Source organism: Melopsittacus undulatus, chromosome Z (genome assembly GCF_012275295.1).
Source record: "Melopsittacus undulatus isolate bMelUnd1 chromosome Z, bMelUnd1.mat.Z, whole genome shotgun sequence".
NCBI lineage: Eukaryota > Metazoa > Chordata > Aves > Psittaciformes > Psittaculidae > Melopsittacus > Melopsittacus undulatus.
In genome coordinates this window covers 55270940-55376821 of record NC_047557.1, presented here as the reverse complement: position 1 = coordinate 55376821, position 105882 = coordinate 55270940, and the positions used below count along the sequence as shown (strand labels likewise).

The following is a 105882-nucleotide window of genomic DNA, read 5'->3' as shown; positions in this document are numbered from 1 at the left end:
TGTCTTCTTAGGAGAGGTGCTCCAGCCCCCTGATCATCTTCATGGCCTCCTCTGGACTTGTTCCAACAGGTCCATGTTCTTCTTGTGTTTGGGACCCCAGATGTGCCATGACTCTTTTCCAAATGTGTTGTTAATCCCAAGAGGGCTTGCTGTAAGTACTGTCGTAGTGGGCATGGCACTGGTAGGGCCTGGAGACTGATCAGTCAGCACATCTGTCTTGGGTGTTAGCTGCTCCAGAATTTGGCTTCTAGGGGACATCCTTGGAAATGAGGGTCTTCCCCTGCTCAGTGCAATCTGCCCTCCAGGTGTCACTGTTGCCATACAATTGGCTGCCGTACGATCCTCCCCTGTCGGTGCGCAGTAACACGAGGACGTGACAGAGTAGCTTGGCACACGTTTCTTCTTCCTTCATCGATCTTGCCTCTACTGTCACACTTTAGATTGGAACAAGGCCCTGAACATTTCCAGCTCCGGATGGCGCACCGTCCTGAATTCACTGCAGAGATGACACATGCCTGGGACTGAGGAGGAGCTCTCACACTAGTGCCACTAATTTAGCCCTGTAAAAGCGTTCCTCCTGGATACTCTGGGATCAGGATGGCATTTTGGGTTTTTCTGTTGCTGCTTGGGTTGTTTGTGTGTTTTGTTTGATTAGTTTTGTTGTGGTTCCCTTCCCTTTCCCCTCCGTGCTATTGCTGGTGTGCAGAAACACTCCAGAGCTTGGTGCATGGCATTTTGGCTAAACAATGGGGTAACTGGGATTTTAGATGTCTAAAAAGACATCTTTTTTAGATGTCTACCAGTAGGAACACAGTATAGGAATATGCTATCCCTCTTAGCAAAGGGCAAGGAAAAACAAAGCAGCCTATTCTGCCTTGAAAAGACAATAACCTCTTTTCCTTCATACAGACCATAACTGGTGGATAAATTTTCCAGCTTGCTGATTTCCTGACTTTGAGCTATCTTTGCTAACAGGAAAGGAAATCAATACCTGCCTTTTCTCCTTAGCCATTTCTGATGTGTGCACAAGGGCGGGCAGGGTCCATGTTAGAGTTAGCCAACTCCCATTGAAATCATCATCTCCCGCCTTCTCCTGTGGGCCCTGGAGCAGGGTTATAATTTAAGCCTGGCTATTCCTGGCACAAGGAGGGGCAGAGGCTGACATGAGCCTGCTCAGTTTCCAACAGCTCTTTGCAGCCAGTGCACAGCCGCCATGTACCCCTGGCACTGCCATCTTCCAGCTCTTGCAGGCAAATGTGACGGCCCCTTCCTAATAGAGGTGAGGGATGGGGTCTCTCCTGGTCTAGCTGACCATCAAAGGGGGGTGAAAGGCTGTGGCAATGGGCAAGCAGCTGGTTGCTGCAGGTGAGAAGAAAGCACTATAAGAAAGCTCATGCAATCCATCACAAAGCAGAACTACCTTCTGCAGCCCTCCGTAAGCATGTCAATGGGAAGGAAATACTCAGGGATGCTCTTTTATCTGCAGCTGATACTAACTGAGTGAAATAAAAGAGATCTCTCCTGCCTCTAGGCAAAAAGAAAGAAGAGTCAAGAACTGGGTGAGAGACCAAGGACTGCCTTGGGAAGTGGGACATGAGCCACTCTTCCAGCCCGTGTGCTGCTTGTGGGAGTACACGTGAATAAACAGGCACCTTTATAGAAACACAACACAGGTTTCTGTTTTAATGAGAAAATAATTATATACTTGCATTGTATGCCTCACAGTCACTATAAAACAGAAGCAGGATAACATTTAAGTGGTTAACATACAGAAAGCCAGGTACTGTTGAAACTGGTTGATAAGTCATGAAAAGGAAGCTGCCTTTTGGTTGCCAAACATATCAATGCTACTGTATTTTCCTTCAGATAATGTCAGTACAGAGCAAGATGAAGCTCAAACTGGCAGCTTTTAAAAAAAATTGTTCAGAAAACCTGTACTGTAACTCCAAACTGATTATAATCACAAATGCTAATGCTTAACTATTTCTCAATACACAGTTTAATTAAAACCAGTCTTTGCCACGGGAAAGGATCTGGCCGCTTTTGTGGAGACAAAGTAAACTCTGTAATAGTGCTCTTGTTGCATTTGATAGTTATATAGATATGCATTACTGCCGTATACTTATAAACACCTAAGCTTGGTAGCATGCAAATGAAATAACAGAGGCAAGTAAACTGCATCGCACTCGTGTTACCACAGCGCTGAATGTGTGCTGCTGACTATGCATGTCCATAATTTCTGGAAGAGAACAAAACTCTGCTGGGTGAAAGTTTGGCCTTCCTGGACCGATATATGCAAATACTTTTGTCACAGGGGCCAAAAGTAGATGTTTCTGGTGCAGAGGACTCCTGCCTGGTCTCTCCCCATCACCACATCCCCTTTCTAGGGGAACCATTTAATTTTCACTTCAAAGACTCACGGCTGATTGTGGTGGGAGGGGAGGATGTGGCAAAGTTTGAAGGGATGTCTTGTGATGGGTGATCAATGCCACTGGCTTCCAGTGAGAGAGCAGGAGGGGAAACAGGCCTCCAGGTTAAACAAAATAAAGATGCAGGTTCTAGGGAAGGCAGCGCAGGGCTGCCCTGGTTTCAAGGCAATACTGGGGGAACTCTGAACACCATTGTTTGGTGCAAGACCACCTCACTGCAAGTGCAGGGGTCACCTCTTCTACTCAGGAAACACCCTTTTTCCCAGTCTCACTTAAACTCTCTCCAAGGGTGGAGGGAGCCAGGACTCCTCTTGGTAATCTTGGTACAGATGCACAGAGCTCATGAAGGCTCCACGACGTACAGTCTCACTACAGTGCTGCACTGGTGGTGGTGCTTTTCGTATAGTCAGGCATGAATCACATCTGTCGGTTACCATGTCTGAACAAAGGGTCCACTTCATTAGGAATATAATTCCTTCATAGGGTGCTTTGCCATGCACCTGGGTTTAGAGAGCATCCTTGAGATAAGCTTGCTGCCCTTATCACAGTGAACACTCTTCTGTATTGTATTCAATAGCACTTAGGGAGACAACTGACAGAACTGAGTTAACAGGTATATGTAATTGTACTTGCTACAATTCCCTGAAAATGAGCCTCAAAATGTTAAGTGTCCATGGACAGAAATCACATGCTGGAGGAATTGAAGTGGGGAGGTGGTGGTGTGGGGAATAATTTGGTTGCAAGCTCTGTGTTTGTTTAAGAAAAGCACCAGAAATATGTTCACAGTATCAGTACTTATTTTAAATGAGCTCAGTGTTTCAGGATAAAACAGCACAGCAGGTCATGAAAACAAGGAAAGGCTTAAGGGAGGATCTGGCTAATGGTTTCTTAAAAACATGTCAAAATAATACTTGTTTATAAAAAAGACTGAATATTTTATATAGAAAAAACACTCAGTGTCTTTTTTCTGTCACGCCCAAAACTTGTTGGTTTCTAGTCCAGAAATTATGGTTCCCAGTTGTAAAATATGCCTATAATATTAATTGGTGAAAAGAAAAAGTAAACCCGCAGCCTCTACACTACATACAAATACAAAGCACAAGAATAAATACCACATTTCTTTTCCTAATTGTCAGCTTACAAAACTGGTCAATACTTTGCAATCGTGACTCATGCAAATATGATGTTGGGTCAAATTTTAATATCACAAATACTGCATTAACTCAGTGCCTTGTTTTTATATCCCCGTTCAGGAAAAAAAAAAAAAAGAAGAAGAAAGAAATTAGCACTCACGCCTACAGCTGGTAAACAGCCTTGGAGAAAATAATGACTACACGCACTACCATATGGGTCCCAGTATGCCAACCTCATGCACGCACCTGCACACACACACACACACACACACACACACACACACACCTGCACGCACACACACAGATCCACACTAATCCTTCACTGATGATCCCAAGTCTAAGCAGTAACTAAAGGCTCTATGGTTTGTAGCACTGAAAACACTGGCTGAACGGCAAAACTAATGTTTTCTTCCCATGCCTGCTCTTCCTTGCACACTCCTTCCAACCCATTATGCCCTTTAGCTTTTTTTTTTTTTGTTGCCTGGAAACGTGAAGATTTCCACAAAGCATTGTACTTCAAAGGCTTCTTATGTTGTATAAATATAGTTGAAGATCTAACTATCTTTCTTCTTTATTTCATACCTCTTTCTAGGCCAGAGACTGGCTTACTTCGGTTATTGCCTCATTTAAAAATTAAATGTCCTTTATCAGTATCCCTTTCCCACTACCTTTCGAATTCAAATTACCCATCTTCATAGATTTTACACATATGCCACTTTTCCCTCCCCACCATCAAAAAATAGTTGTTATCCGATAAATACAGATTTTCTATTTAGAAACTTTGTTGCGTAAATATGCTCTGAGAACCTGTAGCTCAGGTGATATTGCAAGCATATAGGATCCTAAAGTTAAGGTAATCCATTTGGCTTAGCTCTCATCCCCATCTATTCCACTCCTGAATTATGATGGCTTGTGTTTGCAACACAAGGACTGTTTTACTGTGTCTACTGGATTGTACATTTGCAATAACTACCTCCCTGTTGGTTTGTTTTTTCCTTTCAAACAGATTAATTACTAGAAGGGGGAGCAGAACCCACCCACCTCCAAAACCACCCTAATCCCAAAACCAATCCTTCTGTCTCCTCAAAGGAATAGCAACACAGGGCAACATTGTTACGTTTTGTGGCTGGATAAGAGTACGCCGAAGTAACGCCGACAGTCTGGGTGCCGCGCTGTGGATGGCGAAGGAACTGCAGAAGTGTCTGACGAGCTGCTCTGGGGGTGGTGATCCCAGGGGCAAGGCAGGGCTGTCAACTGAGCCAGCGGGAAGAAGGGCATGAACCCTGGCCGCAGGCTCCTCCACACCGACCTCCAGCCATACATTCCCATCCCGTGCACCCTCCCCACTGAATTATTTCAGAGGGGGGATGGAGGGAAGGAAGAGGGCATATTTTCTAGGTGGGTGTTTTCCTGTTATTAAACGATTGCCAGGAGTTTGATCATTTCTGTGTCTATGTGCATCAAGTTTGTTGTGTATTTAATTAATAAATATTGGACTAAAATGATGCTGCTTTCATGGTGCTTTTTTGTGTTTGGGTTTTGTTGGGTTTTTTTTTTCTTCCTTTCTCATTTTTTCTTTTTTTTTTTTTTGGTTTTGGTGTGCCTGGTCACTGTCTTCACACTGCAGTGTGGTCATTCATCTTCCTCCCGGTTGGCATAAATGCCAGCTTCCCAACGCAGTGCCAGAGCGCTCTTTCTGCGGTTCACCCTGGTTGCTTCAAGGACCTGGTCAGGAGATAAAGGGAAAACACAGCACATCACTCAGCTGCCTATGGCCCCTGTGCCAGGGTGCCCTGCACTCTGCACCCAGGGAGAGAGGGGCCAGCTGGGCCAGCCCTTCCTGCAGGGCTCCCAGTGCCACACCTTGTGTAAACTGGGAGGGCTCATGCGATGAAGCACTTGCTGTTGTGAAGGTGGGGATGGCACACAAGAGCAAAGCCACACCATGAGAGGACAAAAGTGGTAGAAGTTGTCTGGCAGCATCAAGCTCACTTCAGGTGAGCCCCAGCTGCCCCTTTCCAGTCCAGATATGCATCGCCCCAGCCCTGCCTGGGGAAGGCAGAGGATGGGGTCTTGGTCCTCTCTACAGAAGCAGCTGTACACCTTTGGTACCAGCAGCTAGGTAGCACCCAGCAGCTTTGCCCAGAGGCTGCTTTGGAGCTGCATATACAGCCTGGAAAGCAATCTTGCTGCTTATTTGAGCATGTTACCCCTGCAGGCACAACTAGGCAGCCTCCTGCCATCTTCTTGTGGTCTTTGGCTTGCAGCTACATCAAGAGCGAAGTCTATGCACTGTGATCAAGTAGTCTTGGAATGAAAAATCAGTCTATGCATATGGGAATGGAGATTTACACAAGGAGGACTCCCATGGCCTGCAGAGTGTGGAATAAGATGGGCCCTGATGCATTCATGTATTTTTCATACACACATACAGAGCCATACAGACACACACATATGTGCAAACATGTAAAAACATACACATTGTGTATGTATTATACATATGCATACACATGCACACACAGAAGCAATTAACTAAAAAAGCAAGAAACAGCTTTCATATGTATTTTAACAAGGTTAAAAATAATCAGATGAAACCAAACAGTGTTAATTGTGACATGCATCTCATGTACTCCTTGGCAAATAAAGCATGGCAATGGGTGTTCTTCTCCCATCAGAGTGAGACATAAATAGGTTTGAAACCTCCTTACAGAAGCATGCGACAATGATAGTTTATGACCAAGTAACAGCTCCATGATCAAACTACAAAGCTGTCAACATCAATGCCTTCAGTGTGTTCTAAACCACAGAAGTTAGATTTTGAAATGTTTAAACAGTCAGTTAAAAAAGTAATTGTAAAAAAACCCAACCCAACAAATATGTGAATGTTCACTGAAACTATGTGTGCCATCCCCAGTCCCTAACGCTTCCTGCAAGCTGCTCCACATGCTCCTTGACTGCAGAAGAGTAGCTGGCCATCTGAAGGGATGATGTTATTTTATTCTTCTGTGTAGAAAGTCAGAGGCAGTGAGGACTTAAGTCTTGTCTGGAATAAAAATAAATAATTTAAGACTAAAGAAACTCTGATTTCACCCTGGGACAAGCTGTGGTTCAAAAAGCATAAAGGTAGTATAGGCTCCTGTACAGGCAATACTGGGGAATCAGCTCTGGACTGTCAGCTGAAATGACAGGCTATAACTTTGCTTACGGGAATGAGAACACACTTCTGCATCCAGACCTCCATTCAGGAGCTGCAGGTAGGGTGGAGTTTTGCAAGCCTTATTATTTCCTTGCCTGCTAGTTTGTTTTGACTGTGACTATGAACAAGCCAAACAACTGAAGGCAAAATCCAGCCAAGAGAGACAATGTTGAGCTGAAGCTGCGCCTGCCTCCTGGCACTGACCAGGGCTACAAAAGCTGGTCCAGGTCCACTAGAGGGATTTTTTTTTTTTTCCTGAAATTTTTCCCCAAATCATGCCTCCTGTTTTTGCAGAGCAATCTCTGGGAAAGGGGGGCATGGCTGAGCAGTTTCTAATTTACCCAGTAGAGGGCAGATCTGCTCACAAACGTAATAATACATTAAACTAAGTACTAGAATCAGTAAAACAGCTCCTTCTGAGACACCACCCTATAAGCAGTGTATTGGAGCTGCCTCCGCTGCAGGGTTGTGGACCAGTGGTTGAAACTATTGGCATTCTGAGTGTCTGAACCAGGGAAAGACAACCCAAACTGAACACTGAGGAACCAAAACCAGAACCAGCTGTCAGCACATCATCGTATCTTCTCAGAATAAGAAAAGTTCTACTCCAGGGTTAGAAATGAAAGTGGAGGTGGGGTAAACCAGTAACTTCTTTTTTTGGATGGCAACAGACAAATACTGATACAGCATCTAGCAGTCAGGAGACTATCAAGACCAGTATGGGATAATGATTAAATAAACCACAGAAAATTACTGTTCTCTCCACTAGATTGAACTCCACATGAAAAAACCAGCAAATTCAGCATAAATTTCAAACCAAAACTGCCACTGTCAGAGTGGTGGTATATTTAAATGAGATCTGCTGAATTTGGCCTGCAGATTTATGCCAGCTGAAAATAAAATGGATTTTACATAATTTACAACAGTTTCCAGTCAGTGTCTTCCTTGCTGAAAATCACAATGTTGTGATGGTCTCTGGTGATGGCTCGCAACAGTCAGGATCCATAAATACTGAAGATCTCTGCTTTGGATCAATCATTGTCTCTTTGCTTTACAAGATGGCAACAGTTTATTTCATTTATCCCTTGTCTGCAAACATGCCCAGAAGCTTCTGCAAATATAGCTGGTCGCTCCAAGGAAGACTGTTTCCAGAATTACAGCAGAGATACTATGAGGGCATTGAATGTGGACTTAGCCTTTGAACAAAAACAAATACTGATGTCTGGCTTAGTATTGGTAAACAAGCCCCTTAAATAAGAGAACAGATACTAATAAACTAAAGTTCCATTTGAATAGCTACTCCAGAACTATTTTTCTAATTGACTGAAAAGAGTGTTTAACCTAAAATAATCCTGATTTTTACTAGGCTCTGTCAGTTTAACATCCACTAGAAGAAACAATGGGGTAATTATACTATGGAACTGAAATGACTGCGTGAAGAACTGGGACTTCTCAATGGAACATTGAATTCGCAACCCAGGAAGCTGCTTGCCTAAAATAGCAAATGATCTCCATTTTTAGAATATTTTTGGCAAATATCAGGGCTGTCCATAGACCCATTATGACTCCAGCACCAAGAAGCCCTCCACAGCAGGTCATAGAAAGTCTTTTGCTTTAGTTGTCTGGTTTTGGGGATCTGCAGCTTACCGCATTTTGGCCATGTTTCAAAATGCTACCTCAGTAGTATCTCACAGAGTGGTGTGGGTTGGAAGGGACATTAAGATCCTTTAGTTCCAATTCCCCTTGCCATGGTCAGGGACACCTCCCACTAGACCAGGTTGTTCAAAGCCCTGTCCAACCTGGCCTTGAAGACTGCCAGGGATGGCGGAGCCACAGCTTCTCTGAGCAACCTCTGCCAATTCCTCACCACTCCCATAGTGAAGAATTTCTTCCTAATATCTAATTCTAAATCTCTCCTCTGTCAGCTTAAAGCCATTCCCCCTTGTCCTGTCACTACAACCCCTTGTAGGTAGTCCTGCTCCAGATTTCTTACAGGCCCCCTTTAGGTACTGGGAGGCTGCTGTAAGGTCTCCCTTGAGCTTTCTCTCCTCCAGGCTGAATAAGCCCAACTATCTCACCCTGTCTTCCTAGGAGAGGTGCTTTGGCATTCTGATCATCTTCATGGTCCTCTCTGGACTCACTCCATCAGGTCTATGCCTTTCTTATGTTGGGGGACCTATAGCTGGACACAGTACTCCAGGCATGAAGCTCATACAGCATGACTGATATTTAGCAAACTCAGGATAATCTGCCCTAATTTCAAAGATATAGATAGTCATAAGGCCAAAAGCAGATTTCAAGGATAAAACCAAAGTATGTAAGTGCAGGCACTCACATACTTGGTATCTGTGGTCTCTTTAAAAGGATATCCTTGTAACACAGGCTGCAACAATTTGGAGCTGATAAAACCACATCAACCTAATGGAGCAGGATGTGGTCTGTTGCATGTAGGTTAACTTCAGCAGTTACTATAACTTGCTGGGGGTTTGTTGCTTACTGTAGTGGAGCTGCCAGGATGATTGTATGGAAGCCCCTGCTCCCAGATGACACAAGCACAGCTGGGTCAGATCCAGTCTTGCCAACAGCCATTAAAATTAAGCCACCTGTCTGCACCAGAGAAGGTTAAGGAGGGCTTTGGTCAATAAAAGACACAAATTAGCTGTCGGGTCAGTAGAGAGCAGAGGGGTATCATGCCTTGAGACTTGCTGTTCCTCGGAAACAACTGCCCAGCTTCAGCTAAAATTTCTGGTGAAAATCAAGTGGTTTCTTCAGCCTGAGCCTTAACACTTGGGATTAGCTAGATGGCATATTTCCACCTGCATACAGAACTTCTGTGTCCTACAGTCTTTTTCATCTCTATGCCCTTTCCCATCCATACACATTCATTTCCAGCTCATTACTTGTGGTGTCATTATCATTTTACAAAGTAGACACGCAACTGTTCCCAACAGAAGGCCAAAGGCTGGGCATGTAAAATCTACACCTGAGCTTCTGTCTCTCACACAGTACCAAATGCTCTGATCACTACTTACCATTCATAATTGTAACTCAGAATATTGTGCAGATATTATGGGGGAGAAGAGGCCAAACCTCTGCTTAAAACCAGGTCTCTGAAAGCACTGATTATTATACTCATTATACTAATTATTTCTCTATAAATATTCTACATAAAGATCAGTCACTCGCTGGTATCATCGAGATAAAATCCATACTGAATTATTTAATAAACAATTTAATATAAAAAATAAAATAAATTTAATAAATAAAAATATTTAATAATTTATTGAATTATTTAATATTTAATAAAATAATCCATACTGAATTATTTAATTAAAAATAAAAAATAATTATTTAATAAACAGGAAATGGCATAGTGTCTTTGCTTTACTCCCCAGGATAGAAAATGTTCATATACTTGTCTTGAGGTAGCTATGTTGTCAAATATATTATGGAATAGGGTAGTAGTGGAAGGGTTGATACTGGACAAATACATGTCAATCACTACCACAATCTGCTTGTGTCTCTTACAGAAGTCCAGATTTGCACATATATCTACACACGATTGTTGTGTCTGGCAGAGTACCACTTTGTAGGGATACGGACAGACTGTGCAAGTTATTGCCTTACCAAAATATCAAATGTCACTGCAATACCCTTTATTTAGGAAGTTTGAGTTTCTTCTACTCTGAGACCAATTCTGATGTTAAGTTGTGGGACTGTGATCAGTCATCACATTATAACAGACAGGGATATGGACAGGTTCACAAAATTCACCAGACAGGCTGTGTGATTTCATCTGACTCTCTTCTTCCACAGATGAAAGGCTGGTGTGCAGACTCTCTACAAAATAGTAAAGATTTTGGTAGTGCTAAATACATTGTAATCAGAGCAAAGGAAAGCCACAGCACTCAGTATATCTGAGGATGCTTGGACCCCAGTTTAGCTTTGCCAGCAAAACAGTAAGAGGGATTAAGGAGAAGTTCTCATTTCATGCCTCAGGAATGCTCCAGTCCTGGGCACAGCTTCCATCCCTTTAATGACAACTCTTCCCATGCCAGAAATTGCAACTAGAATCTAAGGGTTAGAAAACCAGCCACAGAAATACTTGTTGAGAGAGACATGGGGGAATATCCCTCCCCCCTATTTGCATCCTGATTTTGGTATAAAACAGCACTGGCACACAGTATGAAAATGCAAGCTGCAGTGACATGCACTTGGAATCACCATGCAAGAGAAAGCAAAAAAAAATACGCAATTGAAAAGTACCTCAGAAGTAACCTTGCTAGACAGTAATTTACAGGCGTACTGGTGGAAAGGGAAAAGACCAGCATTAGTACATCGAACAAGCGTATTATAACTAGGAAACAAGAACAAAACAAAGAAATTGCAGGAACTGGCACATCCCAGAGTGTAAGATTTCAAGCAACTTGGTGTCATAAAAAAATAAGTATTGGTCAGTTTGGAGTTTTTTTAATGACGTTGCTTGGCCAGTCTTGGTCTTGTTTACCATCAGTGCTTGACCTGCTATCTTGCTGCTGTTTTTTCTCTTTTTCTCACCTGTTGAAACCTCTACTGTAACACATCCTCTTTGGAAGAAACTGCCTGCTTTGCCTGAAGTTCTTCCAAGAGAAGATGCACTTGACTTGCCCTCTGTTTCTGAAAGGCAAAACCTGCAAGCCCCAGCCAGAGCGGCTGTGTTTTAAGCCACTGAAGCCAGACATAAAACAAGGTGGTGATGTTTAAAGGAGAGAGAGGGTAGATGCCCTACAGAAACCACTGTCTAGGCTTCTGGTGTGTCTTACACAGAAAGAAAATGAAGCTCTATACGTCAGAACTGCTGGTGTACGCAGCAAATGAGGGGGTGTTTCCATGGCCATCAAACCTCTTCACAATCCCATTTAGGAGACTGTGGCCTTCTGCCCCTTCTGCCACAGCACCCTGACTGCTCCCCATACTCAAGGAAGTCTCTGGTTTCCCTTACTCACAAAGAGCTATGCTGAGCCACATTTAGCTAACAGGACCTAATGCTCCAAGTGGCAGCTTCCTGTCTGGTTGTCAGTTAGGCTTCTTCTATATTTTGTATGCTTTTAAAAGCAGGCCAGTGATGAGCTCTTTTGCTTCATTAATTACAGAAATCTTTTTCCTGAGCACATGGTTAAACGTCCTCTGCTAATAAATCAAAACTATTTGTTGTATAAATAACCACTGCTTAGCCTGGCATGTAAAATCCTAGCTCGAACTAACACTGATACAAGTGCAGCACTTCTTATTTGAATTATCTTTCCCCTCTCAATAGCAGGAATGGTTTACAAAAGGAGAGAGGAAAAAGGCAGGGAAGAGAAAATGCTCCTGCTGGTCCTAGGAAGCTCTCCCTGGGCTCTCAGAACACTGTCCTCTAACAGGATTTTGGGTAGGCAGCAGCAAGAATGCGAATCTTGTTTGGCTGTATGCAGTGGGCTTGCAGAAGGAGAGAACGACAACAAGCCACAATACTGCGGGACTTCTTTGTGCACTAGGGCTCTGTAAATTCACTGCAGCTTTGACAGTTATCCTAGAAAAGGATCCATCCCGCAGGTTGTCTGACCAGCACTAGTGTGCTGGCAAGTGCATCTTTGGGCACTGAGCAGCTTCAGTGCCTAGGCAGCTTCAGCAGCAGTGGACAGCTGAGCTGGCACCCAGAGCATAACTCCTCAGTCCGACGCTGCTCAGACCAGTGTTCTGGTCAGGACATCAGGGCTCAGTTCAAACTGCAGAAGAGACAATGCAACTGTGGCCTGCTTTCTAGGGGACACATGTGCAGCTCCACAAATAGCTGAGGAGTTGCAGTCAGGTAACTGAACAGAAGGAGTTAGGTCTAATGACATCTCCCATGTCTTTTGTGTGCTACAACATGCACAACGGAGAGCATGTAAACATCACAGCTGTGAGAGAAGATTTCAGCCACATGCCACTGCTTCACAGCTGGGCAAGTCATTTCTGCTCTTCATGGGGGTGGAAGAAAAGTGCAGGGTTGAGTACCACCTGAGTGCTGCCTCTTAGCAGAGCATCTTCTCTGCTTTTCAAGCCAGCAGATTAACAGATGCTCACTGCAGGGCTCCTGAGGACCAGCTCTGGTTTGCATGGCAGGAGTTTTACATCCCTCACTTTTTAAAGTTCCTCCTGGCTTCCACAAAGGGTGTGACAGTCTGACATGTCTCCTGCAAGCCTCTGAATGACATTCAGGGAAAGAGATTGTGTGGGGTGATGCCAGAAAACAGCATCCACCAGAGCAGATGAAGCCACCCCATTTCATAGGGTCTCTGGGGAAAACAGGGAAACCACCCCCTTCCCAAGATGTGGCCCCAAGATGCCACTGACAGAACAAGGCACACTTCTGTGCACAAGGCTTCCTATGTGGTAGCAGGATAGACGATGAGATCTTGTTTTTCAGTCTTGCCAATAGGAGAAGGGACCAGAAAGCTTCTGGTGTGCAGTGGAAATGAATCTGTTTACATTTTGAGTCAGGCCTTCTACTACACTTTCATTAACCAGCAGAAATACAACAGGACTGCTTCACACTGTGTTTCTTCTGATTTTAATATTCATATAGAATAGCTGCCAGATTAGAGCATCATTTATGTTACAAACCTTCACTTACTTCCACATGCCCAATGAGGCTCTGCTTTTAATGAACACTACTAGAAAGCAGTTTCTCTGGAGAATGAGCTCCTTGGCACTAGAGTCATTGCTCTGATGTCTCTGGGAAATGCTCAAGGACTGTGGCTGCTTCAGCAAAGAGCAAAAAGTTTTATGTTGCTCTTGTATCTCACTACCTTCTGCACTCACTAACCACAGTAATGATGAGTCTGAATAAAAAACCACTTCATGCTCTGTTGAGAAACAAGTTGTATAATGGTTAAACCTGTATTTTGATAGTTCCAGCTATGGAATTCATAGCTCTTCTTACTGGTGCCTTTAAAAAAGAACACCTTAATTGGGGTAAACTGTACTACAGTAATGACTGAAATTCAGGCACCCATTTCACAAAATGAAATTCTGGTTCATCTTCTGTGTGTGTACGAAAGACAACAAACTCAGAGGGAAACAGCATGAAGACCCTAAGACATTTGCAATCCTGTTCTGCAAGACATGGTTTCTGGGGAAGTTACCCACTTACTCAGACATTAGGATGGGACTTTGGAGGTTCTGTGAACCCAGGTGTGAATACACACTTGATCCACACAGGTAAAATAACCCATCTAAGGGTCTTGGTCATGTGTGAATTAACAGAGTCCACCAATGAAGGGCAGTTACCCACTGCCCTTATCAATAATTAATTAATTAAAATGAAGTTTAATATGAGTTGCTTTTGATAACTGCAGTTACATTCTCTCTTCCTCTCCATAGGCCCACATCCTTTCATCTCAGAAACGTTGGCCCTTATGATGTGTTAAAATCCTTGCACACTTGCAAGATAATTTGAGCAGATTCTTGGGAAAGAAACAGTTTTGTTGTCTGAATGTTGGCTCTCATGAGTCTTTACTGCAAAGCAAAAATTGCAAATGAAAAGTGCACTTACACTGCTGTCATCCATCCTTTCCCGTCTCTTGGTTTTATGTGTTTCGTAATCCTCCATGAGGGTTTGCATTAAGTTCTTGGGTCGCTGGGCTCCTGCAGGCTCCTCAGGTGGTGGGTCAGATTGTGAGACAGGGCCTTCTGTGGTGGGAGATGGAGGAAGCTTGATCTTCTCTATCTTTCCTGCAATAGCATGAAAAAGAGTGACCCTTTCTAATCTGAAGGATTCACATTTTTTTTCCAAAAGATGACAGCCGGATAAAACATTTTCAGTGAGCTTGAATAAAGAAACAGTTTGGAATGAAGTCTATGAAACAATCTCATGTATCAGAATGGTCACAGGATTTTAAAACACTCTCCCTCTTTCTGAAATACACTACACAAACACACTGCAAAACCTTTTTTGCAAAACCTTTTTTACAAAACCTAGAAGGGTTACCAGATGATACAATGCAAATTTAACCCACCACTGTGGTTTACAGTAGTATCTGTCCTGTTCCCTCCTACAGGACACATTTCAGTGACCTGGAAATGTCTGTAAGATTTTGAAAAATGGCAAGATGTTTTATCTGTCTCAGACAACACAACACACAGGATGCCACCACTGCACGCCAAGGAACACGCGTGAGAAGTGTAAAGAAGGCATGTTTTTAAGTGTTGCTGACTTTTTCTCGCCTTCCAGTGTTTTTTATCTGCTTTGTAGTGTGAAAGGCTTTGGGTCAGTCCCTGGTGTTACTCTTCCCTGCACTTTTTTCCTGCAAGTCACAGTCCTGGAGGGAGAACTGCAGCAGAGCAGGATGGAGTCTCCCTTCAACACACCCCTCCTTCAGACATTACCCTTCAGTCTCCTGCTGGGATGAAAGTCAGAGAGAAGTCAGGTTTGTCTCTGACTGAGCCTATTTCACACAGAGAAACCTGTGTCAGGCAGAGTGATCCCAGCTGAAGAGGTGGGTGAAAAGCAGGCCAGAGCAGTGAGCAGTGGGAGAGCTCAGGATGCAGACAACCCATGCTTCTGTAAGAATTGCAGCTTCCATTTCTCATCATCAGGCAGTGAGCCACCAAGTCACCAAGCTTGTCCCAGTGGGAAGAATGAGGATGACAATGGAGGTCATGGGTGTGGGAGTAAGGTGTGGAGGTCCTCAGCCAGAGAAAGCAATGCTGTACCAAAACACCTTTTCCATGGCATGTCAGCTTTTTGAAATAAGAGAGTTCAAAGAAAAAAAACAAACCACCCCAAAACCCTTACAAACAAGTGAAGTAACCAGGACTGTGCAGATTGTCATGGAACTTCCTGTTGCTGAGACCAATGAAAACCCTCGCCGCTCCTCCAGAAAGCATTATGACAGTGGTAGCCACTAGAGAGCAGCCTTGAAATGTCCTGTAAGAATCAGCAAGATTTATTTTCGAAGGAAGAAGTGAAACCTGGGTTGACACTGGAGAGGAAATCCCCTCACTTGGTTTGTTTCATTTCTGACCAGTATGGAAAACCCCAGCATCACCAGTTTCTTGTTACAGGCTTAGCTTAAACTGGCCAGCAGGGTTGAGGCTGGGAATCTGTCCCCTTTAATTCGTACCATCAGAGACTAGAGGGGACTTTCTCTGGGCCGAGGCTTTTCTCTGGGTTACACCATCAGCAGCACCACAGCCAGCCAGGAGATACAATGCCAAAGCGGAGGCCAGCAGTAGGTCCAGAGCTGCCTATCTGCACCCATTAAGTGACAGCTTAGACTACTCAGCAGGAAAGAGTAAGAACAACTGTCACTTTACCCATTAAGTTCAGTGGGTAAAAAATTCTGCTGAAAATAAAATGCCTGACTAAGGGTCAGAAATCTTGCTGTTATTACTTCATCCTTACACTAAGTAACCGTCTTGGACATACGCAACTAATACAGGAAGAATGAGGCTTCTCAGATGTCTGCCCAGTTTTTGCTTTCCCCCAGGGATGCAGATACATCACAGGATGCTCAGACCTATAGCTATAGACAAGTCTCATACCTGAAAAGAGCTCCTTCCACACCACTTCCCCTGGAAAACAATACAAATCATAGGCTTTGTGGGTATCTCCAAGCAGATCCATCTTCCCTGGATGGAAGGCACATCAATTTCTGTACTGTGGCAGCAACTACTCTGCAGCAACACACAAATATTCTGTGTATGCTGGGCAGGCTTACCATGAACAATGTCACAGCTCCTTTTCACAAACAGAGAAGCCAGGGTATTAAGGAGATTTGCCCACAGCAAAACAGTTGTTTGCTGGTTTGTGTATCCACAAGAAATTATGGCTATCCAGCCACTTTAGCTGTGTGTCTCAATTCCTCTAAAACCTCAGGAATTTACAGCATCACTTCAGGTCCTTATCACAGATGAGTGTCTCTTTCAAGTTTCCAAAATTTTTTTTAAGAACAGGTAGAAGAGAGAGATCCTACCTGCGCCAACAGTGCCAGAAAGGCAAGCACAGCCATCACTGAGGTTGTGGTTAGATGACAGTGTGTCTGAAGCTTCAGGTCTTTTACAAGAACCACAGGTAAACCCTGTGAACCCGATGCAGAATTCCACTCCAGCGCAGACCTACTCTGCTAGTTTGGACTTTGTTAGAAATGTTGCTCTGTTAATTTCCTTCTGGCAGATTTTCATCCAGAAAAGGTACTGTTCTCAGGCAGAAAAGTCATTCAGCGTAACAGCATAATGAGATAGGATGATCACAGGCACTCTGTACTAACCACAGTCTCATGCCCACACCTGATGCACATAGACATTGCTAGTGGTCCTTGCCCAAATCCAAGCTGAGTAATAAAGACATGGGCTCTGATTCGAATGGAATCAGCAGTGTCTTCCCCTCCAGGGGAAGGTCATCCCGTAAGATTGCCTTTAGAGCTGTTGCAAGATACCAAATATAGGTGATAGCATCCCAAACCTTTACCTACATATTCTATGTTTTCATCCTCTCTTAAAGAGACTCCAAAATACATTCTTTGTCTTCAGTTCTGGTGATGGCTCCCTCCACTCTCTGGCTTCAGAGATCTAGTATCAAGCTCCTGGAACTTGGCATCTCTTAATTTCTTGCCTCTTGTTCTACTTGGGGCAAGGAGGAGCTGCTCCTACAGAAAATACTTTTTCTCAGCCCTGGGAAGGGAAAGCTCAGGGAAGAGGCAGCTCCTGCTGTGTCCCATTCTGGTAGCTTCAAGACATTGCCTGAAACCTCTCTGAAAAAATCAAAGACATGTAAGAGCCAGGGACAAATTTCTCCTTACCAAAACCTCTGCACAAAGCTGGGGAGCAAAATATGATCGTAACTTTATCCAAGCTGTGGAGCCTACTGGGTGTCCAAATTGAAGAAAGATGCTCAGCTGATCTGCTGCAGTAGCGAGAGTGACTGAGGGGAGGCTCTGGGATAAGGGCCTGAGCCACCACTGAGTAAAGGGCAGGTACCAAGGGCTGATGGCCTTGGTTGTGTTAATGAAGGTGCAAAGAAGATGAGGAGAATGGGGCATCACAATAAATAAGAGCAAATATTTTACAGATGCTGTTGGCATTTTTTAAGACATCTGCACTGCAGAGAAACGTTTTAAAAATAAGGTATTTCAGCACAGATTGTTTTAGGACACTAAACAAGAGTCAGGGGATAGTTGAAGTATGTAACAAAAAAGTTCCTTTGGTAATACAGAGCCTTATTACCACCCCAGGTGAAAGGTGGATTTCTTGTGTCTTCCTGAACATCATGTGAGCAACACAAATATACAAACACACAAAGAAGCAAACAGTAAAGAAAGAACCTCTTGAACATTATCTCACTTTATCCATATTCTCGACGATGGAGGGAATAAAAGAGCAAATGACAAATGAGCTGGGTTAGTACTCTGATAAGGCACTCCTGGAGGTGTTTGGGGAATGAGTGATGAGCAGTCCAGAGGAATCCCTGAAGAGAATTATGAACTTGGCTTCCCTTATACCAGTGCTTGTGAATGGGTAAGGAAACTGTCTTCATCAACTCAAAGGCTTCATTTCCGCTCTAGCTTTTCTCAAAATTCTCATTTTAAAAAGGGGTTCATGCATATGTATTATACCTGATCCCTGTACAGGTATACAGGGCACTGCAAATTTTCCCATGGCCACAAATATTAAAAATATCTTTCCCCAAAGTTTCTGCTTCTCCTCACACTGTGCAATAAGTATCTTCAGGCTGTGGCTGAACCTGAGAAGTTTCCTTAGTGTAGGGATTTACTAGTGAGAATGGTTTTCAGTGTGAAGTGGCTCCTCTGAAAGAGGATTATGCTCCACAGTTATCACTCAGAAAAAAGCAAGAACAAAGAAGACAGCACAGACACATCCCTCACTGTTTGGAGGTACCTGAACACTCACATCTCTAAGCTGCATTCTGCTCCTGGGCTTTTGCCACTCACTGAAATTCTCTCATCTACTTCATCAGCTGAGGATAACAGAAGACGATTGCTTGGTGGGCAGCCTCCTAGATATATGTGCAGATGGGTCTGAGTGCCTGTGGATGAGTGAAGAGAATGCAACATGCCTTCTGCCTCACCTGGCAATGCTTTGGTGACAAACACCAGTAAGTCAGACGCAGCAGCTTCAGAAAAGCTTCTCCCAGGCATAGATTCTTGTGTTAGAGATTTCCCCATGCCTCATCATGAGACAGCAAATATTCACACAGGGCTTCTCTCCAACAGAAAAGCCTTCACAGAACCAAGACCTCTCATGTAGTAATTTTCACACCTCCTCTGATAAACAGGATTACTTGAGCCAGGCACCACAGGAAGTCAGACAAAAGTTCTTCATGGTCGAAATGCTCCTAATAAAAGGAACGCGGGAATTACACTCTCAAATGTATTCTTGATCCCCTTGTGTCACACACAGATCATGCTGTTCAAATCAACTATCAAACAGCCTCAGCTGCTCTGTCCAAGAGGGATGGTGCACTGCCCAAACATTGTAGGAGAAAACCACTGGCTTGCTGTGCAGCTGCTCAACACCTCGCCAAGGGCGGCAGCTGCTACAGCAAAACAGCACAGGAAATGTTCACATTTAAATCCACAGATATTTCAGGATCTACAGTGACTCTAATTTGCCAAGCTCAAGCGCTTGTTTGGGTTTTCTCATGCAGGAAACCCAACTTTTTGTGAAAGGAGTTTGTGTAAGGCCTTCTATTCACCTTTCCAGAAGCACCTTGGAGAAGGTCTTATCCTGTGTTGCACACAACACATCGTTGATCTACTGCAGTTACTCTGTGTCTTGCTCCAATGATTTGAGGCTGCTTTGAAGCATCCCAGGCAGCTTTAAAGGATACTTATTAGGAGTACAGAAGTTTATTACTAGGAACCATGCTGGCTTGTATTGGAGGGTTTGCAGACACCAACTTCAGTGTTACTATCAGCTGTAGGAAAGTTGTATGTCAGGGTGGTAAAAACAGCCTGTTTGCTATCTGAAGTACTTAGCAGTTACTTCACACATACACCCACATGAATTGTGTTAATCTTCCACACTTCAGTCAAATTAGCAGTTTATTTCCCTGCAGTCCTTTTTGTGGTTTGTGTTTCTGTTATCCATGTACCACTGGTTCAAAGCGGTGAAGTGGGGCAGGAGTAGTAAATAACCAGGGAGCATTGGGAGTCCTGGTAAAGCTACTCTGCCCAGTCCACTTCTGAAAAAGAACCTGCTAAGTAGGCCATTGCTAATTAAGTTAATTACTGCACCTCCTCGAATTGGTGAGTTAAAATTCTCCACTTAAAGACTAACAACAGATTTTCAAATTTAGACTGGACCCCTTAATACCTTTCTGCTGAGGTGTCCTGATATTAAGAGCACAAATTCTTTCTTTGGGTAAGCCAATTTGATGACAGAAGTACCTCTGTTCATTCTTATTCTTACTCGTATGCTTATCCTTTTTGAAAAAATATTCAGATGACAATATTACACATGTTCTACAGAATATTCCTTCCTGGGCCTACCACAAGTAGGTTTTCTTCTCTGCTCTGTAAATCACCTCTGTAGCTGGCCACAGTGAAGCTGTACAGGCAGATTTTGTAGTCTCTGCTGAATCACCTTTTGCTTCTGGCTTTTTAAATATTGAAAAGATGCTGTAAATACTAAAACAAAAGCAAATTTCCTTCAATCTTCCAAGGGTTGCATGGCATCCCTTCTCCCTATTTCTGCCTGCAGTCTTTAACTGCAACACAGCTGGCGAAAGATACAGCAAGGATGAGATGAGATGAGTGTATGTGCCCTGCAATGCTAAAGGTGCCAAGCTACCTTCTGCCAGCTGAGAGCTCTGCTGAGCACATCTGCTGTTTAGAAATCACCAAAAGCAGATCATGTAAGAATGACTTTGGTATTTTTTTAATCAATGACGTCCTTACACATTGCCACATATTCATCTTTTCCTAGAAATTCGTTCTTTGTCTCTTCACCAGCTGCAAACTGCTGTAGCTTGAGTCATCAGCTAATAGGTCCATTTTTCTTGTCTTGAACATATGGAAGTTGCACATTTAAAGGATACTGTCTGGAATGATTCATTACAAATATAAGTTTATCAATCTCATTAGAATGTACTTTCCAATGAATATTTTAACATCAGACACAAAGTAAATGCCTTGTATAGAGAAACAAGAATGAGCAGAAATACAGTTTTCCCAGAGGCTCCATTAAAACAAGCATTAGTGTCAGCATCACTTGGAGGTAAGAAGTAACCATTATCAGCCTTATTTTGAGCACTTGCAGCTACAAACAATGCTGATTTTGAACGTGGTCATGAGAGTACCTTTACACAAGAAGTCTAGCTGATATCTACAGTGCCCTGTCTCACACCTTGTTAGACATTGCTCAAAACACTGCAACTTATGGAGGTTCCCTATCAAAAATCCCATTCTATAGGAGTAATAGCAATAGCACTTCAAAGAAATTATTGACATCTGCTACATTTTTTTTTGGCAAGAAACACAGTTAAAATCATTCTCTTTGCAGAAGAAACAAAGCCATGTATTAGCTATTTATGTTCTGTGTAACACTCCAAGTTCACAATTGGATTGGGTAATGGACTAAATCCAGACCTTATTCAAGTTTGCCATGACTTTCAAAATAAAACAATCACCCTGCACAATTTTTGGAAGCATCACTGGCTCAGATTTACACCAGTGGAAATAAGGATGGAACTTAAGCACTCTAGGTAAAACTACTTCTTTGCAATGGTCACTGTTAATAAAAACTTCTAAGTACTTGCAAAGCATATGTAGATCTACACTTATAAAAGTTAGTAAAAAGAAGTAAGCTTGGCTTGTGTTTCTATTTTTTTTTTAGATCTCTTATTTTATCTGAAGAGCTCATAAGTGCTTGATTTTCTGTTTCAAAAAGGGAAGGAGGAGAAGGATATGCTGTAACTGCTGTGAATGTAACCACAGGGACCCAAAAGCTGGTCAATCAGAGGAGGACTTCTACTGAATTTATTAAACAGTTTGTTTGTGACACCTGCTTAATTCAGTAGTAAATGACACCAGCTGAAATACATGGCTGCTCACAGCTCTGGAGAACTTTTTACCAAAGATCATTAATAACATCAAGAAACACCTGAAACAGAAAGCAAAACACACACAAAAAGAAATCTGAGGCAAAACATTAAGATCACTAAATTTCCACTACCTTTGCACTTCTTTAATGATGTGAAAGAGAACAGAAAGCCTGTTAAAGAAGGCTGTGTATGTCTGCCTTTTAAATATCCACACAGCTGCCAAAACTGCTGCTGTCCTTTCTTGTGATTATGGTAAATTTCAGTGGGTGGTCTGAGCAGTGATAAACATGTCATGAGAACAAATAGAGTGCAAGGTTTCTTAATGACAGCAGGTTACATAAATTACTTTTGTGTTGCACTTGGGAAAAAAAAACACCAGAGATTTCCAAAGGAGTGCTGACAGACAAAGTTGGGTATTCCCATGCTCTCCTCCTGCTTGCAGTTTCAGGGCAGATGAAGTCATGACAACCCTTCACTCTCTGCAAAACGATGTATTCATTCAAAAATGACATAAACCCAAATCTGACCTGACCCTTCAATCTCATTTTGCTTCCCCTCTGACGCTTTGAGCTCTTACCTGGTGCAGTTTTGTAGGACACGGTTCTGGTGGTGGGCATGGGTGGTGCGCTCTTTACAACAGGGCTTGGTGCCATCTGCAGACCTTGACGCTGCCTCTTCAGCTCCTCTTCTCGTTGTTGGGCAGCTCTAATCTCTTCTTCTATCATTGATAAAGTCCGCTGCTTCCTTGACCGTAACTTGAAAGGGCCCACGGTCACTTCAGATTCCTGCATGGCCAGGATGGAGGCTGTGCTCCTCAGCTCAGCTGCCTCTGAATACTTGCTGAAATAGCTGACTTCGTGCCTGTTCTCCTCCACAAGGAATGGCTGGCTGGCTGAGTACACAGGAGACTGCTGCAAACTCTTCCCTTCCCTGAGTCCTGAGTCTTCCTCTTTTGAAATCTTTGGTATGGTGTCCCTTTTTTCCTGGACAGGTGAGGAGACCTGGGGTGGCTCAAACATTGGGTTCTGCTGCCCCTTGGAGGCTGGAGCTGGCCCAGTGGTGGACAGCTGCTCTTTGACCAAGACCTCCTTCTCCACTGGGGTTTCTTCTTTCCTGCAGCTTGCTTTATCTGCCTGCTCAGCTATGGCTTGTTGGATGGCGTTGTGAACCAGCAGGCCAGCATGGTATTCCAGCTGGTCATCAATCAGCATGGAGTCCGCCAAGGCAGAGGAGGGCGAGTCACACCCTGGGTCGCCGAATGACTTAGAGATGCCTTCACCCCTGCACTCTGCTGGAGTGTCAGCCTGTGGGGTCTGTGGCAGGGAGAAATCAGCCAGCGAGCTTTCCTGCAGGGCGCTCATGGTCTCGTTGGAAGCACCACTGTCACTGATGTTATCCATGCTGAAGTCATTGGAAAGGGTTTCCAAGACAGTAGTATCCTGAGACCTGACAGACAAGTCATCCAAGCCAGAGTCAAGCTCCTCTGGAGGAGAAGAGGCGCTGCCTGACTTTGGGAACTGGTCTAGCATGCCCTGTCCATCATCCTTCACCACTGTGAAGACTGCTCTTGCACTCATGAATTCTCCATCCTCTGCCCACAGCTTCGAGGCCTGTCCAGCTCTGGAGCTATCACTGCATGGCAACTCTCTTACTGGGTCAGCAGTTGTAGTTTGAGTACTTGTATCATCTTCTGAGGTACAGGAGTCCTTCTGTGCTTTGAGAACAGTGGCACCGTTCCCCTCCAGCTGTCCTGCTGGTCCACACACTGAAACAGGTCTTGTCACAGAGGACAGCGGCCTATCAACATGAGGAGAATTGAGGCTTTTGTAGAAGGGTTTGATAGAGAACATTTTGGGTGTTCCTGACCGCCTCGGTGGGGCCTGACCCTGAGACAGCCCTGAATGCTCCATCTGCTGGAACTGCTTTCTGGCGGCTGAGAAGTCAATCTGCTCTGTGACAATATCCTCTTTCTTGATAGTGACTGGCTCTGGTGGTACAAAGGATGTTGCACCTTGCTGCTGCTGTCTCTCCTTGCGCTCCTTGTACTTCTTGTGGGACTCCAGATGCTCTTCATCCAATTGATCCTCCAGGGTCTTCTCTTGGGGAGGGTTCCACCACTTGGCAGCAATGTTGGGGTTTTTCTTGACAGCCTGGCTTTTAATAAGTTCCCTTCTTTCCTTTTCAAGTTCCATCATTTCCTCTGACGGTCTCACTTTGCGGACCCTGTATTTTTCCTGCTCTTCTTCATCTTCAAAGAGCTTTGAGGGTTTTTTGTCTTCATGGAAGGCTCGTAGTTCAAACTTTGCCTCTTTCTTAAGGGTTGTAAGAGTTGTTTCTCCATCCTTAGAGGATCTTCTAGAACTGTTTGAAGAAGTAGGACTTCCTGGCACCTTCAGACTCTCCCTAGTGTCATCTTTCAGTCCACTGAAGGAATGGCCATTAGATTTCAGGTTCTCATGTGTTATGCTAGCTTCACTTGGTTCAACTACCAAAGGTGTCTGCTTGTCAGCTATATTTTCTTCCCTTTCACTGGGAACTGAACTATTATTGACGTTAACAGATGCTCCTGAGCCATCCATAATGGAGACTGCACTTGGTTCAGGGGAGGATGTCCCATTAAAGGGATTATCTGCACTAGAATCGCAGCCATTTGCCTCCAACACTTCATCTAGGTATCTGATCTCTTTAGCAACTTCACTGTCCAGAGATTCATGCCTTTCCTTAAGACCATTGTGGCTGGCAGCAGAGGAAAAGAAATGTGTTGGACTGTCTATGGGATGTGGTGAAGCCACTGTGGTGATGTTTTTATGTTCAGAAACTGGAACTTCAATTTCCATTTTCTCTTCTTTTGTAGTAAGCACAGTAGCAGGCTCCAAAAAATTGGCACAGTTTTGGTCTCTGTTTTTTCTCAACCTGATGTCATCCTCAGGGATTCTGGAAGATTTCTAAAATAAAAAAGAACAAAACTTTGATGAAGTCCTAAAAAGCAACATTTCAATTTCTGCAGAGTAAACACCATCTGGAAAGCGAATCCTAGCACTTTTCAAACTTGAGATTAAAGCAGGCCCTCAGAGTGTGGGAAAGCAAGGCAAATCATTAACATAAAAACAAGAAAGTTACCTTACAACAAGCTGGACAAGGCACTAAACCAACAGACATTCATATAAGTATCTCCCATGGGCTTACCATACTCACTTTGTCATTATTTCATGCCTGTGTCCTGGTTTGCTACAAAAAATGAGCTTTGGATTTACAAGTTATTAATGACTTGGTAGTTTAGGTTCTTCAAGGGTTTGCATAAACAGCACAAAATACCTGTCATCTCGGTAATTTAAGAATGCTTTCTGCACCTGAAGGAAAGCTATCAGGAGAACTGGCTACCCTGGATTTGGAGAAGACTGAGGTTCTGAATGACTTCTTTGTCTCAGTCTTCACTGGCAAATGATCTGACCACACCACCCAAGTCTTGTAAGGCAGATGCAGGGACTGTGAGAATGAAGACCTTGGGCCCACTGTAGGAGAGGATCTGGTTCGAGACCATCTTAAGAACCTGAATGTGCACAAGTAGATGGGACATGATGAAATCCATCCGCGAGTCCTTAAGGATCTGGCAAATGAAGTTGCAAAGCCACTGGCCATCACATTTGAAAAATCATGGCAGTCAGGTGAAGTTCCTGATGACTGCAAAAAGGGAAATATAACCCCCATTTTCAAGAAGGGGAAAATGGATGATCCAGAGAATTACAGACCAGTCAGTCTCACCTCTGTGCCTGGCAAAATCTGGGAGCAGATTCTCCTGGAAGGCATGCTAGGGCACATGAAAAGCAACAGGGTACTTGGTGACAGCCAGCATGGCTTTACTAGGGGAAAATCCTGCCTGACAAATTTGGTGGCCTTCTATGATGGGGCCGCCTGGACAAGTTCCTGTGTGATGTACTCTAGGTTACTCTGCTCTTGCAGGCAGGTTGGACTAGATGATCTTTTGAGGTCCCTTCCAACCCTTGGGATTCTGTGATTCTGTGACAGGGGTAGAGAAGTTGACGTCATCTACCTGGACTTGTGAAAAGCGTTCGACACTGTCCCACACAACATCCTTGTCTCTAAATTGGAGAGACATCAACTTGATAGGTGGACCACTTGGTGGATAAAGAACTGGCTGGATGGCTGCATGCAAAGAGTTGTGGTCAACAGTTCAATGTCTGGCTGGAGATCAGTAACGAGTGGTGTCCCTCAAGGATCGGTGTTGGGACCAATCTTGTTCAATATCTTTGTCGCTGACATGGACAGTGGGATTGAGTGTGCCCTCAGCAAGTTTGCCCATGACACCAAGCTGTGTGGTTTGGTTGATACGCTGGAGGGAAGGAATGCCATCCAGAGGGACCTTGACATGCTTGTGAGGTGGGCTGGTGCCAACCTCATGAAGTTTAACCATGACAAGTGCAAGGTCCCACACCTGGGTTGGAGCAATCCCAGGCACAGCTACAGGTTGGGCAAAAAGGAAATTCATGGTAGTCCTGCGAAGGACTTGGGGGTGTTGGCCAATGAGAAAATGAACATGAGCCAGATGCAGTGTGCACTCACAGCCCAGAAAGCCAACCGTATCCTGGGCTGCATCAAAAGGAGCGTAACCAGCAGGTCAAAGGAGGTGATCCTGCCCCTCTACTCTGCTCTCGTGAGACCTCACTTGGAGCACTGTGTGCAGTTCTGGTGTCCTCAACATAAAAAGGACATGGAACTGTTGGAACAAGTCCAGAGGAGGGCCACGAGGATGATCAGGGGACCAGAGCATCTCCCATAGGAAGACAGGCTGAGAAAGTTGGGTCTGTTCAGCCTGGAGAAGAGAAGGCTGTGTGGAGACCTCATAGCAGCCTTCCAGTATCTGAAGGGGGCCTACAGGGATGCTGGGGAGGGACTCTTCATTAGGGACTGTAGTGACAGGACAAGGGGTAACGGGCTCAAACTTAAACAGGGGAGGTTTAGATTGAGTATAAGGAAGAAATTCTTTACTGTAAGGGTGGTGAGGTACTGGAATGGGTTGTGCAGGGAGGTTGTGAATGCTCCATCCCTGGTGGTGCTCAAGGCCAGGTTGGACAGAGCCTTAGGTGACATGGTTTAGTGTGAGGTGTCCCTGCCCATGGCAGGCGGGTTGGAACTAGATGATCTTAAGGTCCTTTCCAACCCTAACTATTCTATGATTCTATCATTCTGAATCTCATAATGCTTCTACAGATGAAAAGTATTACTGGCCGTGCTGTACAGACACAGATGCTAACATGCAGGAAGAGTAGCTGAGTCATCCCAAGTTAGGAAAAAAGGACACGACAACAGCAGCCAATGTTCATTTCTCAGTGGGTCACTCCTGGTCATCAAAGACAGGGTAGAATTACATCATTCTGGGAAGACTCAAGGTCTTTCTCCATCCCACATGAAAACCCACACACACCTGCACCTGGAAGACAGGAAGTGTTTGCAACTCCTGTGGCATGAAGACCACCACAAGCACCATGACAGAGATTGGAGTCATGATCTGTCTCCCACTGCTTTGATCAGTAGTGCAGATGCACTGGATTCATATTTCTCCCTGATGTGTTGCCTCTGCTCTCAAGGAGGGTATTGAAAGAAACCCTACTTATATTCAGGTATGGACAGATTTTACCGGTCACTGAAGTTCCTGTGACTAAGTATGAAGGAACCTCTGATTTGGCTAGGAATATGAATTTCTCAATAATTATTTCCTGCTGAAAGGCAAAACCCCGACCAAACAAACAAACAAAAAAAACACCGAAAGAAGAGGGTGTTTTCAACATCATTTTTCAAAAAGTACTTAATAGCTCTTGCTAACTCCCCCTAACACCTGAAAACCTTTTGTGACACAGCTCTTCACTTTGACTAACATTTAAAAACAGAAACATAGTATCTGAAGTCTCTGGTTCCCTTTCCACATGTGTTTCTGTGTCTGAGGCACCGGCTTCTGAAGCAAATGGCACTTACCAAGCCCTGTGAAATCAGTAGCCAACAACAAGGGCATTGTTGTCTGGTAGTCATCCCCACCCTTGTAGTCCTTTACCCTTTGTGCTATTAATACACACTGTAGCAGAAGATGATCAGCAAGGAGCACAATAACACCTACCAGTGACCTGAATGATCACACTGCCTCTGGGTTTATACAGGCAGTAAAATGCATTTAATGCACCTTAAGGAATTACAGCCAGCCAGCCAGAAAAGCTCTCTGAAAGCACTTGGAAAGTTTTCTGTCTATGTAGTTGTACACAGCCAAAGACATGCTGGCTCCAGCCATTAGGTATTTTCTTCTTAACTGTGCTTAAATATTGGGGAAAACCTTTAAAAGCAAACAAAGAACAAACCTGCTTTTGTCTGTGTGTTTTACTTGATATACCTCACTGGTTCTACTTTCATTTTACTTTCTGTTGAACCTAAAAATCTTCCAGCTGAAGTTTCCAGCACTGCATATTACATTTTTCACCATTTAAACATCTAAGCGTGGCCAGTTTCTTCAGTCCTATTAAGGATATATTCAAGAAAGCAGATGTTCTGCTAAAAAGCACAGAACAGCCAGTATAAGAAGTCCTTGCTTTTTTGAGTGGGTACAGCAGGAATGAAAGAATAAAGTTTCTTTCAACCTAAAAGGGCAAGAATTGCTCTTAATTTTCCTGCAGAGCTCCAGGTATCGTGATACAATGGGTACTCAGGTGACAGGATTAAGACTGCAATACATTTCTTATAGTTGTGTTTCAATCTCCCTGCCTGACTTGCAGGTGCAAAATGGGGGACGTTACTTCCTGGAGCAACCTGTGCAAAGGGACATAAGCACCAGTGCAGGACTGCTGGCTGTCCGCTTTCACACAAATCTTGAGAAGATCATCATGCTCCGGCTAACATTTGCTTCTAATCTGTCAGATCAAAGCCACTAGGTGACATTGGTGGCTAACCCAATGCTGTCAGAACACACCTTTGGATGCAGAAAATCAGGTAATGAAGCTATCTATGCACCACAGCCACTGAAACACTTCTCCCTGCTGAACCAACCCAGAGCTGAAGGGCCCCCTGGTCCTGTGCTTCTAGTATCTCCATTCCATGGAACTGGGAATATGCCCTTGATTGTCCCAGAGACCCTATTTACTACAGCATGTCTACTTCCATCACTGCTTTAATGTATCAACTGTTTCAGATCATACCACATTTGGGCATTCAAGTTAGGGAACAGAACCACAGATGCAGTACTGTACCACTTCCTTATGATTGCCAGCCCATCCTCTCATAGGTGCAATCCTTAGCACACAATTAAGGCACATATAATAACTATCTAATCAGGGCACACATTTATGACATTATGTAATTCAGAAAGTGCATGTGTTTATGAAATTAGTGTGACACATGTAACTGTGTACTAAGCCAGACAATTTTGCTATAAAATCTACAAGGAAACATTGCTACCTATGGGAGGGAGCCTTTTTATGCGGGGGATTAGTAACTGAGCAAGGAGAAGGGTTCCCAGCATGGCAGAGAAGCCAGGGAGAAATACCAGAGGAAGGAAAAAAAATAGTATTGAAAAAACACCGTTTTTCCCTCAATACGTTCTGGCAGAGTCTGGGGACAGTTTCATGAGATCATGGCAATAAGAGTATGCTCCAGACACTCCAATGAGGAGCAGAAGTCAACCTACTAATGAGTTACCTGAAGATAACTGAGATCATAAGGATGGAAACAGCTGATAAAACTAAGCTTTTCTTAACAAGGCTGGTTCAGGTTAACTGACACAAGGGGTGGGTGGAGGCTTGGAGTAGGAGGGCAGTGGAACACATACAGACCCCCTGCCTCAGCTGTCTGTCAGAAGGAGGCAAGCTTGCCAGGGAGCTACTTTTGCTCCTCAGTGATAAGTATGTACCAGCAGCTTTGTATTTGTTGCCTACGGGGAGGTGGCTTTTCAAAGCCTGCACCATTACAAAAGCCTGTAAATGGGGAAAGGATTACATTCAACACCAATTGTAGACAGCAATACAGCGTTCAGCGATTCCCATATACTGCTCATCTAGACCCACATTTTCCAGAAGTTACTGCTACATTTATACAGTCTCTGACTGTGCATTCATTTCTGTTTAAGTCAAGATGCAATTGGGTAATTAGTGTCACTTGTACAATGCTGCTGCACTTTAGTAAACTGCAGTTATTAGCAGCTTAGAGAATTATTAGCATATTTCCTCCTTGGCTGAATTCTTCATCTACAAAAGTGTAAGTGTTTGGGCAATCAACTGTTTTAGGAGGATAAAAATGTGGGTGTGCTACTAGCAAGACCCAGCAAATGTACTGCCAGTGCCCTTCTTTGTTTGATGCAACTCAAAATGCAAAATGACAAGTGGGAGGCGATCCTTCTGAGCCACACTGACATTCTTCTGAAGCAACAGTGGTCAGGGGGCAGAGGAAAAGATTAGACAACTAAAACATTTAACAGCTTAAAAAACCTGTAACAATTTCCATTTCCTCAGGCTTCCATCTTCCTTTGAAGATGTCCCATACTGCACCTGCTTCTCCTCCCACTGCTCATCCCTGGGGCACTGGTTTGCTCAACTCTTCCCTCTCCCTCTGGATCCCTCTCCCTCTTGGATCTAACTCTTGGACCTGCTATTTCTCTAGCAGGTTTAGTACAATAACATAGCTAAAATCATGTTTGCATATGGTTGACTGGCTAATCCATACCTCTCTGCTCATGTCAATCATCTTCTCCCTTTTCACTTACTGTCTTGGCCTGCCTCTTCAACATCTCTTTGCAATGGAGGAGGAACCAAATGATGGATTTACTAGGGGGCTGAGTCTAGCAAACCTTCAAGAGAGCATCTGCTTTCATTCAGCTCACCCTTCTGAAGAACGCAGTTGCCATCTGTGTCACAGATGGAGCCACAACAAGCACTGCAAAGATACAGAAGTTATCTGCATCTCTGCACTTCCAGATGGCCACCCTGTACAGCAACAAATCCCCTACCCAACACAGGTACAGCTTCACTCTTGCTAGCAACATCAAATATTTCTTTAACTAAGTTGTTTTCTGTAGAAGAATGGTATGAGATGGAAATATTGTAGTTCTTAATGAGCAAGAAATGCAAAAGCAGAATTGTACGAGGTGCTAGGGTGCATCCCTCGCAGTTCATGCTCGCTGCCACTCAACCGGTGCTCAGAAAGGTGCCACCATCCCACCTCATCCCAGATGGGAATAACAGCCCAAACCACTGTGATGGCTCCTGTTTCGTGCTGGCTGGTGTACTCACTTGCTCTCTATCACAGCAGACTCTCCAGGGGCAGCTGCCAACTTATACACCTCCAAAAATGAGGTGATATCCCCTGTTTCTGGAGGGACAAGAATGCTCCATGTGGGAACCTCTGCAGAAAGCAACTTGAAGAAACGGGCCCAACACTCTGTGTTTGGAAATTTCCTGTTCAGGTGAGCTGAGAGAAAGCAGAAGCAGAGGAAAACTCTTTAAAAAGATTCTGGAACTGGGAAAGGATGCAGCTGCTGATGTGTGCCTCAAGGAAAGGAAGGGGATTTCTACTAGCATTACCTACTGGAACCATGCTTTTTCTTTAAAATATAGAGAAAACCCACCGAAAAACTCAAATCCAAAGTGTTGTCTTCTTGCTCCTGTGTGAAAAGGCCCCGTTTTTCCTGATAGTATTTTTATCCTGACTGTGAAGGTTTTAAAAAGTTTATTTAAATTTAATAATTTTCACTTAATAAACTGGATAAAGTTCAAGTTTCAGAAAAAAAAGAAAAAGATCTCCAAATCCTGTTGCCAAATTTCACTGAATTTAAGCCATGTCAGGCACATGATGGCTCTACCTTGAATAGTTCCATTCGTAATTGTACTTGCACACAAAAAGCAAAACCTGTCCTGCTCTTCTCACAGTGCAATACATGGTGTCTTCAAAACACAGATGGAAACTATTTCCAAAGACTAAAATCCATTAGCATTGAGTGTCACAGTGACATTCTCTGTAAGTAGCTCTCTATGCTCCTAGTGACTTGTCTGAGATAGCCAGATAGTATAATAAGCAAATTTTCTTGAATAAAACCTGGTTTATCTCCTTTTAATCACTTCAGAAATCACAAGAGTGCAGTCTAAAAATCAATGCAACTTCATAACACCTCTCCCTAAGAAGCAGTGGGGGGCTCTTTTGGAATACAATAATAAGGGATGTGGGGACAGAGTGCCCTAACAAATGGCTACTTGGAGAGCTTGCTGTGTGGCATTTTCTGAGTGGTTTTCTGTATGTCCCTTTTTGTCTGTTTTAGAGAGGGAGCTGTGATTGAATTTGCTCAGAAAGCATGAGAAATGCTTTGCAATATTATTTGTCATTCCAGCTGAGCCACAGGCTTCAGCTTCCCCATGTGATACACTATAAAACTTTATCAAATCAAAGTCCAATCTTCTTTTGCTGCTGCAATACGTTAAGGATGGAGAAGAATCACCCCAAAATCGTGAATACTTTAATGATAAACATATTCTGCATGGTAGGATATTTTAATGACTAGCACTTAATGAACAATACAGAATTTTTTCAAACATCTGTCTGGTATTTTCTGTGCCATCAGTAACAAACAGCTAAAGTTTTTCCTGGGTAAGACAGGATCCAACTTTGGAATAACCCTTACCACTTCCCATTAACTTCAAGATGTATAACTTGGAAGCAGTTTTTATAAGCTAGGAAGCCAACTTAAGAGTTATTTTCTCTTAACTCCTTAAGGAAACAGATCTAGTCTCTCTGTGAAGAATCTGCAAACCCAATAACTGGATTTCAAATACTGCTAACAGAAGAAAAGAAAAGAAAACAAAACAACTGCCCCACCAAAAAAAGAACACCAAACCAAACCCAAAAAAAACCAGCAATCAAGAAGGCTGGCTACTTTCTATGAAATCTTTTCATTCCTGCAAAAACCTGTATAATTGCATGAAGCACTTGTATGGACAAAGAGATTTATATGGAAATGTGTATCTAGGGACAAAAGGCTGCTAACTTCTGAATGAAAAGAAATATAACTTCTGATGAAGAAAATAAATTACAGAGGTTGATATTATAGTGCATTATGACGGTTACAGAGCTGGCAATAGGGAAAGCAGTATATATTTGAATGGGGTAGACTCAGCTACTAGTGTGTGGGGCTGGTTAGCTTTGCTGTGAAAGCTCCATTTAGCTCTATAGTAATCAAGATCCTAACATTCTGAAATTACAGGAAGCTCTGATTAAACTTTCATTCAAAAGCTGCAGTACAGTTTGGTACTGTCACACCCTAACCCCCCCTCCCCAGTTTTCTATCAGCACCCACATAGGCAGATGCCCTGAGGAGTTCCAGTATGCTCTTTGTACCCAAGAGATAAGTAAATTGGTGCTAATATGATTTCAGGTACAAGAACCTCCATTCAAAAGATGATTCTCTTGTGCTCTGCACTGTTTGTAATGTAGGGCAGCCTGAAAGTGCAACTGAATTAGAGCAGTAAATGCATGCATAAGAAAGCATTTCATCCAGCAAAATGTGTTTCTCTCATCATTCTTATCAGCTGAAATCCCACTCCTGATGTTCTTACAAATTGGTCACTTACAAACTGATTTCTACCTCAAAAGAAAAACTTGTAGTTAAGTATTATTTCTTCTATCACTTCACTCAGTTCCCTAGGACAGAATGACCATGATAATAGGCCCTGTGTGAGAGCACGGGAGATGAACCAGTGCTGCAGAGACACAGCGCTAGATTCCAGGTCAATACAAATGTGTTAGAATATTAATCAACTGTGACACCACAGATGGCTAGTACTTTTTACCTTTGTTATGTGTTTTCCCTAAGGCTTATATTCCTATGGCTTGTCTCTAAAATCTGTCTTTGCTGAAACAAGACTGAATGCTTCCAAGAGCTGGAATATTTGATTTACAGAGAGTGTGGTGCTAAGTCACTTAAAATGGTAAATACAATCTCTTGAAGCAGTTGCCAATGCTACCTAAAAAAGTGCAACAGTTTGCTGGAGGAGATGAAGAACACCACATTGCACTAACACATAAGGAGCATTATACAATGAATATTGTATATATTCAATGCCCTATACCATGAACCCCTGCATTTGCAGAATCCACTTGGACAGGTTTTCCTCAGTCACTGCTGGTGGGTTGAAGCTTAGATCTCACAGCTCTAATGCTAGTAGCACTCTCTCATGTTCAGCCTCTGGTCTGATGTTAAGTAAAGCTGAGAAATCTCAAGTCTAGTCTCTCTGTCTGAATAAGTTCAGCTTAACAGAGTGCCCTATACAGATACTGAGCTGAGCAGAACTTGGCTTCTGCATGTATCCACAAAAAAAAGAAAGTAAAAAAATCACAGTTCCACAAAACACTGCATTGAAATCTGCGTATCACAGGTTGAGGATGGAACAATTGCTCTGATAAAGCATGATCTAATCCCAGTGGGGAGGGGAAAGGACGCTAAACTAAGCCTTGCTTTTAATACTTTCTAACCCACCCAGATAATGTCAGCACAAGGAAAGGGTGACCTTTACAGTCACTTGCATGGAAAAAACAAAGAGAAAAGGAGATTTCCAAAATTCCTTATTTTTTTCACGGGGGACAGGGGCTTCCTGTTCCATCTAAAGAATGAAGGAGCCACAATCCTCTTCTTTAAATGTGAGACACAGAGAAAAATACTGGCGTATTAATCATCTTGAGAAAGAGACCTTCTGAGGAAAGAATCTGGGTTAGGCAGGGGCAGGAGTAAAGCAGTAAATGGAGACAAAAGGCCACACAGTTCACTCCTTCACCAAGCAGATCTTATGGCTGCTAGAATAACTATTCTAATACATTGGAGGAATGGAGATAAATCTGTTCTAAGTGCACAAGTAGGCTTTCTGAAATGTATTAGTATTGAAGCCTTCTGAGAATATAGATTCTGTCACTGGCAGATACAGTTCTGTAAATCTTTCATAAATACATTTTCTGAACAAAGATACATTATTTCTATGCTGGAGCTTTCTCACATTTACTTTCAAGGGCAATACAGTAAGAACCAAACACTTTAACTGAAAGAAACACCTACAAACCTTTGCAAAGAATACCTAAGACAATTTTTCACTTTCTTTCACATATCTGCTTCACAAACGCCAACTGCTGCAGATCCTACCACTCTCAAATATTTCCTAAAGCCTAATTAATACTTGCTGCACTTCTAAAGGGCACTGTGTTCAAGATCTACTGGAGTTTCACAGTTAGGAGTAATGCTGCAGAGAGGGCTAAAGGAAGAAATTATGCTCAGAAATATGAAAGTCTAAACATTCATCTCTGAGAGCTGAAGAAGGTTAAGAATTATTATTGATGCTTTGCTTCTATCAGTAGGACTTGCTATAGCTGCTCTAACCCATTAGGTTAAGACCTGCCACAGCAAAATCTTTAACAAAGGTATGCCTAGGTAACTGCATGTTTCACCTGAGAGCAGCCTGCTCCTCCTGGAGAAAACAGAGCAGGACAATGTTTAGTTACATAGAATACAAGAGTTAGGGTTGGAAAGGACCTCAAGATCATCTAGTTCCAACCCCCCTGCCATGGGCTGGGACACCTCACACTAAACCATATCACCCAAGGCTTCATCCAACCTGGTCTTGAGCACTGCCAGGGATGGAGCATTCACAACCTCCCTGCACAACCCATTCCAGTACCTCACCACCCTTACAGTAAAGAATTTCTTCCTTATACTCAATCTAAACCTCTGCTGTTTAAGTTTCAACCCGTTACCCCTTGTCCTGTCACTACAGTCCCTAATGAATAGTCCCTCACCAGCATCCCTATAGGCCCCCTTCAGATACTGGAAGGCTGCTATGAGGTCTCCACACAGCCTTCTCTTCTCCAGGCTGAACAGACCCAACTTTCTCAGCCTGTCTTCCTATGGGAGATGCTCTGGTCCCCTGATCATCCTCGTGGCCCTCCTCTGGACTTGTTCCAACAGTTCCATGTCCTTTTTATGTTGAGGACATCAGAACTGCACACAATACTCCAGGTGAGGTCTCACGAGAGCAGGGTAGAGGGGCTGGGTCGTCTAATTCAACCTGCATTTCACCGCAGACAGTAAGGCTTGGGAGGGTTAGAGCTCCAGAGCTGAAACAACCACCTGGCTAAGCACTCTGTGGATTGCCTTCTTTCTAGTTCTTCAAGGAAATGGGGTTATTTTAAAGCTAGAGATCCGTAGAACTTCCTACAAAAAGAGTCTACACAGTGGCTTAAAAGGGCCCAATTTATATTTAGCTTTAGCGAAAATATATTTTAGGCTGTTACCTCCAAACTCGGGCAAAACCAGACCACTGGAACCTTGACAAAGGAAAACTGAGAGGACGTTAAGAAAGGAAATCCACCCTAGTCCTACCTCAAAAATCACTTGAATTACGTAAGTAGCAGGGGGAAAATATGACGGTGATCAAAGGATGTAACTGAAAGCTCTGTCAATAGCTGTGTTATATGCACACATGGGGAGAGAAACCACTTCCAACAAGAGCTTGGCACACCACCTACCCTGAATCACACTCCAGTGTGTCACCATGCTCAGAGCCCATCAGGAAACCACCACACAAAAATGCTTTCACTCCAGTCCCCTTTCCCAGAAACACACAACGGTAAAAACAGCATTTGGTCTACAAGATATAGATTTTACACAAGAACCAAAACCTTGTAACTGTATTGGACAGCAATTCACAGGGCTTTTCCTCTAAGGGCATGCATGGATTTTAACTTTCTGGACGGTGTATGTAGAAAACTACCCATTGAAAGACACATACCCACAAAATGAAAACCACTATTATTAAGCTTTCCCATACTTCTTCAACAAATGGGCAGCAAATAAGTAATATTTAACAGAAAAAGAAGTCAATACTACAGGGTCTACAGAACAGTTTTGCTAGTAAGAGGCTAAATGTGTACAGCCTCTAAAAAGGAGGATGTTGCTAAATTCTCCACATGTCAATGCTATCCCCAGGCTATAAATATGACCTACCATGTGACTTAGGCATTGTGAGCAATTAGCAACTTCATCTAAGGTTTGCCTGTAACACAAACTAAGCACTACAGTCATTTCATTATCTCCTGCAAGAGAATATTTCATTGAAAGTGAGACATGGATAGGATTTTTTCCTAATTCCTTATTTGGGAAAAAGGCACCTGAGAAATCTTGGGGAATAAGAAATTTCCTTTCAGCACCTACTACTTTCCATCCTTCTGCTCCTGTTCCCCCCCCCCCCCCCCCCCCCTTCCAACCAAAGACTCATTATTCCTTCTTTTCCTGCTGAAAAGCCACTGGTTAAATGACCTACAGCACATCTGGACTACATTAGGATATTATTTGATTAAGGCATTCATCACTTGCTCTTTCAGCAAGTGGAGAATTAAGATAATGGTGAGGGGAAATGGTGCTAACTGGCTATTCCAGCTCAAGCATCTGTGCTTGAAAAGTCTGACTGCTCCAGTCCCTCAGTCGTGGGTTTGTTGTTTTGGTTTTTTTTTTGTGGGGTTTCTTTTTTTCCTGTTTACAGAAACTGAAATAAATATTGCTTAATTCATTTAATGTTGGTGAGATCATTAACACCAAGTAAGCTGTTACATTAAGGGATACAGTCTTCTGTATTTCTCAGACAATTTGTTATCTGGTATGAAATGACCACTTGGAGGTATTTTAAACAGCTGCAAAAAGGCTCCCCACTAAACTGGAGACAGCACCTCACATTTCTGTACAAACAGAAGTATGACACATTCCAGTGGAGTCACTTTAGGGGAGAGGGAGAGCAGACAGAAATGGTTTAACCAAATCTGCTCAGAAGGGTCCTGTTTACTAGCCCATCACACAAGCACTAACTCATTTTTCAGTATTCAAAATGCCTGCATGAGACTTCAGCTGTGGAGTCTACGTACATAAAAACCAAAGCACAGGCTAGAATGAAAGATCATGTTGTCATGGCTTTCAGATACTTTACCCTAAAATATCCTTCCTCACTTCTTGGGAGCTCAAGAATGTGCTATCCTGGTGTATGCACAGAGGCTATAGACTAATTATCACAACAGCGTGCATCAAATGCTACAGAAACCAGGAATGCTGTTGCTGTTAAATCTGGCTGTTCTCAGTATCATCCTTAATTTCCTTCAGTGCTAAACAACTAAGAGATGAGCAGACACACTTAAAGCCCCTTTATCAACTGAGATTTGCTTTACAGTGTCAAGAAGGATAACATGCTCAACTAGTGGGAAGCATAAGCCTCTAGAACAAGCAAAGAATTCAGCCAAAACACTTTGCAAGTGCTGCCTACAGAATATAGCAAATGAACATGTGAGTGGTTTTCCTACTTATCACATGCACAGGATATATAAAACAACCTTTTCTTCCTAGAACCAGTATTCTCCTGTATTACATCTAAGTAGAAAGTTGTGAATTTCAGAAAGCTCTGACGACTGTTTACAATGAACAGATCAGCCACAGAGCCTTGAATTCCACAGCCATGACAGGGAAAAACGGTATTGCAAGTACTATTCCCGCTATTGAATGATATAGGCTCAATGAAGATACAAGTCACAGGTCAGAAATCATAGCTTACCCATTGTCTCTCTCTGTTCCTGTAAACTCTGAAGCAAAGCCAAAAACTGTCGTTTTCCAGAAGAGCCTTCACTTTTTTGGCTCCTTAAGTCAAATTCCTTCCCCAGCGCGTTACAAGACTATGATGTCACAGGCTGAGGGAGGGCTGGTTTAAAAAAGAGGCAGCCTACAGGCTCAGCCCATTCACACAAAGAGGCTGTTTTAAAAGCAAAATGCCAGTGCACACTACTCAAAAAGCGCATGACATCACTTAACCTGTAACCAAGCCACTTCTTTAGAGATTGCTTCAAAATCATCATGTTGGAAACAGCCCCAAAGACCTGTTTTCAGATAGCATAAGCAGGGTTTGCAGTTATAGGTTTGGGTTTTTTTTTGGGGGGGGGGAGGTTAGCGTGGGGGACAATGAGGAGGCAAAACTCAACACCACAGCAGATGGCTGTGAAAGACCCAAGCTCCAAGCAGTAATTAGCAGTAATTTTTACCTATTCAGAAACATGCAGAGGATTGACTATATTCTTTCCACAGGAGAGGCTTACAAGTTAACTGATGTGCTTAGGGCACCTTTGGCTTCACAACACTCAGCGCAGGGCAGTGATGTCCAGCCTGTAGGAAATGAGTCAGCCACATGGAAAAGAACTGAAGACAGGGAATGTATAAAAATGTAAAATAAAATTAGAAGTGAGGGTGACTGGGAAAAAAGCCCAATGTTTTCTACAACACAGTCCTTGTTCATTACTGCTGCCTGTGGGCTACTGACATTTGAGTACCCCTGGATTAGGTTTCCCGGTGACTCAATAGTTAAAGCTAAAAACATGAGCTATGATGAACAGGCATCCCAGGCAAAGGCAGTCTGGACTTTGGGTTAAAATTGCTTGAATTCACCTTACACATGTTGCTATGGATGACATAGCTTAAGACTTGGAATAGCGTATTTTACTTCCCTGAAGAACTACATAAAATATTCATTTGCCTTCTCACTACTTCTGTAGCACAGCAAAGGGAAGGCACAGCCATCCTTCTACTAGCAATGATGACAGGAACAGCAATGATGAAAAAGAACATGCATTTTTGACATGGTAGCCCTTGAAGGCACTGGTGCTTGACCACCTGTCTGAGCCATGTTAAATAAGGCTAGTCAAGCCTCTTCAGTCTTAAAATGAGTAGGTAAGAATCTCCTTGTCACCTGTAGAATGATTCTACGAAAACACAGAATGGAAATAAGGTTCTCACAGGAAAAAAAGAAAAGACACTTAACATCTTTGTCCTAAAATAAAACTAAGACTGGCTTTGGTGAGCCTGAAGTGACGGAAAATACTGTGTGTTTTCATATACCACCTCTCATACTGCCCGGATACTATAATACACAGTAATACTTTACCCATATTAGCCTTTTTTTTTTTTACTTGCATCATCCAAGAATTCTACAGTATGATGAGGGATAAATACTTCATATATAAATAAAATTCCGTATTTAAGTGCATGGATTTAAAACGCAATTTCTACAGCTCCTTATTGACTAAATATGAAATTCAAGTAACTGCTTCACCTGTGGTCTCTGAAGGAGCAGAAAGTCACAAGTTATTTACCTTACATATTCTCCCTGCCACCTTCTAAAGACCCACATGCCCTGGAGGTCACTGGGTTTTGAACACTTCCACAGTGTGATTATGAAAGCCAGAGTGATGCTGATCTACAGTCCCAGAAAAAAAAGGACCATTTCAAAGTGATTTACAGGTTTCAGGCCCCTAATCTTCCCAATATGCAATGCAAATGCACATTAAGCCAAGGATTCTGGATTTTTCTGCTAGATCTTTGTATGTGAAAAGCTGGTGTGAGAACAGCAATCTGATCCTCAGGTCTGCAGCCAATTTTGTCTCTCAAAATAGCAGGTCATATGCAGTTTTTTATGCTGAATGGACACAAGACTGCTCTGTCCCTGCCAGGAGGCCACCTGTAGAGGCAGATGAGATGTGCAAGCAAGAGCTCAAGCATTCAAAGAAAAAGATGTAGGTGACAACATGCTCTCTGTAAGAGCCTCATGACTTTGGGAGGCTACTTTAACTCAAAACAGCCCTCCTGTGAACCTTCGAGATACATGATGAGGCACTGGATGTGGGGCACAGTCTATGATATGAGCATTTCTGGGAGAAGCCATCTCAGATTTTAGCTGCTGGTTTTGACTTGCAGTTATGGTTAAACAAAGCAGGGGCCACAAATTCTTTAAAAATGTGGCAGAAACAGAGATTTGCAGTATTATGCCTCCTGATTAAGCAGACAATACTATAGCAGTCTTGTAAACTCAAGCCCTTTCAGCTACTGCAGAACATAGATGCTTCCCCATCAGCCCAAAGATATTCCCATGCTGGAGATAACTGCACCACTTGAGCTACAGCGTTATTGTTACAGCCTGCTGCAAAAAGCTAATTCTATTTTTGAAAAATGTGCTTGAAGAAAAAAAGAAAAAGAGGTGCTTATCTTTATGGAAAGTGTAGGCAAGCTCAAGGTAAACCAAACAAATCCTCTTATGCATCCCCTTCTGGTTCAGGGAATAAACACCCTGCATGTCTGACCACATATACAGATAGATAAGATAGATAAAGAGAGACAGGTGTATTTGTCTTGAGATATATATATATATATGTATATATATGCTTGTCTTGACTTTATCTGTCAGACTAGCACCCTTAGATGATTACTAAATTCACGACATGTGACAGCTGAAGGAAAAACATACCAGAAGAATTCCCTTACTTTCTTCTGTACCAACAGGCTTTTCATGGCACATACCTCATTAGGGGAAGTGTTATCTCTCTCCTCTGTATCACAGCGAAGTTTCCTACTCACAAAGGAAGGTCTTATGGGACCACAGTCACCATTTCAGTTCGTTATCTTCAAACTATATTATCTCCACAGATGTTTGTCTGGGACTATAAAATGAAAAGGGCTCCACAAGGCTGGCTGCTGGAAGCAAAACTGGTGCTTAAGCATGCAACAGCTAAAGTTTAATAAACATTTCAAGGATCTCCTTCACATTTTTAATATTTTCTCTAAAAATCTATCTTATCAAGCCAGCAGAGAAAAAACAATATATATATAAGGATGTCATGTACAAGGGACCGAAGATGTCATGTGAAAGACAGAAGACACAGAAAGGCTTGTAATGCCAGCATTGTCACTGTCTAGCTCAGTAGTAGTTGGACTTTTAAGTGAATTGATCCATTCTTCAGCTTTCCCTCCAGGTTAAACATTTCTGCCTTTTCTGTGTAGCCCCACGTGGTGCGAGGAGATGCAGGGAGCATAGGTAAGAAGAGGGGTGTTTTCAGAGCAGGTATCTGTGCTATCATCATCTATCTGTGACGATGGTCAGGTCACATCTGCTCACAAGCCAATTCCCAATTTTCGTCAGAGAGGGCTCATAGAAGCTAGAGAAGCCAATCTGACAGAATTCTTTCTCCCAACAAATAATTAAAAAAGAAACAAAAAACCCCACCCTAACAGTTTTCTTGGCTATTTCCTCATGTTTAAGTGACTATTTGATAGTCAGCAATTACAAAGAATTTAATCTGGTGAGCAATCTTAATTGTCCTTCCTCCTCCTTTCGTGGAAATCAGACGCTTTAAACCCAAAGGCCACTTCTATTTATTTTATGAGAACAAATTAGCTCTGTCAGTTTAATTTCCCCTGGTGCTGTAACCAGGCCTGCTGTGCTTATAAAGTCGACAGGGATGAGACAGAAATAAAACCAATTTCTGAGAACAGGCTTCATGGACAGGTTACCCACACCTCAAACCTCTCCCTTCCAAAGCAGACCCTGCATCTGAACACCCACCTTTCAGACAAAGTCTGGTCTGCTACCATAGCAGTAGGAGAATAACTGCTCAGCATGAACTACTCAAGAATGGCCACCAAAATATATTCCAAGAGGCAACTGTCACATTAAACCTTAATGCCCCTTAGAGGGCTCTTACATTTCACTAGTGCTTTGCATTTTCTGGGGAATTTGCAGTGGGAAGCTGCTGTGCTGCTGTCCACTTTCACAGGGCAAGGATCCAGTGCCAAGCTCTGTTACCGCTTGTTGTTGGGACTGTGTCTTCTCATGATGGAGAAAGACTGAAACTTCTTAATAAAAAAATGCTTCCATGTGATCTTGTACTCACATAAATGTCTACTCATGCTGGCAGCTGGACGGGGTAGTATTAGTAGGGCTCACACCTCAGAAACCTTTAACCCTTAGTGAAAATCAAGAGTCTGTGTCAGCCCAACTCAAAGAGTACCTCTCTTGATGCTACTCATATTGAAATTAATTTCCAGGGCAAAATATGGTCTTCATCCTTCTTATTTCCCTTGCTGAACAGGTTAAACTTCTTACAAGATGTACTCACACCTGACTGCTATGAAAACTGGACCTTGGGGGCATTCTCCATTCAGAAAGAATGCAGCATGTGGCATGGTTACTACTCCCAGTGCAGCAAACATTACAATACCTTGTCAAAATTACAAGGGCTGGAGCCATAAATGCCAATTGGCTGAGACTGCAACATTTCATGAAAAGATGATGGCTGGAAAAGCAAGTTAGAAAGGTTATACAGCCTCCCACTTACTTGTTTTCATTTTCCACTTACAGTTAGTATTTGGCTGTTCACCTCCTTATGTACTCTAGGAAGCAAATAAGGAATTGGAAATGACAAAGTACTTAGGTTTGTTGCAAGCCACATATAGGGGGAAGACTTCCTCTCCCCTCTTGCATTTTCTCAGCTTTTTCAGTACCTCCCAAAAGCACTGGCTTACCTACAGGCTTTTGCTGTGGGTGCTGAGGTAGGCGAAAACTGCATGCCACAACTTGTGCCAGCAGATGCCACCACTGACAGCCAGTGTGACTCTCGTGGCTATGTACTACAGTCACTTCACACTAAACTTTTTCAGCATCCCTCACACGATAGGTATGGAAGCAGATGAGCCCCTTGGTGTTAAAGATGAGGTAACTTAAGCCAACCTGACCCGCCCTTGCAGTAAGAGGAAGCCACTCTGTCCTGCTGCAAGCCATCCTCAGCTGCTTTATGCTTCCATATACTAGGCGTGCATGGACACCAAAAGGGTACCTCAGCAGTCCCCTCAGCTGCCTGACATGAACAGTCCTGTGCAGCCTCTTGCCTCTCTGTAAATGCAAAGGGATTTCAAGAAGCTTCCTCTAGGCCAGTTTTAATTATTGTTAGGATCTGAGATGACCTGTAAGCACAGGAGAGACATGGACCTCTTGGAGAGGGTGCAGAGAAGGACTACAGAAATGATCAGAGGGCTGGAGCACCTCTCCTATGAGGAAAGGCTGGGAGAGTCGGGCTTATTCACCCTGCAGAAGAGAATATCCTGGGGAGACCTTACTGTTGCCTTTCAGTACATAGAAGGGGCCCATAAAAAAGGCGAGGACAGACTTTTTAGCAGGTTCTGTTGCAACAGGACAAGGGGTGATGGTTTTAAACTGAAAGACAGGAGATTCAGGCTGGACATAATGGAAAGACTCTTCATAATGAGGGTGGTAAAATACTGGCACATGTTGCCCAGAGAGGCAGTGGATATGTCATTCCTGGGGACATTCAAGGCCAGGCTGGATGTGGTTCCTGGGAGCCAGATCTAGTTGAAGATGTCCCTGCTAATTGCAGGGGAGTTGGACTACATGACCTTTGAAGGTCCTTTCCAACCCAAACTGTTCTATGATTCTATGATCCTACATGCTGAGGGTGTTTTTCAGGTGAACACAAAAGACAAGGTGAAAAGTCTACTCCACAACCACCCAAGTGGTCAAAAACAAACCATCTGTTGTGGTAGCAATGAACCTTGAACAACGCTTGTTTTGATTTCTTTAGATAAGGTGGCTGGAAAGGAAGATCCCTGGGAATTTTGAAATCACTAACAGAAAAATGTTTAAAACAGAACAAATTGTTTAGGTAGCTCCCAGTCTTGAGAGTCAAGAGTTATGCCTGTTAATTTCCATTCATTCAGCCTACATCTCAGTGTCTTAACTCTGGTGCCATCTTTAAGAGTTACATATCCAGTACAGGCAAAACAGAGAGTTCAGGGTTATGGGGATCAGGATTTCTTCAGTGGAGTCAAATCTTTCCCCATGTTTATAGAAAACCAACCAAATTTTGAGGGAGGCAGAAGTCTGAAGTCAGAGAGAAAAGCTTTAAGGCAGTTTAGCTGGGGTTTCAAAAGAAAGCCTACTATTGCCTTCTGTTGAATACGTTAATTAAACCAGACTTACAGTTAAGTTCTTCTATGCATAACCCAAGAATGTATGAGGTTCTTGCAGGGTTGCCATAGATTTGAATAGGCACAGTACTTTAGCTAAACATAAACAGAGAAAATTAGAAAGGAGAAATCTCAGAAGTCAGTAAACAAAAGAAAACCCAGTTGCAACAACAGCACTCACTGCTATTTGCCATTTACCTGAAGGAGACCAGCAAAGAGCACAGGGCAACTTATCATCATTAAATTGAGTATCACTAGCCTATTACAAACCAAGAAGACATACTACAAAATGTCAAACAGCCCCAAGCTTAGAAAAGAAGTGTATATTTCAAGTTGCATTTAATGCTTCTTTTGCTGTACTTACTCAGCTGTCATTTCTTCTATGCTTAATATGGATTGGCAAATGTCAAAACATATCCATTTTGTTCTATTATAACTGATTCGTTTTCTTAATAGGGTAGCTCTGTTTATTAACAACAGTAGCAGCAACAGAATTACTTTATGGTATGCAAAAGACAATCCAGACTCCTTTTCCCTGACTTCCTCCCTCCCACCCCAAACCCTTAGTCCCCTGCCCCTCAATATCGCCCAGCATCAACAGAGTTGGGTGTTCAGAAGCAAGATGCTGTGAACGGCCAACTGACATTAAGTCTCTTCTGTCACAGCAGCTTCTGAGGCTAACCTTCACAAGAGACCAAGATTCCAACAACTGCGTTTTCCTTGAAAAGCAGCTGTACAATAGATTAGGAGGTACAGGCAGGCTATTCTTTTTTCTAAAACCCCAGCTTCAGTTCATTGCACTGAAACCTTTTAGAAACCCATAATCTTCCTTTCCTGTAATCCCATAAAGGCATGGGAAAAGCAAATAGAAGTAAGAGTGTCTTCTGATTACAGTTTAAAATTTTTACATGCGTCCAACACCAATAGAAGATAATGCCATCCAACGAGACTCCAGGCATACAGACAAAGATGAGTACAGTGCTGCTTATCAAATGGGAAAGGGCATACCAGGAAATGTTATGGTATCTTTAATTACAAAAGAAACATGTACACACATCTCCTTGTTGCAGTGATTTTCTAGTATTTAGAGGCACCTGTTCAACCTTTCCAGTAGTGTCTTACCAATAAGCTTGTGTTGAGGCACTGTCTTATCTTCCTAGTCATTATAAATTTCTTTTTATTATCCTCCCTGCTATAAACTTCACTGAATTGATGGCAGGGTGCAGAAAGGTATAGATGTGATTGCAGTACAACATCCTACATAAATTCAGCATTAAAGCTCAGTTAATTATTCAATTAATTCATCAGTGCAATTTATCAATTTCTCTCCAAGCTGGTGAAACTGTGATGAAACAGAAATTCTGGGGCTACCAGATCCCTTTGAAATTTCACTGCCTTCTAAGACACAAGATTCAAGCAAAGAGCTGAACAGGAAAAAACAGGAATGATCTTGCCAACAGTAAATGCACTGAAACAAGCACCATGTTCCACTATAAGCACACTCCTCCTGATGCAATAATATTTTCTTATTTAAAAAAATGCTGGGTTGGAAATATCTGAACTGCCTTTCACACTTCAGAGAGGGGGTGAAGAGGAATGCTGAAGGAGTTTTTCCATATTGGGGCATTAAAAAACACACAAGGAGAAAGAATTCCAAGCAGCACAACTTGTCCTAGAACAAGGCAGACGTTCAACATTCACATAATCAGGAGAAAAGGCAAAAGCACTCTGAAAGTCAACACATGCAGGTTTGTACACACTTCATCTTGAAGTGTATGTGAGGCTATGAAGCTCTCATGAGTTTTAACAGAAAAATCAATTTAAATAGAAGACGTATAACAGAAAAATCTTGTTAAAGAGAGGGCTACAGATACTATTTGTGTGTTGATTAATTAATAGAATACACAGGAGAGCCTATTTTTTTATTGTGTAAGGACATTACAACACGGTTTCTTGATGACATGATTTTTTTTTTTTTAAAATTACTCTCTTGCAAATATATTTATTCTCATTTAAGGACTAATGGCAAAGAGCTCTCTGTAAGCCTGTACTCTTGAGTGAAGTCTAGAGAGCTTATGGGGCTGTAGCTGGCACCCTATTGGACTCTGCTGCCACAACAGTCAGCTTTTTTCCACTAGAGATTCCACAAAGACAGCATGAATTAGGCCCTGGATACAGAAATTACTATATATATAACCACTGGTTGACAGTTTAGTAGCCTTGGAATTAGCTGTGACAACTGTTTATGTCCCTTTCCTCTCCTACTTTTCTTTTTTTCTTTTGTAACAGGATTGGTTTTCATTTGTAATACATCTTGTCTACATTTCTTTGACAAGATAAAAAGACATTGCAGTGGTTGCAAACACACTTGAAAACACATTATGAAAACACAATGTTCCTTTTGGAGCTCTTCCTGTATTGCTAATCCTCATTATCTCTATTTGCAAGACCTAGCAAATGCAGTTGCAGCAGTCTACATGACTAGACGCAACAGATGAGAAGAAATACCATGTCTCCCAAAGCCTACCAGCCAAATGCTCTGTCACATCTGTGTGGGGCACAAGCACTAGGAGCATTGCTGTAAACTACATGTTCAAGCCACATTTATTAATGAAGATGTTCACCACTGAGAGACTTGCCAACTGTGCGTCAGACCCTGTGACAATAGTCTGTGACATGCCTCACTTCCACCATTGCTGTCACTTAAAAGGAACTGTCTCTCCAGCAGCTGTGAGCACCACAGTGCCTTCCTTCATGGCGAGGGGTCTGGTAGAGGCCTTTTCTGCTCGATCACAACTAAGAGAGAAATGGGAGCTGTCACCTCTTGGAGATGGAAGAATTGGCAATGATGATTACCCATGTAAACTCACATGTCCAAAACATCTCGAGTTTTTCCCCAGAATGTTTTCTCTTCCTTCTAATGGTCTTTGGTTTTCCTCAAGCTTTCTCTCCAGTGTCAGCTGTTCCTCTTCCTCCTCTGGCTTCCTGTCTCCATCACCTGCTCACATCTTGGTAAAACATGTCATGCTAAATGTATCATGCCACATTCCTTCCATGCAGCATCTTGTAATAGTGAGACCCTGCGGTTTGAGCCCGTTCATTCTGCCTCTGCCCCAGCTGACTTCTGCTGAAGTTTTGTGTATGAATCTCACTCTGAACACAGCACTGAAACACAGCTCATCAACCACCCAGCAGCCCTCCTGCTTGGCATTTTCAAGTTGTCAGCTACAATCTGGGGTAACTATCAGCCTCTGAACAAATGCACTGTCTCACACTCTAGGCAAACATCGGCACTGACACATTTGTTTTTAATTCCCTCTTCCTATCAGGAGAATAGCAACAATAAAATCAACCCATAATGATTTCTTGGCTCAATTCAGGTCTTCAGCAAATTAAAACTCCAACAATGGCAAGGACACAGGGTTTTGGAACGCAATTGCAAATGTTGTACTAGCCTGTGCTCCCGTCTGCAGCTGTCTTTAGGAGCAGTGAGAAGCTCTCTCTAGCAGCAACACACCAGGGGGTCAGAGAGCTCATACCTCCATGGAGAAGGAGCTCATCCCTTCCTCTCCCTGGCATTTTCATATAGATAAACAGTGTGAGCTGCTCCCACTGAGATATCAATATAAAACCACTGTGGGGCCAGAGGATGACTTCATGCTGAGCTTCATCTCTCGCATCCATGCATATGCCAATATATGCTATCTCATGGCAAATTCTAGGTTTGGGAAAGGCTGCCCAGCCTGCAATGTTTTCCCAACCTGCATTTCTGTATGACTAATTTGACAGTCTGCACAGAGGCAGCGGAGAAACACAGGATGTCACTGCAATTTCGTGTATTAAAGGATGCAATCTGGAAAGTGTAGGTAGAATAAGAAACCCATAAAGTTCATCTATATTTCTTTTACTGTTACAGGGATGATGGACAGAACAACACCCACGTATCTTTAGTCCCACCATACAAAGACCTAAAACCACAAGGTAGGTACCCAGGTGCTTCACAATGCGACAGGAAGTTATTTGTATTTTATAAAATAATCTAAATTGGTATTTTTGAAAATGTCTTACTTTCCTAGGAGACCACCCTCTTAGTACATCTTACCAAGAGTGTGGAGGTTCAGTAAAACAGCCATCAAAGTGGGACAACCTATAAATCCGGAATGCCTGAAAGAGTAATAAGTATAACCAACATGTCAAACGTTTGGCACATGGTAAGGAACCAAACTCATGAGTTAGACACGTGGGCATTAATGCTTTAGGTATGAGATTGCATATGTGGTGCTATAAAGGCTCTGCGGTGTCTCCACTCCATTTTACCTGGCAGCTGCTGGTGAACGGCTCTGTGCCAGCACCTCCTCTCCCTCCAGTACAGGAAGTCCTTTCCTGTAATAGGGTAAACTGGGCCAAAATATCACCACAAAATTGTAACACAGCTCAGGGGGAGAGGCAGAGCAGCTTCAGATTCAGGTAGGAAGGGCTAAATTACCATCCTGTGAATTACTTGTGGAGCATCACCAAGTGAAAGCCATCCGTGCAGGGAAACACATAAGTCATGCTTCTGTTCTTAATTATTCTAGCATAAAACACAGGCAAAATGTAACCATTTTGAAGCCTCCTCACACCTTCTTGCACACAGACAACTGTAAGGAAGGCAAGGATGGTTGCCAGTAAAATGCAGGGTAGGGCTTGTGAGAAATTTCTGCCATCCTCTGTCCATCAGAGGAAACCTAACTGCCTATGCTGGCATCAGTCCTTTTTAGGGTTTTATATTAATTCTTCTTCATTCCATAAATAAATAGATACCCATGGAAAAGGGCAACAGCATAACTGTTGAGAACTGCACGGAGTGTCTGGCACTGTCTGCCTTTCTAGGGTCACGATTTTCAACCAAGTATTACCTTCATTTTTCACTGCCACTTTTCTGACCGACCAGTTGGTAAACATGGGTTTAGCTTTCAGGAAAGAGTTAATGCCTAGGCTTCTTTTGCATTAACAGTTACTATAAAAGTACTGGAACTGTAATCACTATTAGGCTGAAAGCCTGGGGCCTGGACTACAGATTGTCATATTTACCCAGTTCTTGTCTGAACAGGATTCTGTGGTCATGCAGCAGATTTAGGACAAACCGTGGCTGTCTACTTTCTCAGGAGCAGCTGTAGGGCCAGGGGAAGGGGCTAGGGCAGTGGCAGCTGCCAGCTGAAGTATCCACAAGTGCCTGTGGCATCCCATTCAAAACACCTTCCCCTTGCCTAAAATTCCCTTCCCCTGCCACAGGCTCCTAAAACACGCTTAAGCACCTGCCTAACTTTACTGCCCCAGGTGGCTTCTCTGGTTTTGATACAGGAGCTTAGGAACTCTGGATGCTGGGAAAAATCTCAAACTGATTTTCATACAACAAAAACAATGCAGCACAGTCCCTCCCCCCCCCCCCCCCCGCATTTGATATGTTAGTGTTGGTGGTTTCCCCTTCTGATTGACAGGCTAACAAGAACTTGATTATTTAGAAAGAACCTTTATGAAGAGGATAAAAATGCATTTTATTTTTCTTTTTATGCCCTTTGAAACTCAATGACAGAGAGCAGATCTATGCGCACTCTTAAGAGCTGAACATCATTTGTCAAAACTGACACATTCAAAATAAAGCAGTGACCTAAATTAGTTATAACTAAAAAATAAATACAACAGTCAATCTCAGAACTCAGTCTGCATTCTTTATGATGACGTAGAGCTGGCAGTCCTCATCATGTGAGATCTGTGAGCTATAAATAAACTTAGCTTAAAAAAACCCAAACATTTTTTACATGCAGGATGCAATGAATTACAAAAAATAACACCAGACCAAAACATGTCTCTTTTTTAAAGAAAAAACAAGCCAGTAAAGCAGACCTCCAAAAAAAGGGAAATTTCTCATCTACAAGTGCAACTATCTAGCCATGTCTCCAACTCTTCTCATTCAGTTTAGTAAGAGAAGAAACCAGGCCATCAGAAGTTTACAGACTAATGCAATTAGAGGGTGGCTCAATAAGCACTGATTTGTCTGTTATCTGTGACATGTAAGATAAAGCTATGCTAACAGGTCTGTTTTTCCTTTCACAAAGCTGAATGGACATCAATCAATCAGAATGATGTTTTTTCATGGAGGGAAGTAGCAGTATGTTGCTGGCAAATATGCAAATGACTGTTTCTTACAGCTATTTTTAAGATTCATTAACTAACTGAATAATTGGATTTACCTATAAATAACAAATGCATTTTCATCAGGTAGTGTTTAACATTTCTTACATCACAGGTGAAAAAAAAATCCTCTTAGCAGGTCTAGCATTAAAAGGCAAATAAAATTAAACCCATAATCATAGCACCACTTCAAAATCACCTTGAACTTTCAACAGTTCTGTGAATACAAAGATACAAATGTACCATTAAGAAGTCACTCACTGAAGAAAAAAGCCACTTGAAGAAAACCAAGTTGTTTTTGCAATTTGCAAGTGGGATGAATGTGGGAATCAGCCTCTCTTCTGGAATGGTGAGCAGCAGCCTGCCCATGGACAACAGCGAAGAGCTGGACCAGCTCCAGCTGTACTGAAAGCAGAGCTCATTGTTTTTTGGAACCAGAAACACTACAGACCAGGCCCTTAAAACAAAAACACTGGAACCCTACTGCTTAAACTCCCATATTCAGTTATTGACATCTTAAAAAGTGATTTCTGGGGCTGATACATCTAGATGTTACTGATATATATGCATTCAGATTTAAATGCTGAATTTTCTGTGTTCAAATTTGCATGTCTGGGATAAAGCCCCATGAAGGTGAAAAACAAGGCCAGTGTGATCACTAACATAACCTCTAATGCTTGACAATCTCAGATTCTGAGAAAAAAAAATGTACAGTGCTATTCAGTTTTATTCGCAATCTCTATAGGAAAGTTACCCAGACTACTCCAAAAGTTTGCTGATAGCTGATGGCTCAATTTAAAACACCCACCCCACAGTCCAAGGGTTGACATTTCTCCAAACCAAGAACAATCATTATTCACCTTGTTGACTAGCAGGTAAAGTACCCCCTACTTGCAAAAGGATAATTCAATTTGACTTAGGTGGGACCTGGGCGGGACTTCTGGGTTGCTCTGTCAGGGCATAGAAAGAGTGTGTTGTTCTTCCACGCAGAAATGGTTTTCATAGAACCCTGATACTCTGCTCAGTGAGTACCACCTTGCTTGGCTACATCTTCCAAGTTCTGACCCTGTATAGACATGCATAAGCTGATAACTTCCAGACACACCTGGACAGGACGTCGCTGAGTAAGTTAGCTAAGCAGAATTTACCCAACAGTACTATATACCTTCCATTAGGGAACTGTGAACATCTCAGCAACTAAGTAACAACCTGGCTAATGTGCTTATTTATCAGTGCATTAGCACTGACACCTCTTCTTACTAATTAGTGTGGTCTCAAATTTGTCAAGAAAAAAAAGATAGTTTTCCGAGGTGATGCGACAGCCAGCTTTAACAGAAATAGTGCTGAAACCTACAGAGTAGTTATGGGAACATCTTCAAGTTCACCCAGGCTCATACCTGCATGTTGTATCCTGTCACCACTCTGGTTTGTACACAAGAACCTGGTAACTGTGTTTGGCAGAAGTACAACTCTGGGCTGGTAACACAGGCTGGAGACCATGTGGCTGGCTGGGTTCACCTCTAAACCTGCCTGTTCTGCAGCAAAGAATGCATGTGACTGCCAACAGTCCTCACCTGACCCAAGGGATGAGGATACAAGCCTCTGACATCAACATTCATTTTGATTTTGCAGTGGAAGCAATAATGTAAATACAGCCCCGAACTATGCCAAAACTGCAAAAAGAACTCTAACAAAGATACCTCACCTTGGTCATTTCATCAGGAAATCTGATTAATGCTCAGAAACGCTAGGCACAGGCCACATGTGAACCTCAGTGTAACACACACTAATCCAGTTTTAACACAGCAATAATAACCTGGTCACGCCTCCAGCCAGAGCTAAATAAATGTGAAGACATGAAGACAGGGTGCTATATTGGGTGACAACAAGGTGAAAGTAGTATGGAAGAAAAGCTGAGGCCATGCACATACCATTGCCATTACTATTCCCCGTCACAGATGTGTGTTGGCATCACAGTGGCGAGACTTGAAGGAAAACACTGAGATGGCTTTTTACATGGTTAGACAGACTGTAATTAAAGCCATATATCAACTTCTTCCAAGCCCACAGATCATGCAAGGAAAATAAGCAATCACTCAACAGTCTTCAGACAAAGCCAGGTCCTTAGAAGAGAATGGAGCACAAAACATTTCTGTCTGCATCAGTCAACAGTTTTCAGACAAAGCCAACTCCTCAGAGGAGAAAGGAGCACATGACATTTCTGTCTGCATTGCAGAGTATGCAGGGAGACCAAAAGTAAAATAATGTGTATCTTCTAACAGGAAGCTTTTAGCAGTATAATTAATGAAGGGAACAATTTAATACAGGCTATGATGAATGCTCCCCTGCAGGACATGTAGAATCAAAACTGGATGTTTTTCTAAAAGATAAGCTCTAATCCAAACAGAAGTCAATTTCGGGAAATTCAGTGGTCTATGTCACAATGCCAGTAATAACGTGATCACAGCTGACTCTTTAAACCTTATAACCCACGAATATAATGAGTCACGAATACCAACAGTACTGTTCCTTCCTCCAAGAAGTGTCTGGCGATATGGTGTCTGGATGTGGGTGGGTTATAATTAATGATGCATTTTACTGTGACTTCGCTCAATAACTTTCCCCTGATGACTGCCATGGCTTGAAAAATTTCTTCCAGGAATTATGATAAAAAAAATTGACTTCAGCAAAGCTCCACTTTTTGTCCTTAAATCCAGGTATGCTTTTGCAGTACAAAATGAGATCTTCTAATGGGAACTGACGTCAAATTTTAATTATTTAGAATTTATACCGCAATGTCCCAGAATAAATTATAAACACATCATCATAATCTGGTTCTTATTACTGCCAGAAAGTGGCAGTGAAGGCATGGAGTAGCATGCTTAAACATATAGTCACAACGATCTTGAGAATGTGCCCTCAAAGTCTTTCTTGCTGAATGAGGACAGTGAACACAGTGATCAGCTCAAAACAGATTAGGGCACCTCTACTGGCCAGCTTCTTGTTATCAGAAACCCATAATTCCTTCTTTCCCCCAACTAATCATTACTCCCTGTCTTCTGCCGTCTCCAGTCTCTTTACACCAAGGGCCCTGAGACCTCCTCGTCATAAAAGGCCTTCCTATTTATACCTTCTCTTCTCGGATGGATAGGTCTGTTTACCCCTTGTTTTCTCCTTCCTCTGTTTTTGGTTCCTCCCTTTTTACATCATTTTTAGGGTCTGCTGCCACCATTATTTCCTTTCTGCCCCGATGGCAGACAAGTGACAGGATTCCTACATGCAGGGTGTTAAGATTTAAATCCTAAATCCAGGCTGAGTCATCAACTGAGATGAATGTGTGATATCCTGCAACATGACAGGCACTTTTTTTTATGTTAGTAGTAAGTTCTATGGATGTTTGGAGCTCACGTTTCTTGGCTTCTAGTTTCTTGATTTTTCTTGGTTTGAAGCTGCTGGCCTACTCCAGGGCAACCAGCTAAATATCACACACTTTAGTCCTGGATCTTAACCTCTTCCATTCAGTTAATTATCTTTCATTTAACGTATGCTTGCTTGTATTCTTCCTTTTCAAACCTATTAAAAAATCTTATTTTAAAATTCGAATTCTTATGAGGTTTAAGTTCCAAGATATAGAACGTAAAATAAATGAGTAGCTGCGTTAACAAATAACATTTGTAGTTTTTAAGAGAAAACTGAAAATATCTTCTGCTGAACACGCTGCCTAGAAACACCACCACAAAATCCTTAAAGACAGTCATTCAAATGCTGCAACAAAAGGCACCAAGTGCTTCTAAACCTTGGGCAGACCTGTGTCATGTGGGGTCAACAATTAAAAGGCTAAAGACTAAGAGGGAAAACGGAAGCTTAAGAGAACTTGGAGCACTTTTGAAAGGCAGAATTATGGGCATCACACAGCAGCAAAAACAACAAGCTAGAAGTGGTTTAAATGCAGTTCGCAGCAGAGTGACTACCAATAGCAAAGATAAAATGGCCCATGTTACTATAATAACATGCACAAAGGGACTGCTGGCACTTGATGGTACTAAACCTCCCTAATCACATAGCAACAAAAATAATTCTATTTGCTCAGACATCATTATTAAAGTCCCAAAAAACCAAGAAGTGCTATTTAAAAGCACAGAAATGTAGCTATGTAGTCCTTTATATTTTCTTCATGCCTTTCAAGCCCTTAGAGGAGAGCCTGACATTTTTTCAAATTTTTTTCTGCAACAAGAAAATGCTAGAAACTTTATTTTTGAAGCAAGCTGAAATTCTTCTATGCGTCTTCAATTACATGAACTAAAAGTTTCAGAGATATGCTAAATAGTCCAACACTCACAAGCAAAAAACCTGGCAGTACAGAGAGGACAGAGCCACTTATGTGCAACCAAATACCACCCAGCCACACTGGGCATTCATCTTCCTTTCTCCTGTTTACTTTGTAGGACACTGAGGTCCTCTGCTAGGACTGTGCATGCTGAAAAGATGACTGGCAATACCTGATCCAAATCTATGTATAGTCATCTTCTGCTACCACATCATGTAAAGTGTAGGGCAGCTCTTCCTAGGATGTTTTTGTATTTCCTTGTTACCAACACAAAGTACCAGTTTGATAGCACCACTCCAGGTGTAAGACCAGATGATTATTTTTCACTGCGCAGGGCTGTTCATTTGCCTGGGCATTCAGGCTGTTGTAAGTGCTGGAGAGTTATGTTAGGTACCACTCTTGAGAGTCTCCTTCCTGAAAAATGCCAGAAAATTTTATCAGCTCTGTACTCTGAAGAGAATAAAGCCATGAATTAATTCAGTCTGAATCGCTGAAGACATAATGAGAACAGTTTTGGTTAGACATGAAAATTTACTTGCTTTGAGTGTCAGAGTTAATAGATGGTAGTTGGAATCTGGGAGCCATCAGCTAGAAACAGATTATTTGCATGTAATAACTTCAATATTTCTTCCAAATCTGGCATTTACCACATCACCCAGTAAAGTACTGATATCCAGAGATGCTAGAACAGACGGTGTTAAGTATAAAGTAACACCACCCCCAGGCCGAGAAAAATGCACCCCAACGAGAATAAAGGTTCAAATCTACCTTTACTGGTAAGATGTTTTTATTTTTTATCTATCTTAAATTCAAAATGATTTAGTGCGAACATACAGCACTCAACAGTTGAGTAAAATTCAGAATGCCAAACCTGACAGTGAAACTGCAGAACCCTAACGATTTACATACAGTATTTGTTTCTTGTAAGGCTTATGATGTCCTTTAGTCACACACCTAGAAAGGCTGTGCCTCTGCTTTAGAGAATTTATGTTCCTGCGGTTCCTCCTTCCTTCCTAAGGGCTGAGCACAAATAGCAGCTTTTTGAATGAGCAGCATTCATTAAATCAAATTACTAGGAATGTTGCACTGCCCGAATGTGCCCCTGTTTTAGAACAGTTTTGCTAAGTACCAAGAGACTAGAGGTGGACCTGCCTTTTCTCTAGTCTTACCTGTGTTAAGTCCAAAGCCCATAGCAATAATGTTTTGGCAAAACTTCTACATGTTTGATATCACTATAAATAGTACCTTCAAACACCACCACATTATCTTCTTACACCCTGCACTGCACCAGTTCAAACTACAGAGAGTTTTGCCACTGACTTCAGCAGGAGCAAGCTATATGCCTGAATGCTGACCACAGCTTCCATGCAAGTCAAAGGTGAGCTGGACTGTCTTCTAGCTATGAAATGCTAACTGGTGATTTTGGATGGACCACAGGCTTACCTAAGACTAGTGATGAATACAGCACCCTTACTCCAGAAGGGTCAATGGTGTACCCTCATCAGCTAATTAGAAGGGTCAATGGTGTACCCTCATCAGCTAATTAATATGATTTAATAAATATTAATGTACAACAGTGGCTGCACAGGCAAAAGGTAATGTGAAATTTATCAGTGGCTTGACTAAATTAGCTAATTGCAATACAGACATGCAAATAACTGACAGAAACAAATATTTATATTAAACTGTATTGCCTGTTTCCAGTATGTACAAGGCAGAACTGTAAACCAGGGGCTATGGACAGCTTCCACATGATTGCCATATTTGAGTTTTCAAAGAGTCCTAGGACTACCCAGAGAAAATCCTTTCACACCTTCTGAGCACAGCTGTAACACTTCCCAGCTTGATACTACAGAGTTGTTCATGCAGGTGGAACAAACACATGGTATATGGACAGCAGGCTACAATGTCATAACCTGGCATAGCTGTAGCAGGCATGACTTCATCATTCATATGGGGGTGCAGCATCACTTATTATAGGGAAGCCATATCTGCCTAGTTTTGAGTAAGCAATGAAGGCAAGAAAGGTGAAGGTACCACTTAATTCAATGAAGTGGCCATCTGCCAAATGGATTTCAATTACAACAGGGATACATATTCCTGTTTGAGCTGGTATCACTGCCACAGGACTGTACTGCAAGGATGGTAAAGTTATTTAATTTTTTAGCCTTTCTGACAGAAAGTGGGCACTTGATTTCATTTGATGTGAGTGTTCCCCAGGTACCCTATTTAATTTTTGGCTTAGGCAATACCCTGAATTGAAGCCCAGAGACTGAACTGCAAGCCAATGCTGGCATTCTGCTTTCTGACACCTTAATGCATTTGGATCCAAACACACAAAATTTATTATCATTCCTTTAGTACTTGAACAGCTCTGCAAAATTCAATGAAGAATGCCAAGTTTTCAGGGATTCACCAGACACATGGCCAAATTTTCTTTTCATCTGCAACTTCTGGTAACATACTGGGTCTCACCGATATGCTGTAACTTATGACTGCAGAGCAGTCTATGTCAAAATGGTACAGAAAAGCACTTCATGGACTTCATGAATATCTTTTTTTCTTAAGACACTTGGGGGGAGGGAAAGAACGAAGATGCTTCTGCAAAAATGCAGTGTTTGTGAAAGGCAGTACCATGTATAGTGTGGATTTATATTTATCCAGAAGTAAGCTTTTTTAATACAGGTGGTATAGTTAAAAAAACCTAAAACCTCTGTTGAAGGAGATCTTACAACCATTCCAGAGACTCCATGGCAGAGGGGGCGGCTTTGCACAAATACCAGACCTTTGGAAATCCTGGTGCCACCCTTTTGACAGCACCTCCATCCCAAAGAAGATTACATAATGACTGATAAGTGATCTGTACAATCTGTACAGTTTGGATCCCTTAAGATAAAAGGATTAGAAAGGGAATAATCAAAGTGGATTTAGCAACAACAAATGCGAACTCTCCTTGTACAGAAAACAAGCTCTGTATGCAGACCTTTGATTACTCCATTTCCAAGCATGCACTTTCTAGAGACTGATAAATAAGATCAATCTTCAAAAACCATAAAAGTTAGGGAGATGCAATTCTTGCAAGTTGTAAAAACAAAGTGATACAAATAGCATTTTAATTTTGATTTGCAACTTTGGGGGAGGCAGAAAGAGGTAAATCAGAGGGATAGTTTCAGAAACCGTACTTTTCAGTATTTCTTTGCAAGTTTGGAGGCTAGAAATTTAAAAAAAAATAAAGGTATTTCTGGCACCTGGCATTTTTGGAAAGAAAAACCACACCAGATATTTCAAGAGTTGTGATAAAATCAGGAGAGCTGAGGAAACGTAATAGGTATTTTTGAATTGCAAAGTAACTCTTTCATATTAAATGCCATCAGAGACTAGTAGACTGCTTTCATGAAAAAGAATACTGCAAGAATAAGAATACAAATACTTATACAATACAAACATACAAAAAATAATACTTCAAGAGTAAGTATACAAATAATGACAGGCCAAGTTGATTTAAATTTAAGTCTTCAGGTGTCAGTCTTGCCCATACTTGTTCTACTGCTACAGTTAAATGTACTTTCATGAGTCTTCAAGGCTAATGGTCTTGAAGAAAATCTAATTTAGAAGACAACTAACAGGTTTTAAGCAACTAAAGGGACTCAGGATCAGAAGATCTGTATTTCATTCCCCTATCTGCTGCTGACTTGCTGCATGACCTTGAATAAAAACACTTAGCTCATCCAGGTTGCAGCCTTATCTTCACATGCATTTCCTGACTCTGCTATGAGATTTAATTAATTTGTGCCTATAAACGTTTCAAAAGCCTAGGGATAAGACAGGTCTACGGAAATTAAAATTATTAACAATGTTTTCTTACATATAGAGGCACACAGTGGCCTATGTTTGCCATATGAATATAAATGCAGAGACGCAGAAACATACACAACATGTTTTCATGTAATTAATTCTGACTTGTTTCCTCAAGTAACAGCAACATGGAAATATACAATGAAGGAATAAACACTGTACATCCCTACAGATCCTTCATTTTCTGTGCAGGTAGCTCTGATGCCTCCCCTTTACAGCACATCCTTAAGATTACAAGTTATGCTTGTTCAACAATATTATGCAAATAGATTGTTCTTACCCTCAGCCTCTGTTCCATGGACAAGCAGAGGACCTGCCAGGGTGCTGTGTACCTGAACATGTTTGGCCCCTTCTGTTGGCAGACTAAATAGTAAAAGGCACGCAAGTCTCTCAAGTCTTCTGGTTGCTTTTCATCTGAGAGATGCTTAAATTGAGAGAAATCCTTTAGCTTTACTCTTCAAGGGCCCCCTGAGCAGACTAAGTCAGCGTTACAACCATTCCACTTGCACCCTGAGGACTGAATAACTAATTCAATAAGAGGCTTTTTTACTTCGGAAGAGCTTAGCTCAAACTCAATTAGCATAAATAGGATGATAACCTTTGAACCTCCCACTCCTCTCAGAGGAGCTGATGGCGGCCAGCACGTCGTGGCAGGGTCACTCCCTCCCTCCCTGTAAATCTCGAGTTTGTATTTCCACTGCTGGCATTTGACTCTGCTTCCCAAGTCCAGAAGCAGTTATCGGAGACCATCTGCAGCTTTGCTTGTCTTCTTTTTGCTATTATCTTTCAGCCTCTCTGAATGGAAATCCCTTTTTCTCTTCTCAGAAGGGATTTCCCTTCCCTGTCTCTGGATCCTGACCCCTACACTTGGCATTCAGCATGATTCTGATGAACAAATTCACAGGTAAGCTGCTATCAGCACTCTCACAATAAAACCAATATTGTAAATAAAATTATCAACCGAAATGAGACTGAAAAGTTTTCTCCAAAATACACTGAAGCGAGTTCTTTATAATATTGGAAATATAAGCCGCAGCCTTTTTTGTGGTTTTCCTTAATGGATTGTTTTTCAGACAGAGACCAAGACATAGTCTCCAAGACCTGAAAGTGGTGAAAGAGCAAAGACTGTTATTTTCTACATTTGTTATTTCAGCAATGAACTCTAAATGATAATTTTGTACCCTACTGCTGCTCAGAAAATGGTGTGCTGTGTGCCCACCATCGCCATCTTTGCTTTTCTTATATGACAGTTGTTTATATTCACAAACCACCATCGATGTGAACCCAGCCACACAGATGAAGTAACTAACTTATCCCAGCCTTTTTTCTTCTTTTGTTCCTTTGGTACAGGAAGAGAAGAAGAAGAAGTAATTTTTAGATTTATATTGACTCAAATCTGTCTCAGTGATCCTCAACATTTTATCTCCAGTACTTGCACTGCTGCAATCCCACTCAAACTAATTACTGGGATGGAGAAAGAACTGTGCAAAACTCTTCTCTACAGCTGCTTCTAGAAGAGAACTGAGGCACCGCTCCCTCATCAGCTCAGTGCACTGAGGACAGCTGTAAAGCAGTTCTGCAAGTCCTGCTGCAGCACTAATACCAACAGAAGTGCTCTCACACACTCGGTGGTTTTGTGGAAAAAAACCCAAACCCCAAACAAAACCTAGACAAGTATTAAGGTACTGATTTCACCAAATACTTGGCCAACAACAAACACACACCTGAGCTCTGGCTCAACTAGGAAGCTTGTTACTATACCCATTTTAGTTGCACACCAGCAATTAACATGCACGTGGTGCCAATTAAAAAAATAAAAAGTGCTGGTCTGTTTAAAACTATCAAAATTACACACTACATACACCACTTAGCAGTGGCTTTAACCTTGACAGATATACATAAATACACACATAAATACACAATACATAAAGCCTTGGCTTCTGTTCAACATTCTGAGGTGACTTTGCTCAATAACCAGTCATGAGAACAAATCTTTTCCTTTACCTCTCCCTGAATTTTGAATTTCTCTTGCTTTGACACTTCTGAAGTCAATTTTGGAAGCAGCAAATTACTTCTGTTATTTCTTCAGTAACTGAAAGTGATTTAAAACAGAACAAACCCATGGCTAATATGTTACCAACTAGTGATGATGTTTTCCTAACAACCAGAAGACCAGGTGACAAGTCCTGTTCCTCAGTAACAATCTGGACATGACTCTTAACATGGATTACAGGAGGCCTTGGGTTACAAACACAAAATAGATGAAATGCCTTCTGCTGAAGTAAAATTGAGTTAACTTCTGGGGGCCTACAGGAATGCTGGTGGTGTACTGTTCATTAGGGACTGTAGTGACAGGACAAGGGGTAACGGGTTGAAACTTAAACAGCAGAGGTTTAGACTGGATATAAGGAAGAAATTCTTTACTGTGAGGGTGGTGAGGCACTGGAATGGGTTGCCCAGGGAGGTTGTGAATGCTCCATCCCTGGCGGTGTTCAAGACCATGTTGGATGAAGCCTTGGGTGACATGGTTTAGTGTGAGGTGTCCCTGCCCATGGCAGGGGGGTTGGAACTAGATGATCTTAAGGTCCTTTCCAACACTAACTATTCTATGATTCTACGGCCAAGGGTAGACATGCAAATTTTGTGAGAAACAGCCATTCCACACATCCTTTGAACAAACACCCTTTGCAAACAACTGCCATGGAATGGAAACAAGCCTGTTTACATGAATCTCTCATCTTGTAACCTCTTAACATCTTCCTTTTTTTTTTTTGTTAAAGGTTGTGTGCTTTATTAATTGTCTACATAATGAAATTACAGGATTTAATTCTGAAGGCAAATGCGAATACAGATACAGAACTGATCAACCTGAGTCCTAAGATACGATTCTGCAAACTTAACAGTGGACTATGTCTGCAAAACTCAAAAAACCTAGGAGATCCCAAGGAAAATCCTAATGACGAAATGTTTCTGCCTAATATATAATATTAAATAAGGTTCTTAGAAAGAAGACTTCTGATCTTTGATTTTCCTGAGTGCTCTTGAATAGCTCAAACACTGCTAGCCAAAATTACTGATATATCAGCCATATTTAGGTCAGTTAATTAACTCGAAACAACACACTAAAGCTGCTTTTACATCTGCCACAAGAAGTATTCATACAGGTAAACAGTTAAAAATACATAATCTGAACATCTGTGACCTTGCACCCATAAAAATATAATCTGCTTATTTTCTGTAAAAATTGGCAATTCTTCTTTTTTCCTCTTTCATTTTGGGCTTTCCACCCTCTCTTTCTAATTAAACAACCAGGATTACTGAAAGAGCTTCCTTCCATAGTTGATTTTAAATGGGAGATCACAGAGCTGCTGATGCCAGAACTAATATAAACATTTCCATACCAAGATCCGAAAGCTGTTGACTTGTCTTCAGGGAGAAACAGCGAACAAACAGATACACTAAAGGGAAACCATAAACTGATATGAATGTGACATCCAAGTGCGGTTTATTGACAGTGATGGCACATGCTAACTCTAATGCCCACTGCATCGGAAAGCCCATCCTTTTCCCCTCTTATCAGGAATCATTAACACCAAGGGACAGCTTTCCAGGATTCAGTAAGAAGCCAAAATACTAACTACTCTCACAGCATTTCTCACAGCATTTCTCTCCAGTGCGTCATTTTAAGAAGTGAAATCTTCTTGGAAAAGGTAGGCAGGGTTTATGGTAGCAATGCAAAATGCAATTAGTCCTTGCAGGAGAATGCAAAGCACGTACCAATAAATATCACACCCACATTCTGTGGTTTGTGTTTCTCAAGCAAGGGTCATTCAACTTCCTGTGAGATTCTGACAGCACAGGATTTACCAGTGCTGTCTTCCTTTTATTTCCCAATAAATACAAAGCCTTTTGATAAGGTGAAGAACTTACTCAAGCTGACGAAGCCATAAAAGTTGTCTTCCAGTTGTCCATGAGTAAAGAAGATGAGACACTGACTGCATCAAAGAGATGAAACCTCCTGCTGTGAGAAATGCATGTGGCTAAAATACTAGACAGGAATTTACAAGATCAAATCCAAACCCAGGCTCCAATGTCTTGGGAAAAGTCGCTAATCTCACTCTGTTTTTTATCAGAAAGGTGTTGATAGCATATTTCATGAGTTGTGTGCAAAACAATATGCTGATGAGCACACTTGTAATTTATTTACTTCTTTGAAGAATGCAGGAAAAGTAATATTTAATATAAAAACAGTGTGTGAGAAGTACCCAAACTGTATCTTTTTTGAATTTTTGATATTAAAAGAAGCCAAGAGAAACAACACCCAAGATTTTAAACTCACATTTTTTTATCTTACACCCCATCAAAATCTTTCACTACATTTTCTTGGTCCTTCAGTGCTCCAATAAAATGCCATGTCTCATGCAGCAGGGTGTATTGCAGATGCAGCCCCAGCAGTGGGAGGAAGAATTTGGCTCTCTTTCTCTGCTCACCACTTCTGGTGTTTGACACCAAGATATTGGGAATTTCCAGAAATGCCTTTGGTTTTGTCCATACATACACAAAACCAGTGTGAGAAATAATGCATCATTCTGCTCTGTTTTTCCATCACATAAGATAAAAAAATGGATTCATACCTGTTGCAAAGAATGTAGCCTGCCTGGCATAGCACACTGTTTATATGGGAGCCAGAGGCTCTTTCTGTCCTGGAAGTGATCACCCAGAGACAGTAAGTAATTGCAAGTTCTGACAACAGCAAAATACATGGTTTTAAGATCTGAAATTTGGACAAAAGTACTTAAAGAGTCTAATTCTGCCTAGTCTCAGTGTATAATTACTGAATTTCATGAGCACAATACTGCAATAACAAGAACTGCAGGGCTGAGTAAGAAATCCCAAGAATTGAACCTGGTGAGCTTCTCAGAAATGAGTGACAAGTATTTCTAGTATTTGTTGCTTTATTATTATTGTTGTTATTTTTACCACTGTTACTATGGTTCCACTGTACTGCTCCTCCTTCTGGATAACAAGAGTCCTCTCACAGGAACAAAGACCTGTTTTTCCATTCCTACCTCCTGGTTGGAAGGGACTAAGCTAGAAGTTTTGAAGTGACCATTCTCTAAATCTCCTGATTTGAATTTATAACTTTTTTCATCTTACCTTTGTCTTCTGTTGCACACCATTTTATTGTCCCCATCTTGTATGTGACACAAAAGATCAGATTTGAAGTTCTATCACAAGGCATTCTATGCAAGATCTCAGAAAGTACACCAGAAACACGCAGTAATATGAGGAGCCTGTCTTTTCCAATCATATATCCCGAAGGCTAAGCACAATTCCATACACAAATGAAAGAGCTCAAAAAAAAAAACAGCAAGGTTTTATCTGGGGCCTGGATGGAAAGCCTGGAGCACGCAGATCTGTGAAACAACCTATGGCTTTGTGGAAGAAAGTTAAGTTACAATGCACATGAGCTGATGCCCAAAACACTGATCTTTCTCTTACTTCTTTCAGTCAGTCTAATAAGAGATACTGCTTCTTTCTGCAAAACCTCTATCCCACGCTGCCTGGTAAACCTCTAAGGATACACAAAATGCTGTCCACTCCCCTATTAATAAAGTACCATCTCCAGGAAAACAGCGTGTGTGGTGATAACAGCACCAGCTGATACTTGGTGCTCCAAGGATTAATGCCATAAGAAGTATTTCAAGAAGAGCATAAGCAAGAAGTTGCTGAGTACCAAATAATTTTCCTAATACTTAGAAAAGCTTACCCCATCAAGAGAAAAAAAGCCTTTATTCTTAAAAGGAAAAGGGGGAGGTGAAAAGGCTAGCTAAGCCACTATGGGCTGGATTAACACTGCCTAGAAAGCCTAATTCACATGAAAAGCAGAAACTTGAGAAGCACAACTTTTTACATTCTGCTGGAAAGGGAAAGCAGTAAGAAGGGGTGTAATAAAAAGTAGTCTGTCCAAATGTTCTGCAACACAACTATACATGAGTATGGCTCTTTAGACTACATTTCTCAGAAGGAATGCGTGAGATCATAAAAACTACGATCTTATCAGCCACTGGACCCAAAACTTCCCTTGAATACAGCATTCTGCGTGCAGCATACAACTAGTGATGATACAGGGGCATGAATTATTTTCCTATCATACACAAAATGACTTGGCTCAGTCAAGACCTGTAAGAGCTTATTACCACATTGTCAAACAAATCTTGCCACCAAAAATGCAGCAAGAAGACACACTGCAAACCACAGTCTAGGCCCAGCATCTCAGCAACCTGTGTTTTTAAGGCATAGCTCTAAGCACACAGGATTAAATGGGTATCTGACTGTAAAGTGCAATGAGCTTTGGACTGGGCTCATTCACTGGTATTTATATGGCTCTCCCTAAGCAGGAAATCCTGAATTCTCACATTCTTTTCAAATCAGATGCAACTGCTGCTTACCCACCTTTTAACCTCAGAAAGACCAAAAGCCAAATATTTTTATAAGTGGGAAAGATGACAAAAATGGTGAAACAATTAGTAGAAGAGAAAGCTCCCTTAAATTATCCACTGTAATCAGAATTTTGTATTTATATATTGCTTCCTAACTCAGTACCTCTGAGATACCCAATACAAACAGAAAAAGAGGAACACATCAGCACCATAAGGTAGTCTGGGATGGATGTAAATTGGCTGTCCTGGAAGATACTGAGAGTCTGCCTAATAATTCTCCTTCTCAGCTTTTCTAGAGTGTCCCTCTGTAGGTAATATGCCCAACCTGTCCCTGGGCTGTCTATGCAAGAGATTATGCACTAATCGCAAAAGTGCAACCTCTTGTAGTTTGGCATAAAATGTCACAAGCACTTACATAAACACAGTTGGGATCATGTGTAGCATCACCAAGGAAAAGCAAGCTTTTCATTAGCCCAACGGCACTCACAGTGGTGCTGGCATTGTGGTTTGATATTGATGCAAAGAGAGCAGGCAACCACAGCAGTTCAAGGCAGTCTGAAAGTTGCTGCTGTAATCCTGCTTACTTCCTCCCTGGCTATGTTGGTTTTAGTTGTCTGTCTGAAAAGCAATCTCAGTAAAAAGGAAAACGAAGGTGTTTAATTTCTGCCTGAATTCTGCTTCCAACTGAAAAAACACAAACACCACCCAGCACAAACTGGCACTGCAGTTTCCTAAGCATCATGTTTACTCTGGGTAATCAGCTGCCAAGCCACCAGCTAGGCATTGTTCTAATCTCCTGAAACTTGTTCATTTTATAGTTTGAAGTAGAGTTCGGTACAGTTCAAACCCATGAATGTGCTTTCCATTAGCAATGTCTCAGGCTCCACTGCAAAACTGCTGCAGGAACTTTAATAAATGTGTGCTGTGAATAGACTGATACGAGAAGAAAATAAGATGTCCTGTGTCATCTGGTCTCCTCACCTCTTATGGCAGGAAAGCATGCTCGCTTATCTCTTCATGAACTTATTCAGGTCCTGTCTTCAAAACAGTTCAGAAAATTTGTCCCCACTGTTGCCATGGAGAGGTTATTCTGGTCTTTATGGGCTGGATTCTAATTTCTAGTCTGAGTCTACTAATGGCTAGTTCAACTCTGTTCTTTTTCCAGTACTGACCATATTAGTTTAGTGACCTATTACCCTTCTTGGTCTTTCTTTCCATGATGCATACATAAACTTCTGATACAAGCCAGTCTGCCTTCTTCTAGACTAAACAAGCAAAACTCCTTTAATTTCAAACTTCATGTCATGCTTTCATCTCCCTGCTGTCCACGCCACTTCTTCCTGCACCCACCGCAGTGTCAAGTCACATTTTGGAAGTATGAGTGGATAGATATGCACACAGTATTCCAGGTACAGCCTTATCAGCATTGTCTACAGTGGTTGTGTTCATGTGTTCCTATCCCTTTTGGAAATGCTCTGACTGGCAAGTAATCACAGCCAGAGGGGGAAGAAATCTTCTTTGTATAGCCATATAATACAACCCTCAGGGGACTCTCTGGACAGATAAAGAAGGTATTTATACAGAAAGTGTACACACAAAAAGAGTGCATGACACAGGAGGTGCTGGCAGTTGGAAGACAGTGCAGAAGACACAGTTTTGCTACTCTCATCTGACAGGATTATGCCAATTTAAAGATGACAATCGCTGCCAGCAGATGGGCAATTCAAATACAGATGTTTTCTCCTAACTGACAGCAGCAGCAGCAACAGCTGTGCTGGAAAGGCAATGATCTAGTACACCAAGAAGCCCAGAAAGTATGTCATCCTTCCTGAACCATCTTATACTTGTTACTCTCAGACAGGCTGACACAATTTCTTACCCTCTATTTGTCTTCCAAGCTCAACGGACACTGAGCTAATGAGTGAATGATTAAGCACTAGCCCATGCTACTCTATGCCCTGGATACAATTACCAAAGTTACAGTGCCAAGCTAAACACTTGCAGCTCATTTCCTTTCCATGAAATGGCATCAAAAGGAAAAATCGAAACTCACGATGCTCACACCACCACATTATTTACACAGGAGAAAGTTTCAACAACTCAGTAAGGAACACGGGGACAAAACCCCTTCTCCCTTCACACTGTTCTGATGCTTCATGTTGGAGCAGCCAGTACCACCACAGTCACAAAATTGATCACCTCTCAGAACACCAGTTGCCCTGCCAAGCTGTATTGCAGAGTGCAATAATTAATGCAATCATAAATATTGATCTAAGCCTCCCTCATCCAGCACGACAACCCTCCCACCACCCGCAGCAGTCCCTGCTGCCACCTGACCCCACCAGCCCCATCTCTCCTTGTATCCCACTCCCCTCTGTGCCCTAGTCCCTCTGCCAGCACCTCCTCTTCATGGCCAAGCACAGCTTGGGCAGTGCTGGCACAGCATCAGGCATGGGCACAGCACTTAGAGGTTCTCTGCTGCTTCAGGGCTGTGAAGCAGTGAAATCCACACTGGCCATGGGAAGGTGTAACAGAGGTTTTTCATGTGTGGTGGTGCAGGTCTTCGTGCCTGCAGAACAGCACACGCCTCTTGGCATGCTTTCTGCTGGGCTGGGAAGCTGGGCATGGAGGAGGATTTCTTCCCTTCTCACTCCATTTCACCCTCCCTCCTAAAATATCTCATAAAAGCTACTATGGATCTCATGTGAATTGACTTTTTCACTACAAGAGCTCCAGGAATGGAAAGAAGGAAAATGGAAAGACACAGTCCCAACTGGAAAGTCTCAGGCAGCCTCAGCCACATGAAGATGTTCCACTTCACCATCCATGTTCCATGTTCAACAATCCTATGGTATAGCTTTATTATGGCTTCTATGTTACATGTTATCTTTTTTTTCTAGGTATAGGAATAACACCATACTTGTGGCAAATAATGTGTTGGCTCACACAATTCACTGGAGTAAAAGCTGGCAGTGTGAAAAATATCAGCCTGAAACTTATCTGCTTTTTCTTAGAGCAGGTAGGTTTTGCACCCATATGCGAGCCTGACTTTTCTTGCCAAGCTCATATTCTTCCTGCAGTGAGCTGCCACAGCTAATGGCCCGTGCCCTGTTCAGGTCTTTGGAAGACAAGCTCTGGCTCCAAAGGGCTTACTCAGGTGCTGTATCCTCAGATAAAGACCACTCTAGAACCACGGGTGGGTAAGGAACAAGGCTCCACCAGTTCACTCCATGACAAAGCTGCATGTAGCAGTAAGTCTCAAGAAGAACAGATACAATGGCAACACAATGGTCTTGGCAGCTTGGTTTTCAGAGGTAAAAATTGGCTGGACAAACTTCAATAAAAACCTAGACGTGTCAAATTTCCCCCTGTCATTTCAATTTATAAATATTCTGGTTATTCAGCTCTGGTCCAATGTCCCTCCAGGTGTGTCAGGTATTTTATGCAGAGTTTTCATGAATGCTCAGGACTGCCCTAGCCTGCCCCAGTAATTTCTTCGTTTTCTATCAAAACACAAAGTCTCATGTTATTTCAAATCTCAGCAGCTACAGCAGCCTACCATCATGTGCAAAGCACTCAACTGCCTTAGGGCACACTTTTCCCCTCTAATTCTCCAGTACAATGGCTCTTTTCTTCTGCCTTTTAGCCCAATCCCTTTAAAAAGGGAGAAAATTTCTAACAGGATTTGTACAAATCCCCTAATTTTCTGTTCATTAATTACTTATAATGAATCACCACTTCTGTATAAGCTATGAAAAGTTACTGCACTGCCCCTTGAGCCCCTAGAGAAATTCTTATACTAAAGGCTTTCTGCTAAAAGACCTTCTCTGACAATAAGTACTGATGCCTGTGCATACACCTCTTGATCCCATCCACTGACAAGAGGCTGTGAGACAGCAGCCTCTATTTAGCACTAATAAGAAGCTTCTCCCACTTAGACTGCTTCAAATATGCAGCACAATCTGGGTTTTCTTTAAGGCAACTGAACTTTTCCCTTCATGGCATTAATTAATTACACACTTAAGGAGTGCCTGCCCAGAGCAGACAAGGGCCAAGCTACTCAGAGCTCTCTCTTATGCCAGATGTCGCTGCTGTAGGGCACAATTACGGGAAATAACCTTTGCAGGGGCAAAGGAGGAGGCAGAAAGTTGCTTTGGTGCACACAACCAGTAACATGCTGATGTCTGTGGATGCTCACACACACATATGTGTGTATATGCTGGTGCACAAGGAAATGCTGCATGTGCCCACAAGTGGGTTTCTGCTGTGGCAGTATGCAGTTACTGTTAACAGTAACTCCATGTTGCTTGCAAAAATATTCACTTTGTCCCTGGCAGGATGAATAAAGCCTGCTGTTGTGCAAGTCTCACTTAAGATACGAAGCATTTTAAGGATGAAAGCACTGAAGGCATTAACAACTGGAAACCCAGCAGTGGGACTAATTCCCTGACTAATGCCATACCGTGATGCCTTTGCAGCATCATTTGTTTCATGCTGCTTTTTTGCCCACACTCAGTAGCTATAATACATTAAGACAAAGTATCTGCTACTGGTATTTAACTGGTGCCATACGGCTATTGCACCAGCTCCTCCATCCTGCTGGTTTCGTGTGCTGTATGGATACTAGCAGTGGCTATTCATGGCACAGCCACAAAGGCTCCTTTGGCTCAAGATACTGAGACATGCTGTTCTTGCCATAGATGACCGTTATGGCTGAAACACTGTCATTTGAGTAAGTGAAGAGAAATGTTCATAAATTAGACTAAAATCCCAGATTCAGTTCAAGAGGTTGCTTCTTATGCATGCAACACTTTCAGGCTAAGGTATGATATTGCTTGCAGGCCTTTTTTATCACTGCTCAAAGCTGCCATTCACAGTGATGGGTATAACACAAAAAGAAGGAAGATCTGCTAGATTAGAGCAATTCAGATAGAGAGACTGATCTTACCTACCTTTCACAGACAACCACGGACATTCATCTGGTATCCAACTTTCCCAGAAGTGGGTGGTGCTGCATAAGGAGAGATACTCTTGTCCTTGGAAAATAGCTATGTTCACTTCAAGGTATTTTCTAAAGTGCAAGACTAAACTTCTATAGACCCAATCCACAAAAGTCAAGATTCCTGCAGCTGATCATTCAGCTACCAGTATGTGCTCATGCAAAACCAACCACATGCATTTTAAAATCTGGTGGCTAGTAGTCACAGAGCACAAATAAAAGTATGAGGTAAATACCAGGCATGTGATCTGGTTTTCAGTCGAAAGGTTATAAACAGGAAAAATGTCTATTTACTGATTTATTTTCCTTAATCTTAAATGCAGCACTGCAGTTTTGTAAGTTGCCCATATATCTTCCTTCAGCCTACTTCAAAGACACTCCTGCCCTCATGCAGAGGAATAGCATGTTGCGTGCTCCTATTACTGTTGCTGTTGGCAAATAAGGCAAAACACAACACTTATCTTTCTACCTTGTGTAATTTGCAAACAAAAGCAAAGGACAGGTGAGAATCAAAGTTGCATGGGAACAGATGATTTTACTAACTGGAACACCTTTGGGTATAACAAGCCATGGTGCTGGCTGGGAGTAGCAGCCCACCTCTTAAGAGTGAGAAGCAACATTTAAAAGGACACTGATTAGTATTGTTTAAAAGTGCCTAGTGGAGCCAGAAAGGAAGCAGTCACTTGGTTTCTAAGGAGCACCACAAAAAAAATTTCATCAAAACAAGATAAACGTTGCAGCCTGAACAAGTTTTTCAGCATGTAGCTCCACCTAGGAATTTCTCTTACGAAACTGGGCTCTCTTGTGCTTCCAGGTCCACCAGCAGGGAGACACCCAGGCTTGAGGAACGCACTTCCACTGCTGCACTGCTTATGTAAATGGGCTTTGTGGAAGTATGTGGGGATTTTTATTTGTTGTAAAGCCTGCACCCCAGCCTCTGCCACCCAGATGGTGCCTGAGCCAGCCAGTGCAAGCCAAGACAGGGCAGAGTGACCCTGAAGGCAGGAAGCACCTACCTCCATGGGGTTCATCTGAAAGAGCCCTCCTCACCCCCCAGTGCTCCACAGGCACTGTTCCAGAGTGTTGGATAGGAAGAAGGAAGGCATGGACAGCCTGGCACTGAGGTGTGCCAAGCCCACCCAAAGGCTATCCCGCAGGCATAGCAACACTTCACACCCTCTCCTGCCCACCCATTACTGTTCCCTGCCTGAAGGTCACAAGCTTCCCTCTCCACTCCCTCTACACTGCTCCCAGCAAGGTATTCTCCATAAAGCTCATCTTATTAGTGATGTTGAATACGGCCTGGGAGAAATGCAACCGTTTTGTTGCTTAAACATGCATACCACAGGCTACCAACACGAACAAGACCGTGAGCAGCAAGCAGCGGGTAACCCGCATCTTTAGAGACAATAAATTTACTGCCACCATCTTCCCTCCCCGAGACGCCACTTCTCAGCTTTTGATGTTTCTCCAGTGGTTTCTCCCCTATTTTAGGAAACAAGCCCATTCTGAAAGACTGTCTGACCCCATTTTATGCACCCTAAAAGCAACAGACACGGAACGTGCTCCAACTGGTTTTGTATTTCCACTTTTCATCTATATTTATTCCTTGAACAGCTGTTGCTTGGTTTTAATGGTGCTTTTACTCCTGTGCCTTTTGTATCAACTGTGGCCAAGGCAAGTCAAGGTCACTGCAGGACTTCTTTGTGTAGTTAACTGAAACATTTTTCTATTAGAGTCAAGCAATAAGGTGTCTTCCTTCAAACAGTGCTGGTGAGAAAAGGCAAGAAGTGGAGGCACATGAAACACCACTGTACCTGGAGAACTTCCCTGTGGCTGTCATTGAACCTCACTCATGTCCTTATTTTTCACAGGTTAAATGTGGGAAGGAAGGCTGCAAGAACAGCTCCTCACATACCTCCTCCTAGGTTTACACCTTATTCCATGGGAGAGTAATTTTAAGGGTCTGGGATGTGCCAGTGACCCCTTTCCCTGCTTCCCTCTGGAGATCCTGATTAACAGATGGAGAGAGCAGAAACTGGAGCATCACAGGTGTGGAAAGGCCAAAATGCAATAGCCACAACTTTCAGCAATAAAGGCTGATGTTAAGACTGTGAGGGTGTACTGGTAGGGAAAAAGAGAGCAAGAAGACTAATTAAAAGATGGTGTTCACAACACTGTATATAGCCTTCACTCAGATATTAAAACAACTCCATACAGCTGGAGAGAAGCATTTGCCATTGAGCAATTCAAGCTAAAACCAAAGAAAAAGCGAGAAACATATTCCACTTTATGTTTCTTGGCTGAGCTTTATCTGCTTGTTGCGTACCATAAACTTTTCTGACAGCCCTATTGCAGATTTCCCTGATAACTGCTGAGGCTGAGGAGACAATTGTTTATGGCCAGAAGGAACAAAAATGGCAGGCAGATCTGCATAAACGCTTTCTCTGAAAGATAATAATTAAAAGAGTAACCTATAGTGCCTGGCCTTCATCCATGTTCATACATGTCAGTGGTAAAAAAAAACAAACAACCAATCAACTAACTGCCAGAAACTATCTTCTTGTTTATACAGACTCTTGAATTTCCCCGTGAACTACCAGATCGGATTATTACCATAAGTAGGTTATACATAGTATTTCTGTGCAGTTAGAACTGCTTGGCACCCTTTCCTCTCATGAAAGCGTCGCTCACAACTCAGCAGGGCACCACTTTCAGCAAGGCCACCATTCTGGGGAATCCAGGTTCTATGCAGATGTCTGAGCGCTGAAAAGGACTCAGGGAAGATTTAACTGAGCTGATGCAAATGGAGAGAACATCCATGCTGTAGGCAAAACTGGGCACTGCCCAAGTCACTGGAACAAGGGGGATGTGTTGTTCACAGGCAGAGCAGGCACTTAGCAGACAAAGGCAAAGCCTTTAAGAAGACAGGATGTGTTTTGCTCATATCCTCTTCTACATGGTGGCTAATCAGTTGTACACAAATAATGGCAGTCTCTTGTGCAGCTGCTCAGTGGTTAAGGATGGCCTCGGGGCACTACGCTACAAAGGGCAGGGACTCATGAAAGACTTTACAAGCAGCTCAGCCACCTGTTTAGGAGGGGCAGTAAATACTTGAAATTGTAAACTACCACATAAAGTAAGTCCTCCAATTCCTCCTGACACTGTATTTATTACACTGTTGTTACTTCATCACAACTGGCTTATCAGGATGAAGGACTTGGACAGCACTTCATCACACCTGATAATGAGTACTACCATCCCATGTTGAGCACAACAAGGTCTTTTTGCCAAGTCAAAAGGGGAGATGCTCTCTTTTACTCTAAAGGACATTTACCAAAGAAATGCTTACGCACAGGGAAGAACGGTTATTTGCACTGCATTAAGATGCAGAACTCTGTCCACTCTTTACAGGCAGCAGCTGGAGGTGTTGTCATATATCACAAACAAGATAAATGGTAGAAAGCATGGAGATTTACCCCAAATTAAGCAGGAATGGCTGGTGCATCTAATGTGACAGAGACCCACCTGAGGGAGAAAGATGAAATGCTGCACTCAAAAACTCTCAGCCAAGCCTGCTGAGAACCTGTCAGCCCATCCCCATTTTTCTCATTCTTTGGTGCTCTCCCTGCCAGGACTGTTAATCCCGATTTCACTGGCTTTTTTTGCACTGCTCAGGCAGAGTTCTCTCTGTCAGAGGAAAGAGATGCTGTCTGATACATCTTAGAAGCACTGTGGGAGGAATCCTTTTCAAAAGCACCAACGTCAGCCAATTTTGCCTAATCCATTAATCACAGTTTATCTCATAGAAATTGGATGCAGAATTTCACCTAACTTTACTGGGAACACAGCAAAGGCATGTTAAGCACCTTTGCTAAACCCACACCCACTTTACACAGGAGAAAACAGCAAAGGCAATTCCAGAGTGCCCATGGCACTTCTGGGGCAGATCAACCCTGTGTTTTTTCCATATGAAAGGAGCATGTGAAGTGAGATCCTAAAAGTTGTGCCTGAGAATCTACCAGAAAGACTAGAGTGTATCCAAGTAGCAACCTTACCTCCCCTTGCATGCTTCCTCTCAGAGGTTAAGTCCTGGTGGGATGCTGTTTTTTTAACATTGCAAAATGACAGGACAAAGGGCCATCCATGTTAAGTAATGCCATGCATGCATAGTTTGCTGTCCAGGTTCGTCCTTCCTCCCCACACCACCTCCTTATGATAAACACAATTGTGTCTACCAAACTCCCCCCAGAGAGTGTGTAGTGTAAAGCTGGTAGCCCTTCCCACAATCCACAGGCATGTGACTGACCTGTGTGACTGCCTCCAAGGTCAAAGTAAACTAGGGAAGCATTTTTTAAGTGTTACTAAGACATTTTAGTAGGCTAATTACAATGCAAGTGTATTTTAACACACAAGGGCTGTTCTTGGTGACAACTGCTCTACTGTTTGCTGCTCTCATGATGCATTTCACTCTTTGGCATCCTCTATGATCTCCTAAGCACCATTAAAAGAGTTTAATATGCATTATTACTATTAGTCAAAAAGGACACTTCATGTGCCTTTTAGGAAAAAGCATATGCTTTTTTAAAAAACAGCATATTCAGGGGGGTTAATGGTATGAATAGAGGAGAGGATATTCTTGAAAAAATATGTGAAGTAACTTGTAAAACAAAAGTTCTTATTTAAGCATAATTGCATAAAAATCTGTCTTTGTTTATATGAAGTTCATTCATGGGCACTTAGTGCAAAAAAATAATCTAGGAAAAGGATGGGTCTTGTGGCTTAGTGCTTTGAAGACACTGAACAATATTACTAAAATAAAATGATTCTACAGAGAAAACATTTATGCATATTCCCAGACATGGTTAGGATCTTGAACCAGTTAAATTAAGAAGCCTAACTGACAAGATTCACTGTTTCTCACAATCTCTCCAGTTGTGCTAGGAAAATACTTTCTCTTTCGTGTGTCTGTCCCTTCTGTGTCCCTTCAGTTCTGCGGGGTCATATCAATAAAATACTTGTATCTAAGAAAACTTTAATTTTCTCTGCCCAACTTCCAATCCCTATCTTAGCAACATAGCCTTATGAGAGGCAAGTAAGTGCAAGTCCAAAAAGGACAGAAGAAATCTTCTGCCTGTCTTTGAAGTGTACTGCTGATCCTGCCTGCCTGCCCAAGTGTTTTCTTCCACTTCTGAAGCTGCCAGTGGTATGAAACAACTGACTTTTCCCCTGTATCTTTATTTTCCTCTTTACCCACTTTACAATTTCTGTCTGCCTTAGACTGTGTGCTTTGATGATGGTGCATCTGTTTCAAAGCAAACACTGAAACTGCAAGAGGAGTACAAATGAGTGACTGAAGGACAGTATGTCCTCCCAGTGAATGGGGTGGGAGACAGGAATGGTCTCAAAAGGACATTCACAGGGGCACACTCTGATCTATATTCCTCACAACATTTCCCTTGTTTTGAAGGTCCTTTCAACAAAGCAGAGGCAATCAATAAGCCTCTGGAACTTCCATGCTTTGGTGCTGGTATGTAAACAGCTTTTGTAAATGACTTTATTATTCTTTCTGGCACACGTACATGCAGATGTGTTACCTAGAAAGTGGTGAGCTATCTTTTACTACTCTTTTAAATCTTACATAACAAAAGCACATACGCATCTCCTGACCAGGAGGAAGCACAGAGCTCAGCTCCAATTTTTACTAGCCGACACACAGATGCTTGTGAACATCTCTTTCCTCTGGGATAACGAGATAATGGAAGCATTTGCTCTCTGATTTTCTGTGCAACAATTTTCGACGTAAATGTGTTTTTGGAAGTCTATAAATGAACCACAATCTTGAAATGCAAAAAGGTGTGCTCTGTGCTGAGAACAAAGGCTGAAATGAAAGGCTGTCTGTGATCCTGCTGCCTTCCAAGAAAGGTCCCTGGAGAGGACCATCCTGTATGAAATAAAGACCTGGTAATTTGGTTTGATAGCACATTGTGCGGGGCTTTTTTGTGCTCTCACTTAGCTTCTTCCAGAGTCAGATACACTACAGTAAAAAGAAAACCCACAATGATATGAACAATGACATGAAAGCTAAAAGTGCTTAGGGATGATATTCCAGAGAATTAAAAGGTTGCATCAAGCCATCCAGACAACCTTTTCACCTCTTCCTTGCTTGAGCCCTCTGAGAGCAATTGAAAGTATGTTCAAAGTTTCAAATATTTCAGTGTGTCTGATTGGCAGCACTGCTCTTTCCTATTTGATCTTCACAAGACATGGGAAGATGAACCTCACTAAAAGTGATACTCGGAATATGGCAAAATGACATTTAACTGGTGTTACACAAACTCAGCCAACTTCTTATTGGACGAAGCACTGCAAGCAAGCTGGCTGTCTCTCAGGGTTCTCCAGTACACCACCATTCCCCACGTCTTTTTGGAGAAGGTAGCCAAAAGTGGCTCACTGTACCATCCCCAATCTGCAAAAAGCACTGTTCCCACCAGCTAATCAGGTCTCAATTTAGACAACCAAATTTGCTTGACAGATGTCTTTAAGAGTGTGTATAACTTGACATCTCTTGTGCTGCTTAAGCTACTATCTTACTATGAATCTTCAGTCCTGGCAGTTCCTTTCATCTTCTCCAGGCCCTCTTAACACTGTAATTTATTTTATGCTGCCTCTCACACATTGAACAATCCTCCCATGAAGTATGATTGCCAAAACACTCTTCACTTCAAGAGTTCCTGGGAATTTCCAGTGATTCCTGCCACAATAGTCCTTCATTCCATCAAAGCAATGAGCAACCAAAACCCGCTTCTGCCATTTGAAACAAAGAAGGTAAAATAAAGAGATGTTTCACTGATGTTTCTGTCTGTCCTGTGTGAATCTTTAGTGCTGGTAAGCAGTATGGCATGTGATTACACATATTTTCTGATGTTCTCTCTGGGAAGCAACTGTAATGTACCTATGCACCACGCAAACATGCAAAATACAACCTTTACCCTCATTTGGCCCTGGCCCTCATTTAGAGCAGTGCATCACATAACGTGCACTCTGGCATGCAGAAGGAATGCGTATTTGCTCCTACAAGAAAGGACATCTGCATTTTGGTGGTGTGCTGGACAGCACTCCAGTTATGTGGCAGGATATGACCAATGCTAAGCTGCTTGTTTTAATTAACTTTTATCACCTCTTCTCATTGTATTTTTACCCCTGTCATATTTTGGATGCATGTTAAAGACCACATAAGCATCTCCTATCACCTAACTCAAAAGATTGAAGAGCCAGACACATACACAGAACAGAGAGATGGGATCCCTTTATTCTGTGGTATGACCGCTGTGCTTTGAAATATGTGACAGGGAAAGAGTCTGTGGTCAACCTGTATGGCAGAGTACAAAATGCCAGAGCCATTCACCCCCGTGAAGGGGAGATGTTAGCTGTGTACAGTGTCTGAGTGCCTCCAAAGGCTTGAACCACCTGAGCCTGGGGGCCAATCATGACATTCCCCCATGTAAATCAGAACTGTTCAAGCTCTCCCTGTTCAACCCACTTGACCTGTCATGTACCCTGACGTGCCATGTACCCATCTTTTGCAGAAAGGATCAGCTATAGGTTAAGCAGGCTATACTGGGAACTGCTCTGTTGATGGCATTTAGTTAACCCTGAACTTGTATGAGGTTTGAGGGGCCTTTCAAAACTGTTTTACTCATCTGGAAGCAGACACCAAGAAATCACTACTCTTGGTCTGCCAAGAACAGGTGTTCTATTTCTTAAACAAAGGCAAAAGATCCATTAAGATTTCTGCACAAATCCAACAGTTTGCTCTGACAGGCTTGTAAAACTTTTTTGAAATAAAAATAAACATAAAATAAAGCAACTCAAACCCATATGCAATTAAGTCCTGCCTAAAATGACATTTCAATTGCTGCATTTTTTGAACAATGTCAGAATAAGAGAACATTGAGCAATTTAATGGACTCTACAATTCACAGTTGCAAATGTAGGATAATAATCAGGTCATAAATCCTGGGGCCACATGGAAAGCAACTAAGAAAACATGTTCCACATGAAGAGTTTGAACTTACTTAGCTGCTACAACAAAGTGCAGAAGTTTTTATCTTTCAATGACAAGTTATTCTGTTTTATTTAAACATATCCTGTTTGTTGCTAACCAGAAAGAAACTCGTCTGCATGACATACGCCTTAGAATGCCTTAAATTAGAGGAAAATCCTCACCTGCACCAGGTCTACTTCATGACTACCCAGAAATCAACAGTGTGTAGAGATGTCAGTGTTCTCTGTATGGCCAAGTTTAGCCCTCCAAAACCAAAGTACAGAGCTCTCAAGTATGCTAACAAGAACTGAGAATGCTCTATGCAAAAGTAGTACGTGACCCATAAGCTGTAAAGGTAATATGGAATAAAATCAGATTTATCATATTAAACATATGCAACCAAATGATTAGTAAAGCAAAACATTATGTCTTGACCCATTTTTGTTCTCAAATGTATTTCCAGAACTCCTCACTGTATCTGTAAGAAAATTTGGAGATCTTAGCTATATGCCATACCTCTGGGTCTCCCGTTTCAAAGAATAGTGCAAAATGTACATGACAGGACTTGTGCTGACAGTACCCCAACAGCAATTCCCACCTCTGAATGGTGTACAATACTGTATTTTAACAAAGCTTTCCCACTGGACTAAGAGATAATGAGTAGGAATTATCTCATTGCATAACAAAAAGGTAATATTTTGCAAAATCGTGCTCTGTAAGCACACTGAAATCTCCAGTGCATGCTCACATTTGCTCTATGTGACAATTTGCCCTCCGTTCACCTTGAATGAGGAGAATGGTGCAATTTTATCCATTGGAGGGACACTTGCAACAAGACAAACAAGTATTTCACTAAAAAAATGCAAAAAAAAAGTTTAAGAATACTTTGTGCTTATCAGGTTAATTCAGAACTGCTCATGAAGAGTTCTAGGTCTGCTTTAATTTCAAACTGTGGTCACTGGCATTGCAGCATTTTCCCCTCTCCCAGATTTACAGTCATGACTCCCACTAAAGACTCCCCCTGTTTCAGTGAAGACTCTTGAGGTCCTGAAGGACATAGCTAGTTTAGTTATCTTGTAGCCCTCAGGTGTATTAGATGCCAAACTTACCTCTTCTAAACCTGCCATACAAAGCCTGTGCAACACTCTTCTTGGTGTTTCCCATTGCTTAGGGGCTGTTTGGAGGTGGGAAAGACCGTGTTGTATTCCACTCTCTGCAAACACTGAGAAATGTTAGCAAGCTCATATATAGGCTGCATGCAATTAAAAGATTAGCCATCATGGTCAGTGACTTTTCTTGCTCTAGTAGATTCTGCAGTAGATGTTGGATTACAATTACAGCAATGCATAATACAGCAGTGTGCCAACTTGGCCAAATGTCACCTCTTTTGGCTGCAATGTTTCTTCCGTACCTGTGTGTTTCTGTAAACTCCAAGCAAGACATTAATCACAGAAGAAAGAGGCCGATGAAAACAAATCCAGTAACTCACATGGGATTTCCATCAAAACATATGCAGTGCTGTGCAAATACCTAAACACACAGAGATGAGACCTCTGTCACTGATTTGTAAGAACAGGTTAGCATCTGGGACTGCAGGAAATGAGGCATGACTCAGCAGTTACTGATTTTCTCCTCCCATGGAGTCCATGTTCTCTTTAAATCTGTCCTGCATTTTGGTGAAGAAGGGGGTATAGGGAATTTAAGAGACTTGTAAAGGCTAAGTGATTGGGATGCTGCTACACAAGAAAGTCAGATTGTGAATCGCTGTGTTTCTTAATTTTGCCAGAGAAAAAGGGTATCTGAGAAAAGTATTTCTAGGTATATTTAATCTGTAACTCCTAAAATAAATATGTTCCAGAAAACAAGCATTTTCTAAGTCCTAACCTTTATTAAAAAAAAAAAAGAAAAAAAAGAAAAAAAAAAGAAAAAAAAAAAGAAAAAAAAAGATGGCAAGGTGTGCAGGAAGAGAGCAAGCTGTTTTGTGTTCGCACAATACAAAATATATCTCTTTGAGCTTAACAAAAACATAATATAATTTCCTCTGGTAGGTTTTATCTTGGATTTTCCCATATATGTGAGCTGATTTTTCTCCCTTTTACCTAATCAAACAAAATTACTATTTTTTTTTAAGCTTAGAATAGGCCTTATTCTGGGAATCAGATCTGAAAAATATAAGTGGTACACAGCACCCTAAGGGCACATGGTAATAATAACGTAATATCCAGAGAACATCACCAGCAACAGGTGATATTCCGCGATAACAGTGGAGAGGATGAGGTATCTGCCATTAACTGAACTGGGGTGAGGCCTTTACCCAGTGTTTCTGCTAGCCTCCAGGGTCATGCAGCACAGCACAGACACAAGAGCTGATAAGCAGGGAAAGCTGGGCAGGTTCCTCCAGTTCTGGGCTCACGTGTTTCTTGCCTCTCTTCTCTTCAAAGTGAAGGGTTGATATTTTTAGTGGAGGGGAAAAAAAACCCTGATAAGGTATTTTGCTCTGAAACCCTGATTTGTATGTACCCAACTGTGAAGTGTCCGTTCTCAACTTCTTCCAAAGAGACATGGAAGTCCAGGAGGCAGGAATACAAGGCCCAGGCTTAGCAAAGATGTGCATTTAGTTTGGGACTGAAAAGACACCCTAGCACTTAAATTCTCAAAAATAACAAGGATCATTAGAGCTTTAATTTTATTTTCTTCCATCATCAACAGCTGCAGCTATCATCCACACTATATTTAGTTGCCTTTATCTTCTCTCATAAAAGGCACATCAAGATGGAAGAGGGCCTCTCTCATTCTCAAGACATTTTTAGAGCAGGACTGTATTATCATCAAGCCTTGCTGATAATCCTCAAATCTATTTCTTGCAGTACTGTTAATGGAAAAGCATCCTATTTGTATGAGGGCAGTTTTCAGCAGAAGCAGGATCTACCCTCTGGGATTCATATGCTCTTGCTTTAATTAAAAAGAAATCCCATTAAAACTTGCCATTGCCACAAGTGAATCAAGTTAATTAAAAAAAAAGAAAAAAAAAAAGACCAGAACAAAACTGTTTACACAGGGCAACAACTGCAGCTGAAATCTGTACACTTCTAATAGTGCAAATTAAAACTTACGACTTAGAAGTATTTTCCTCAGCTTTTAGGAAATCCACTGAAGTGGTGTAACAGTGAGTGACGCTGTGCTCACTAAGTCTACCCCAGGGAAAAGAATGCTGTTTATTTTTAGACCAAATTCACTCAAAACTGCACACATGCTAATCTTGGTCATAAAAATTTTACTTCAGATGCAGAAATGGTTTAAATATTTACCTCCTTAATTAAAAAAAAAGAGAGAGAGATAAAAGGAAAAAGAACAATCCTCAGAACAGAATAAAATTGGTCCACTTACAAATGAAATCACATCTGGAACATCTCTGGTTTAAAGTTTTCAGTAACTCAGGCAGGATGTGTTTGCTTTCAGCTTCCTACTATTAAGGAATATGGGTTTGACCTACTGATGCAGATGAACTTTGCAAGGGTAGGCAACCGAACTAAGTTCAGAAGATAAGGCAGAAGATTAGACACAAATTAAGTTCCTTCTGGCTCTGCTGTTTGCTTGGTCCTTCACCTGTGGCTGAAGAGCCAAACAGATTGTGGAGAGGGAGAACAAAGGGACAGATGGCCAGGCTCTGTGTGACTGCATGGCTGGCTGTTGCAGGACATGAGGGAAGAGAAGCGTTGCACTGGCAATAAAGCAGCAGTTAGAAGAGCATCCGATGGTCAGGTTCAAGCATGAACCTCTGCACTCTCTGGGGCATGTTTGTGAGCCATTCGGGTAAGCAAGAGCAGTAAGTCCTCTTGGAGCAAAGGCGAAATGGAGAACCCAGAGGTGTCCCTGAGGAGGAAAGCTCACTTCCTGCTCGGCACGCCCCAGCGTCAGTCAGGGATGTAGGAGAAGGTTCGCAGCATCCTCTCCAGCATGAGGTCACAGTGGGCTGGGAAGTGGCTTTCCCTTGGGTCTGAGGGCAAACTCAGACTGATGCAGACGTATTTGCACAGGCCTTCATCCCCTCAGCCACTGGTTCCTTGCTCGTTCCTCCAGCTGTGATGTTGGCTGTGCCACGACAGCTGCAGCCTTGGTGCAGGACAAGATACTAACTTAATTAAGCGGTGCCTTGACAGCTGTATCTCCATTGCAGAATATGGTATTAGCTTAATTACGCAATAAATTACTAAGCCAGATGAAAGCTCTGACAGTGGTCCAAGCTCTGTTGTATTATCAAACAGCTCAATGAACTCCCCCCTAACTTTTGTTGTGGAGGAGAGAGGACACAACACGGGTGGGGACAGTGGGAGTAACCTCTTCCTTCACATTACTGGAAGTGGATGTTTGGAGTGGGAAGATGCTGTTTGCACCACAGCAGAGACAAAAACCTCTGGTTGTGGTTTCTGAGCTGGTTCCAGATTTTGCCAGCTCAAATGTCAACCCTCATTTGCCTTTCCACATTCCTCTTGAAACTCTTATACAGCATGATCATGGCTTCATCTCTCTCTGCTCTGCTCATACAGCCAAATTTTTCCCAAGCAGCCCTATTTTCAAACTTTGTTGGCCTCTTCCAGTGAGGAAAAAGCCATCATCATAACCCAACCATTCCTTCTCCAGCTTTTCCTAGACACTCCTCCCTGGATGATGGTCTAAATTCAGTTATCTGTAGTGCCACCTCCACACTCAGCTACGCTTCCCTGTTCTCTTTGTGCTAGACTCCCCTGCAGGCAGAGCAGACAACTTCCAGGGTGAAATTGGGAATCACTTAAAAAGATGGTGCACACTAGGGGTTAACCCCCACCACCACCATCACTATGCAGTAAGTATGGAGTGATTTGGTAACACAGTGGAAGAAAAAAGCCACCTATGAGGGTGCTACCTCCAATTTTTGTTGTGGCTAAACAGGCAGCGCTGTTTAGATTAGTCAGAGGTCTTGAGCACTCCAGACTTTATGGCAGCCTAACTTGAAAGTTTGCCCAGCTGATCTTATTCTCAGGTGGGAATCTTCTTTTTACTTCTCTCTTCCAAAACCTATACAAACTACTGTTCCTTAATGTGCCACTGAAAATACGCAAATGCTGGCAGTAAGGCTTGATACCAACCCACTTTGGGAAGCAGCAAGCTGGAAATTGCTCTCTCCAATTCTCTCAGTCCTGTCCATACACTCTGAAACCTCCCACATTTTAGGAAGGCTCCTACCATTGGGAACATAAACACAAAACATGAACTGCCTGCTCTCATCTTCCTCAGCATGTCTGGTTTTGCATCCCTATTCCTGAACGTATCCATGATCAAAACTGGACTATGATAATAGCACATACAGCATTTGCTAGATTCCCTCCTACCTTGACAGCCCTGCTCTGGGGTGAAACAGACTCCTGTATGCCTGCCTGCCTTACGGAGTAAAGATAAAAACAAGAATTCTGTCAGGACAGTGGTTTTCCATGGGGACTATCACTATCACAGCAGCATTCATGACCAAAATAGGACTGTTAGGTCTGTTCTTGTCAGTGTCTCCTGACACTGGATTTGGGTGGTGGGCCTGGATGCTAGCTGGGGTCACAGCAGCAGAATTGACAGCAAGTTTGACCTGTATAATCTTTATTATAAATGGCAAAGGGTCCTGTCTACTCTGCAAGACCCAGAGAGTGCTTGAAGGGAGAGCAGGCATGCTTGTAAACTTAGAAAAGCTTGACAGAGCAAGATAAAAGGATTCCTATGGGTCTTCAGAGCACTGTCTGTTCTGGCACACCACAGATCGCTCCTTTCTGACCTTGCATAAAGGCAGCATTAGAGAGGAAAAGAGGAAAGCAGAGGGGGGTCTGTTTATGCTTGCCAGCACAAGAAACATGTTATTATCACTCATTAGCAGACTACGATACATACATGACCAATTTTGCAGAGAATGTGGATTATGGACCATTTGTTGGTATGTTTCACCCAGGGCAGCACATGTGAGCATTTCCGACAGGCCTAAGGCTGGACATTGTGCTCAGGCTGCATTCCTTGACTGCCTTTCTCCCCACAGAGATGCAGATCATCTGGGGTGTGTGACATTCTCTCTTGTCCTGTGCAAATAATTTTTCTTTGCTATCAGCTATCTCGTGACTGAGATGACAAAAGGTGCTTGGTGAAGGAGGTGTGAGCTTCAGCCCCAAGGATTAAAACTTGGCAGTGTTGGGCCTGAGGGGTCTTTTTCAAATGTGCACAGAAGCATAAGGAAACCTCAGACACAATTGTCTTCTTTCTGCAGATGAAGAATCAACAGTTGCAAAGCATGTTTTCAGAAGAGCAGGCTGTTAACAACTCACCGCTCTCTTTCAAAACGCTGACTTAAGCAAGAAATAGTTTCTGTCCTGCTAAAACCTTTCTCTTAGACCCTTTCCTTCCTTCTTTCACCCAGTTGTTGAAGTCTACCCCTTCACCGATATTTCACTGATGTTCTAGTTTTAAGCACTTGTGTACAGGTAAGTTAATTCAGAACTGGAGACTTCAGGCATCTTGCCAAAGTCATGTTAATTAGTTGGCTGAGCAAGGAGTATGTTAGCTTTATAGCAGCACTTACAGACTTAAGTTGTATCAACACATGGTAAGAAATCAGTGTGCAAAAACAAGCAGCAGAAGATAATTCACTGATCAGGAAGATTCCAAGATAATGGTGACTACCAAATCCAGGTTTTCTTAAAATGGATTCTGACCGAGATACTCTTTACTAACTGAACTAGGGAGAATAATTTGAAATTCAAGTGAACGCAAGCTCAGATCTGATTTCAAGGAGAATTTCCGTATGGAAAAAATGTGAAGAACTGCTGGCAAGTAATGGATGTATTGAGGGCTAGTAAGATTCCGAGCTGGAAAATATATGCATGACAATGGTGAAATTTCCAAGCTGAGGATTACGTTTAATTGAAGTTGCTGATAAAAAGCCTTAAGTTTCAAGGCAAATGAAACCGTACTTGAGTAGAATCCTCTCCATTACCGCATTACTTCCTTAACCGAGAAAACTGACAAAGCTACAACATGTACAAGTTGTCCCTGCCCATGGCAGGCGGGGGCAGGAACTAGATGATCTTTAACATCCTTTCCAACCCAAACCATTCTATGACTCTGTGACTCCATGTTTATGAGCCCCTACTGATTCAAACTTGTGTCATTCACTGCTGTACCCCTGGGATTTTCAATCAGTTTTGTTCAGTCAGTGCTGTCCCACATATTTTCCATTTAGCTTCTGTTGAGAGATGTCAGCCTTTAAGAGTTTTTTCCCCTGCACCTTCAACACTGTCCCAGTTATGCATCCCTAGGGAAATTTTGAAATTTTTCCAGTGAGTTATCATAACTGACTAGAAAATAGTAAGGGTCATATGACACAACATTTTTTCCTGGCCTTAGATTCTTTCTATAAACTTTCTGATTAGAGCACCGCAGATTGATCAAAAGTATAAGCGAGTGGCCTTAATCAGATGTTAGTCCAGGCTGCTTTTCTTTCTCTCCCCTGCCTCTGATTTCAGCTTCTTATCTTAAATCAGTCATGCCATCTGTAGGGGAATGGCAACTAAATCCAAATCTATCTGAAATCAACAGAAATTTTTTACTGGCTTCATTGTTCCTGCACAAACTCCAAGGCCCGGCAAGACTGCTGGAAACCCTTCCAGAGTAGGACATACCGTAGGTACCATTTTTTAGGGTACTCTTTTTTAATACAAAACAGGCTTTAAAGAATATGTTGAAATGGGTATTAACTCAAGGAAGCTGTAATGCTGCTAACCAAATGCTTGGTACATGCCTCCCTTTCCAATTACATGAGTGTTCTTAAGACCCAATAAAACGGTGTATCATGCACACACAACTTTCAAATCAAAATACTCATCTGCACCTCTCCAATTAAAAAAAACAAACAACAAACCAAGAGTTTTGGGTGTTTTCTTTTGTTTTAAAGTAAAACCAACTGTATGAAAACAGACCCATCAACATGGAAATGCCTTTACAAATGTGCTTTACATGATCAGCTTTATGAAGATTATGTTTTGATGCAGAAGTCTAATGTTGAGAAAGGAGCCAGAATCCACTCATATTTTGGGAAAGTTAAACTCAGTCAAGGAAACTAAGATGAAACTTACTTTGAAATTAAACCATCTTATACCCTGCTCCTGCAGAACCCCTTAAAAATTGTTCCAGGTAAATCTTCTCCGAGTCTGATTCAGAGCTGAAATCCCTGTGCTTTGGCCTACGTGGATCTATCAGTACACACAAACAAGGTAACTAAAAATACACCCAACTTGAGTACACAGCACATCTAAAAGGCTAATTTTTGTTTGCTTTTACATGCATACATTTTATCTTTGCAGGATATAGGTGATGTTCTACAACTTCTATAACTAAAACCAACTCCTTGAACTTAATGCATCATATTCCTCTAAGCTCATCTTCAACAGATCAAAGCATCTGGTAGATAACTGACGTGCTTTAGGAAAGCTCTAAGAACTAAATACAAGCTCTCGTTAAGTCATTGTTATCCACTGCCTCTAGAGAGGCTACTGCAGATTTGAAAGCTCGCCCTACTACAGCTCCACTGAAACAGGATAAAGCCATGACCTCCCATTCTACTTTGATTATCACCACATATGGCAACTGAGCCACAGTCCAAGCTAACAAATCAAAGAGATTTTGGATCAGCCTACACTACCCGCTTCTATCACCCTGCATCTTTCATAGCAAGCCAAAAACCAGTGAGCAGGCAGGTGACTGCTGCCCCATGAGTCAGTGTAGCAGTGGCAAACTACATTCTCACTACCTCCCCACCCATGTCAATTGGGGTTGCATGATTCAAGCTAGCAATTAGAAACACAAAACAATTATTCCTCCTGACATCATCCCAGCCTCAGACTGTGAGAGCTTCCTTTTGCCCCGCCTCTGCCTTGCTGCTTCCTTCGGCCACTTCCCAGGCTTCATCTTATGACAGTTTCAGGGTGGAGTAACACAAGTCCAGAACCACCAGAACCACTACACCTTTTAAACTATTAATATTTGTTTCACCTATGACCAAGGAATACCCAATTCCAGCAGTGCAGAAGTCTGGATAAGTAATACGTCCAATCCAACCCTACTGCAAATGAGAAAAAAGCTGTTAACCTTTGAAGGTTCCTTTTAACTTACACAACTGGCTGGTCCTGAAGGGGAGATACAGTTATGACTTCTAAAAAGTATGCACAGAAACCTTAGGAGGATGAAGAACCTCCCCCACATTTTACATCTTTCTCCTCCTCATTTGCAGAGCTGACTTGTTACCTAGAGTCAAACCAAGACTTGTAGAAATTCAGCCAGTCAGTCACAACTTGTAAAAAATGTTTTACCTTTGAATTTTACTGGAACCAGTATGTGAAGAGATAAAATGATTTTGTGTTTCGCTGGGACTTGGCAGCTCTGTGGAATCTATCTGTAGCGATACCATCTACTGAACAGTAAGCTGTACCTGCTTTCTTTACTCTCTGTTTTGTCTGCTTAAAATTTTGGGACAGAAACTATATCTTATAATGGGTTCATATAATTACTTAAATCCAATTTCCAATCTTAATTGGCGATGCAATAACGAACTATTAATAATATTTGGAGCAGCATTAAACTATCTCTGCTATTTCATTTGAGTGGTAACAGGAACTAGACCATGAGGGAAATAAATTAAAGACAATTCGAGTTTCAAGAGAAATATTAGAACAAGAGCTTGGGATCTGCATTCCTGAAACAGCTTGTGTCTGTGGGAAATCCCGTGGGTATCAGGAAAACAGGAAAAGGTGGGATGGTGGGCTTAATCACAATCTGGTAAAACAAAATAGATGGAAAGGACACAACAGGATTCAGACTCTGCTGCTAAGCATGTGCCTCAATAAAACTAACTAAACACAAACACAAAGGCTAATGTCAAACCTGAGCTTAGGCATCTTGCCTGCTAAAAATAGAAATGGAATACCCCCCACCTCACTACCACCCTTAAAGCACATTTTCCAGTTTCTGCAGTGGGAGTTGGGCTGGACCAGGAATGAAGTTCCTGCAGTAGGTGCCACACACCAGCAACACTTTATTTGGTTAAGAAACCTCTAATAAAAAGCCAAAAAGCTAGATATGTAATTGTTACTAACTGGAAAAAAAAAAAGTTGTAGTCAGACTCCTCAGAAACACAAGACATAGTCTGCATGGCTTCAGTGTTTGCCAGCACAAATTCAGTTATCTGCTGGAATAATTATCACACTGCTTCACAATGAGCAGCATAAAAAAAATCAGTTCTCACTGAACTATAAAATTAGCCAGAGCAATACCTCAATCTCCAGAAGGGTATGTCTTTTGTGGAAGCTAACTGGACTGACTGTGCTTTAAATTAAAAATAAGCAAAGAACTAATTTTTCAATTCTGAATGGAATTGCTGAAACCCTTACAGTGAAACTTGTACCTTTAAGAGTTTTCACTAAAATTACATGTTAATATCCTGAGGAAAACAAAAGCCTTGCTACTTTTTTCCCTCTCAACAATATGAATTTACAGCTCAACAACACAAGGGTGGAGGAGGAAATTCCTTTATTCTCACCTTCCCTCCCCCCCCCCAAAAAAATGGTCCTTTTCAACAAGCTTTAGTACAATGAGTTTGTCATCAATTGTTTGCAGGAAACATCTCACATTTTTTTCCTTCTATGCCATGAGTTTGATCCCAGCAGGTTGACTTCATTTTATAAAGACCAAAAAAAAAAAAAAAGAAAGAAAAGCCACATACATATGAAAGGCAAAGAAGAAGCAAAAGCCATGGTCATGTAAGAAACACAAATCAGCAACCTCAGGAAAAGTACCCATGGAACACTCACAGAAGATCCAGGGAATGAACAAACACAAGATCAAAGCAATTTGGATTTAAAAGTGAGATAAGGCATATATGACTTCACCAAATTACATTAACAAAATTAGCAAGTGGCAAGAGCTTATTCTGTTCTGACAGAGTGCCAAATTTACCACTGCAAGGAACCAGAAAGTAACAACACATGGGCAGCATTCCCACTGTAAGCCTGGACTAACAAGGATTCTTAAATATCTTTTTAATTTTGTTTGTTAAAAAGGTGCTGTGAATAGATTTTTTAGCTTGCAGCAACAAAATAGTGTAACATCAAAGGGCAAGAATTTCAGAACAAAGAATAAATCTTCACTCTTACTAGTTCCCTTGAAGTGGTTTTATTTAGTGAAAAGCTTTTTCTGAAGCTGCTTCTCTTGGTAATGTCTACTGATGGTGAAAAGGCCAACTGCTGCTCTTGCTTGGAAAGCTCTGCTCTTTCTTTGAAATAATCACTGGCAACACAGTGGCTTACAGTTATTTCAGAGAACTTAACACTCTAGAAAAAAACAGAAAGGCACGAACGAATTGTGCATTTGGCTGTTTGCATTAACCCCTGCAGAAGCTTGTGTCAAGTGAGATCCTGAGGTTTCCTTCCCCAAAACCAAGGAGTTGCTCCTGGTCTACCCTTTGTAAGGGGAAACTGCACTGTGGGAACAGACCAAGACTAAGGCTAAGGCTTCTAAGTCTCCTCCTTCTGGCTTCATGTTCTGGATGAGTGTTATGAATGCCACGCATACGTATCTGATGTTGAAATGCAGACACCGAAGCATCAGTGAAGTGAAAAGACTTGCCTGGTAACTGCATTCCAAGAAGGCTTTTGTAAGTGTAGGCAATATCTCAGGAGCAAAGATGTAATTCAGTCAAGCTGGTCTACAGTACAATGCAAGTAATTTTGTGGTGAATCAGACTGAAGGACTGTCATCGTGATAAGGGTCAAAATCTTCTCTGCTGCAGCACCAGATCTTTATTAACTCTCCAGCATCTGGGGCTGTTACTGATTCTCACTGATGCAGAGCTGGCAGCAGCATTTTGTTCAGCTAATAACCTTTTTGCGGGTTCTTCTACTGCTCCTGTTACTTTTTAAACACACAGCCTGTGGAGCAAGAAACCTCCAGGAACAAGTGAACACTCATAGCACTTCCCTGAAGAAAATGCATCAACTTTCCTCTCCACCTCACATAAATCAGGGCTTAGAAAGGTGTAAGATATGTACTCTCTACTCTTGTTTAGGCCCTTGACATCCAGTGACACGAAACCTTTCAAATAGAAATCTATAAAACACTGAAAGAAGGTAAGTTTTGAGGTGACTGACAAGAGGCAGGTTAAAGGAGGAGGGAGGGGACAGTTTGCCCTGAAGAAAGAGAGACTGGGGACACTGGTGTTCAGGATGAAAAGCAGAGTGCAAAGGTGACCCAGACTGGAAAATACACTGGTGCAAAAGGTGCTTGCTGCCGCTGAGCAGGGATGCGAACCAATGCCACTGCCACACACTGCAGGAAATACTGAGAAACATGTGCCCTCAACATAAAAAGGACATGGAACTGTTAGAACAAGTCCAAAGGAGGGCCACGAGGATGATCAGGGAACTGGAGCACCTCCCGTATGAAGACAGGCTGAGAGAATTGGAGTTGTTCAGCCTGGAGAAGAGAAGGCTGCGTGGAGACCTCATAGCAGCCTTCCAGTATCTGAAGGGGGCCTACAGGCATGCTGGGGAGGGACTCTTCATTAGGGACTGCAGTGACAGGACAAGGGGTAACAGGTTGAAACTTAAACAGCAGAGGTTTAGACTGGATATAAGGAAGAAGTTCTTTACTGTGAGGGTGGTGAGGTACTGGAATGTGTTGCCCAGGGAGATTATGAATGCTCCATCCCTGGCAGTGTTCAAGGCCAGGTTGGATGAAGCCTTGGGTGACATGGTTTAGTGTGAGGTGTCCCTGCCCATGGCAGGGGGGTTGGAACTAGATGATCTTGAGGTCCTTTCCAACCCTAACTATTCTATGATTCTATGTTTCTCTGCTTATCTTGTGTTTGTTAGCAGAGAGCAAAATCACAGGGTCTTCTCTTGCCAAACCATACCCATTATCATAACTGAAAGCCTGGGCTTTGGACTTGAAGGATTTGGTGGTTTTGGAGGAGTGGTTTCTATCAGAACTTTCAGAGAAGGGCATAAGCCTCAGTGTTTGAACCACAACAAAAAAGGCTCTAGAGAAGTCATTCTTTCAGACTCTTCTGATCTTTACAAGACACTCTAGATCTAAATGGTTTTGTTAGTTTTTAACTCTTCAGCTCAGGAAATGTTCCGAAACTTTAAAGAGTAAAAAATAAATTACTGTTAGCAAGCCAAAATTTGTTATCAGTGATGCTGCTCTTCAGTTGAATTGGAGAGGACTTTACTCACTCTTTAGGGCTTCATATAAGCTGGAGAACAATTTGGTTTTAGTCTCCTTACAACATTTCTTTTCTGTGGAGGAATTTACATAATCTATACCAAGCTTCATATCAAGCCCACATAATACCAAGTAAATCTGAATTTACTACAGAAAGTCATTTGAATGCCGTTCTACAGCATGATTTGTTACTGTTCGCTGTTTTGCAGCTCACCAAAATTCAGCAACACAATATATACCCAAAATCTGTTTCACCAGTTCAAAGCTAACCGAATCTCCCAGCACCTAGACCCAAACATGAAATGTAACAGAGCAGTAGAGGCCTGTTTCCATACTGACCAGCTACTTAAAATGCTCATAGTCCTGACTAGAACAGGCTGATGAGTTTTATCAACATGACCCTCCACAAAGGATTGCTTCTGGTGCTGGAAGCTACCACCATGCTCTTGAAGAATGAAACCATCCAGTCACTGCAAAACCCTGACATCACGTCTAACAAAGTGAAGTCCTCCTGCCATGAAAGTGGGTCACCTTTTCTTTAACAAATTCATGTATCCTATTTCAAACTCACAATTGCCACAAGGAGAACTGCAAGCCCTGCACTCTCTCCTTTTTTATCCCCCCCACTCCCCTGTCTCCCAAGGAAATGAAAAGTATTCATCAGATCCACCATCTAGAAAGATTTAAATGGCATTATATATTTCCCAATGCAGCAGCACTCTGACAAGCAGCTAATGCCAGTGGGATGTTGGGCAAAGCACACATGTACGTGGGTCAGGTCTTTCGACTGTTCAGATGTTCACTACTCACTTCCCCAGTTTGAACCAGCAGCTACAGCTGTGTCTGGAAGGCACAGACCCTCTAAGGGAAGGTGTGAACAGAGACCTCTGGTCTGAGGTTTCATGGTTTTTCTGCAGAAGTGTGTCTGCAAGGAGTAAAGCACTGAAGGATCAATCCCTCCCATGAAACTGAGACAGGCACACAACCTGCAGGGTCCTCCACAGACCACACTCTGTTGTGTGAGTGCTGTTCGTGTGTCATGAGGCTAAAATAAAGGCAAAGGCAGCCCATGCTACACTGGTAGAAGTGGTTTAGTCTTTAATTATCTTGGATTGATTGTATCTGCAGAGGAATACTTCTGGCCAACACAACTTGGCCACAGCTCCAAATGCCATCTAGTTCTGGACTTAATGAATACTGGAATAAGTATCCTCCTTCCTTCTTCCACATTCATCACTATTTTTAATAGAGCTCTTGAATGTGACAGGACTTTTTTACATACTTTTTCCTGGGTTTTTTTTTGCCTCTGTGTTGCTTACCAGTGCCTAGGATAATGACAGCGACACTGCAACATCTGCACCTGTAAGATCCCAGGTTTATTTTCTGTTCTGCAAAAACATCTCCCACAGGCATGGAAAGAGGAATGCTTAGAATATATTATGCACATGCTGTCCTCTTCCCACAGATCTACACAGCAGGCAGTTGCTGATCACCTGGCAATATCCTCTTGGACTGTGGTAAAGTCCCTATCTTGACAGTTCACACTGCTGAGAACATAGGGTGTTGGCTTGATTTCCTTTCAGAAAGCTTGCAACAATCAAGAGTCGTGGCACATGCAAGAGAACAGTCCTATCATCTTTTTCTTCCAGAAAGAAAACAGGTTTCCAGAGGGAGATGGCTTAATACAAACCCTGTCCAGCTCATCACAGAGAAGTCATGTCCTCTACACAGGCCAGCGGGATACACTGACTTGCCAGAGTCAACAAGAACAGTAGGCAAGGCATTCTTAAGAGCTGAACTATTCCCACAAGAAGCAGAGAAGAATAAAGAAATTTTGCTTTTGAATCATCGCTGCTATGCAGATGAAAGTCCTGAATTATGGAGAGGCCTGGAGAATGAATGAGAGGCAGAATAGCCATAAAACATTTTATTCAGAGCAGAATGCGTCTGATGTCATCTAACAAAAAGAGCTGAGCAAGAAGCCCCCCTATAAGAAACATTAATTCTATTTCAGGTTCTTTCAGCACAGCTGATTCTGAAAGACTAGTTTATGTACCAGTCAATCCCAAACTGGCTCAATTGCAAAACACTATTTGGGATAAAAACATGACACTGGCAACTGTCATACCTTCAGTCACCTCCAAGAAATCAGCAAAACTGCTGTGGGATAAGCTGCCACTCAAAGCTGAATTCTGGACAGTCCTGCTTATGTGCTAACAGCTTCACGAACTGGCTCCAGGACTCTCAAAATACGCCAGTAGCTGTTGTCAGTTTTCCAGAAAGAGCTTCAAGTGTGCATTTTTCACCCTCAAGGCTGATCCTCCTAGAAATTTCAAAATTACCTGAGCTCCCCATGCTACCTCTAAACTAATTAGGTGGAAAAAAAGATCTTCAAGAAGTTTAAGGGCTTAAAATATATCCTGGTCAAAAATATCAAGTAATTAAAAGTTATTTTTAATTTAAAGTGAGGACTATTCCCTAGAAATCTTTGTCAATATACATTCTGATCCACTGTACCACATCACTTCCATTCTCATTAACCAAGTTGACAAACAGTTTATACATCATGATGAACATAAATTTGGGCCTTTCATATGTATCACCCCAGAAAGCCAAACAGAGAACAGCACAGCTGAAGAGTGCCCATCAAAAATGCTGCTTAAAAGGCCTAGTTTTCAGAGAGTGAATGGGCTCTTCTTCAGTCTATGCTGGCTTTTCCTTCAAAGCATTTCAGGTGGAACAACCCAAATTCTAAAAACCTCACAAAATGTCTGGCTGCTGCTGTGCTTCCTCAGAGCTGCTGATCACCACGGATTTGTAGGGGATTCACATGGACTTGAGAATCAGAGAGGAAGAACAAGCTTGCACTGTCAAGGAGATACATGAAGGAAGCTAGTATGACAGTTTGACATTTCTAAATTAAACAAAGCCAGGAACTGAACAAGAAGAATATAAGTGAAAGTACAAACTACAAGCAGGACAAAGACAGTGATGGGAAGCATCCTGGACACTGGAAGCATCAAATGGACACAGGACAGACTCCTATCAGATCACACAGTAGAACCATAGAACCACAGAATAATTTGGGTTGGAAGGGACCTTCAAAGGTCATCTAGTCCAACCTCCTGTAATGAGCAGGGACATCTTCAACTAGATCTGGTTGCCCAGAACCACATCCAGCCTGGTCTTGAATGTCTTCAGGAATGGTGCACCTCTCTGGGCAACCTGTGCCAATATTTTACAGTATTTTTCATTTTTCCAAATAAACAGCAGTATCTAAAGCCAGCACAGGTTCTTCTGCACTGCTCTTTAGATCTAACTAACTGACCAAAACAATCAGTTTGATTAAGCCAATTTCAGTATATTCACTATATCCACTGTTTTCACAACAGAACTGCTACAGTTGGACTTGATGATCTTAAGGGTCTTCCCCAACCTAAATGATTCTATGAAAATACTGAACACATGGAGAGAAAGGGAAAACACTTAAAAGAACAAGACCACAACTTTGGCTGAATTTATTTTTGATGATCACAACCAGCATTAGGAGCAAGGAACAACAAAGAACTGGATGGGTCTCACTGCTCTGCTAAGCTCAGCCAAGCTGTGTCAAAACAGTGTGGCTGGGATCTTGCCCTGGTGTGTCCCTGTTCCAGCCACAGGCTCTCAACAGTCGAAACAGTATTTTGCGGAGACCTGAATGTGTCTGAACTCTTGTGGCTGCATTTCCTCTTCCTACACCTGGTCCTTCAGCCCTTCCGTGAGACTGGCTGGTCACAGTCCTCCTCTCTTTGGTGGGAACAAGATGTGCTAGTTAAACATGTCTTAAAAATATAGGGACAGTGGGAACACCATGGCAAAAACCACAATGGTGTGTTCACCTTGTGTGTACCTTAACTGTTTTAAAATCAGGTTAACTGACTGTGGGTTTATTGATAGTAGTTCCCATACCAATATGTGGGTTCTCAAGAGCATCACCAGCAAAAACCTTCTCTTGTGCTCACTCCTGGGGCAGGGTAGCAGCTAATGGATAACTCTAAAATTGGAAAAAAATGACCTATTTATGAGGAAAGTTGACAGAATTATATCTAAAGATTTCAGATTGGCTTCACTATGTCTTTTGTGCAAAGCTAGAGAGCTGTGATAAATTCCTAATAGAATAAAACTAGAGAGACAAAAGGTTTGTACAAAAACTGCTGGGTAAACCTCACCTGCTTTAACAAAATCTTTTCTTCTGGCAAAACTGCAACCTTTATTAACAGATTTATACTGATTTAATTAGTTTGACAGTGGGATTTGGTGCAGGATGCTGATGCAGGTGTACATGTCAGCTGGTTCCTATTTCTGGTCTATTGTCTTCTGAAGCTTGCCCAAGGAGTTATTAAAATAATAAGGGAACTTCTTAAAAGTTAAGTTTTTTTTTCACAGACAGGAGGATCTGGGTTGTGTAGTAGCGATCCTATAAAGGAATGATTCTCAACTGACACTACTAAACTTGCCCAGTATTTAACTAGACACAGAAATATGACACTCTAAGCATGTATACAGATAGAGATGTAGCTTTCCCTGGAGTACTGGGGGGGAAATGGCTGTTACAAAGCTCAGTAATGCTGGTGCCACTGCCCCAAACCATGAGGCACAAGATGTCCGCTTGAATTCTTGGATTTACCGAATTAAAAAATAACAACTGTGATGTTAAATCACAGAGAACTGTTAGGAAGGAAGCTACATATATCCTCATCTGTATTTGCATTTTCACCCAGGCCCAGTCAACAGAATTGTTTTACTTACTAAGTTACTCAGTGATTGTGGTTTTGGTGTGATGTTTGGTTTTTACATTTAAATCAGTACAGTCCTAATGTGTCTCCAGTTTAAGGTATTTTGCAACTATCAATGCTGGAGATAGTTCTCATTACTTTAGCTGCTAGAATGGCAAATGACACAGATACATGACACCTTTTAGTGGTAGTACTACACCCACTGCACCCTTAAAAAGTTTTCTTGATTCATGCATACTTTATACAAACATATGTTATATAAATATAATATAAAGTTTGTAAAACATGGAGAACCATTCCCTTTCAATGTACGTACAGTAATGTGAATTTAGCAATTTACACACAGAAAATTTCCTGCTCTTTTTCTTTTCTAACACTAACAATATAGGAAAAGAGGGAAATTAAGCCACAAAAGCCATCAGTGAGATCAACAGATTCTGGAAAAATAAAAAAAATTAAAATCTTTGAAAGCATCCTTTTCTCATGGATCATGAATCACCTCTTTAGTCAATAAGACAAAGCTGGAAAATTCTACAATGAACACGACATGTTTTTGTCATTCAGTAGCAAATACCAAAGTTTTGCCAAGCAGTGACGTACATTTTTTAAAGTAATATTCCTAACCCTTCTGAAGATGTATGCATGTTTTTAAGGGAATTTACTGTATTTTCAATAAATTATCGTTTTTATCTGTTATTAATATGGGATTAAAGTAATCGTTCTCTCTGCTATGCAATTCCTAGGGAAAATTCTGAGTATACTGCATATAAATACCATATCAAGCGATGAAAACACTTACTTAGGCCTTGTTACACCTAAGTATTTTTACCACATTTCTGAAGAATTACTCTACAGGAACAGTCCTGCTTTCTCCTACAAACCTAGTGGCATACTGTCATCAAATGAACAAATAGTGAAACTCTTGAGCTCTCACTAATTATAAACTTAAGTCAAAGGATCTCTTTCTAAAAATGAAGGATTGCATGATTTACACTTGGACTGCTGAATACTGTTCACCATCAAAAAGAAGCCCATAATTTGTACTGCTAACCCAGAATTTTAATATGAAAAATGTATCCTCTTTTTCTGTTCATTTTATCATAAAGCCAGAAAAAGCAACTATTGTGAATATGATTATTTGGGAGACACAAAAACGAATGACAAAATCTGGATTTCTGTAACACATATTTTTGAGCAGTAGTTACAGTATGATTTTTTTACAAACTAGGATGAGTCTTCCAGTTTCGGTACACTGTGCTGGAGCAAAGACTGTAAAACAGCCCTGAAGATCTGCTAATGTAGAGAAAAAAAGAAAAAGGAAGAAAGAAGAGTTCTGTCTTATAGCTGGGAAACTTCCGCACTGAGGATTGAGACTTGTTTTTTAGGAAGAGATGTCTGTGGTCTCCAAAAGTTACTGTGTGCAATGCATCTTTTTTAAAGCTTTGTGCGTGTTTCGTCAGTACTGATTTACCATGATTGTCACCTGATTACAGAAAATTACAGTACTTGAAGGGCCCCTGAGATGCCATCTTAGTCAACATTTAGATTCCTGCAGCCAGCCACAATGGCTACGTGGACCATCAGGCTGTTTTAAAATATCTTCCCAATCTGAGATACAACTTCATCTTCTGCTGTGTGCAGGGACATAAAAGCTGTGATCTAAACACACACAAAATAACTTGCACTTCATAGAAGAATGTCATGTACTGCCACAGATACTGATGTACATGCACTTTCCTTGGGTTTCCTTGAGGCTGGTGAGACCAGAAAATGTAATTGTGAAAATGAAATAAATCCCTGTCAGATACGCAAAACCTCTGCAAAACACTTACACAGCATGAATACAAATTGACATACCAGAGCTATGAGACAATGCTAGAATCAGAGGATATCATTACAACATTGAACTGTTAATCACAGCTCAAAATAAAACATACTTATTTCATTGATAAAATCACAACAGGGGGATCTGCTACACCTCTTCCAACATTAAGCTGGTACTTTCTGTCCTAACATACGTCTTCTGGGAGCTGATAAGCGATTCATCAAAAGATAAAAAACAAACTTCAGCATAGTGACTGCTCCTTATGGCTAACGATTAATGTTATTAGGAACTCTAACACTGATACCCTCAGCAGCTGCTTGCCTGCCCACCTCAGCAATAATGTGAATAACTTTTCCTAGGAAGAGACACCAGCGTTTGAGAAGTTTACACCGCAGTGGTCCTTAGCAGCAGCCAAATGGGAAGAAATCAAATATTTAAAACTCATGCTTCGCCGTTACTGAGGAGTCTAAAAATAGACAGCCTTGGAACAAAGATGCGGGAGATTTCCTGTTCAAAACGGGGAGTCCAGGAAAAACTGAGATGCCCATGAAAAAACCATGCTGATTAAAAAATAATTACGTCACGAGTTCCTCAGGATCGCACCAAAGCCCCTGCGGGCCGCGGCGGGGGGCGCGCAGGGACCCTCCGCTCCGCACTCGCCCCCCCCCGGGCCCAGCGCCCCCGCCAGAGGGGATGTGCAGGCGCGGGGCTGGCGGGCGAACCTCGCGGGGTAGATGAGGGCAAAGGCAGGTCCGTGTGCCCCCTCCAACATCCCCCCTTCCCTCCTGGCCTCTTCCCTTCCCACATTTTCATTCTCCCATCTCCTCCTCGTCTTTCCTCCCTGTCTATTCATCTTCCCTCCTAGCCTTTCCCCTGACCTTCTTCGCATCTCTATCGACCCCCCACACACACCTCCCGCGCCCCGCTTCAGTCCCCGCCTTAGTCCGTCCCCGTCCCCTCATTTCCAGCTTTGCCGGCTGCAGCCCGCCGAGGGCCAACTTGCCGGAGCCGCAGCCGCCACCGCCGCCTCCCTTCCCTCCGCAGCCGAAGCCGCGCTCACACACACAGACCAGACAGACAGACAGACAAGACGGGCTGGCAGGAGGACGCGCAAACACACGCAAACACGCGCAAAGCCCCGCGAGCGGAGGTACCTCTCTAAAGCGCTCCCGCTCCTCCGGCACGCAGCGTGCACTGCCAGCTACCGGAGCAGCCCCAGCACGTCGGGTCCCCCTTCCTCCTCCTACTCCTCCTCCTCCCTTTCCCTCTTCGCCCGCCCCCTTCACCAACGCCAGGAAGAGGGGGCAAACCCGCCGGCCGCCCGTAGCCGCCCCGCCCCGCCCCGCCCCGCATTGTCCCGCCTCGTCCCGGCATGGCTGGGTCCCGTCCCGGGGGCGCTGCGTCCCCACGGAGCCTCCGCGCATCCTCCCCCCGCGCCGCGCCGCGGTCGGGTTACCCGGCCGGCCGCGAGCCCTCTCCTGTTACGGCAGCCCGCCCCGCGCAGGGCCGCAGGGAGGGAGCGGAGCCCCGGCGGGAAGCTGCGCGGCCCCGCGGCCCGCCTGCTGGGGTGTGCGGCGTGAGCTCTGTGACCGCGGCGCCGGGGGTTTCCGACGGCTTCGGCGGCGTTTGGCTGCTAATCCGTGATATTTGGGGTTGGGGGCTGGGTTTTTTTGTTGTTTTTTAATTCCGGTTTTTGTTTGTTAGGTTTCTTTTTGTTTAAATAAATACATAAAAATATATCTAATATATATATCTTATATATATGTGTATATACATAAAAGTGAATGTGACTTCCTTGGGTCCAAATGCGCTTGCAGCATTCACAGTAGGCTGCGGGAAGAATTTCCATTGGTTTGCTTCCCCCCCGCCCGTGAAGAACCTCTGCCTTTTATTTTTGGTTTCAGTAAGAAGTTTACTATGCCCTCAGCTCCTGTGCTGGAGATGAGGAACAGCTCCTAACCATCTGTTTGAGCTGCTGAAGAGTTTGTAGACCTCCACTGTAATCCCTTTACATCACTCCTCCGGGCTCAAGAGTTTTAGGCTGCTCAAGGGGGGGCTTTGTCCATAGACCATCCTGTACCTTTTATCACCAAAGATGCCCTCTTGAATGTCAGCGTGATCTAATAGATCCTATTTGAGATTAAGAAATATGCAAGATTTAAGATGAGGACAAAACATGGATTCATATGGACGCACAGTGTTGTTCTTCTCTTAAAAGCTAATGACGAGTTTTTGAGCACAGAGCTGATGTTTCTACAGAGCTGTCTGTGGTAAACCTGAGATTTTGTTCATGCAGTGGTCAGCTCAGACCCTACTGCCTTACACAATTGTTTCATTATAAGCATCAATTCATATTTATCTACACTGAATTTCGTATATTGTCCAGTCAGCCTCATAATGTCCTTGTGTAGTTCTTCAGTCTTTCCTCTTACTGCTGACTTAATACCACTAATGAACACTATTTCACTTCATTCCCTGGTAAGATATGAGTACACCGAACAGCACATGTCCCAGCACTGATCTGTGCAGAAGCCTACACCATTCAGCACCTCCCTCCATTGTGAGAACTGATCATTTATTCCTGTACTTTGGATTTTATCTTTTAAGCAATTACTGAACTATACAGGGCTTTCCCTCTTCTTGCTATCAGTTCTTCAGTCTCCTTAAGAACCTTTGTCAAGAGCCTTTTAGAAACACAATCTAATTAGATCACCCTGACCACATTTTTGTTGATCCTTTCAGGGACCTTCAAGACGTTTGTTTAAGGCAGGACTTTACAGTCACAGTGTTGACTCCTCTCAGATAGATAGCATTAATCCAGATGTCCTTTAGTTCTAACCCAATTAGCATCTCTGTTTGCACAGGCAGGCATGAGGTTTGCAAACCCCTAGTTCTCCAGAGCCTGCATTGAAGTTTAGTGATACATTTGCCACCTTCCCCTCTTTAGGTGCCAGTATTTTAAATGGGAAGTTAAATGTTGCTGTTGATAATTCAGCTGCTGCATTCTCTGATGAGAACTCAAGGACATAGGTGCTCACACACAGGCACATTGCTAACTGAATATTGTGACAGTGAAAAGGCTTATAATAAAAACTAATGGTATAAGGAAATAGATGCATACATACCTAAGATCAGACCTGTAAGTCAGTGCTATTAATGGAAGTAAGAAGCTATCTTAGTAATTAACTGTATGTATCCATGACCCTCTTTGCAAACATGAATCCAAAGGCACACAGAATATGGTACAGACAAGACTCCTCCAAGGTCTTTGAGCCAGGAAGCTGTTGCCATACTCCATATCTGCTGCCATCTCTTTTGTCTCTTTCATATTTTGCTGTAAATTCTTCAGATGAAGTATGGCCCTTTTTCATGCACCTTTTTTACTTGACACTAGCATACAGCATGGGAAGGAAGAAGGAAGACCAGCTCTGAGCAGGGGGTGTTTGCGTTACACCATCTAGGATTGTTCCCAGGAATGTCTGCAATTCAGTTACCTGCCCAAAGACAGGATTCCCACCCTTTGTCCTTCTAGGATCTGCACAGGTGTGCCTGGCGTGTGCTAGAACTGTAGTATGGTTCCGTTCAGCCCATTTGCAGGGAGCAGGCAGGGAGCAATGAGAAGCTGCACCTCTGGCATCTGACTGAAGCAGCTGTGCACGGGCATGCACCACTGCTCACACCCACCAGCCTGCTCTGCTGTCTCTGCTGCCACAGGTAGGTATGCTACCCAAATGGCCATGTGGGGCTGCAGGTGAAAGAGAAAGAGGAGCATGCGAGGTTGCTTCCCTTTTGGGTTTTTCACAGATCTGACCATGTTTATTGGGGTTTTAGAAACTTCAGCTGATAGAACAAGCCAGTTATCAAAAGGAAGGGAGGGAGAAAAATATATCAGGCTTTTTGAGTTGTTGAAACCTTCAGAACTATGCTGAAAAGTCTCCTCCAGGCCTCAGAAACATAATTAAAATAATCATAGTCAATCTCATGGTTTTTGAAGGTCTCAAGTGTTGGAGACTGGCAATACCGCACTGTAGAAAAAAAATCTGTGATACTGCAACCAAAGATGTTACACTGCCAAAGGGGGAACTTCAGAGCATCTCTTAATGGGTTCCCACCCATCTGCCCTTTTGTTCCTACAGTTACCTTCTGCTCCTATCCTGCTTACTGTCCTCATACAGGGTTGGACTGAACTACGTGACTGCAGCACAGATTTTGTTCCATTAGATAAAGCAATATCTAATGACGCTGATACTGTTTGAATATTTATTTTGCCTTTTATTTTTTCTTATGACAGAGATGTATTTACTTGGTATTAATTAAGGTAGCACATGACTAATATATCACAGAGGAAATCAAATATGATTTCACTGTGTACTTTAGTGAATTTTGCCTACTGGCTTCTAATTTGCATTTTCAACAGTTACAACAGCAGAAGAAAATTATCTTAAAGTTTGTTTTAAAGATGTATTTTGTTAATGTTCTGTGATTTTTGAACAGTATTACAGAGGGCTTCAGGTAGGGAGAAAAAGGAGTTCATCTCTGCCAGGGTGGAGCCTTCCCTAATTTTTGGTATGAAGTTAAAATATCTTTATCTAAATAATGAACTGTAAGATTAGTAGGTGTGGTCCCAAAACCTCTGAAAGTAGGAAAAGTATAATGATCAGCTGCATTAAGCCAACTTTTGTCAATAAGAGTCATTATTTTAAACATTCAAATGACAGTTCTTTGCCTGTCATTCCCTTTCAGGCCTGCTGTATGTGCCCTGTGAACTGAAAAGGGGTATGTTACCCCTGGTATTATTACCTCATTCATCCTCCAGTGACTGACAAACATACATCCCAAGGCTGTGCTGAACATGTAGGAAAAAGTGACAAAAACAGATCCTGAGATTGTGTGACATTCTTGGGAAAGATCAAGGAAGTGTGACTGCTTATCTGTACTAATACTTGTAAGGAGCTGCAAAGCTGAAGATATTTTCCTAGTATACATAGGCTGTGAACAAGAAGACTAGTGCCACTGAAGTTAGTGGGAACTGCAAACACCAAACACCTCTAATAACTGGGCCACATGCTTATGTGAGGCATTGTTATTATACAAAAAGGCTTTTATTTCTACTCTTTTTTTCTCTGCCACATAAGCTGACCTAGTTTACAATCTGCCTCTGTACAGATGCATGCTCTTCCATGGACAGAAAGACGGCAGAGCCATTGCCAACGAAGAGTGCCTGGAATTAGGAAGGGGAAGAGACACGGGGCAGCTCAGGATGGTGAGATAAAGAGAAGGAAATGAAAGACAAAGGCATTTGAAGAAGAAGAGAGAGAAACAGGGGGAGAAGACCGTGAAGTCATACCCATATTTGCTGCCCCTGCAACATCTAGGAGACAGAGGAGTTACTCAGAGTCTTTGCTTTGGGAGTTTGCTGGTATATTGGACCCTTGTTTCTGTGTGGAGATTTTTTTTTTTTTTTAACTGTTATACAGCACACCTTAAAATGGAGAATAATTGAAAGGGTGTACCTCTTCCTATTAGGAAGAAATTCTTTCAGGCTGCTGTTTCACATCCCAGCATGCTCTTCTTGTTCTCTACGAACTCTCAATGGTGCTGAGAGTAGTGCAGCATAAAGAAAGGAAAAAGAATACTGTGATAATGATGCTGGATATGTCAGGCACTTTTACAAAATTTATAAAATGAAATGCAGTCCTGAAAGATGATGCCTGATGTGGGAGCTTCCACGCTGTGTATAAAAAATGGGGTTTGCTTGGGATGCAGAATTTTAAGTGTCAGATTAGCTGTCAGAAATTTTGTGCTTAGATTAATTTTTCTTTCTTTGTGATTCTGGTTACTTCTCTGACTGCAGAACAACATGCACATGAGCTGGCTGAGGGAACGCGCTGGCTTGTGGTAATGCGTGTGAGATGAAAATGGTACTTGTGTGTATTCTCTGTGCATTTATAAAACTAATGAATGCAGAGATCCATCAGTCAGCAGAAGAGCTGTGGGAAATTTGGAGGTCACATTCATAAATGCTTTATATTCAGTACAAGGATGAAATGTCAAGTATTACAGAAGTAGGGAGCTGCTGGTTGGGAAGTGACTGGAGATCCCTGTTCCATTCCTGGTGTTGCTGGTGATCTGAGATGTGACTGAAGGCGCGTCATGTTCCCTTATATGTCTCTATGAGCTGATGAATTAAAAAAAACAGGGACTGCCGGTTAGTGGATATTTGCAGAATGTAACGGGACCTCAGCTGTGGTTAGGGAATTCAAATACTAATGTAATATGAACTTAGAAATTATTTTCTGAAGTTACTTAGCTGACTAACAGGCTTGTTTAGATACTTCTATTATGTGGTGAAATGGCTTGGCAAGATCTGTATCAGCAACTAGCAACATGAATAAACTCATTGACTTAAATGTGACTCCTGAGTAAGTAACGTTTTAGTACTGGCTCCATAAACTTTTAGTCATCATTGGCTTACAAACTATGTGCGTAGCCATGCCAGCACTAACCACACTGTGTAGAGTATTTTACTGCAAGCCATTCTGTCACAGGAATAATACCCAGTAGTAACTGTGTGTGTAATCCACACCCACTTGAAGCAGTTACGCTGTTCTGCATTTGCAGAAACAGCCCAATTTCATTGGCATTATGTTCTCTTCAGTTCACGGGAACTGTCAGTTCCCCTTCATGAGAAATCCAAGGAAATATTCACTCCCTGTGATGCTGTAAGGAATATTGGTTTTTAATTGCAGCTCGTGAGGATACCGCTGCTTAACTGACTCATGGTTCTCCCTCCTTCTTCTGGAAAATGCAGTCATTGCAAATCTGGAGCTCTGAGATTTCACTTAAACTTCTTTACAGTCTTACTCAGATAATGTTTCTGCTTTGATTACTCCTGCTTTATTTTACTCTTTCTGTATCCTCTCCCACAATAGTTCCCGTATCTTTCCCCTACTGTGGGCTTTGTGTCTCCTTTCAGTCTGTTACTTTTTCTAAGCACAGGAGAAAAAGAAAATCCATTCAGTAGTATCCCTCAAAATTCTACAAATCCCTCTTTCAAGTCTGTTTCATCAATAACATGAACAGAAGGCAGTCCTGAATGATGGCTCACCCATGTCCAGCTTGCCTGACTGAGCATGAAGATCAGCAGGGGCAGGGAGTCTATCTGTATATATTTTTCTGACTTACTGTGTGCATAGGAAGAGCCATATAAATATAGCACTACTTTTTGCCACAGCTTTACATGTTCTACATTTACGTCAATAGCTGGGGCAAGATAATCACAGACTACAGTACTTCAACAATTATGTACAGTTGCATATTGTGCCTCCAAATGAACAGGCAATGCAAAAAAGATTTGAAGAGCAATCATTATTTTAGAAATCAGGAACTCTAGCTCTGTAACTCTTCCATACAATATTTGAATAGCATATTCTCACAAAGAGCATTTGTTTGAGAACTAAAGAGCTTGAT

At 42.2% G+C, this 105882-nt stretch overlaps 1 protein-coding gene across 2 annotated transcripts; it reads right to left on the bottom strand.

Annotated features, from left to right (window-relative positions):
• Nucleotides 1-1653: 1653 nt before the first annotated feature.
• Nucleotides 1654-99586, bottom strand: LOC101874952 (A-kinase anchor protein 2). 2 transcript variants are annotated; one of them, XM_031054211.2, is made up of 4 exons: nt 99567-99586; nt 22403-24770; nt 14317-14495; nt 1654-5287 (listed from the first exon to the last, which is right to left on the bottom strand). In XM_031054211.2, exons 2-4 carry the CDS (start codon nt 24660-24662, stop codon nt 5195-5197), a joined length of 2532 nt encoding a protein of 843 aa, XP_030910071.1. In that variant the 5' UTR covers nt 24663-24770; nt 99567-99586; the 3' UTR covers nt 1654-5194. The 2 variants fall into 2 exon arrangements, with proteins under 2 accessions (XP_030910071.1, XP_030910070.1); XM_031054210.2 differs by lacking the exon at nt 99567-99586 and adding an exon at nt 81916-82111.
• Between the last annotated feature and the right edge of the window lie 6296 nt (nt 99587-105882).

Bases quoted from the DNA above. Each gene is read 5' to 3' on its own strand.
- LOC101874952 (XM_031054211.2), bottom strand. From the start codon at position 24,662: ATGGAAATTGAAGTTCCAGTTTCTGAACATAAAAACATCACCACAGTG. The intron at 14,496-22,402 runs GTAAGAGCTCAA...ATGCTATTGCAG, and splicing joins GTCCTACAAAACTGCACCAG to GAAAGATAGAGAAGATCAAG. The intron at 5,288-14,316 runs GTAAGTGCACTT...TCTCCTGACCAG, and splicing joins AAAGGATGGATGACAGCAGT to GTCCTTGAAGCAACCAGGGT.